The sequence below is a fragment of the Hyaena hyaena genome, unplaced genomic scaffold (genome assembly GCF_003009895.1).
Source record: "Hyaena hyaena isolate Hyena2069 unplaced genomic scaffold, ASM300989v1 scaffold_222, whole genome shotgun sequence".
Classification (NCBI taxonomy): domain Eukaryota; kingdom Metazoa; phylum Chordata; class Mammalia; order Carnivora; family Hyaenidae; genus Hyaena; species Hyaena hyaena.
Genome location: NW_024080855.1, coordinates 1568734 through 1709216, shown reverse-complemented (window position 1 = coordinate 1709216; position 140483 = coordinate 1568734). Strand labels below are relative to the sequence as shown.

Genomic DNA, 140483 nt, shown 5'->3' with positions numbered 1-140483 from the left:
CTCCCCCCCCCCCCCCCCCCCCCCCGGTTCCAAATGTAAGTAATTGCATCTAAAGTACACAGACTGTGAGCATTGAGTGATGTATAGAATTGTCAAATCTCTACGTTGTGCACCTGAAACTCATATAACATTGTATGTCAACTATACTTTAATAATAAAAATAAATAATAAAGTGCACAAACAGACTTCTTAAAGTGTCAGCAAGCAAAGGAGCAGAAGAAATGAGTTAACATACAGACTTGCTTCGCTTACCTAGGTTGTGATTATTTAGGAAAGCTCAAGGAGCAAATCGCATCTTAAAGTTGGGCAGGATGGTCTTCAAACAGGCCTTTATTTATTATTATTATTTTATTACTCCAACCCAGTTCATATTTCCCTTCCTGAACAGCATTCCTATTTTAGCATCTCATTTACCTTCCAACTTGGCCATTTATCAGTTTTCCAAGCACAAGACTTCTATCCTCAGCAGGACTGGGAGTTCTGGGCAGAGCAAAATCTTACCACTCTCCCACATGCTTTGCATACAGTAACTGTTCAATAAATATTTGTTGTGTGAACCCATGAATAAATACATGTAGATGAGCTGGCAGTCAAACCACCTTCACCAACTAAAACAGCTCCAGAGGGGAAGGGATGTAGACTAGAGAAAGCACTGGATTTAGAGCTGCCAGTCTCTGCTTCCTCAGTCTGTAACCTATGAACCAGTGGGCTCCAAAAGAAATATAGTGCAAGCTGCTAACACAGGCTACCTATGTAGTTTTATTATTTTTTTTAACTAGTCCTATTTTTAAAAAGTAAAAATAAAAAAGAAGTTAATATTGCAATGTGTGTTAACTAGCTGCAATTTAAAAAAAAAAATTGGGGATAACCTGGTAGCTCAGTTGGTTGGGCGTCTGACTTCAGCTAAGGTCATGATCTCACGGTTCATGAGTTCGAGCCCTGTGTCAGGCTCTGTGCTGAAAGCTCAGAGCCTGGAGCTTGCTTTGAATTCTGTGTCCCCCTCTCTCTGCCCCTCCCCTGCTCATGTTCTCTCTCTCTCTTACTCCTTCTATCTGTCTCTCTCAAAAATGAATAAACATTTAAAAATAAATAAATAAAAAATTGGAGGAAAAAAGTAAAAACAAGCAGGTGAAGCTAATTTTAATAACATAGTTTATTTAACCTAATATGTCTAACATATTGTTTCACCAGGATGCCTAGATGGCTCATTTGGTGGAGCATGTGACTCTTGATCTTGGGGTTGTGAGTTTGAGCCCCATGTCGGGTACAGAGATTGCTTGAAAATGAAAAAAAATCTTAAAAATAAATAAATAAATCATAAAATACTATTTCATCATGTACTCAATATAAACTACTAATGCAATATTTTCCATTCTTCCTTTCATACCACTTTTGAATCTGGTATGTGTTTTAGCACATCTTAGTTTGGACCAGCCACATTTCAAGTACTCAGAAGCCATGTGTGGCTGGTGGCTGTCACAGTGGAGAACACAGGTCCAGAGGTGTGTTAGCTATGAGTAAGTCTCATTTTCCTTATCTGGGAAATTGGAACAGCACCTCCCTCATAGGGCTTCAGTGAAGACTCACTAAACCAATGGACTGGGACGGTGTGTGACAGCTTAGAACACAAAGGCTCATTTCTTGCTTATGCTACACATCTACTGAGCAGAGTAGGGACTCTTAGAGTGTCCATTATATCCATCTACATTTTGGGAGGGCAAAGTAAGTCATATGGCCCCACTTACACTTCAGTGGGAGGGAAGAAGTGCAATCCTACCATGTATCTGACAGGTAGAAAGCAAGAACTATTTGAGGTCTAAATCAGAGAGTATTTCAGAACAGTCATTCCAACAATCAGTTTTACTAACTTCCCGAAGAACTCGTTTCTGTAGTGCAAACCACCACCAGAGACCACATTTTAACCACGGGATTTTCTCCCAGCACAGGTTTGTGTTTGGGGCTAAGGATGAGGGAACCACATCCGACATCTTAAAAGCAGCAAACTCCAAAGCTCTTCATCCTGGTGTGCCTTTGCAAATGCTGATCCTGCCTAGAGCAGTCTTCACTGGTCAAGAGTCAAGTCAGATACCACTCGTTTTGCTCAGTTTTTTGTCAGATCTCTTCCACATGTTGGGCACTGTTTTAGGAGCTGGGGAAACCACAATGAACAAACAGATCAAGTCCCTATTTTTACATTTATTTATTTATTTTTGAGAGATTGATTGAGAGAAAGAGAGAGAGAGAGCGTGCACATGGGAGCCAGGGAGGGCCAAAGAGAGAGGGAAAGAGAGAATCCCAAACAAGCTCCATGCTGTCAGCACCCAGTCGGACATGGGGCTTGATCTCACAAACCATGAGATCATGACTTGAGCTGAAGTCAGGAGTGGATGCTCAACCAGCTGAGCCACCCAGGTGCCTCTCAAGCCTCTACCTTTAAAGGAGAGTTACTTTCTGATTTCCTCTACAGAAGGAGGTCTTTCCCTCCCAGGTGGCCCACTTCCATTACAACCTATGACAGGAGAGCCACATGTTGAGATGTCTTTCTCTCTTACCTCTGGGGAGAAGATTCAATCTTATTCATGTTTAGCACCAGCCTCCATAGCATCGAGTTTGAAGACAAGGCTATTAAAAGGTCAGCCTCCCGGGGCACCTGGTTGGCTTAGTGGGTTAAGCATCTGACTCTTGATTCTGGCTCAAGTCATGATCTTGCGGTTCTGGGATTTAAGCCCTGCTTAAATCCTGCTTTGTGTTCTGTGCTGACAGTGCTGAGCCTGCTTGGGATTCCCTTTTTGCCCCTCCACTACCCCCCCCACCATAAATAAATACACATTTAAAAACTAAGGGTGCCTGGGTGGTTCAGTTGGTTAAGCATCTGACTGTAGCTCCAGGCTCTGTGCTGACAGCTCAGGGCCTGGAGTCTGCTTCAGATTCTGTGCTCCCTCTCTCTCTGCCTCTCCCCGGCTCAGGCTCTGTCTCTCTCTCTCTAAAATAAACATTAACATTTAAAAATAAATACAAACAAAAAATAAAAGGTCAGCCTCTGAAACAAAAATTCAAAAGTCAGCCGATAAGTCTGATGCAAAAGCAACTCACCTGGCAGAGGGATACAGATGAGTGTCCTCTGAATCTATAGACATGTGGCGATTAAACTTGCCTATGAGGCTTTCCTGTCACTGCCTGACCCTCGTTCTGCACACAGTGAAGACTCACTGCCTCACAAACACCCCAGACGGCATGGAACTCCTGAATCACTGCATCTTCTGTGGTGGGGGTGTGCAGGCTGGGCTCAGGGCCACCATGAAGCGGCAGGTGCTGTGTGTGCGGCATACAAGGTGATTCCCACCCACGCTATGGGTCCTTAGCCGGGGCCTGTGTTGGACACCAGACGTTTATCGTGAAATTCACCTTTTAGGACACCTCCTTATTACATCTGGAGGTCCCCAAATGATTAACATAAAATTACTTATTCTAATTATATAACCTGCTCCATGAAGGAGCCGTGGGCATTTTGGGAAGAAGACACAGGCGTGTAGGCTTCTCTGAGGTCAAGTTCACAAAGGCTGTCAGGTTTAAGGATTCATGCGTGTTAGAGACATACTCCTTAAAGTGAGTGTAGACTTCTGATCCTTCTTTTACCAATGAGGAAATGTGGCCCAGAGATCAGAAGGGCCCTGTTCAAGTTCACAAGAGTTTACTTAAACTAAGTCTGTTTGCTTGCAGACTATCACGGAAGCAGTAACTTTCCTCTGCCCAGTATTCCTGCGAACGTTCGAAGGAATCCTCTCTTTTCACTTTTCACTCGGTGTGATCATTCTAGGGGGCATTCAGTCCCCACACCCAGCTGCTGACCAGGCAACCCCAGGAGTGGGGAGGTGCTCCAGTCAGGGTATCCCACCCATAAAGGGGGGCCATGAGGCTGGATCTGCTGATTCTTTGAGATTGTATCATGTCACTAAAGTGACGTGAGGAAGGGTGTGATGAAACTTTCTATGTCTTGGTGGTGGTGGTAGTTACCAGCGAATTTGTTTGTCAAAACTCTCAGAACTAAATACTAGAAATGGTGAATTTTACTATCTGTAAATTATACCTTGACAGGAATCAGAATATGCTACCCCAAAATATGTCACTTTGGCCTAAGGATTATTTTTAGCTAAAGGCAGCTGAGAATCAACAGCTGCAGGAAGGGTTCTTAGCTCCCTTTATCTGCCTGAAAGCAGGGCATACATTTCCCATTGTGAAGGTGTCTCCCGTCCCTTTCACCCGACAGTCACTCTTATCACTGTAGATGAGGGGCTGGTCCTGAGATGAGTTTGCATAAACACACCTTACTAAAAATAATCTGTATCTTCCATTATTTGTCCCATATATTTGCCAGCCACTTACCTGATTTATCATACCTTGAAGCCTAAAACCTCTTTCCTTCCTAAAAAAGAAATATAAATCCTGAGTCTAACCACTTCGTGGAGTTTCACTGCTTTTCTGTGAACTCCCATGCATGTGAATATTAATTAAAATGTATGCCTTTTCCCTGTTCACCTGCCCTTCTTTGGTTTAATTCACAGGCCTCTAGTATCTGAACCAAAGAGGCTAGAGGAAAACCTTTCCCTTCTTGACAAGCTTAGTTAAACAACAACAAAAAAGAATTAAAAAGAAATCCCTTCCTGAGAAATGTTTATGTAATATTAATAATTGTGGGTAAAGGAAAAAAGATCACAAAACAGAATGCTCAGTTTGATCCTGTGGATCCAATGGACATCTGTGTTTTGAATTTGCCCCAACACCCCCTCCCCCTTTCCTTCTGGGAGTCTGCTCCTCCCTGATTCTGGATGGTATGGATATAATGGTCAAATATAATGCCAGGCTCTATCCCTCTCTGTCTGGTCAAAGGAGCAGGTAAAGGGGTGTGTGGGTGGCTCAGTCAGTTAAGTGTTTTACTCCTGATTTTGACCCAGGTCATGATCTCACAATTCATGAGATTGAGCCCTGCATTGGGCTCTGTGCTGACAGTGCAGAGCCTGCTTGGGATTCCTTCTCTCCCTCTCTCTCTGCCCTCCTCTGCACATGCACGCGTGTGTGCTCTCTCTCAAAATAAATGAATAAACATTAAACAACAACAACAAAGAAGCAGGTACATGACTCTGACTGAGCTGATAGTAGTAGGGGTTCCTGGGTGGCTCAGTCGGTTAAGCATCCGACTTCAGCTCGGGTCATGATCTCACGGTTCGTGGGTTTGAGCCCCGCATTGGGCTCTGTGCTGAGAGCTGGCTCAGAGCCTGGAGTCTGTTTCAGATTCTGTGTCTCCTTCTCTCTCTGACCCTCCCCTGCTTATGCTGTCTCTCTCTCTCTGGAAAAAAAATAAAAAAACGTTAAAAAAATGAAAAAGAGCTGATAATAGTAACCCCATGTTCCAGGGACGTCTCAAGCAAGGCCAAGCAGGGTTCACCTCTACGTTTATAGACAATGGGTCTCTTTACTATTCTTGGTACTATTTCCTACATTTGATTTTAAAATGGAAGCACAAAACCTCAGTTTCTGCCACCATTCGTGTCACTCTGCTGGGGGAAGCCAGCCTGAGCCAAGTTAAGAATCACTGTGCCTGGGGCGCCTGGGTGGCTCAATTGGATAAGCGTCTGATTTTGGCTCAGGTCATGATCTCACAGTTTGTGAGTTTGAGCCCAACATTAGACTTTGTGCTGACAGCTCAGAGCCTGGAGCCTGCTTCCGATTCTGTGTCTCCCCCCCTCTCTCTGCCCCTCTCCTGCTCATATTCTGTCTCTCTCAAAAACAAACAAACATTAAAAAAAAAAAAAAAGAATCACTGCGCCTGTCATAGGTGATGCCCATCCTCACCCCGGCCCCTACTACCAAACTCTGGTCATAACAAAGCTGGACCCCCATCAAGAGTGGATGAGAGTTCTAGTGTCTCCACGCTCTCACCAACACTTGGTGTTGTCAGAACCAAAATGTTTGCTAATTCATGAGCATAAACTAGGATCTTGTGGGTTTTTAAAAAAATGTTTTTAATGTTTATTTTTGAGAGAGAGAGAGACAAGAGTGCTAGTGAGGGGAGTGGATTAGAGAGAGAGAGACACAGAATCTGAAGCAGGCTCCAGGGTCCACGTTGTCAGCACAGAGCCCGATGCGGGGCTGGAACTAATGAACTGTGAGATCATGACCTGAGCTGAAGTTAGAGGTTTAACCACCTGAGCCACCCAGATGCATCAGGATCTTGTGTTTTAAATTTGCATTTCTCTTATTATCATGAGGGTATCTTTTCATTTTTATCAGTCATGTGGGTTTCCTCATCTGTGAATTCTTTTGTTTGTTTAAGTTAATAGTCCTTTTGTGGGGGGGGGACTAGAATTTACAATTTGGAATGGATGTAAATTTTAATTTCTTAAACAGCACAGCTGATGGTTGTGCTGACATCCACAGCCCCCAGCCTTCTCTGCTGGCTCCCAGTCACGGTTCAGAAGGTTTTGAAAACAGAGTCAGGGCGCCTGGGTGGGTCGGTCTGTTAAGCATCTGACTTTGCCTCAAGTCATGATCTCACAGTTCCTGGTGAGTTCACACCCCGCACTGAGTTAGGTCTGAGTTAGGTCGAGCCCCACTTTGAATGAACTCATGCCCCGTGTGGGATTCTCTCTGCCCTCGCTCACTTGAGTCCTCTCTCTCTCTCAGGAAAAAAAAGGATTAAAAAAATAAAAACAGAGTCAGAAGATGCTCCATTGGTAAAGGTTTCTTTTTAAAACTTTCTGTGACCAGTGACAGCCTGACACCCATTTCACTCTAGTACAATGCAGACAATGCTAAACCCAACACATGCAGCATGCCACCAGGGTGTGTCACTGTCACCATGAGTCCGGGCACACAGAAGTGCCAGAGAACCCTCCTGCTAGTGGGGCTATGTCTACACAGTTTATCCTGCACCCATTTTTCTGCACAACATCTGAGGTAAACCATTTATAAATAAGTTTGGTTTTTTTTTTTTTTTTTTTTTTGCAGTAACCAGCTATGACAATTTATAATTTTTTTTTAATGTTTACTTATTTTGAGAGAGAAAACAGAGGAGGAGCAGAGAGAGAGGGTGAGAGAGAATCCCAAGCAGGCTCCACATTGCCAGCACAGAACCCGACACAGGATTCGAACCCACGAACCATGAGACCCTAAACTGAGCCAACACCAGGAGTCAGATGCTTAATTTATAGTAACAAATTGAACTAGATGCCATTTAAATAGGACTTGAATTTGTTTTTTCAATTTTTGACACAAATGCCTGACTGAGCTCAATTGTCAAGCTGCATGCATGAAAAACTGGGCAGCCTGAACAGTGTGCTAACCCTTGGCAAATGGAACTGCAAGGGGTCCACTAAGTGCTTCCTTATCATTAAGGTAGTACAAGCGTTTAAGCTGTAAAACTGCTGTGTAGCTCAATCTCTAGGGAGCAGAATACCAGCCAATACATGCAGGTTCTGTGTGTGGTACAGAAGGTACTTTTGACATTCCGTTTGGTATATAGAAATAGAATGAGTAAATAATTTTTTTTCAAGATGTAAGTAAAAGATTCTATTTGATTTTTCTAGAGAGGGAGAAGAATGGCAAGTAGGGGGTGCCTCGCTGGCACAGTTGGTAAAGCATGTGACTCTCAATCTCAGGGTTGTAAGGTTGAGCCCCAGGCTGGGTGTAGAGAATACTTAAAAATAAGAACTTTTAAAAAAAGTTGAAAGTAGTCTTGGGTCTGCGGTCATCTTCTGTATGAATTCTTCATAGTTGGCTTGTCCATCTCCATCTGATGTGCCTCTTGATCATGTCATCTACTTCTTCATCTGTTTTTCTCTCCACTATGTTATAACATAGTGTAGTTCTGCACGCTGAGGTAACCAGTGCCATCCCTGTCAGAATTGGAAGGGCTCACGCTTCTTTCTTTATTGTCTGTGTCATTCATTTTTCTAGCCACCGCAGTCAAAAATTCTGGGAAGTCAATGGTGCCGTTATTGTCAACATCCGCCTTGTTGATCGCATCCTGAAATTCAGCTTCTCTTGGCTTCTGACTCAGCGACCTCTTGACAGTTCCAAGTTCCAAGTTCCTTTGTTGCAATGGTGACACGATCATCTTTGTCATATAGGGAGAAGACTTCTTGATGTCAGTAATCTTTTCTTCAGTTAGCTCATCAGCCACTGCATTGGGGCAGCTGCGTCCCCAGCTGGCCACCGTCCATTCCCATCTGCAAATTCTTCATTCATGGCTGTTGTTGATTTTTCTGTTGCATTCTTTCCTTTTCTTGTTAATTTCTGAGATTTGTTTCTCAATGTATTCTGTGTACCGATTCTTTGTAAGCTAAATATATTGAACTGATTCTTTTTTTTTTTTTTAATTTTTAATGTTTTATTTATTTCAGAGAGACAGAAACAGCATGAGCAGGGGAGGGTCAGAGAGACAGGGAGACACAGAATCCGAAACAGGCTCCAGGCTCTGAGCTAGCTGTCAGCACAAAGCCCAACACGGGGCTCAAACTCACAAACCATGAGATCATGACCTGAGCTGAAGTCAGATGCCCAACAAACTGAGCCACCCAGGTCCCCCTATATTGAACTGATCTTATCTCATGTGTGACTCATTTTATTTTTTTACTTTTAAGATATTTCTTTTTAGGAGCGCCTGGGTGGCTCAGTTGGTTAAGTGTCTGATTCTTGATTTTGGCTCAGATCATGATCTCACAGTTTGGGGATTCAAGCCCTGAGTCCAGCTCCAGGCTGACAATGCAGAGCCTGCTTAGGATTCTCTATCTCCATCTCTCTCTCTCACTCCCTCTCTCTCTCAAAATAAATAAACCTTAAAAATTTTTTTTTAAAAACAAGGAGCATTCACTTTCAAATGTCTCCTCTCTGTAAATACTCTAATAAACTTTTGCTTGCTGCTCAAAAAAATTAAAAATTAAGAGCGCCTGGGTGGCTCACTCTGTTAAGCATCCAACTTCAGCTCACTCCCCCACATACGCAGTTGCGCTCTCTCTTGCTCTCTCTCTCTTAAAAATAAATATTACAAATTTTTAAAAAATTATATATATTTTTTGTTGAACAGAATTAAAAAAAATTTTTTTTATAATTTTTTTTATATTTTTATTTATTTCTAGGAGAGAGAGAGAGAGAGACAGCGTGAGCAGGGGAGGGTCAGAGAGAGAGGGAGACACAGACTCTGAAACAGGCTCCAGACTCTGAGCTGGCAGTCAGCACAGAGCCCGACGCGGGGCTCGAACCCACGAACCACGAGATCATGACCTAAGCGAAAGTCGGACGCTTAACCAACTAAGCCACCCAGGAGCCCCGAGAATTAAAAAATTTTAATGTAATTAAATGTATCATTCTTTTCTTAGGGTTTATGATTTTTTTATATCTTAAGTAAGAAATTCTTCTCTATTTTGTTCAAAAATTTAGAAGTTTTTCTTTTGGGGGTGCCTAGCTGGCTCAGTGGTAGAGCATGTGCCTCTTGATCTTGATGTTGTGAGTTCCAGTCCCACACTGGCTGTAGAGATCACTTAGAAATAAAATCTTAAAAATAAATAAATAAATGTTTTTCCTTTTACATTTAGGTTTTTAGTTCACCTGAAATTTACTTTTTCTATCTGCTTATGAAGCAAGGACTGCTTTATTTTGGTTTTTAAAATTTCCACGTGGCTAATCAATTGTCTTAGCAAGATTTATTAGAAATATTATTTATTAGGGGCGCTTGGGTGGCTCAGTTGGTTAAGTGTCCAACTTCAGCTCAGGGCATGAACTCGGAGTTCATGAGTTCGAGCCCCGTGTCAGGCTCTGTGCTGACAGCTCAGAGCCTGGAGCCTGTTTCAGATTCTGTGTCTTCCTGTCTCTCTGACCCTCCCCCACTCATGCTCTGTCTCTCTGTCTCTAAAAAAATAAACATTAAAAAAAAATTTTTTAAAGAATAAAAAAAAAAGAAATCAATAGCTTCCCATTCCCCTTCCCCGGGAAAGACAAACATAAACTGGGTAAATGGGCAAATTTCTGAAATATTATGAACTATTTAAATATTCAGACTATTAAAATCATTATAAGAGTTTGTACAGTTGCTCTCATGACTCAGCACATAGGGATTTCTCATGCATTAGGTGCAGCTCAGTCACTGCATTAGACAGACAATATCATAATGTAGCAGAAATAATTGTCTTATGTGTCATAGTCAATGAATCATTCACTTAAGTAAATGATTACATGACCAATCCCAGTAGGAGTCACTGCCATTCACTGCAAAATCATGTAACATTGACTTAGAAGAAAATTAAGATCATAAAATAAGATTATTCATTTGGACTACAAATTATTTTTTTTTAAGTTTTTTAATGTTTAGTAAGTTTTGAGGGGCGCCTGGGTGGCTCAGTCAGTTAAGCGTTTGACTTCAGCTCAGGTCATGATCTCAGAGTCCATGAGTTCCAGCCCCAGGTCAGGCTCTGCGCTGACAGCTCAGAGCCAGGAGCTGCTTCCGATTCTGTGTCTCCCTCTCTCCGCCCCTCCCCTACCCATACTCTGTCTCTCTCCACCTCTCAAAAACGAATGAACATTTAAAAAACATTTTTTTAACATTAAAAAGATATTTTAAAAAATGTTTATTCATTTTGGAGACAGAAAGTGGGGAGGGCAGAAAGAGGGAGATAGAGGATCCAAAGCAGGCTGTTTGCTGACAGCACAGAGCTCAATGTGGGACTTGAGCTCCAAATCGTGAGATCATGGCCTGTGCCAAAGTTGGACACTTAACCAGCTGAGCCACTCAGGTGCCTCAGAATACAAATCATTTTTTAAACGTGTCCTCTGAATCTCATAACTTTGAATAATCTATTTTAAACCTGTGAGCAAGTATTTTCTCAAAGTTACACAGACGACTTTAAAGACAGGATATGGCTGTTTTAAAAGATAAATTGAAGCATTAAAAATTTTTTAAGTTTATTTGAGCAAAAACCAATTTGAATCAGGTAGTGACAAACTAGAAGTGTTTAGGAGTTTTCCACCCACAGGACCTGGGACAAGACTTTTATAAAGACAGAAGCAAAGTAAGGAAATGATTTGATTGGCTACAGCTTAAAGCCTAGTTGGTTCTTTGTGATTGGTTGTCTTTAAGTTTTTGATTTCTTAACCGTAGGCATTTGATTTCTTTTTTTTTTTTTTTTTTAATTTTTTTAATCCTTTATTTCTAGGAGAGAGAGAGAGAGAGAGAGAGAGAGAGAGAGAGACAGCGTGAGCAGGGGAGGGTCAGAGAGAGAGGGAGTCACAGACTGAAACAGGCTCCAGGCTCTGAGCTGGCAGTCAGCACAGAGCCCGACGCGGGGCTCGAACCCACAAACCGCAAGATCATGACCTAAGCGAAAGTCGAAGCTCAACCGACTAAGCCACCCAGGCGCCCCGGCATTTGATTTCTTAACCTTGGTTTTGTTTGCTTAAGTAGGCTACTAAGGTAATAAAGCCTCCTCAATCTAATGACCTCCTTGTTTAATTAATTTAACATGGCTGACACTAATCTTTTTTAAAACCAATTGTCAGAGATTATTTCCATAATTAGTAACTACAATGTAATTGATATCTGGTGGAGAAAGTAGATCATGGGCTAAATCATCACAGTTCTCCAACCTATCCAGAACTACTTCTTTTTTTTTGCATACGAATGCTGTATATTAAAATACAGCAATCCAAAACCTGTTCCCACTGAAAGAGATGAATTCTTGGTTGATTTCAGGTTTGGAGTAGGAAAAGCAAATGGTGGGCCTGCATCATTGGCATCTTACTCTTCCAGCAACTAAGAAAGTGTTTTTTAAACACGAAAGTGGATGGAGGATTGCCGGGTGCCTCAGTCAGAAAAGTGACCAAGTCTTGATTTTGGCCCAGGTCACCATCTCCCAGTTAGTGGGAACAAGCCCCACTTCTGGCTGTGGGCTCTGAGCTGACAGTGCAGAGCCTGCTTGGGATTCTCCTTCCCCTCACCTCCCCTCTCTGTTCCTCCCCTGCTTGTGCTCACATGCTCTCTCTCAAAGAAATAAACTTAAAAAACAAAGAAATGAAAGTGCATGGGAACAAGTAAATAAAACACAGAGGTCCACTAAAAGAGGCTGAGCACACAACACTTCAGCTGAAGTGATTAATCAGAATTTAATTCTGATACAATCTTTCTCCCTCTCGCTTTCTGCTCCTCCCCCACTTGTGTGTATACCGTGCACGTGCTCTCTCTCTCAAAATAAACTTAATAAAAAAGGAAGAAAAAGGCAGTACAGTGAGATTAGGGAATCAAAAGCTACATGACAATTAAATGCAGTACATGATGTTAGATTGGGTCATGGATTAAAAAGAGGGAAAAAAATCTATAAAGAGTGTTATTGGAACACTTGGAGAAATAGAACTTTTGGCTGTGACTCTCTCACCCCAAAATACGTCTCTGTTGGCACATGGATTATTTTAGGTAATGGCAGATGCCAGAAAACTCAAAAAATGAGGCGCAAGTTTTCCTTTTACAAAAGAAACGGAAATTTCCGTTTGTAAAGATATCTCTCACTTCCCATAGCAGGAAGAGGAAGGCTCTTCCAATTCTTATCCAAGGAGAAAGTACTGACCTGAATCTGCATCACAAACCTTACTAAACAACTCTAGTTTACCATAGTTTAAGGTAACCTTCTCATAACTTGCCTTCCCTGCCCAAAAGCCAAAGCTACTTTTCCTTTGTTTAGCCTAAAATGGTACACGAGCCTGAGTTATAATCACCCTCTGGATGCCTGAGTTATAATCACCCTCTGGATTATTCATGGTATGTGATCCCATGCAGACAAGAGCAGCATAGATGTTAATAAACTTGTTAATAACATACATGTTAATAAATCCTGTTGATCTGTCTTCGGCTGGTCTGATTTACAGAGCCCCCCCTGGAGAACCTAAAATGGGTAGAGGAAGATATTTTCTCCTTTCCTATAGCTGTTATTTTTAATATTTTAATAGTAAATGAGTATTAGATAATATTATACCAATGTTAAACTTCTTGTATATGATCATGGTATATGTAGGAATAGGTCCTTTTTCTCAGGAGTTAGGAATTAAGTGGTTAGAAACATAGTGCAGTGATGTCTGCAAGTTACCTTCAAATGATTCAGAGAAATGATCCAGAAAGACAGGCAGAGAACAAGAAAAAGAGAGGAAGTAAAAATGGCCAAATATTAGGCGTTTGTGAATCAAGGCAATGGAATGGGTACCAGGGAGATCTCTGCGCTCTTACTGCAGGTTTTCGAGGGGCGCCTGGCTGGCTCAGGCGGCAGACCATGCGATTCTTGAACTTGACTGAGGTTCTGAAGTCTAAACCCCATACTAGGTGTAGAAATCACTTAAACACAGACACACAAAGAAATATTCTTCTAACTTTTCTGTAAGTTTAAAAGTATTCCAAATAGGGGCACCTGGGTGGCTCAGTCGGTTAAGTGTCTGACCTCAGCTCAGGTCATGATCTCACAGTTCGTGGGTTCGAGCCCCGCTTCGGGCTCTGTGCTGACAGCTAGCTCAGAGCCTGGAGCCTGTTTCAGATTCTGTATCTTCCTCTCTCTCTGCCCCTCCCCTGCTCACACACTCTCTCTCTCTCAGAAATAAATAAAACATTAAAAAAAAAATTTTTTTTAAGTATTCCAAATAAAAAGTTTTGGGAAATTTAACTAAAATTGGGTCCTTACCACATGTTTCATTCATTTGTGTTTTTGCTTAAACTGTCTTTGTTATTACCTAGTCTTGTAAAAGTCTATATTCAGACTCATAACTTATTTTCCGGTACTTGAAACTCTAGCTAATTTTGACCACATGAAATAGAAAAGTAATACCATTATATTTTCTGACTGACAATTATTGTTTTGGTAAGAATACATTGGAAAAGGAATCATTACAAGCTCTGTGTTTTAGATTTCCTAAGGAAACTGTTTTAAAGTGCAAACATTTGATCCAGGTTACCATTTTCTATGGCTGGATGGTCAATGGGAAGACCATAACTGGGCTTATGGAATTTTAAGGTCAGAGGGATCGTCAGGATTATGAATACATCATGATTTTTGCTCTTAAGTGCTGCAGTATCTGTGGCCACCAGCGAGTTGCTGCCTGGCCATTGGGATACCTGTGCAAGCTGGAAGTACAGAGGGGTAGCAGACCGCGGAACAACCTTTGATGTTGGGGTGCGGAGCTCCTTGATGAGTCTTCTCTTCTATCCTTCCAGTGAATAATTCAGAGGTGAATTACATATGGCTTCTCAAAGACTTTCCAGCAAATTTAAACTCAAATTTCCCAGAGCAGTGAACAGCTGAAAATGCAACTGTCACCCTATTTCACTCTTTTCAGGACCTCCCGCCACTGGGATCACTTCCCAAAATAAAAGGTGTACATTTCCCAGCTCTGCTTCAGATACCCATATTCTATAGGACCATATCTGATGCCTATGAGTCCGATCCTCTATAGTTTCTATAGAGAGAATCCTTTTACTTCTCCTTGACATCCTGCTGTGCCAAAAACTGGGCGCAGACCCAGCTTCTTTGCTAAGGTAGTGGAAACTCCTTTATAAGCCTCCCCCATTGTGAACATTCCTGGATATCTGTTGTCTGGCTCCCATCCTATACCTTTAGTCCTTGCTGGTTACAATCTTTTCCTTCCTGTATTGTGATTTTAGTTGGGCAACACTGAAATATACAAAAACCAAATGAAAAAAAAACCACAGATGGGCTCAAAAGCAGGATGGAGATGACTTGCAGACTCAGTAAACTTAAAGATAGAACAAAAGAAATTACTCAACTGGGGGCACCTGGGTGGCTCAGTTGGTTAAATGGCTGACTTTGGCTCAGATCATGATCTCGTGGTTCACAAGTTCGAGCCCTGCATCCGCAGCCTGTGCAGCCTGATTTGGATCCTCTGTCCCCCTCTGTCTCTGCCCTGCCCTCGGTTGTGCACGCTTTCTCTCTCTCAAAAATAAATAAACATCTAAAAAAAAAAAGAAATTACCCAACTGAACACCAGAGAGAAAATAGACTAAAAACAAACAAAAAACAGAGCTTCAGGTGTCAGCGGGATTGTAATAACAAGGTCAAACATGTGCCCTTTTTTTTTTTTGCATCTTTCGAAATGTTCATACAGTACTTTTCCTCTTTGCATTGTCGTTGACACAGTGAGTTACACTGATTCATTTTCTGACTGCTAGGCCACTCTTGCATATCTTTGTGGTGACATATTATGCTTTTCTTAATCGTTGAATTCTCTTTGCAAATGTTTTATGAAGATTTTTGTACCCGTATTCATGGAGCTATTGAAGGGAAAGAAACATGATATAAGAATATTTAAGTAACAATCATCTGGATTATTAGAATAGTAAAGGTAAGGGAACTCATCATTTAAGAAATGCAAAAAATGTACATATTTTACCTTGAATGGAGTTGGAGAGTTAAGGACGGCTCCATTTCTCTTTGGCTTTGTCATGTAGAGAAATGCAGATTTAGTTGAATAGCCTGAATATAATCAGAAACATCACCATATCAGTTATTAACAATGAATATAAATAGGTTAAACTTCCTATGAAAAGACAAAGGTTCTCAGACTGAATCAGAAGACAGCATCCATCTCCAACTCTGTGGGATTTCTAGGGACACCCTGAAAAATAAGTCACAGAAAAGAGTAAAGGTAAAGTGATTAAGACAGTGTCTTTCTTTTCTTAGTTTTCTGAATTGTATTGAATGCCTTCTAGCATATACTGCTTTTAAAAAGACTTATTGGGGGCGCCTGGGTGGCTTAGTCGGTTAAGCGTCCGACTTTCGCTTGGGTCATGATCTCGCGGTTCGTGGGTTCGAGCCCCGCGTCAGGCTCTGTGCTGACTGCCAGCTCAGAGCCTGGAGCCTGTTTCAGAGTCTGTGTCTCCCTCTCTCTCTGACCCTCCCCTGCTCACGCTGTCTCTCTCTCTCTCCTAGAAATAAATAAAAAACATTTAAGGAAAAAAAATAAAAAAATAAAAAATAAAAAGATTTATTGGTGGGGTGCCTTGCTGGCTTAGTGGATACAGCATGCAAATCTTGACCTCAAGGTTGTGAGTTCAAGTCCCACATTGGGTGTGAAGTCAGCTTGAAAAAAAAATCACGGTTCTTTTGGAACTATAGGGGTGCTTCTTTAAAAAATAAAAAAGAGGGGCTCCTGGGTGGCTTAGTCAGTTAAGCATTCAACTTGGGCTCAAGTCATGATGTCACAATTTGTGGGTTCAACACTGCATCTAGCTCTTTGCTGTCCGTGCTGAGCCCGTTGGAGATCTTCTGTCTCCTTCTCTCTTTGCCCCTCCCTGGCTCACTCTCTCTCTCTCAGAAATATAAACATTAGGGGCACCTGGGTGGCTCAGCCCATTGAGCGTCTGACTTCGGCTCAGGTTATGATCTCGCAGTTTTTGGGTTCAAGCCCTAAGTGGGGCTCTGTGCTGACAGCTCAGAGCCTGGAGCCTGCTTCAGATTCTGGGTCTCCCTCTCTCTGACCCCTCCCCCACTGACGCTCTGTCACTCTCTCAAAATAAATATATATTTTTAATTTTAATAAATAGAACTAAAATAAATAAATTAATACATTAATTAATAAATAAGAGACTTATTAATATTGTTAAAAGATAAACTGAGGTCTATAAAAAAATTTAAGAGTTCATTTGAGCAAAAAATCAATTCAAATCTGTCAGTGCCAAACAAGAAGTATTTAAGAAAACTCCATTGGGAAGCTCAGGGAAAGACTTAGACAGAGAGTGCAGAGACAAAGAAAGGAAATCATTGGTTGGTTATAGCAGAAAGCCCACTTGGCTGTTTGTGATTAGCTGTCCTTAGTTTCAGTTTTGTAACCTTGAGGTATTTCCAGGCTTAGGTTTTCGTTTGCCAACGGAGGCCACCGGGGCTCGAGATCCACTTCATCCAATGACCTCCTTGTTTAATTTGACAATATAACGTTATAGTAACACATTTTATTTCCTTTTTTTTTTTAAATTAAAAAAAAATTTTTTAATGTTTTATTTACTTCTGAGAGAGAGACAGCGTGAGCAAGGGAGGGTCAGAGAGAGAGGGAGACACAGAATCTCAAACAGGCTCCAGGCTCTAAGCTGACAGCACAGAGCCCGCCGCGGGGCTTGGGGGGCTCGAACCCACAAACCATGAGATCATGACCTGAGCTGAAGTCGGACACTTAACCGACTGAGCCACCCAGGCGCCCCCCAAAATTTGTTTTTAATATTCTATTTATTTTTGAGAGAGAGAATATGAGCGAGGGAGGAACAGAAAGACAGGGAGACAGAAGATCCTAAGCAGCTATGCGCTGAGAGCAGCAAGCCTGATGTGGGGCTCGAATTCACCAACTGGGGAATCATGACCTGAGCCAACATCAGACACTCAGCGGACCGAGCCACCCAGGTGGCCCTATATTAACAAATTTTGTAATATTGGATGATCCTATAGTGTCTGATAGAAACTAAAAGATGGCCAAATATTTACCAGGCAATCCTATACAAAGAATAAATACATAAAGCAAGAAAAATCAGACCAATATCATACAGTTTAGTGGTAAAGGCATAAAGCATTGAGATACAAATGATTGTCTTATTTTACTTTATTTTATATTTTGCTTGTTTATCTTTGAAAAATAGAAACAACATGGACAGGGTTGGGAAGCAGAGATAATACAGAACATTACAAAGTTAAAAGTTTAATTTTGCATTTGTTCTGGCCATGAATCCAGTTCTACTCCTGAAAGAAATCCACTCTCAGATATGTTAATAAAGGTTATACTTCATATTCCCTTAAACTGAATAAGAGTGCATCAAAATATGTAATAACCAAAACAGAAATTAATAGATATTATATTGATATATAGGATATTTTAAAATACTTTTATAAATATTTCATAAATCACAAAGGCAACAAACAAGGTCGATTATGGAGGCTAGGATAATAAAATGAACAAAGTACCTTAACAGTTACATTGAAGAAAAAAAATTTTTTAATGTTTATTTATTTTTGAGAGAGAGAGAGAACGACAGCACAGCGGGGAGGGGCAGAGAGAGAGGGAGACATAGAATCTGATCTGTCAGCACAGAGCCTGACGCGGGGCTAAAACCCACAAACCATGAGATCATGACCCAAACTGAAGTTGGATGCTTAACAGACTGAGCCACCCGGACACTCCATTAGCTGCATATTGAATGTTATACCTTTCACATGGATACTTTTCCAGTGTCAATGGAATTTATTATCAGGCAACAAAGAAACGACTGATAAAATTTAAGAGTGGAAATTATATAGAGCACATTCTCAGAGCGCAATACTCTTAACATAATTACTAGTGAAATTTTAAATAATTTTTTTAGATTTTATTTTTAAGTAATCTTTATACCCAACGTGAGCCTTGAACTCACAACCCTAAGATCAAGAGTTGCATGCTCTATCGACCGAACCAGGCAGGTGCCCCAAAATTTTAAATTCTAAATAACCAAAATACTTGAAATTTTAACCAGAAGTGTATTAAACATGAAGATTCATAATATTTAGGAAAGGCTATCCAGATTTTTCTTTTTTTTTTTTTTAATTTTTTTAATGTTTTATTTATTTCTAGGAGAGAGAGAGAGAGACAGCATGAGCAGGGGAGGGCCAGAGAGAGGGAGTCACAGACTGAAACAGGCTCCAGGCTCTGAGCTGGCAGTCAGCACAGAGCCCGACACGGGGCTCGAACCCACCAACCGCGAGATCGTGACCTAAGCGAAAGTCAGACGCTTAACCGACTAAGCCACCCAGGCGCCCCAAGGCTATCCAGATTTTTCAATTTTCCTTAAGTGCTTTTTTTCTCTCATAGGCCTATATACATAATCAGAAGATTATGAATGAACCTTATTTTTAATCATATAAGGAAAACATTGATTTTTATCATTGTAAAATCATTGATATTATGAAAAGTTAAATGAGCATACTGCTCATGGGAGAAAGTAGAATTTTCCTAGAATGGACTCTTTTTCTGGTTGATCTTTACCACTGTGACCACTGAAATTAACAAAAGAAAACCAAAAGAAAGGCACTTTGCTTATGCCCATATGCCAGATAATTTATCTCCTATAGAGAAATGAAAGTGATGTTCAGGAAAACCTGCCAAGATGCGGCTGAATTAAATCATATTTTCCCAAACTAAGAATACTAATATGACATCATATTCCAGAATAAAGAAGTAGCACAGTTTTTTGTTTGATTTTGAGTAGACACCTCTTGTCTACTGCTGATCACATCAGTTGTGGCTTCATCGACCATTTCAAATGGTGCCTGGGAGTCTGGTTGATGGACAGCCAATCAGATGAGGATTTGATCTTTCTCCATGACAAAACCTGTTGCTGGAAGTCAGTTTTACTTAGTTTTCTAATTCTTGTGTGTCTCTTAATCTTAATCACTATCGCAGAGGCATCCTGTCTTGAGGACTTCATTACTAACATGACTGTTGTTTTAGTCTCCACTCATTTCTCAGAATGTTCATCTATAAGTTAATTCCAGAGTCTCCTGGACTGTAACTTTCACAAATGAAACACCTGAAGAAATGGAGTTCTTACCATGAGTCACAGACTAGTCTGGATTTTCCTCCTTCCTTGTTTTCTGTGTATTTATGTTTTCTCCAATTTTTCCCATGATGGCCTAGCTAGCATTTACTTCATTTAATAGGGAAGGTTTTGTTTAGTTCTTGTGTTCCAAGAACTGGTTAGAGTTATGTAACAAGTTTTCTAGTTCATTTGCTTTGTTGCTATTCTTTCTTTAGAATATTGTTGTCATTCTTTAAATAACATTTTTAGTTGTTTACTTATTGAAAAATGCTTCATTTTCCTTGATAAGGAATGAAGGCATTGGAGATCATGGAGTTTGCTCTTGGTATATAACCTTAACTTTGCCTCATGTGTTTTGACCTGTATTATTGCTATTTGTGTTATTATTATTATTACTATTTTATTTTTTACTGATCATAAAATTTCCAATCTGTTGAGATTTGCTTTGCCCACTTTTATTGTTAATTTTTTTATTACATTTTTTATTATATTGCTGTCAGAAGAAAAAAGCAGGCCATACTCTCTTGGAGGATATTTTTGAGGTGTTCTTTTTGGTGCAATATTTACAGTAAACCAGAGTAATCATTTCTTAATGTTTGCAAAGAAAATGTGCTTTTGGTTTACATTTAAAAATGCACCCAGGTTTATAAATTGTTGTAAATTTTCTCTATTTGATGTTTTTCACATTTCAAAAATAATGTATAAATGTTTGCTGTATGAAGTATGACAATGTACTAAAGATGTATAAATGCAAAGTTAATCATCTCCTTGCTCCTCTCCCTAAACTCTTGTTAAGAGCTAGAAAAGTTCTATTTTTTCGTAATTTTAAAAAAATGTTTATTTATTTATTTTGAGAGAGAGCGTGTGTATGTACATGAGTGGGGGAGGGATGGAAAGAGAGGGAGAGAGAGAATCCCAAATAGGCCCCACACTGTCTGTGCACAGCCTGACACGGGGCTCTTGATCCCACAAACCATGAGACCATGACCTGAGCTGAAACCAACAGTTGGATGCTTAACCAACTGAGCCACAGTGCACCCCTCGTAATCTTTGACACATACCTATTTAACCTTTTAGTCATTATTTTATCTTCTTTTATTTTAGTTTTTCTTGATACTACCTGAGAAAAGCATGTTAATTTTTCAGCTTTTATATTTTTGTTGCTTCTTATTCTACCCCTTAAAGTTTGTGCTTCATATATTTTGATGCTCTATTTGTTGTACAAAGTTCCATGATGTTTACTTATTAATTGTACATAAATATCTTTAATTATTACTAAGTGAACTTCTTTGTCTTATGTACTTCTTTTTGCCTTAATTTAAACATCTTGCCATTACTTTCTTTTTCTTGAATTCACTGGTTACACTATTGTTCCTTCTTTCAATTTTAGTCTTTCTGACATCTTTTATTTTCAGTGTACAGGTGGTTGGGTTTTGTATTTTCACCTAGTCAGTCTTTATATACATAAATTGCTTTAAAATATTTTATATTATCTTTTTATAGATATTATGTATAATATATAAATTGACAAAATTGTAAAAATGAAGAAAAAAGGAAGACACTCTACACTTAGAGGGAAGTAATAATATTTTGTTCTATTTCTTTCCTTTATTTTTATGCATTAAATATAACCTTCTAACTAGGTTTCTTCAAAATAATAAGGAAGTAAGTGTGCTGGGTGGCTCAGTCAGTTAAGCATTCGACTTCAGCTCAGGTCATGATCTCACAGTCTGTGAGTTCAAGCCTTGCGTCGGGCTCTGTGCTGACAGCTCAGGTCCCAGAGCCTGTTTCAGATTCTGTGTCTCCCTCTCTCTCTGCCCCTCACCCACTTGCACTCTCTCTCTCTATGACCTGTCAGTACAGAACCCAACACAGGTTCTGAACCCACATACCATGAGATCACGACTTGAGTCAAAGTCTGACACTCATCCTAAAAATCCAGGTGTCCCTTTAATTTTTTTTAATGTTTATTTATTTTGGGGAGAGGGAGAGAACAGGGTTGGGGCAGAGAGAGAGGGAGACAAAGGATCTGAAGCAGGCTCCAGGCTCTGCACTGTCAGCGCAGTGCCCAGTGCAGGGCTCAAACTCATGAACCACAAGATCATGACTTGAACTGAAGGCGGTTGCTTAACTGACTGGGCCACCCAGGTGCCCCCAATGTGCTAGATTTCCTGACTCTGAGCTTAGAGCCTCTCCAGATGCTTCCCTAGGAAAAATCTCTCTTACTTCTGGTATTTGGGGTTGTGGTATTACTTTTTTGTTGTTGTTGTTCCTGCAAACTCTTCTGTCTTCCATGAATATTCCAACTTTGTGGTCTGCACTCTTTTTCCACTTTCCAGCACTCTTGTCATTGGATTGTCTTTCAGCTTCTTTTCCACCTTCTCAGGGGAACCTGGGGAGGAAGGGGAACATGTCTGTTTAGTCTATCACCATGAACCAGCTACACATGTTTTGCTTTTTGTTGGCATATTCTGGGATTCTTCTTTTTTTAAATCTCTGTCAATTATTGCCAAAGTATTCTTATATTTTCATTGTGTAAAATAATAAAAACAGGGGCACCTGACTGGCTCAGTTGGAAAAGTGTGAGACTCTTGATCTGGAGGTCATGAATTTTAGCCCCGCATTGGTGTAGAGATTACTTAAATAAATACATACATGCATACATATATTTTTTTAATGTTTTATTTACCTGAGAGAGAGAGAGAAAGCAGGAGCAGGGGAGGGTCAGAGAGAGAGAGGGAGACACAGAATCCGAAACAGGCTCCAGGCTCTGAGCTGTCAGCACAGAGCCCGATGCAGGGCTCGAACTCACGAACCGTGAGATCATGACCTGAGCTGAAGTCGGACGCTCAACCGACTGAGCCACCCAGGCGCCCCGAATATTTTTAAAAATAATAAATAATAAAAACATATTTCTTTCAAAGCCATAATCACAATATTCAGAAGCAATGGGTACCACAGTTATAAGTGATTTAATTCTGTTTAACGGACCATAGTATTTATTGCTAATCTATCTCCATCACAGCTTCTTAACTTATATACTCTAAATTTGATTATTCTTTCAGCAGGGTCATTTTTAAGTAGATTCTTCAGAAACGTTTTAGAGGCGCCTGGGTGGCTCAGTCGGTTAAGTGTCTGACTTTGGCTCAGGTCATGATCTCTCGAGGTTTGTGGGTTCAAGCCCTGCATCGGGCTGCTGCATCTCACTGCTGTCAGCACAGAACCTGCTTTGCATCTTCTGTCTTCCTCTCTCTACCCCTCTCCTGCTTGCCCACGCTTGCACACGTGTGCACGCCTTCTCTCAAAAATAAATAAGCATTAAAAAAGAATACATCAAGGGGCGCCTGGGTGGCTTAGTCGGTTGGGCGTCCGACTTTCGCTTAGGTCATGATCTCGCAGTTCGTGGGTTCGAGCCCCGCGTCGGGCTCTGTGCTGACTGCCAGCTCAGAGCCTGGAGCCTGTTTCAGATTCTGTGTCTCCCTCTCTCTCTGACCCTCCCCTGCTCATGCTGTCTCTCTCTTTCTATCTCTCTCTCTCAGAAATAAATTTTTTAAAAAATTAAAAAACACTTTATTAATACTAAACTTAAAAAGCGCTTACATATTTAAGATTGTGTTTCTCAAGCCTTTACTTTTGGAAGATATCCTGGTTAGGCTCAGAATTCTATATCATATTTTTTTCTTTGCAACATTGCTCTATTACCTTGTTTCTAGTGTCCCTGTGGATAGACATCTAAGGCCTGCCTGATACATATTATTTTTCTTTAAAGGTGACAAGCCTTTCCTGGATGCTTATAACACTTTTTTCATACTTGAAACTCATCAAGTTATGTCTTGATCTTGATCGCTTTTCGATCTTGTCTTGATCTTATCACTGTTTTCTTGATGTATTCTTTTTTTTTTTTAAATATATTTTTATTTATTTCTAGGAGAGAGAGAGAGACAGTGTGAGCAGGGGAGGGTCTGCTCCAACTCATGGACCCTGAGATCACGACTTGAGCCGAAGTCCAACACTCAGCTGCCTAAGCCACTCAGCCTCTCCTTGATGTGTTGTTTTAACCTGAAGATTTAGATTTCTTCTTTCAGGAGAATCTCCTTTTATCAACTGTGAGTATATATATATATATATATATATATATATATATATATATATATTTTGGTTCTCTTCCCTATAAACGCATATTATGTGTGTCTTGAATCTTCCTGTTTCTTTTCACATCTATAACTCAGCTGTTAGCTAAGACCTCTTGGCCCTTTGAAGATCTAAATAACTGGTTTAGTCCCCAGTCAACTTCAGGACCTATAAAAGCCCAGAGACTTCCCAATATCAACGAAATCCTGTGTCTCTTTCTCCATATGCCATAGATACAAAACTGTGAACATATAAAACCACATACCTTTAAAAAATACACACACACAATTTCCCCCCTGGAAATGGACTAACGTCGCTATTTAGCAACCTTTAGTTGAATTTGGTTAAAATTTAAAAAGCTGTGAGGAGGGGTTCCCATCACAGGACTGGATCATCTCCTCTCTCTTCTTCCTCCCCTTCTGCTCCTCATTCCTTCCTCCTGGATGACTGTTCAGTTTCAAATTCTTCCCTGTATTTGTGCACAGTACTTCCTTCTTTCTTTCATAAAACATTTTTACCAACTTACCAAGCCAGAAGTGGGTGGGGGTGGGGACATTAGCAGTCATTTTCTACTCTTAGGATCTGCTCTCCCAAACAAAGGCTTTAGTCACTGCTGCATTCAGGTGTTTAAATGATGTCATCAAGATTATATTTCCCGCTCTTCCTCTCAGGTTATGTTTGTCTCTGCTGCTTTTTGTTTGTTTGTTTGTTTTGTTCCTCTATGTGGCCTAATTCTCTTCTGATACAAATAAATTCATTCTGTGTGGTAGAAAACAGGACTACTGGTAGTGCCAATCATATGTATAACCATATAATCATGGTATAAATATAAGAGAGTCCCTCTCTTTCCCAATATTTCATGTATCAAATCCTTTGGAATAAGGAAGATTGGATTTGCTTGGGTCAGCACCCAATGGCATCGTGTGAACATGGCGGGGAGTCATGACTGGATGGAGGGCCTACGCGCATCATCATTCCCATGGGAATCCTATGGGCTCTGGGAAGACCAGATCACTGGAGTAGAGAGTCTTGTTGCCCTGAGAACACAAAAACAACAGGTGTTTACCATATCTCACACTCTTTGGTATGGAAAAGCTCTCTCTCCCGCCCTGGCTCATCCTTCCTTGAGTGAAGGGTTACTTCCAGGACCTTGTGGAAACTTTTCATTTAATGTCAATATTGGTATCCTATTAAAGATTTGGGGAACTAGCTTGGCTTGTGTTTTCATCTCTTTTGTGATTGTTTTTTTGTCTTCTCAGCAGATTTCAGGGAGAAGTTACAGCAGGAAGTTACTTTTATGAAAGGTCTTTTGTTTGTAGCTTGTGAAATATGGTAGCAGCTATGCAGCAAATGAGAATGAAGAAGAATAGGGAATAGACTGAAGGAAAAATGGCCTGATAAACCCCAGCCTCTCAAAGTGAAACTAATTGTTGCAGTGATTCCTCAAGCAAGGGGCTCCGTGAGTTACACTGAGGCAAGTCATGACAGGGTGATTAAATCAGTACAAATGCTCAATCAGCTGGGTATCTGAGTGGTCCTAGAGTCAGAGAAAAATCTTGCTTTGAAGCTATTTACTAAAAGCAATACTCATTCACTGAACACTTCGTCAGGCACTGTGCTAAGTACCGACTATAAACATGTCATTAAAACAGACTACGTTTTAGGAACTTAAAATCTAGCTATTGTGTTATATACATCCTTTACTTCCTCCATATAGTTTATTCTTTATTATAAGTGATGATTTTAGAAGATTCTACTGTATTTATTTCCTTTCTAAAAGATACTTTTATGCTTAATTACAGCTACCATTTGGTGAGGTCCTATTCTGTTATATACCCGTTATACACACGATCTCTAATCCTCCCCCAAAGCCTATGAGATACGTGTGATTATCTCCACTTTACAGATGAGAACAGTGAGGTTTGAAGGAGTTAAGTAAATTCCTCAAGGTCAAGTGGCTGAGCCAGGTTTGGAACTCAAATCTCCAGGCTCTCTGTCTCCCACTGTGTTTTCTCCCTCATTTCTCTCCCTGCATCTTCTCACCTTTTCATCCCTCAGGCTTCTCAGTTTGACCCAGCTGTCCCCTCCCGCTGGCCCATGCCATTGCCTCTGGCAGTGGGTTGATGTCCACCTGGTTCCTCAGTTGTGGCTGGTACAGGCGGGCTCATGGGTTCTGATGAGGACCCTTAAGTTTGGCCATCAGAGGCAAAAGACTCCTTAGAAGAGGATTCTAGCATTAGAAGATGACTGGCATTAAGCACGGTAAAATGTAGTAGGACATACCCTAAAATGTGCCGCTTGGGCATAGGATTATTTTGAGCTGAACACAACTGAGAAAAAAGAGATATAAGAAAAGCTCTCTGCTTTCCCCATTTGCCAAAAAGCACGACAGAACTTTGTAAAGGTGCTCCCCTCCTCCCCTTCTCTACCAGAGAGGACAGAAATCAACCCCCAGAAACAACTCTAGACCCTTATCAGCCTGGAGATGACACCAAAGGAATCTACATAACAAACTTTATTAACCAGACTTTATCTTCCTTAGTTTCCCCATTTATTTGCTTTCTCACAATTTGTTACCACTAGGAGCTGAGTCATTTTCTTTTGTCTTGTCACATTTCCACAAAATTATTTTACAAAATTACTATTAAGATGATATAAAGGGGTGCCTGTGTGGTTCAGTTGATTAAGCGTCCAACTCTTGATTTCAGCTCAGGTCATGATCTCATGGTTTATAGGTTTGAGCCCCATGTCTGGCTCCTTGCTGAAAGCACAAAGCTTGCCTGGGATTCTCTTTCTCTCCTTCTCCCTATGCCTCTCTCTCTCTCTCTCTCTCTGTCTCTCTCTCTCAAAAATAAATATTTTTAAAATTACTAAATAGGGGTGCCTGGTTGGCTCAGTTGGTTAAACTTCTGACTTCGGCTCAGATCATGGTCTTACAGTTTGTGGGTTCGAGCCCCACGTCGGACTCTGTACTGACAGCTCAGAGCCTGGAGCTGCTTCCAATTCTGTGTCTCCCTATCTCTCTCTGCCTCTCCTCTGCTTGCACTCTGTCTCTCTCTCTTTCAAAAATAAATAAACATTAAAAAATTTTTAATGCTAAATAAACCCTCTTTGAGTTACGCATCACAGAGTACTCGCACTTGTGTACAATGCACACATTAGGAAACATCCATTTTTCTCTTGTTAATCAATTTGTCAGTCTGATTTGCATGGCCCAGCCACTAAAGCTAAGCTGGATAGGGGGAAAATATTTTTCTTCCCTACATTAGGCATACCTGAATGGCACACTTTTATTAATCTATCATTTAATATGATTTTATTAAATCTTGTGTCATAGTTAGCAGGGGACTTGTCCAGAGTCACCTGTACAGATGAAAGGGCTAGCCAACATCTGAATTAAATGCAATATTGAAAGGTGACAATCCAAATGTCAAAAAAAATAAAGAATGGTTAAGCAATCATAGAACATAAGTTCTCATATAATCATCAAGAGTTATGTTTCCAAAAAAAATTTAATTTCATGGGGGAAATGCTCAAAATACACTAAGTTTAAAGAAGAGCAACTTAAAATTTCTAAATACACCACACAGTGTATGAACATAATGTACATTTTAAACTGGGAATTCTGAAGTTAAAACTAAAGAAGAAAAGAAAGAAGGGGAGTGTACTCCTGGAAAATGCCAATCAAAGGAGTTCTAGGGGCGCCTGGGTGGCTCAGTCGGTTAAGCACCCTACTTCAGCTCAGGTCATGATCTCACGGTTCGTGGGTTCGAGCCCCGCGACGGGCTCTGTGCTGACATCTAGCTCAGAGCCTGGAGCCTGTTTCAGATTCTGTGTCTCCCTCTCTNACGGGCTCTGTGCTGACATCTAGCTCAGAGCCTGGAGCCTGTTTCAGATTCTGTGTCTCCCTCTCTCTCTGAACCCCCCCCCCCGCCCCCGCTCATGTTGTCTCTACCTCTCAAAAATAAATTAAAAAAAAAGAAAAAGGAGTTCCAGAAACAAGAAAGGAAGGCAAGAAAGCATATGCTTTTCAGCATCAGTGTTGTGAAAGAGGGGTCCAGAGGACCCCAGAGCAGACAAATGCATCACAGCCTCTCGCATTCTGTTCAAAATACTGAGTCACAGGTTAGTTCCCTTTGTGGGCACTGCACATGGCTGATTTATGATTCTGCAGCTCACCAGGTACTGGGACACAGGAAAGGCAATGCTCTCGCGAGTGCATCTGTCTCTGAGAACATGCCCCTGGCTCACGTGAGTACTAGGCTCGCTGTCTGGGTTACAAAGCAGCCCCTGTTTGGATAAAGTGAGACAGTTACCTCATTCACCTCCAAGTTCACCAGGGAAGCTCTGAAATTCCAGAGCAGGGAAAGCAAAACCCTAAACCGTGGTCACCTTGCGGCAACAAAAAGAAACCAAACAGGTTCAACCTGAAACTGCCTACCAACCTTGCCCATTTCCTTACCCCAGAGAGTTTTGAGATCATTCAACTAAGGGGACCAGCTTTTTGTATTTGCGAATGACATTTGGCCCAAAGTAAATGCTCTTGTCCCGAGATCTTATACAGAGTATAGGTTGGCTGCAAGACACAACGCCTCTACTGTTTGTCCCTGACAGGCACACCCACATACGTTTTGAGGTTACGGAGGTAGATTTTTGTGGATAAGAAACGAATAAATTCCATAAACACACAAACCGGGAAAGCAGTGGTCAGGTGGAGCCAAGGAGGAAAGTCTAGGAAGAAAAGCAGACCACCAGCTGGATATGAGTCAACGAAACAACAGAGAACACACATATGCACATGCATGTACATATACAGCCTTCGAGAATGTTCAATGAAAGCTTTGTTTCTAAGACAGTTCTACTTCTTTCTCTGCCTCTCTGAAGACACAAGCAGAATAGTGTTACAAAAAGAGCCACAGGGATAGCATGATATCTGGTACACAAATGCGGAGATAATAAACACTGAGATGTTTTATAGCAGTACACTCATCATCAATAGATGTACAAAGGGAAGGGGCGCCTGGGTGGCTTAGTCGGTTAAGCGTCCGACTTTCGCTTAGGTCATGATCTCGCGGTTCGTGGGTTCGAGCCCCGCGTCGGGCTCTGTGCTGACTGCCGGCTCAGAGCCTGGAGCCTGTTTCAGTCTGTGACTCCCTCTCTCTCTGACCCTCCCCTGCTCACGCTGTCTCTCTCTCTCTCTCTCTCCTAGAAATAAATAAAAACATTTAAAAAAAAATGTACAAAGGACTTACACTGAAGGATCTTGCAAGGTAGCATGAGAAGGGAAGGATTATTGGGATTAGTTCATGTCATTCACTAGCTGACACATAAAGTACAATCATAAGGGTACCTGGATGGCTCAGTCAGTAGAGCATGGGACTCTTGATCTTGGGGTTGTGAGTTCAAGTCCCACACTGGGTATTGAGCTTACTTAAAAAAATAATAATAAATAACTAAAATACAATCATCACACTCAAAGGTTTCAGTTAAGCATTCTGAACTTAAGTAGAAAAGCCTCCTCAGGGGTGCCTGGGTGGCTTAATCAAGTGTCTGACTTCGGCTCAGGTTTTGATCTCATGGTTCATGGGTAAAAGACCCACATCGGGCTTTGTGCTGACAGCTCAGAGCCTGAAGCCTGCTTCGGATTCTGTATTTCCTTTTCTCACTCTCTGACCCTCCCCTGCTTGCTCTCTCTCTCTCTCTCTCAGAAATAAATAAATATTAAAAAAAAATTTTTTTTAAAGTGTTCTCAAATCTGGGGCACACCATCATTAGGCTATCCAGACACAACAGTGGTTAATATTGTTGTGTTATGCCATTTCTCATGCCAACGTCTACAAGCCTTACATGTATTAGCTTATTTAATTCTCACAGAAACACTATGAAATGGGAGCTGTAATGGCACCTTTTTTTTTTTTTTTTTTAACAAATGAAATGGAGACAATGAAAATTTCAGTATCTCCATCGAGGTCTTGCTGCTAGTGGGAGGTTTTGCACCCAGGAAACCAGACCTGGAGCTCCAATTTTCATGCTCAGTGCTCATCGATAGAGCTCACTCCTTGGCCTTCCTTTTGGAGTTTAATTCTTTTTGTATTTTATTTAAAGAATTGTTTAATTGTTATCTTATTTTAATACCTCCATTGACTGGGAGCTGGCATAATAACTTTGGATATTATACATGACAGTATTCACTGTTGTCTCTTTATTCCTTCTAGCTTCCAACCAGCTTCCGGAAACATCCCAGAATCCACAAAAGCTACTTCCCATAGGACAATGCTCATCATAAGAATCTCTTAGGATAAATTGAGATTTAGTAATTATAACAGTGTGCATTTGCATATAATTTCTTAAGTGCTTACTTTCTTATATTCTCACTTCCTGCAAAACCCTGACAGCATATTGAGGCTAGTATTTTCCTCCCTGATGTAAAGGTGAGATTACAAAAGTTCTGAGAGTTTAGGTGACTTATCCAAGGACACACAGCTAACACACAACTGGACCAAGACTGGAATCCATTTTCAGTGAGTGGTCCCCATGTGATGGAAGCTTCAGAGGCCAGGGAAAGTCCTTATTCTTTGGGACTTCTCACGTCACTAACAGGGTGATACCTAACCCATAACAGATCTTCAGCAGGTAGTGTTGACACATATGGGTAGCACGAAGAATTTTAAAGGGCTGATGTAAAACTGGAGCAGTGTCTGCATTCTGCACAAAAGCTTGAAAGAGACCTTTATTTTGTTCCAGGAGGGACCCTTCCTTAGTCATTTCTCTCCATGGTTCTTAAGGAGGGCTGGCAGCTGAGTAATCCTGCCTGTGGTTCAGTCTGGGATGGGATGGTCGATGCTGTTTGAGAATGTCATGCTGTTATTAGCGTGCCTTTCAAGAATGGAATAGAAGGAGGGTCTTCATTTGGAGAATAGCTCTTTTTTTTTTTTTTTTAATTATTAGATTTGTTTCCTTTACCTGAAGGTGGTGCAGGTGAGGCAGTTGAAAAGGAGGAAGTGGGCTCAGATGACACGGAGGTGGACTGAGTGGGGGTGTTTAGAGAACAGATGGCCTAAGGAAACCCCAAGTGAAGGGTGTGGCCCATGGATGCTGCTGACAGTAATAGGTAATCCAGGCTTCAGTTTCCCTTTTCTGCAAAATAGTTCTGTTGTGTTAGTTTCAAACCTTGATAAGGTCTATTTAAAATGGCCGCCTTTCTCCACATCTTTTGGGAAATAGGAGAAAGGGCTCTGCACGTGGTGTGAGAGGGGAAGAGATTAGAGGAGCGGGTCATGGAGAAATGTTTGTGAAATGGCAGAGATGAATGACAAAGAAGCCCAGAAGGCGGTGGGAGAGAGGTGAGAAGTGATGACCAGAGTGGAATGTGGAAAGCTTAAGCAACCCTCACTCACCCCAAGGAGACTCGGAAATAGTTGGGGAGGAAATCGGACTCGCATACAAGCAGGGTATTAGCTACAGGCTGAGTGTGTAGGTTTTAAATAGAAATGTTCACACTCCTCAGTTGAAAAGCTGGAGGCCTAGGGAGGGTTACTTTTGTTAAACGGCTGAACTTCCGTATGTCTGGAATCTTAGAAGAACAACCTGGATAACCAGAAAATGACATTGCCTCACACTAAAACTGTCACTCTAGAAGAAGGGGGTCGGTGATTGATTGTAAGAAGGGAAATGAAACCACAGAAGTAACAGAACTGCAGCCTGAGCAAAATGATTTATGCAAGCCACATGTAAATGTGTGCCCTTTTGCAACTATGACTTTGTCCCTCTTGATAATTTTAGACACCTGAAAGGGGCCCTGTGCTATAGTCTAAAGAGATCACTGTTCCAGCCAGGGGAATTCAAATTCTGTAGACCCTCCCTTTTATAAAGAATACAGTAGGTATCTTAATCATCAAAATCATCCTTTATTTATTTGCATTTGTGAAATACTCCTGCTTTATTCTTTGTTATAATCTACTGTCTGCGCAGGGGCACCGGGTGGCTCAATCAGTTGAGCATCTGACTTGGGCTCAGACCCTGGGCCCAGGTCCTGATCTTGTGGTTTGTGAGTTCGAATTCCACATCAGGTTCGCTGCTGTCAGCACAAAGCCCACACAAAGCCTGCGTTGGAATCCTCTGTCCCCCTCTCTCTGCCCTTCCCCTGCTTGTGCTCTCTCTCTTTCAAAAAAGTAAAAATCTACTGTTTATTCAAAGAAATAAATTGGTACAAAAACATTAGTACACAGCAGGTACATCTAGTCTCAGTGAGCAGCTAGATGTTTCCGGAAGAACCATCAGCAATGAAACAATAACTCTTTAAATATTTAAATGATAATAGACTTGGCATTGAGATGAGCTCCATGCTTATTTTAGTCATGCTTCAGAGCCTACAAAAAGGGCAGCACACTGAAGGTAATCTTTACATTCTAAAAGGCCTACTTGTCATCACAATGCATTGTTTAAATACCCTGAAATCACTTTTGGTGAGACTCTTTTTGAGGAATTAATGTAGTTCAATTACTTCTAATGTGATAACAATAACTCCTGGGTATATTTCCATGTGTGAAAAATTTAACACAAATAAAAATTATCCATTGAAATGAAATATTTCAATACGATTCTAATACAGATTTTAGATTTACAAGCCACGTTTCCTTCAATAATAATTTTACCATATTTTTAGAATTTTGTGGAAGCTAATTTTATGTTAGAATTTCTAGCTAATGTCGGGGAGCAAAATTGCCACCCCAAAATGTGTCTCTTTGGCAGATGGATTATTTGACGCTGATATTTAAAAAACAAAACAATAAAAGCATAAGGCTCCATAAGAACCCTTGATCTGCCTGAAAGAATTTGGTTAGAGGATCTGCTCTGGAAAGGAGCTATCGCAATGGATAACTACAGTGTAATATAAACGAGGTATGGTAGACAGGGAGAAGCTTAGAAAGTCTGTTCAAATTCCTTTCTATGTCCAGCTATTCCTATGTGACCCAGCCAACATTTGTTTATCGAATATTTACTCTTTTATATCTTCCTGTGAATTGTCTTTCTTCCCTTTGAGGTCCACACCCCTACCTTTTTGTCCTTAGCTCTGGAAGGCATACAAGCCTCCATTGTCTAACTGCTCGTGGGCCTTATATTCTTGTAGAGCCTCAGTACATAAGTAATTAAATTTGATTTGCTCCTGTTAATCTGCTTCATGTCAATTTAAATTTTAGACCAGCCAAAAGAACCTTGAAGGGTAGTGTAAAACTTTTCCTCCTCAACACAAATACTACCTTTATTCATCAGCAAATGGTTGAAACAGAGCCCTTATAGAAAAGGAAACCCAAATTAGAGTGTTATGGGTTGAATTGTGCCACCCCAAAAAGATATGTTGAAATCTTAACTCCCTGGATCTCAGAATGTGACCTTTGGAAATAGGGTCATTAAAAATATAATTAGCTGGAATATTACTTGGCAATCAATAAGAATGAAATCTTGCCATCTGTAACAACATGGATGGAAGCAGAGTATATCATGCTAAGTGAAATAAGTCAGAGAAAGATAGATATCATACGATTTCACTCATATATGGAATTTAAGAAACACAACAGATGAACATAGAGGAAAGGAAGGAAAAATAAGATAAAAATTGAGAGGGAGGCAAATCATAAAAGACTCTCAAATACAGAGAACACACTGAGGGTTGCTGGTGGGGTGTTGGGTGAGGGGATGGACTAAATGGGTGAGGGGAATTAAGGAGGGCACTTGTTGAGATGAGCACTGGGTGTATGTGTAAGTGATGAATCACTAAATTCTACTCCTGAAACCATTATTTTTTAAAATGCTTCATTTATTTCTGAGAGAGACACGCAGCGTGAGGAGGGGAGGGTCAGAGAGAGGGAGGTAAAGAATCCAAAGCAGGCTCCAGGCTCTGAGCTAGCTGTCAGCACAGAGCCCAACGCGGGGCTCGAACTCACGAACCATGGGATCATGACCTGAGCCGAAGTCGGACGCTCAACCGACTGAACCACCCAGGTGCCCCTCCTGAAACCATTATTACACTATATGCTAACTAACTTGGATTAAAATAAAATAAAATAGTAAATAAACAAATAATATAAAATAGTAAATAAATAAATAGCTAAGATGAGGTCATATTTGAGCTGGGGATGGGGGTGGTGGTGCTGATCAATTCTGACTGATATCCTTTTTATTTTTTAAAATGTTTTTATTTAGTTTTGAGAGCGAGAGAATATCTGAAGCAGGCTTCAGGCTCTGAGCTGTCAGCACAGAGTCTGACGCGGGGCTTGAAATCATGAACCATGTGATCGGATCATAACCGACTGAGTCACCCAGGCACCCCACTAACTGATATCCTTATAAGAAGATGACCATCTTAAGACAAACAAACACAGGGAGAATGCCATATGACCACAGAAGGAAAAAAACAGAGTAATGCAGCTGTAGCCAAGGAACACCGTGAATTGCCCTGGACCCCAAAAGCTAAGAGAAAAGCATGGAACAAATTTTTCCCAAGAGCCTTTGAGAGAGCACAGCCCTGCCAATACCTTGTATTTCTGACCTCTAGCCTCCAAAACTGTGAGAGAATGAATTTCTGTTGTTTTAAGACACCCAACTATGGCACTGGGTTACAGAGCGCTTAGGAAATGAGCACAGGTTGGAATGGATGCACTCACCTATCTTAGAGACTGATGAAGTGCAAAGGGCACAGACTTTGGGGTTCAGCAAAAGTGGAATAAAGCCTGACCCAGCCAATGCCTTCCTGCGTGACTTTATGTAAGGTGATTACTTTAGACTGTTTCTTTAGCAATATAATAGAAATAAGATCCTCACAAGACTGAGAGCAATTATTATTAAATATATGAAAGTTACAAAGCACATAGTAGGCTCTCATGAAAGGCTAATATGCATCCTTTACATATGAGCACATTTAAGTGGTCCATTAATATTCATCATTTTGATGTCATTGTTTACAAGCTCTTTCCATTATACCTGTTGACATGGGGTTTTGCTTATGTTTATTTCATGTGTTTATAAAAATTAAGAGCTTTTTTCTTTCTTTTCAGTGTAATTATTGAAAAACATGATTGAATTCCAATTGAATTAGTGAAAAATTATTTTTAAAAAACACACTCATTTTAGAACTGTAAATTTCTAGTTACCTGGATGTTCAGTTAGACTTTTGGCAAGTAATGATTTAAAAAAAAAGAATTTTGGGGGTGCCTGGGTGGCTCAGTCAATTGAGCATCTGACTTTGGCTCAGGTCATGATCTCACAGCTTGTGGGTTTGAGCCCCGTGTTGGGCTCTGTGCTGACTGCTCAGAGACTGAAGCTGCTTCAGATTCTGTGTCTCCTTCTCTCTGTTCATCCCTTGCTCATGCTCTGTCTCTCTCTCTCTCTCAAAAATAAATAAACGTGTCAAATAATTTTAAAACAACAAGTTTTTATAATCAATGGAAAATAGACACTACAAACTTCAGTTCCCTGATTGTAATTTAAAGCACATACAGGAAAGTGAGTGGGTGAAAATTCCCAGGCAAATATAGTTTGTTCATTTAATTTTACCTTGACCGTGCTAAAAAAATTGTTTTTTTTTTTTTTTTTTTTTTTGAGAAATAGTAAGATGATGTTCTTTCACAGAGTACTGAACTGTGAATTATCCAATCTAATGACTTGGTTTCAAAGTCTGAGTTATTTACTAGTCTTATTAAAAGGGGATAAAACTTCTGGTTCAAGATGGAGGAATGACATATTTATGTGATCTTCTTCCTAAGACCTCATTAAAATGGCAATAAAGAAATAAAGAGGTATAATTGAGGAGCAATCAAGAGATGAAGAAAGGGCCATCAGTGATCTAAATCTTTCAATAAGAAAAGACAAAGAAGAAAGTGGTAACCAGAGAAATACAGTGAAGGGAATTCCAGCCTAAAGGATGCATGGTGAGGCCACACCTTAGAAGTAAGCCAACCTGCCTAAGGATCCTAACATGCAAGGACTCAGAAAATTCACTTCCCACATATCTTTTCTTAGGAAGTTACTTGGCAATGTGCCTATGCAAGACAAAGGAATAAGCCCAGGAAAAGCACTGGCATGCAGGAAATGGTGTTTTCCAATGAGGAATGTAATTAAGGGAAGTCTCAGGGTGACAGCTGGGTAGCAGACCTGGCAAGTAAGCAAGAGGCTAGGAGGAAATTAATCTGGGGGGAAACGGGAAGGGGCTGAGTATCTCCTACTAACTTTCTGATTATAGGCTAATATAATGATGCCAACAATGCAAAGGTAAAAAGAAAGAAAAACAATTAGAAAGCCACTTTATTCATTTGGACGATGTGGCTGCAAACTCTAGGAAAATCAGTGTGGTTTAAAGAAGGGATTTATTATCTAACATAACAGGGGCACTATAGGCAGGGAAGTTTCAGGGTTGATGGGTTAACTCAGTGGTTCTGGGTCTTCATCAAGCATGTACGTTCTATCTTTCCCTCTGGCAGCTTTACTTTGTAACCATTGTTCAAAAGCTGGCTCTTCTCTCAGTCGGAAGATGCCCACTGCTCTTTTTTCAGGTTCACATCCAACATGATAGGACCCCAAAGAACATACCATGTCTCTCCTGGAAAGAGGAAAACTTTCCCAGAAACCCTCAGCAGACAACCTTACTTGTCTCATTGGCCAAGTGTATCATGTATACCTTGAAACAATTGCTGGAAAGGAGAATGGAACCACTGCTGGAGAGATTCCCTGTTACTTGATATTCATTCTCCTCTTCCTCGCTTTCTATAATAGAACTCCCTTGAGTTTTATCTGGATACATAATCACGAGGAGCCACCTTTCCCGGCCTCCTTTGTTCCTAGGTGTAGCCATGTGACTAAATTCTGGCCAATAGTATCTGATTGGAAATGTGTGGGTAATTTTTAGATTATTCCTTTAAAAAGAGTTGTAATTGGGGATGGCTGGGGCACGACTGGCTAGTTCAGTCAGTAGAGGATGTGACTCTTGATCTCAGGATCATGAGTTCAAACCCCATGTTGGGCTTGGAGCCTACTTAAAAGGAAAAAAGAAAGAAAGAAAACAAGTTGTATGGGGGTGACTAGCTGGCTCAGTCGGTAGATCATGCAACTCTTGATCTCAGGCTTGTGAGTTCAAACCCCACATTGAGGGGCGCCTGTGTAGCTCAGTCGGTTAAGCATCTGACTTCAGCTCAGGTCACGATCTCGCGGTCCATGAGTTCGAGTCCCACATCGGGCTCTGTGCTGACAGCTCAGAGCCTGGCGCCTGCTTTGGATTCTGCGTCTCCCTCTCTCTCTGCCCCTTCCCTGCTTATGCTCTGTCTCTCATAAATAAATAAATATTAAAAAAATTAAAAACAAACACCCCACATTTGGCATGGAGATCACTTAAAAATAAAATCTTAAAAAAAAAAAAAAAGTTGTATGCTCTCCACTGTCTCATGCTTTCCCTTTTGATAGCTCAAAAGTTTGGTGGTAGCAAGTCAACTTCAAACATGAAGGTGAAGGCAATTACTAAGGAGATGACAGCAACAGATAGAAGGAACCTGAGACCCAAGGCATTCTCATGAAGCTAACCTTCTTACACTCCTACTAGTTTAGAATTTTATGAGATAAAGAAATAAACTTATGTCCATTTATTCTAATCACTATTAAACAGCCAGAGCAATATCCTAATTAATGCAATGGTCATGCTTCTCAAAGTATGGTCCCCATACCAGCAGAATTAGCATCGCCTAGAACCTTGCTGGAAAGGCAAATTCCTGGGCCACACCCCAGACCTAGTGAGTCAGAATACCTGTGAATGCAGCTCTGCAGGCTGTGCTTAAACAAGCCTTCCAGGTCATTCTGATGCAAACTCAAGTTTGAGAAACACTGGATAGCCCAGGTGGGATCCTTTGTCTGGATGAAACTAGAGTTGACCTCTCCTGGAAATTCTGGCTAAGAGGGCAGACACTTGAAAAAATCAGGGCTCTGTTGGGTTCTATTAAGTGAAGACGGGATGGATGCTAAGTTGGCAACCAATAGCATCTGCCCTTGTTATAATATAGTTAACCGATTTTCAACTCTTAGAATTAATCTGAAGACTTGCTTCTATAGTTTACTCTCAAACAATGTGGCAGTTAGGGGTGCCAACCCCCCTGCAGTCAAAATTCCCTGCAAAGCTTTTGACTCCCCCAGAGCTTAACTACTAATAGCCTACTGTTAACTGAAAGCTTTACCAATAACATAAACAGTGGATTAATAATATTTTGTATGTTATGTGTATTATATACTGTATTCTTACAATAAGAGAAAAGAAAATGTAGTTAATACAAAAAAATACATTTATAATACTGTACTGTATTTATCAAAAAATCTGCAAATGAATGGACCCACATAGTTCAAACCCATATTGTTCAAGGATCAACTTTAGTTTCAGAGAAGAATGTAAAGGTCACGGTCATTGATAATATAAAAGTATATATGATAGACTTGAGTAATGGAAATCAAGAGAAGAAAATGGAGAGAAAAGAGATAATGTCAATAGCTGATGTAACAAGAAATGAAGGTGCTCATTTAAATGATAAAAAAATTAAAATAAATAAATAATAGATAAAATTATAAATGTAACCAAGAGAGGAACTCAAAATAAGAATACAAATTGGAAGCTGCACGAGTGTCCACCGACTGATGAATGGATAATGATGTGGTATAGGGGAACTGGGTGGCTCAATCGGTTAAGCGTATGACTTTGGCTGCGATCATGATCTCATGGTTCATGGGTTCAACTCTGCATCGAGCTCTGAGCTGACAGCTTGGATCCTGAAGTCTGCTTCAGATTCTGTGTCTCCCTCTTATTCTCTGTCCCTCCCCTGCTTGTTCTCTCTCTCTCTCTCAAAAATAAATAAGAATTTTAAAAAATTTTTAAAAAGATGTGGTATAGACGTACAATGGAATATGATTCAACCATTAAAAACAATGAAATCTTGCCATTTGTAACAACCTTCATGGAGCTAGAAAGCATTATACTAAATGAAATAAGTCAATCAGAGAGAGATAAATGCCATACGATTTCACGCCTATGTGGAATTTAAGAAACAAGACCAACAAAGAAAAAGAGAGAGACAAACCCAGAAACAGACTTTTTTTTTTAATGTTTTCTTATTTTTGAGATAGAGACAGCATGAGCAGGGGAGGGTCAGAGAGGGAGACACAGCCTCCTATGCAGGCTCCAGGCCCTGAGCTGTCAGCACAGAGCCTGACGCAGGGTTTGAACCTACAAACCGTGAAATCATGACCTGAGCCGAAGTTGGACACTCAACCGACTGAGCTACCTAGGCGCCCCAGGAACAGACTCTTAAGTATAGAGAACAAACTGATGGTTATCAGAGTAGAGGGGGATGGGAGGAGCGTGAAACAGGTAATGGGAAATAAGGAGTGCACTTGTGATGAGCACCACGTGATGTATGGAATTGTTGAATCACTATATTGCACACCTGAGACTAATATTATACTGTATATTAACTAACTGGGATTAAAATAAAAACTTAAGGAAAAAAAAGAAACACAAATCTATTGGGAAAGAGACTGGGGAAGAGGTAGAGCCAAGCTAAATCTTCATCTTTCATGATAGGAAGTCAACAAATAATTTCAGAAAATATTACATCAAGAAATAGCAATGTTAATATAGTATTTAAAGAAATGAAGCAACCACCAGAAGAATACAAACAGAAGTGACTAGAATCGTTAAAAATAGTTTTCCCTCTTGGAGTGGGGACTGCTGTTCATTATCAACCCTTTTCTACAATTCGACTTTTATTTTTAAGTTAAAGGATGTATTTTAATGATGGCACATTTTAAAATTTATGTTTTCATAGGTGGTATACACAGGTTGGGACAGAGTCTTCCTACAGAGAGGACTGTAGGAGTTTTGTGAGTTTGTGAAACTCTGCAGAAGCGGGGTCACCAAGAATGTGTGCAGAGCCCCAAGTCTCTTCCTTCTTGTGAGGCAGCTTTAGAAATGGTTGGATGCGGACAGAGTTTCTCACAAAAGGCCCTCTCCTCAGGGGCATACTCCTTCGGACTGCTCTACGGAGTTCACATGTGGCCAGACTGAACGGGAATTTCCTCTCTTGACCACCTATCCCCCCGCCCCCCCACCCCCCGCTTTCTCATTCAGATGTGGGGCACACAGTCTTAATGGGCAACGGATGTTTGCACCAGACTTGTCCTCATTAGTCTCAGTTCTGCCTGGGCAGCTGAACGCTTGCATCACAGAAAGTCACAATATTTCAACAATCAATTGCCCCAAGACACTTGAGCTGACAGCAATGGTGGTGTACTGTACGAGGAGAAATTTATCCATGTCTATGTCTTTAAATTCAGCTGGCGTATTTCTTCTCACCATGCTGTTATTTTTGTGATTTACTTTGTGCCCCAAATTACTTGTCTCACAAGTTGATGTCGGGCTCTGTGTTCTCAACACCACGTAATTATAGTTGGAAATGGGGGAGGTTGAAGTGGTTTGAGAGAGGCATGGTGCAGGGCAGTGGTTTTCAGACTGCTTTCAATGGAGTCCTAGGGCGTTGCAGAGACACCTCCACGGAGACACCCTAGAGAGTGGGAGGGAGTAGCCAGGGACCCTGAGTCCACCTCATTCTCACTTGAATCAGAGTAGCTGATCCAATGCTGTCTTACATTTTGGGAGAAAGAAGTTTCCAGAAATAACTCCCTTGAAGTCACTGGTGCTGAACACTGACTTAGCACTCAGGAGGTCTGGGTTTGCACATTATTTTTCTCATCTACGTGAAGGTTCCTACAACCCTGAGCAATGCTATGACTTCTCTGATCGTTTCCTGACTTGTAAAATGGAGATATCGGTACCTTTCTCCCTATGTCACATTAACTCTTTGCATCAAGATAGAATAGGTAAATTCTAAACTATTATAAAAACACAGAGGTTTATTACCTAGAAGATACATAGTCTCATAAGAGTTCATTTAATTTGGTTAACTATTGATGGAAGATTACACAGACGTAATTTTTATACATTGTCCAGGAACGCTATGGTCAATTATCATGAGGCAGTAGCTTTATTTTTTTCCTTTTGAACATTTTCCACCCCACCCCCTATTTGTAATAAATTGCACACACAGAAGAAACTTCTAAGTAACCAATATGGTAGCTGTTATTTTGTGGTAATTAATTTCTCTAGAGATAGTGATAATCATCCTGAAATCCACAAACTGTGTGTATGCTCCCAGCTCCCAAAGGCCCAATGTATTTTAAATTCAGCCTTTCAGTTCCTACAACATGGAGGAAACAGAATGCAGCAAGATTGTAAAATTATACAACTCGGATGTGCAAAAACAATTTCAAGTTTGTTTTCCCTTTGATTGCTCACTGGCGAGCTGACTTCCCTCTCCCACTCTGCCCTCTCCACTTCTCAGGTATCAAGAGGAAAGCTTCATTTTATTTCTTTACAATATTTCTATTTCTTCCCAATTATGCAGGTTTGTTTCAGCGTAAACACTTGGTCCATTCAAAGTTCAGCTTCCCATTAGGGCTGATAAAAAATCTTTGTCTGGTTGAGTAAATGTCTTTAGATAAAATTCTCCCTCTCTCTCTCTCTTTTTCTTTTTTTTTTCAACTGTATGTATTTATTTAGAGAGGGGAGAGGGGCAGAGAGAAAGGAAGAGAGAACCTGAAGCAGGCTCCAGGCTGATGAACAATGTTAAGACCATGACCTGAGCGGAAATCAGGAGTCCCAGGCCTAACTGACCGAGCCACCCAGGCGCCCCTAAAATATTCTTATCTCTGAAACGTAGTCTCATCCACCTTTTCTTCTTCTGGGGAAACCGGCAGGACTTACATATTTTCTTGATGACTTCCAGATAAAAGGTGTATAGATGTTACAGTGTCCAGCCAGGCCTCCTCTGGCCTCAGAGACAATGTTCCAGGCGAGCTTGGTAAAGTCGGCTGATAGGTGCCCAGGGGCTCTCTCCTACAGTCACATCCTCGGCGCCAATTCATAAGCCCCTGCCCAGTGGGCCCTCCCAAGCTTGCCCCGTTGGGACCCGCCTACAGAAGGGTCTGGCCCTGGTGACACTTCTTGAGAACCAACAGCAGCCTGGGAACCTTTCTCCCTTCTCCTCTGTCCCAAACACAGCGTGTGACCTCAGCTTAGCCCAGAAAGAGAAAATCCGAACACGCCTAACCACGCACGTGATACATCCCGCTCCTCTCTGCAACGACCCTAGTTAGAAGGGCGGGTTTTGCCCCTCCTCTTCCGGTCTGACAGAACATTCCCCTTCATCGTATCCTTTCTTCCAGAGATGACTCTCGCCCTTGCCCCAGGGTCGAAAGGATTCAGGAAACAGAAACCAGCTTATCGTAAGGAAACAGGCCAGGAATGGTTCAAAAACATTTTATCTGTTACAAGGAGGAAAGAAGTCTCTAGCACCGCAAGGATTTGCCTCAGCAGGGAAAGGCCAGAAAATGGCGGAAGAGACCGCCCTTCGCCGAGGGAGCTAGGCGCTCAGATCGCTGCCCCGGGGTGGGGCTCACCCTGCCTTTGTCCGCAGAGGTAGGAGGAGCCTAGGTCAGGAAGGACCCAGGTGCGTGAGGTAGGCCTCCGCAGTACCCGGCTGGGGGTCTGGCTCATTAGATTTCCAGAGAATGCTATAGTCCGTGGAGTGGATGACGAATTCTGGCCTTTGCCACTGACTCACTCTTTGGCATTGCCAAGCTTTATTGGGTATCTGTTTTTCCATCTATAAAGTAGAACTGATAATAAATAAGACCTACCTCAAGGGTTTTTCCGGTGTGAAAGAGAGATGGCATTGAATGTCACTTGGTGAACTCAGAAATGTAGGGATAAAAGATTCTGAATTCTTCAATACCCCCAGATAGCGAGAAGGTAGTGACTAAAAAGAAATGTTTATTTTCTCATTGGCATTTTTTAATAGAGTAGAAAGAAGAAGATTTTTTTCATTGAATCAGTAGAACTTAAATATAACTATTTTCTTTTTACAAAAAATGTTTTTGGCGTTTATTTATTATGGAAAGACAGAGAGAGACACAGCGTGAGCAGGGAAGAGGCAGAGAGAGGGAGAGACACAAAATCTGAAGCAGGCTCCAGGCTCTGAACTGTCAGCATAGAGCCTGATGCCGGGCTCGAACTCACGAAGTGCGAGATCGTGACCTGAGCTGAAGTCAGAAGCTTAACCGATTGAGCCACCCAGGTGCCCCTCAACATAACTATTTTCATGTTGGTAGAGAAAAATGTGGACCTGCCTGGTTAGCTTAGTTAATTTCTAGCGCTCAGGACCCTTGGTATAGGGCTTGTAAATTCAAGCCCCAAGTTGGGTGTAGAGATTCCTTAAAAATAAAAATCTTAAAAAGAGAGAGAGAAAGAAAGAGTATAATGTAGCAAGTGAACATTTTTATTCTTTGCAACCTGGGTCTTAGTGCAATCAAGTTTGCTAATTACTGCCCCAAACTCATCTTGCTTGCCACTCATTCTAGCCAAGAGATTAGTTTAGAATCATTAGGGTAAAATTCTGCCCCCAGATTTGAATTGAAAATTTTTAAGTAAGCTTCCTGCCCAGCAAGGAGACAAACATGGGGCTTGGACTCACAACCCTGACATCAAGACCTGAGCTGAGATTGACAGTCAGATGCTGTCACCCAGGCTCCCCGTTTGAATTGAGATTTGATTGGAATTTTGTTAAATCTGACATTTTATAATAATGAGCCTTCTCATTCAGGAAGTTGGTAGTTTCACTCAATCAGGTTATTATTTTTCTCTGAGCACATTTTGGAGTTTTCTTCATAGAGTCTAGTATGTATGTTTTATGTAAAGAATTTTATAAGGGTTTTTTTCATACTATAAAAAAAGACCTTTGTCTCCATCATATATATATTTTTTAATTTATTATTTTTATTTATTTCTAGGAGAGAGAGAGAGAGACAGCGTGAGCAGGGGAGGGTCAGAGAGAGAGGGAGTCACAGACTGAAACAGGCTCCAGGNGCTGATTCATTTTGACCAAGCCATAAGCTACGTGCTGATATCTCTTTGTGGCTTCGCTTCACATTTCTCTGATAACTAATGACATTGGACATAATATTTTTATTTTTTTTATTTTTATTTTTATTTTATTTCTAGGAGGGAGGGAGGGGGAGAGAGAGAGAGAGAGAGAGAGAGAGAGAGAGACAGCGTGAGCAGGGGAGGATCAGAGAGAGAGGGAGTCACAGACTGAAACAGGCTCCAGGCTCTGAGCTGGCAGTCAGCACAGAGCCCGATGCGGGGCTCGAACCCACGAACCGCGAGATCATGACCTAAGCGAAAGTCGGACGCTTAACCGACTAAGCCACCCAGGCGCACCATATTTTAGCTGTTTATAGATGATACACAAGAACGTTACTATTCTGCTAAAAATTTGTCCTTTTTAGTAGCCATAATAAAAGTAACAATAATAAGTGATAAAATTATAGTAGTATTGAATAGCTGCCAAATGACAGGCACTATACTGTATGTTTACATGTATTTTCCTGTTGAATCTTCACAGTAACCATATAGTTATTTATCATTGTTGTCCTAGTTTGCAAATGAAAAAATTGAAGCTCAGTGAGATGAAGTAACATGCCCAAGGGCACACAGTTCGTTACTGAGCACTTATTAATTCCCTTAGGTTTTCTAGATACACAATCATATCGTTTGTACAAAATGAGAATTTATCTACTCCTTTCTGAGGGTTATGTCTCCTATTTTTGTTTCATGCTGCACTGAATTGGTCATAATTATATAGCAAAATGTTAAATAGTTATCGTCTCTTAAATGTTCCTGAACCCTCATGACTTCGGTGGACATGAGCATATGATGCTTAGTCAGCTGCGGTAACGATAACGATAATGCCTAACACTTATTGTGCAGCTAGACAGTCTGAGTCTAGAATTGATGCTCTCAACCACACTACTAATTCAGGAACTACTCTCGCCGGTTCTAGCATGTTCCATGCCACTCCAGCATGATCCTCATGCTTCAAACCTTCTCCTCTACCACCTCCCCTAAGTTTCCTGGCTTTGTAGCTAAAGCTTCCTCTCCAAGTGTAGCCCCAGTTGGGGTGATCCTGTTTACCGTGGATCTTATTTGGTTCTTCCTTCTGACACTGCTTGTGATAGTGTCTTGGCTCTCCCAATGAAATTAAATAAAGAGGTGGCCCATCTCTGTGTCTTCTTTAGGCCTCAAGACCCATCCTATCTAAGCCCACAATTTCCTTTTACCAACATACACCGTTGAAGTCTCTTCTAACTTCCCTTTAAAATATCTTTGAAAACAATAACAAAAAAAGAGGAATTGTTCATTAAAACTCACTATACCTAATGTCAGAAAGGCCAAAGAGAAGTGATACTCTTCTAACTACACCTCTATATTCGTTCTATAAATTTTTTTAACGTTTTATTTATTTCTGAGAGAGAGAGAGAGAGAGAGACAGTGTGAGCAGGGGAGGGTCAGAGAGAGAGAGAGAGACAGAATCTGAAACAAGGTCCAGGCTCTGAGCTGTCAGCACAGAGCCCTACACAGGGATTGAAAACCTGATCCGTGAGATCATGACCTGAGCTGAAGTCGGACGCTCAACAGACTGAACCACCCAGGTGCCCCTCCATATTCTTTCTAAAGGTCAATTTGACAGTTCATGTAAAAAAAAAAAAATCATAGAATTTTGCATATTCCTTGACCAAGAAATCTCACTTGTTGGCATTTACCTCAAGTCATCATGGATGAACTCAACTATATTTCTTTTTTTTTTTTTTTTTTTTTTTTTTAAATGTTTTATTTATTTCTGAGAGAGAGAGAGAGAGAGAGACAGTGTGAGCAGGGGAGGGTCAGAGAGAGAGAGGGAGTCACAGACTGAAACAGGCTCCAGGCTCTGAGCTGGCAGTCAGCACAGAGCCCGACGCGGGGCTCGAACCCACGAACCGCGAGATCATGACCCAAGCGAAAGTCGGACGCTTAACCGACTAAGCCACCCAGGCGCCCCTCAACTATATTTCTACAAAAGTCTTTATTTCAGTATTATGTATGATGGCTAAAAATTTGTAGAATCTATATGTCCAATAATGAGTGGTTTGTTAAAGAAGTTATACTACATCCAGAGGAATATTTCATAACATGGAGAAGTTCATGATATACCTTGTAAGGTGCAAAAAGTATATCACAATTCAACATATGGAGTAAAATCCCATTTTTGTTGTCTATAGATATATTCATTTCTCTATAACTATGTGACTATAAATATCTGTTGTCTATGTATTTATATATAACTTTAGAGATCACCAAAGGAAATAGAAATATATACCCCCAAATACTCAATTTTGTAATAATTGTGTCTGTAATTATGAAGAAGTAGCAATGTGTATTTCTTATTTTTGCTCACTGGTTTCTTTCTTTTTTTTTTTACATTTTAATTTTCAGTATTTCTTTTTTACTGGTTTCTGAATTTTCTAAAATTGATATATATTACATTTGGAATAGGAAAAAAGTTATATTTAAAAGCCATTTATTAATTAGGTTATAAGCAAAGAGACACAAACTGTAGGGCTCAAATAAGATAGAGGGGTTTTTAAATCTCCCCAAACTGTCTCAAGGTGAATGGTCCAAAGTTATGATGAAGCTGTATTCCACAGTTACTCAGGGAGACAGATTTCTTTCACTTCATGCTGTTAGTATCTGGGTTTATATCCTTTCTATTTGTAGAAGCTGGCTAACCTCCATATCCCTGTTCTAGCCCACAGGAGAGTCCTGGACAAGTAGATTTGTCTTTAAGGAGATGACCTGGAAGTTTCACACTTCATTTCCATTCACCATTGGCTTCATCCTGGTCACAGGCCACACCAGTCTGCAAGGCACTGTGTGATCTCTATCTCCCAGGCATAGACATGTGTTTAGCTAAAACTGAGGGCGAAGGAATTATTACTAAAACTTAGAAGGAATGAATAGTGGGAATCAATTAATAGGCGCTTCCCCCAGATATTATAAAGCTACAATAGTTGGAATACTGTAATATTGTGGTACAGAATAAATAAAATAATGGAGTAGACCAGGTAAACCAGAAACAGGCTCAAATTCATATATGACTTAAGCATATTAAAAAAAGGTAGCTTTTCAAGTTAGGATGGTTGACAGAATGGATTATTCAATCAGTGATGTTGAGAACTGGATAACCATTTAGAAAACAACAAAATTAGATTAAATAACAAAATGTATTCCAGATGTCTTAAATACTTAAAGTGCTATAGGGAAATATTGATGAAAATGGTGACCAGATTGTAACTTCTGCTTTAGTTGGTTCCCCATTCCACAGATCTCTGGGCCTTATTGAGCTTAATTATCTCTTCACTGACCTTTGGCAACCAGAACTGCCATATACCAGATGTAGAGGGCCATGGTTGTGTTAGATCAGAAGAGTGTTTTCTGTTTTGTTTTTTTTGTTCATTTGTTTATATCCTTTTTATGATCCTTTTTTCTTTAAGTCGATCTTATGTGTTGCTAAATGCAGTGCATAAAACTAGTAATCCACATAATGACTTCCAATTTCCACCTGAGACTAAACATGCATCTGATTGTATGTGCTGCATATAAAAAGTAGTCTCCAGGGGCCCCTGGGTGGCTCAGTCAGTTGAACATCTGACTTCGGGTCAGGTCATAATCTCCCAGTTTGTGGGTTCGAGCCCCACACTGGGCTCTGTGCTGACAGCTAGCTCAGAGCCTGGAGCCTGCTTCAGATTCTGTATCTCTCTCTCTCTGACCCTCCCCTACTCATGCTGTGTGTGTGTGTCTCTCTCAGAAATAAATAAAAACATTAAAAAAAAAAAGTAGTCTCCAACTCAACAACAACAAACCCGATTAAAAAATGAGTGAATGAGGGGCGCCTGGGTGGCTTAGTCAGTTAAGCGTCCGACTTTCGCTTAGGTCATGATCTCGCGGTTTGCGGGTTCCAGCCCCGCGTTGGGCTCTGTGCTGACTGCCGGCTCAGAGCCTGGAGCCTACTTCAGAGTCTGTATCTCCCTCTCTCTCTGACCCTCCCCTGCTCACGCTGTCTCTCTCTCTCTCCTAGAAATAAATAAAAATATTTAAAAAAAAATGAGTGAATGAGCTGAATAGACATTTCTCTGAAGATGATATGCCAATGGCCAACAAGCATATGAAAAGATGCTTAATATCACTAATCATTAGAGAATGCAGAGGCACCTGGCTGGCTCATTTAATCTCAGGGACCTGAATTCAAGCCCTGCATTGGGTATAAAGCCTACCTAAAAAAAAGAAAAAGAAAAAAAAAAGAGAGAGAGAGAATGGAAATCAAAAAAAGAGAATGGAAATCAAAATCTCAGTGAAATACCACATCATATCATGTTCTACCCACTGATAGTAGGATAGCTACTATTAAATATTAAAAAAAAGAGAAAATTAAAGTATTGGTAAGGATATGGAGAAATTGGAACCTTTGTGCACTGTTAGTGGGAATGCAGCTGCTATGGGAAATAGTATGGCTGTTCCTCAAAACATAAATAAAAATAGAACTACCATATGATCGAGCAGTCCCAGCTCTGACACACATGTTTTGACTCCATTTATATGAGGTATCTAAAGTAGACAAATTCTAGCAACAGGAAGCAGAACGGTGGTTACCAGGGGTTGGGAGAAGAGGGAAATGGAGAGTTGTTTAGTGGGTATAAAGTTTCAGTTTTGCAACACAAAAAGAGGTCTGGAGATTGGTTACCCAACAATGTTAGTATACATAACACCACTGAAGTGTGTGCTTGAAATGGTTAGGACAGTAAATTGGTTAAGACAGTAAATTTTTGTTTTTGTTTTGTTTTGAATTTTTTTTATTTTAGCGTTTTATTTATTTCTGAGAGAGAGAGAGAGGCAGCGTGAGCAGGGGAGGGTCAGAGAGAGAGGGAGACACAGAATCTGAAACAGGCTCCAAGCTCTGAGCTGGCTGTCAGCACAGAGCCCGACGTGGGGCTCGAACCCACAAACCGTGAGATCATGACCTGAGAGGAAGTCGGCCGCTTAACCGACTGAGCCACCCAGGTGCCCCAAGACAGTAAATTTTTGTATTATATGTTTTTACCATGATTAAAAAAAATTAATCTTGGGGTGAGTGCCTGGGTGGCTTAGTTAGTTGAGTGTCCAACTTTGGCTCAGGTCATGATCTCATGGTTCATGAATTGGAGCCCCACATCAGGCTCTCTGCTGTCAGCGTGGAGCCCACTTCAGATCCTCTGTCTCTCTCTCTTTCTGCCCCCGCTCCCTCATATTCTGTCTCTGTCTCTCAAAAATAAATAAACATTAAAAAATTTTTAATAAAAAATTAATCTTGGGGTGCCTGGGTGGCTCAGTCAGTTAAGCATCGACTCTTAATTCCGGCTCAGGTCATAATCTCAGGATTCGGTAGATCTGAGGCCTGAGTTGGGCTCCACCCTGACAGTGCTCTGTACTGCTTGGGATTTTCTTAGGAGTCGCTTGGGATTCTCTCTCTCCCTCTCTCTCTGCCCCTCCCTCACTCATGCGTGCATGCACGAGCGCCCTCTCTCTCAAAATAAGTAAATAAACTTTAAAAAATAAATATAAATTAATCTCATCAGAATTCGTGGTCAGATTGCAAGAATCAGATATAGAGATTTCTGGGGCAGCTGGGTGGCTCAGTTGGTTAAGCGTCTGACTTCGGCTCAGGTCATGATCTTACGGCTCACAAGTTCAAGCCTTGTGTCAGAATCTGTGCTGACAGCTCAGAGCCTGGAACCTGCTTCAGATTCTGTGTCTCATTCTCTTTCTGTACCCCTCCCCCACTCATGCTCTCTCTTTCTCTCTCTCTCTCTCTCAAAAATAAATTTAAAAAACATTAAAAAAATAAAGTAATAGAGATGTCTTATAACTGAGCTGTTCAATATGGTAGCCTCCAGCCACATGTAGTTATGGAGCACTTAAAATGACATTCCTAATTGAGATGTCCTATAAGTTAATAATACACACCGGGAGAGTGCCAGGCTGGCTTAGTCGGTGGAATATATGACTCTTGATCTCGGGGTAGTGAGTTTAAGCCCCATGTTGGATGTAGAGATTGCTCAAAAATGAAATTTTAAAATCGCTTTAAAAAAGCACCTTATCTATGAAGGGACAATAAGAATTACATTGGCCTTTTCTTCAGAAACCATGCAAGCAAGAAGAGAGTCGAGTAAAAGGATTGAAAGAAAAAGCCAGCAACCCACAATTCTGCATCCAACAAAATTATGTTTCAAAACTGAAGGAGAAATAAAGACTATCTCAGACATGCGAAAATTGAGGAAATTTTTCTCTAATAGACCTGCCTTGTAAGTTATGTGAAAAGACTTCTTTAGATAGAGGGAAAATGATAAAATGATAAAGGTCAGAAAATCTGATCTATATAAAGAAAGAGAGTTTGAGAAGTGAAGCATTGAGAAGTGAAGGTAAAATAAAATATTTTATTTTTTTTAGTTTGAGATAAATAACTGTTAACAGATAACAGTTCAAAATAATAATAGCAATGATATATAGTATAATTCTAGCTTATGGATAAGTAAAGTATATGACAACAATATTATAAGGAATGGGAGGGAAGAATTAGAGATATCCTATTATATGATACCTGCACTACCCACGAAGTTATCATGTTATTCAAAAGCAGATGTAGATTAATTGTAAATGTATGTTGCAAGCTCTAGAACAATAACTAAAAAAACTTTAAAGTTGGGGCGCCTGGGTGGCTTGGTTGGTTAAGCGTCCGACTTCCGCTTGGGTCATGATCTCGCGGTTCGTGGGTTCGAGCCCTGCATCAGGCTCTGTGCTAACTGCCAGCTCAGAACCTGTAGCCTGTTTCAGTCTGTGACTCCCTCTCTCTCTGACCCTCCCCTGCTCACGCTGTCTCTCTCTCTCTCCTAGAAATAAATTAAAAAAAAAAAAAAAACTTTAAAGTTATTTTAAGTTTTATTTTAAGATTTTATTTTTGAGTAATCTCTATGTAGACCCAACATGGGACTTGAACTAACAACTCCAAGATCAAGAGTTGCATGCTCCAATGACTGAGCCAGCCAAGCACCGCCAAAAAAACTTTAAAAAAATGTTTTTTAAGTTATAATTATTTATTTTGAGAGAGAGAGAGAGAGCAAAGGAGGGGCAGAGAGAGAGAGAATCCCAAGCAAGCTCTGCACTATCAGCACAGAGCCTGACACAGGGCTAGAACTCATGAATTATGAGATCATGACCTGGGAGAGTGAGATGCTTAACTGACTGAGCCACCCAGGTGACCCTAAAAAAACTTTTAAGGAAGTATAATTGATACACTATCAGAGGAGAGAAAAATTGAATCATAAAAAATGCTCAATTAAAATCAGAGAAGGCTGTGATACCTGGCTGGCTCAGTCAGTGGAGCATTGGACTCTTGATCTCAGGGTCATGAGTTGGAGCCTCATGTTGGATGTAGAGATTACTTAAAAATAAATAAACTTAAAAAAATATCACTCCTCCCTTAAAAACAAAAACAAAAAATTCCAGAGGCCAATAAACCAAACCAAACCACCAAATCCCACCCCCCCACACACACAAAAAAACAAAGAACAAGAGAACAATGAATGAAAAACAGTTACAAATATGGCATATATTAATCCAATTATATCAATCATCACTTTAGGGGCTCCTGGGTGGCTCAGTGGGTTAAGTGTCTGACTTCAGCTCAAGTCATGCATCATCTCATGGCTCGTGAGTTCTAGCCCCACATCAGGCTCTGCACTGGCAGCTCAGAGGCTGGAGTCTGCTTTGGATTCTGTGTCTCCCTCTCTCTCTGCTCCTCCCTGCTCACACTCTGTCTCTCTCTCTCAAAAATAAGTAAAACATTATTTTAAAAAATAATAATCTTTTTAAAAGTGAATGATCTAAAAATACCAATTAAAAGACAGAGACTATCAGAGGGAATAAAATAACAAGACCTAGGAATATGTTGTCTACAAGATTAAATATAAAGACAGATTAAAAGTATGGGGCGCCTGGGTGACTTAGTCGGTTAAGCATCCGACTTTCGCTTAGGTCATGATCTCGCGGTTCGTGGGTTCGAGCCCCGCGTCGGGCTCTGTGCTGACTGCCAGCTCAGAGCCTGGAGCCTGTTTCAGTCTGTGACTCCCTCTCTCTCTGACCCTCACCTGCTCATGCTGTCTCTCTCTCTCTCTCCTAGAAATAAATAAAAAAACATTAAAAAAAAAAAAAAGTAAAGAGATGGACAAAGATATACCATGTTAACACCGACCAAAGGAAAGCAGCAGTAGCTATATTAATTTCAGACAAATTATGGCCTGCAATATCTTGGAAGGCAATGCTCATGCCAGTCAGTCTCATGGCTCTAGGAGAAGTGTTTGAGGAAGGTAGGAATGTTTATGTACGTTGACTGCTTTTTCTGTCTTTAGCTAAGTCCTATGAGAGGGATGAGTCCAGGCAAGAGTTAGGTTTGAAAGCAGAGTGAAATGAAATACATTTCCACTAAGGACATTTGGTAAAGCCTTTCTCATGTGCTTTTTACTGGTCAACAGGAGCCAGCCAGATTAATAAAATTTGGTTGCTTCCCAGCCTAAGCCAGCTGCTTCACATGGCATCAGGTTATCCATCATAATATTTTGAGTGCGGGTGTGAGCTGTGTGAGTAAAACAGGAGACTCTTTAGGCTTTCCAGATGGGATGTGTGGTTGTGGTTACTTGACCAAGGAGTAGAATGCAAGAAAATATACCAGAAATGTAGTAAGACTCCACAAGACTAGCCCCCAAGAACTTGTAATTCTTTAACCCCTAAAGCAATCCCCAGGACCCCCACAACTGAACCTACATGAGAACCTACCCTTCAATACCACTTCAGATGTGGCTATGAAGCAAAATTGATGAAAGAACCTTTCAGAGGCAGAGTGGAAGGCCACAGTGGGCAATAAAGAAGGAGGTTGTCTGGCAGAGCCCAAGTGTCATGGAGAAATGTACTTAATTGCCAGTGCAGTGAGCCTTTTGCCTTAGCGAGCATTACATCATTGCTGGTCAATGATTGCTGTTTCCCTCTTTTTCTTTGTTTTTCTGAAAAAAGATTCTTATGATCCCATTCCTAATTCATCACTCTTTTTGGTGAGTGGAAGTGGGGAGGACAGATAATTTGTTTTTCAGAAGATGCTCACATGAAAGAGCCCAAGGGAGTCCTGATGGGGGAATGCATGTCACAGAGATCCTAGATTTTGAACTGAATGCAGTGGTCAGATGAAAATTTGTGTTGTTTTCACTAGAACAGCTGACACGTATGTTTTATATGTAGGAAGAAGGCTGAGCATGTGTAACTGGGTGACCGTGGGTGGGTTGTGGCTGAGACTGTATGCATTCTCCCCTCTTCCTCTAGCAATAGAATTATCAAATTTTAGATTAGCACATGGTCATTCCGTCAAAGGCTGTATTTCTCAACCTCCTTAGCAGCTGGGTTTGAACATGTGACTTGGTTCTCCTTAATGGAATGTGAGAAGAATTCATATATACCATATATTTTTAAGCTATTAAAAGAAATAGGCATGGCTCCCTTGTTCCTTTCTCTCTCATCAGTGGCTGAAAGTAGCAGGAGCTAAAGTAGGCATTGTAGATTACAAGAGGGCAGCCAAGATGGAATAACAAAGTAGAAGGGGCGTGACCCTTAGCACCTCAGAGCTGCCATATTGGCCCTGGAGTGCTTATGTTCAAACTGATATAGAGGGAAATGCAGTTCTTTCATGTTTATTTGGGTCTTTGTTAGAGCAAATAAAGCTTATAACCTAATTAATGCAAGCTAATGACCAAGTATCATATCTCATTGCATTGTAACTCTTTTCCTTAATTGTGATTCTTTTTATTATAAGTAGCCAATCAGTAATAATAATATCAGGGAATAATTATATATAACAAGTCTTTACTATAATCCAGTCTCAACTATAATCTACTTGATTCAACCAGACCTTGTGAGATCTAAAACGGGAATTAGAGAAGATATCATCAGGAAATGATGTTATTCTCATGTATCTTCTACAGACCAGTTTTCTCTGCTTTGGTTGGTATACGACCCAATATGATTGAACCGGCCCCAACTTTTACATCATTTCCTAACACAGACAGAATGGGACCTCATTCTAATTCCAGAGTTGCCAGGATAGGAAATCAGGCCCAGCTTTGGGTAGGGCCTACTGAATCCAATCATCCCATTGGCTGGTATTAGAGAGGAAATTTCTCAGAAAAGGTTGGTATTGGCTTCATAGATAACCTATGGGTCTAATATATGATTAATTTATCTGTGTCTGTCTTTTGAATTATACTTTGTTGTGAGGCTGTGAAGAAAGAGGAACTCTTATTCATTGCTGGTAGAAATGCAAAGTAAAATTTGCATTGTGAACTCGAATTTGGCAACATCCAACAAATCACACATGTATTTATTTTTGACATAGCAATTGTACATCTAGGAAGTTGTCTTCAGGATATGAAAACATATAGACATGAGATTGTTCACTGCAAAATTATTTGTAATTACGGCCTAAATGTCCAAACATAAAGTACTTGAAGAATGGTACACCTATACAATGGAATTGTTAAAAAAAATTAGTAAGGTTGATAGCTATAAACTGATAGAATATATTCTTTCTTTTTTTTTTTTGATGTTTATTTATTTATTTTGAGAGAGAGCTTGTGTGAGCAGGGTAGGGGCAGAAAGAGAGAGAGGGAGAGAAGGACTCCCAAGCAGGCTCCATGCTGTCAGCACAGAGCCCAGTGTGGAACTTGATCCCATGAACTGTGAGATCATGATCTGAGTGAGTCAGACACCTAACTGACTAGGCCACCCAGGTGCCCCCAGAATATATTCTTAAGTGAATAAAGGAAAGTACAAAAAAGTGTCTATGGCATTTCTCATAGATACATGAAAGTCCCTGGGACCCTTCCATGAAATGAAATCAAAACTATTCTCCTAATACTACTAAATCATCATTTGCTTTTTTCCCATCTCACTGATGGTGCAGAGACAGTGGGGGTAAAACTGCTGGAACCTCCACAAATCAAGCTTGTGACAAGTACACACTCTTGGGGGGGAAAAAGACAATTTCACTTACGAATGTCCTTTATGACTGGGGCGCCTGGGTGGCTCAGTCAGTTAAGCGTCTGACTCTGGTTCAGGTCATGATCTCATGGTCCGTGATTTCGAGCCCTGCATTGGGCTCTGTGCTGACTGCTTAAAGCCTGGAGCCTGCTTTGGATTCTGGGTCTCCCTCTCTTTGCCTTTACCCAGCTTGCACTCTGTCTCTCTCTCTCAAAAATAAATAAACATTAAAAAAATGTCCTTGATGAAGTGGTAAAAATTGGTAATTTTACTGCAACTTGATCCTAAATACATGTCTTTTCAATATTCTGTGTGACTAAAGGGGAAGTACTCATGAAACGCCTCTGATGCACACAGGGTATGGTGGTTATCTCAAGGAAAAGTATTTCTGCTGTTGCTTGTGCTGCAAACTGGGCTAGCTACTATTTGATGGAACACCATTTCTGCTTGAAAGAACAAATGATGGACAAATTATTGTTAGACACGGGTGTTTGACAGGTTGGGCTTCTTGGTTTCCTCTCAAATATGAGTGAAATGAGCCTGTTGCTTCAAGCAAAACAACTGTCAGTATACGTTGCTAATGGTAAAATTCAAAATTTCAAGTCAAAATTAGAATTTTGGAAAAGCCCCATCCACTACCATGGGGTTTTCAGCTTCCTGATTCACTTTAAAGTCTTTTCTGTTGGGGTCAGAGATAATACTAAATCAAGTAATTTGTGATACTGTACAATAAAATGTGTTAACTTTTGGGAGACTTATATACTTCATTGAACCATTATTTTCCAAATGACCAAAGCAAGATGATACAAAATCATGCATGGTTAAAAAATGCTATCAAAGCATAAGGTAGATCAATAGATTTTAATGTAATAGAATTTTAAAAGTTCATTGAGGGGCACCTGGGTGGCTCGGCCAGTTAAGTGTCTGACTTCAACTCAGGTCATAATCTCACAGCTTGTGAGTTTGAGCCCCACGCCGGGCTCAGTGCTGACAGCTAAGAGCCTGGAGCCTATCAGATTCTGTGTCTCCCTTTCTCCTTCTCTCTCTGCCCCCTCCTCCACTCACACTCTGTTTCTCTGTCTCTCTCTCGCTCAAAGATAAATAAACATTTAAAAAAAAAATAAATAAACAAAAAGTTCATTGATACAGCTTCAGATTCCACATTGCAACTACCTTGTAAGAAATTATCAATATTGGGGTGTTGGGTGGCTCAGTTGGTTGACTGACTTTGGCTCAGGTCCTGATCTCATGATCTCATGATTTGTGGGTTTGAGCCCCATGTTGGGCTCTGTGCTGACAGCTCAGAGCCTGGAATCTGCTTCAGATTCTGTGTCTCCCTTTCTGCCCCTCCCCTACTCACACGCTGTCTCACTCTCTCAAAAATAAATGAAACACTGGGAATTTCACAGGCAGGTTAAACAAGTGTGGACTGATCTGCCCCAGGTTTGATGTACAACTCAAAGATCTAGAAAAATGGCGGAATAATCTGCTCCTGTCCTGCCAGTTTGGTTTCATTGTGCTGACAACCTTAGCTGGCATCATGGACCATGAAGAAGCAAGATGAAAACACACAGGAGGGAAAATCCTGGGATTCTTTTTCTAGGGATGTAATACGTTCATACAAATAAAATCCCTCATTGGACTCTAAAAATAAATAAGAAAGAAAGGAAGAAAGGAAGAAAGGAAGAAAGGAAGAAAGGAAGAAAGGAAGAAAGGAAGAAAGGAAGAAAGGAAGAAAGGAAGAAAGGAAGAAAGGAAGAAAGAAAGAAAGAAAGAAAGAAAGAAAGAAAGAAAGAAACATTAAAAACATTAAAAAAAGAAATTATCATTATTGTGGCACCTTGGTGGCTTAGTCAATTGAGCATTTGACTTCAGCTTAGGTCATGATCTTGCAGTTTGTGAGTTCAAGCCCCGTATTGGGCTTGCTGCTGTCAGTGCTCTATCCCCCTCTCTCTCTGGCCATCTCCCACTTATGCTCTCTCTCTCTCTCTCTCAAATATAAATAGCAGCAAAATATAAAATAAAAACTGAAAGAAATTATCACTATTTTGTTTTAGAGTAATGTCAAAGGACATGCACAATATCTGAAAACACTGTTAAAAACACACTTCCCTTTTCCAACAACCCATCTGTTTGAGGCTAGGTTTTCTTTATATGCTTCTACCTAAACAATGTACTGCAAGAGATCACTTGAAGCTGAGAATCCAGCTGTCTTCTACTAAGCCAGACATGAAAAAAGACATATGCAAAACTATAAAACAATGCCATCGTTATTAAAAAAAATTTTTTTAATGTTTATTTTTGAGAGACAGAGACAGTGAGTGGGGGAGGGGCAGAAAGAGAGGGAGACACAGAATCTGAAGCAGGCTCCAGGCTCTGAGCTGTTAGCAGAGTCTGATGCGGGGCTTGAACTTAGGAACTGCAAAATCATGACCTGAGCAGAAGTCAACCAACTGAGCTACTCAGGTGCCCCAATCATCTATTTTTTTTTTATTTGAAAAAAATGGAGTCATTTTTCATAAAAATGTGATATATTTACATTTTAGGAGCTCATTATTGTTAATTTTAGTTGAACTAGTAAATGTTTTTACAGTTTCTCAGCTTTAATTCTAATCCAATAAATATAATGGATATCACCCACATAAACAACAGTTCTTTGTTTCTTCAATAATTTTTAATAGTGTGAAGAGACCTGAGACTAAAATGTTTGAAAATTGCTGATCTATAGTGTACTATCTATTGTATAATAAAGATATATACAAATATCTAATTATCTTTTTAAACATTTATTTTAAATGTTTTATTTATTTCTGGGAGAGAGAGAGAGAGAGAGATAGCATAAGCAGGGGAGGTTCAAAGAGAGAAGGAGATAAAGAATCTGAAACAGGCTCCAGGCTCTGAGCTAGCTGTCAGAGCCCGACTGAGGGCTTGAACCCACGAACCGTGAGATCATGACCTGAGCTGAAGTCGGACGCTTAACCGACTGAGCCACCCAGGTGCCACTCTTACTATCTTTTTGTAAAAAGAAACCCAGAAAGGACTAGAAACCAATCATCTTGGTTACCTAGAGGGGTTACCTACATGGTAGGAGGAGCCTGCAGGATTGACCCTTCTCTAGGTAAACTTTTCACTTAGTATTGATTTTGGAACTATGTTAATGTTTCATATACAAAACATAATGATAAAATCAGAAGACTGTGAGGCCACCATAAAATAAAATATGAGTTTCAAACATAAACCTAAATGTGTTTCAAAAGAATAACAGTCATGTTAAAAATGGTTGAATAGAGAACTAACTCAGGTAAACTTTTGAATAGTAGTATTGTGACTTTATGTCCTCAGACAAAATAAAAAAATATATTGAATTACAATATTAAGTTTGAAGGTATCTGGATGGCTCAGTTGGTTGGGCACTGATTGGACTCTTGATTTCAGCTCAGATCATGATCTCACAGTTTGTGAGATCAAGCCCTGTATTGGACTCTGTGCTGAGAGCACAGAGCCTGCTTGGGATTTCTCTTTTCCTCTCTCTCCGTACCCCTGCCCTGCTTGCATGCTCTCTCTCTCTCCCAAAATGGATGAATGAACTTAAAAAGATAATAATAGTAGGTTTGTTCTTCACAGGGGTGTGGCTGCTATATTCCAGAATTGAGCATGTGCTAATTGTCCTGAGAGCAAGGGGACACGGGTTTCTCCCTGTCAGAGAAGAGCATTACAACTGTGAATACCAGGAAGACTGAAATGAATCCTGTGGTGTTGGACTGAAACTGGGCATATCAGTAGGAATTCATGGTTTTCTGCATATGGATATAGATGTGTATGTATATGGGTGTGTATGGGTGTGTGTGCATGTGGATGTGTACATGCAGGTCCGTGTGTATTCTATCTCTGCCTCCTCTGATAGGTCTTAAAAGTAATGACACTCCAGCAGTTCTAAGCACACTTAGAGCCCGGGTCTTGGTTTCTAAATACCTTCTCTACTGAAAATAACTAGCATTTCTTAGAGAAACGATTGATTCCAGGGCCAGGTCACTGAAAATCAATATGGGTCTGGAACATTTTCCCATACCAGAAAATAAGAAAATCCTAAAAAAAAAAAAAAAAAATGACAGAGTCAAGTCAAAAGGATAAGGGAGTCAGTTTGAGGAGCTCCCACTGGACAAATATGAGACAATCTGAGGATCAAAATAAATAATAGCGATTGGTTATAAATACTGAATAGAAGGATTCTACGAATCTATATTGATATAAATAAACAAGCAAGCAAACAAATGGGGAAGGAAAAGCTCTTAGTAGAATGCCAACAATAGTAGAATGCCAACAATAACTGTAAAAGAAATTATGGTGTGAAAAATTGATAAATATGATAGTAATATTTGATTTAAGCTAGAATCATAGTGGATTAGACACCACCTTAACCAAATAATTAAAGCTAACATTACAAGTCAATATTTAAATCAAGTGCCACCTAATATGATATACTGAGAAGGGCATTATGCAATTTTTGTGACGTACCTGTCAAAAATGCCCAAGCTCAACTATCAACAATAGCCAAAGTAGGGAAAGGGTCTGTCTATTGACTGACGAATGGATAAAGAAGATGTGGTATATATATATGCAATGGAATATTACTCTGCAGTCAAAAAGAATGAAATCTTGCCATTTGCAACAACATGCAACAACTAGAGTGTATTAGGCTAAGTGAAATAAGTCAGTCAGAGAAAGACAAATGTATGATTTCACTCATATGTGGCATTTAAGAAACACAACAGAGAAACACAGGGGAAGAGAAGGAAAAACAAGATTAAAAGGAGAGTGGGAGACAAACCGTAAGAGACTTAAATACAGAGAACAAACTGAGGGTTGCTGGAGGGGTTTTGGGTAGGGGAATGGGCTAAATGGGTGAGAGGCATTAAGGAGGGCACTTGTTGGGATGAGTATTGGGTGTTATATGTAAGTGATGAGTCTCTAGATTCTATTCCTGAAATCATTATGACACTATATGTTAACTAACCTGGACTGAAATAAATTTTTAAAAATGCTCAGCCTCAATCTAATTATGAGGAAACATGAGACAATGCCAAAGTGAGTGTGCTGCTGGAAATAACAGGCTTTTACTCTTCAAAAATGCCAAGGTCATGATTGACAAAGACAGTCTGTTCCAGATGCAAGAAGGCTGAAGAGATATACTGACTAAATACAATGTGTGATTCTAGATTGGGTCTTATGTCTAGAAATTTTTGCTTTCTTATGCAAAACATTATTTGACAACTAGCAAAATAGGAATCTGGTCCATATTTTGGGTAATAGCATTATATCAATGTTAGTTTCCTAATGTTGATAACTGTATTATGTAAGAGGAAGTCCTTGTTCTTAGGAAATACACACTGAAGTATTTTGGGCTCAAGGGGTAACATATCTGCAACTTATTTTCAACTCATTCAAAGAAAAAGGGACATCTATGTGGGAAATGATTGTGTGTGTGTGTGTGTGTGTGTGTGTGTGTGTGTGTGTTAAACAATGAACCAAATCTGAAGAATCTGGGTGGTAAAGAGTATGTGAGAGTGCTTTGTACTATTCTTACCACTTTTTTTTTTGAAAAGGCTGAAAGTATATTAAGATAAAATATCACCAAACAAAAGTAAATGAGAAAGTAATGAAATTCAGTCATATGTTCTAACATGGGTGGACCTTAAAGATATTATACTAAGTAGAATAAGCCAAACTCAAAAGCACAAATACTGTATGATTTGACTTATATGAGGGACCTTGAGTAGTAAAGTCATAGAGATAGAAAGTAGAATTAAGAGGTTGCTAGGGACTGGAGAGGGGGAAATGGGGGGGGTTTAGCATTCAGTGGGTACAAACTTTCAGTTTAGGATCAAGAAAAATGTTCTGGTGCTGGTGCTGCCTGCACAACACTGTGAATATACTTAATGCCACTGAATTGTACACTTACAAATACTTAAAGTGGCCTTTTTTACATTATGTGCATTTTACCACATACAAAAAAGGGAATGGGGGTTGATAGCCCCAAGTTTATATTTTAACCCCACACCATCAGCACTCCTTCCCCAGAGCTGATTACAACCTGCAGGTTCATTCAACAAAACATTTAAGGAACAGCCTCCTTCCGGACCAGAGATCTTGTAACATCTTGCCAATCACAGTAAGAAACAGCCTATTTAAATAACAGTTATGAGCTGGCTCAGGAAGTAATCTCAATCACTACAGTAATGAGCCAACAGCCTGTTTGCAGGCATCCCAAGGATGGTGACATAGAAATAAAGCATTGTGGAAGCCCTTCCCTGTTGCACCCTTTGACCTCTGCAGTGTGAACAGGAAAATTAAAGCAAAGTAAAATAGCCGACTTATGCAGTCTGAATTCTGGCACCAGCCTGGCCTGAAGTAGGCTTACGTTGTCATCTAGGTTATTCATTTTTTTATAGTATAAACAACGGTAAAGTGTCTTCTATGCTTTAAGTGTTTATAGTGATTGCCTGTATAGCATCAAATATCAAGACACAGTAAATCTTGTTTTATTTTTTAGAAACTTCAAGTGCCAAGTGAAAAAATCATATCCCTTTTCACAGCTACAATGAAATTTCAGGCCTTCAGTTTTTTAAAACCCTATAATACCCAGACTCTTTGCCTCTGATTCATTCTGGAAAAACCTGTGAATTTTGTCTTCCAAAAGTGTTGCCAAATAGTCTTCATTTCCCATAGAATAAGGCCCCACACCCCCACCTCAGTCTAGCAATTTGACCTCAATATACCTTTCAAAGTTTACCTTCCATGAACCTGCTTTCTCTCTCTGCCAAATTAGACCACCGAACCTTAGAATAAATCCCCCAAAGAGTGCACCCATTTTCAAGGCTTCAGACAGACATTGGTGAGCTGTTCTCCTCTCACGAGCTTTGAGCAAAAGGCCTACTATTCCTCAAATCCTTGCCAATCCTACTTTCTTCAGCTTTTGAAATTCACTGCACTACTCCTTTTTTCTCCTCCTTTGAATTCCCAAGCACATTACCTATTGTTCATCACTCAGTTGTCATATCAACCAGCTTAACACTTTACACATAGTGAACACTCAAGAATAGATACTATTTTTTGCCTATATTTGCTAAGTGACGAATGCCACTATTTCAGTTCCATGCAGAACTTCTCGTTGTGTCTAGAACCTGATGCCAAGGTCTTTGACTTAAAAAATAACACCTACTGGGTTTTATGATGATTAAAGTAAGTCCAAGCTCACTGCAGTAAACTGAAAGGGGGGAGCATAATCTCACAGCGTGGACATAGGCTTTACATTTAGGGTGACACACAGACTTGGTAGAACATATGAAGCTGAATCCTAAAAGTACAGTTTTCTTTTTGTTTTGTTTCTATGGCCATTGAGATAATATCTGGAGTGGATGGTTAGAGTGTAGATCTAGAGGCCCACAGGTAAAAGAAAATATATCTTCAATTTTATTAACATGGAACAAACAGTGCAAATTCCTGAATGTCCCACAGACCTTCTAGGCTTCATGTCTCAAGAGCAATCTTAGATGGGACGACAGCTCTGTGTGACTGGAGGTAGGGTCGGGGCTGGGGGGGAGGAGGCTTCTATCCTACAACTCTTCAGCGAATGGCTAATTGATGAGGAATGGATGTCAACTCCCCCTGCCAGCATTGTTAAGTTTTTTTTTTCCTAGCTTAGACTACCTATTACCAGATAAGGATTCCTTAACAATAACTTTGTGAAATCTTTACACAACTTGAAGTCTACAAAATAAGAAATGTATTTTGGGAGGTGCATGAGGGAGAAATGGGAAAAATAAGTGTACGATTAAGTTCTGTCAGAGAGGAAACTTTTCCTAAACACTATCATTAGTATGAAAAAATGGGGGCTTTATTTTGTGAATTGGATTTCCAAAGCTACACAGAAGGGCTTGTATCTCAGACTGGGAGCGTGGGGGGCTGTCTCAAGAATTCTTGGAGGTTCCGCAAAATGTCAACAGAAGGCAAAGCACTCTGGTTATGGAATCATTAATCCATTTGGAAAATGCACTTTGCAATCAGACAAATAGGAAGTGACAAGTGACTGATGAAGTAGAAGTTTGTGTAGGATTTTTCTATACTCTTCCCCATAAAGAAGCTGCTAGATGAACATATGACTTTACTAGATGAAAATACAGTGAACCTAACTCAAGAAATCCGGACCCTTTTTTTGAAATGGATGCTTTGTTTAGTTTTTAAAACTAAATGGGATTCTTGTGAAGTACAAAACATTTAGAACAAATCACAGATTTCTGGTCTCCAATGAGGGATAATGTGTCCAAGAGTTAGCAGGAGAGCATGAGAGTGAGAGAGAAAGAGAAGGAAGGGAGGAAGAAAGTAAAAACAGCTCAGCTATCTGAAATACTGCTGTTTTCAAATCTAATGGTCAGAATGTTCTGTTTCTACACTGTGGAATAAGGCCTGTGTGTGTTTTCATGTTACTACCTGGCTGTCCTGGCTGAAAATACCTCCACGCTACATGTATCAGAGCTTTCTAGACTTTACTCCTCCACCTCCCTATTCTTGTCTTACACACACACACACACACACACACACACACAGTACCCAAGGAGGAAATAATTGGCCCTAAAATCACTTGTAGATATTAATTTTTAAAAGTAATTTATTTCTTTAGGGTCAGTAGAGTAAAACAGTATTTCTGGAGATCCCAATTTGAGATACTGATTGGGTGAACATGTTGCCTGAACCAAAAAAGTCAGGACACACAGTTCTGACTGTTCAAATAGGAGAAGTGGAAATAAATATTTGAGGGTAGGACTGTCCAAAAAAGAAAATTCACCTCAGTTATTGGTCTGAAAGAGGCTAGCAGAACTAAAAGCCCTAAACTACTATCTACAGATAAAATGTAATTGTTTTCCCCGGCAAGAAGAGAATGTTTTTTTTTTTTTATTTATTTCTAGGAGAGAGAGAGAGAGACAGCGTGAGCAGGGGAGGGTCAGAGAGAGAGGGAGATACAGACTCTGAAATAGGCTCCAGGCTCTGAGCTGGCAGTCAGCACAGAGCCCGACGCGGGGCTCGAACCCACGAACCGCGAGATCATGACCTAAGCGAAAGTCGGACGCTCAACCGACTAAGCCACCCGGGCGCCCCAAGAAGAGAATGTTTAAGCATAGGAACGGAAATAGCTAGAAAGGAAAATATAATAGGGCATAATTCTGGGACTTATTAGTCCTATTAGTAAACAAACCATTTAGACTAGGGAATAAGGAGCTGCCAGCCTGGAACATTACCTGTAAGAGCTTATCCAGAATGGATATGATGTCTGGTATTTGCTTTAAAATAATACAAGGAAGAGAGTATGTGAGGGTCCAGATGAAGCCAGAGTGTGGCCTTGGGTTGATAACTGTAGCATTTTCGTGATGGGTATGTGGGGATTCTTTACACTAGGATCTCCATAGGAGGCATATTTCAATTTTTCCATAAGTAAATAAAGCAAAACAAAGAAAGACATTCTAGGCATGACAAAGTCTTTGTTTCTGAGGTCACCTGGCTATTTTTAAGGTCTTTTAAACATTTTTTATTCAGGACTAGTAGACACATGTGTGGATTGTTGCCAAGCACAAGCAGAAGGGGAGAGAAAAATAGGGATTGATTTTTTAAAATGTTTATTTTTGAGACAGAGAGAGCAGGAGACATAGAATCTGAAACAGGCTCCAGTCTCTGAGCTGTCACCACAGAGCCTGATGCAGGGCTCGAACTCTGACCCGCAAGATCATGACCTGAGCCGAAGTCAGAGGCTCAAACGACTGAGCTACCCAGGCATCCCACAACAGGGACTGATGTATACATTTCTTTCACCCCAGAAGAGGAGCCCTGCTAATCTACTCGGTAAATGTGTTGCTGAGCTTCCAAAACGGGCTGGAAAGATAAAATAAAATATATCTAAGTTTAAAAAAATAAAGTATATCTAGGTAGCTTGGACATGAATATGTTTGGTTTAAAGAATAAAGTATATCTAGGTAGCTTGGATATGAATATGTTTTCCTGCCTTTTAAGGTAATATGGAAGAATTGTTTTGGCTTTTTCATGACATCCTGCGGAGGCCTGCTGAAACATTTCAGGAGATAACAGATTGCTCCCTTTTACAACCATGCCAGTAGAAGAGAGAGCCTTTACTTAAACGTTCCATGCCTTTCGGGGGATATGCTGACTTCATCCATACACTGATAGCGTATATTAATTTGTTTTGTGGAAAAGCATCTTGCCCTACTTTTACATGCTGTAATTCTTGGCCAAATTTTCTGTAAAAATTACCTGCATCAGGATTAACCTTTCTAATTTTGCAGATTTGGTCCTCCAGTTCAACAATGTAAATGGTTTGACAGCCTTTGTTATTATGTTCTGTAAAAGGCAATGAATAATGAGCTCCCAGGGTGTCACTGGGGGTTATTCACACTTGCTAATGATTAACCACCCATGGCTCCTGGACCAAAGAGCAGGCTTAAAGGCCCCAAATACAACTTCAGATTCTTATTTTAGATCCCTTCTTATTTTTATATAAGATCTTCAAAAATCCCCTCTAACTCAAACCAGAACAAAACCTAAATGTCCAGGGGCACCTGGGTGGCTCAGTCCATCAAGCGACTGACTTTGGCTCAGGTCATGATCTCATAGTCTGTGAGTTCGAGCTGCGTGTCAGGCTCTGTGCTGATGGCTCAGTACCCGGAGCCTGCTTTGGACTCTGTGTCTCCTTCTCTCTCTGCCCCTTTCCTGCTCATACTCTGTCTCTGTCTCTCTCTCAAAAATTAAATAAACGTTTAAAAAAAACCCTAAATGTCCAATAAATGCGGACTGGTACATAAATGATATCCACAGCTGCAATGGACTATTATTTAGTCATTAAAAATGAGAACGGTAGACCCGCCTTGCAAGAAATGTTAAAATAAGTTCCTAAGAGAAAAGGAAAATACAGGTCAGAAACTCAGACATACACAAAGAAAGGAAGAGCGCTGAAGGAGTAAGGGAAGGTAAAATAAAATGATGTTGGCCTTCTGCACCAGTCAATGATGGGATGCTTGCCTCTTTAACTCCAGCTTATCTCTCTCTCTCTTCTCGGGCTTGTACAAAAAAAAACACAAGATGAAAAAACAGACCCCTTATGATGCATAATATTGCCTTCCCTTTCTTCCTCCAAAAGTAGCCGTTGTAAATACTTTCTTAATGTTTGAGTTTCATTCCAAAAAATATAGGCATGAAATATTTTATACAAAAGGGATAATTGTTTTGTATCTTGCTTTAAAAACAACCTTATCAGGGGCATCTGAGTGGCTCAGTCAGTTAAGCATCCGACCTCCGCTCAGGTCATAATCTCACGGCTCATGGGTTTGAGCCCCGCATCGGGCTCCGTGCTCACAGCTAGCTCAGAGCCTGCTTCAGATTTTGTATCTCCCTCTCTCTCTGACCCTCCCCTGCTCACACTGTCTCTCTCTCTCTCTCTCTCAGAAATAAATAAAAACATTAAAAAAAAACCCTTATCAATATATATTATTAATCTTTCCATGTCAGCTCAATCTAATTTACTTTACTGTTGTAATGACTTCCACATAAAATTTTCTTCTTTTTTTTTGAGGGCGGATACCTTTTTCTGGTGAATTGCCTATCTATAGACACTGCTCAGCTTTTTAAAAACAGGGTTCTTTCTTCTTTCCTATAGTTTGTATGAGTTCTTCATAAATTAGGTAAATTGGTCTTACACCTGACATGAGCTGCAAGCATTGTCTCCCATTTTCTTAGCTTTTGGAAAATGTATGGAATTTTTCCTGAAACTTAAGTTTATTTATGTTTATAAATGTTTATAGCTTTTATTGTTTCTTGATTTTATCACCGTTTGTGAGTTCGAGCCCCATGTCGGACTCTGCACGGACCCTACCCACCTCATCCTGTCTCTGTTTCTCTCAGAATAAATAAATAAACTTTAAAAATAAATAAGCATATAGATACATTTGGAGGGGTTTCCATCTCCACTCTTTCCATCTCTTTTATCTCCACTCTTCCCTTTCAGAATTTCCCTGGCTGTTGTGAGCCATTTAATTTTGATGAACTGTGGCAATTTTTAAAAATCCTGTTGGTATTTTAATGGAGATTGCTTTAAATTTAAAGATTGATTTGGGGAAAATAAACATCTTTATGCCTTCATTATTGAATCTTGCTAGAAAGAATAAATTATATCTTTTATTTTACTTAAGGCTTCCTTTATGTCCCTCAGTAGGGTTTTAAAGTTTCCTTCATAAAACTTGCACATATTTCTTGTTAAATTTATTCCTAGATATTTCATCATTTTATTGCTATTATAAATGGGTCCTCCACAGTGTTGGGAAGAGGTAATGGTGATAAATGGAAACACGTGAATGGATTAACCCTTTGACGGAAAGGGGAGAAAGGGAGTAAGTTAAAGACAGATACGATATTCTGAAAGTCTTATTCTTACTGCGCAAATATGGTACTTATTCCAAACAACATATATTTAAAAAACAGACATGTTGCCTCCCTTCATTATTGTTTCACCTAACCTTGTTCTCTCAATATTTACTCACTCTTTTTGTTAGATGAGCTTTAAAGCTAACCCCAAAACAGACTGTTTCTCACTTACTCTTCTAAAAAAGAACATAAAAACAACCAATATAAAACAGTATTTGACACAAGTCATAAATATGGAAAAAGAAGACATAAAAATGGCCAATAAATACACAAAAATGTGCTTTTTCAGGCAGAGAAATGTAAACCTTATAAAAATTAGGTGCCATTTATGTGCCTAGGCGACTGACAAATATAAAATTGATTGATAATATGCAGTGTTAGTGAGGGCATAGAGAAAGGTTTTCTCACATACCTTTGGTGGGATTTTAAATAGGTAAGATGATTTGGAGGGCTTTTTGGCAATATCTATGAATATTTTGAATGCACATACCTTTGACCCAGCCATTCCACCTTCTAGGGACTCCTACGAAGGTACTCAAGCCCCAAAAGATCCGTACACAAGCTGACATGCTGTTGAGATACATGAGTTTACCATCAGGAGGAGCTCCTTCGAATTGGATGGTACACGTGTTCTCTCAATTGTTAAATATTTCAAATATAATTGGATTATCTTTTTGTGCTTAGGTACAAATAAATTGTTTCAACACTCATCACTAAACAAATTGTTACTTAAATGAAAAAAGCATTGCAGAATATCATTCTTGTTTGGATCATTGACCAGGGGTCAGAATGACAGGACAAATTATGTCATTTCCCCAGACTCCAACAACTTCCTCTGTCAGATGGGGTAATAACAAGGAGTCTTAAGGTTGTTTTCAGGAATAAGTAAGACTAAATAGGTGAAGTGTGTACATACTCCCTGGCATGTTATATACAATAAATGATTGTATTATTTTTATTAATGATTCTTAACAGTCTCAATTTCATTTTTCTTTCTTCCTTCTTTCCTCTCTTTCTTTCTTTTTCTCAAAGTAAGCTCTCTACTCAATGTGGGGCTCGAATTCACGACCCTGAGATCAGGAGTCACATGCTCTACTGACTGAGCCAGTCAGGTGCACCCCTTTTCAGCCTCATTTTCATGCATTATTTTGTTTAATAAATATTTATTGGGTACCTATGATGTGTGAGGCATTGTGCTCAGTGCATTAAGGTTTAACAATGAGCATATAGTTTAGTAAGGGAATCAGAGGAAAATAAACAAGTTAACAGTCAAATAAACAAAATAATTAAAAACTATGGCTATGGGAGAAGTAAAGAAATGGCTGAGCTTAGATCTGTGGTTCTCAAACAGAGGTAATCCCTGCCTCCTCCCTTCTTCCACACCATTTCCATCCCCTCTGGAGGACATCTGGCAATGTCTAGAGATGTTTTTATTTGTCACAATTTGGTGGGGAGGGTATTACAAGCAAGTGTTGGTTAGTGGCCAGGGATGCTGCTTAACAATGCACAGGTCAGCCGCCACAACAAAGAATTATCCAACCCTAAATATTAACAGGGCTGTGGTTGAGAAACCCTGAACTAGATGGGGAGGGCAAGCAGTCACAGAAGACTTCTCTGACGTGACATTTAGGCCCAATTTTTACTGGTGCAAAACAGCCAGACTTGCAGCAGAGTGCTGCAGGCCCAGCCCAAGCAGAGGGGACTTGAAAACAACAGGTACAACAGTGTACGTATTATACATGTGTGTCTGTGGGGAGTGAAGGGGACAATTAAGAGATCTCTTATGTTTCACTCTGTATGGCTTTCTTATTGAGAATACTTTGTTTTTAATTTAAAAATGGGGAAAAGGGGAGAAAAGTACAGAAAGCAGGCAGGTTGGAAGACTGCCTCTTGTAAAACTATAGATAGATTTAAAAGAAGGGGGAGATTTTAGAGCAACCCCAGTCCCGGTCAGGAGGCCCCGGTGTGTAATCTGTGGTTAGTCTCTGCTTTTCACCCCTCCAATGAATGACAGAGATCACCTGATTTAAAGCCAAATAATCTATGTCCAACACTTGCTTTTATACCTTTTAGTTCTGTTACATTTGCTGTTACTTAACTTGACTATAAAGGGGTAAAAAAAATAACCCACTTACAGTTTGTGTATTAAGCAAGATAATTTAAATAAGTGTTCTGGGGTGCCTGGGTGGCTCAGCCGGGTGAGTGTCCCATTCTTCGTTTCAGTTCAGGTCATAGATCTCGTGGTTCATGAGTTCGAGCCCCACTTTGGGTTCTGCGCTGACAGTGCTGAGACTGCTTGAGATTCTCTCTCTGTCCCTCCCCTGTTCACTCTCTCTCTCTCAAAAAAATAAACTTAAAAAAAAAAAAGTATTTCATAAACTGGAAAACACAATACAGATCCATGCTGTTGAGAATAAGGGGGGAAATTTGTGCTCCACAAATAATCTTTTTGTTTGCTCTGTCCCCTTGATTCCAAACCCTCTGTAAGTAGTGAGCAATATGGACTAGACTAGAGAGGGGAAAAGACTGAGAAAGGAAGTGCAAGCCAGGAGAAAAGTGATTACAAACCAACGTAGTAGCACCAGTTTTACATTATTCATGTAACCTAGGCGAAGAGAGTAATCCTGACGGATAAAATCACAAGATAGTTGTAACCCAGGCCCTTGAAAAGACAATGGCCAGCTTCTCCTTAAGCAGCCCAAGACCCTCTGACCTGAGATGTGAAACGATGATTATAGAATGCTCATGCCCCGTCTGGAGCCCTGTAGTCGCATACTTTATAAAAGTATCTGTTCCCCAGAGACTAGAAGCAAATGTGAGTCACCATTCTTGCTGGAGGGAAACTTGCTCCATCAATGGTTGTCCAGTAGATGAATGAAGTAAATACATTCTCTGATCACTCGACAGACCTGGTATGGACATAAAAAATAACTGCACATATTGACACACTTTCCTGGTTTCTAAGTTTCTTTCTCAGTTTTTGTCTTTGAAGGTCTGCAGGCTGTGAAAAGTAACTTACACAACTCGGTGTGTTTTCTTGGCCTTGAGGCAGTTTCAAAGGATAGGATGACACCAAATGGAACTATGTGTGCCTGGAGGGAAAACATAAATAATGGTGAAAAATGTGTATCTGCAGCCTTCTCCAGCATGAGGCACTTTCTCACTTTTACTCACATAATTTTCCAATTTAACATGCATATGAATTCAGCCAACAATAGGCAGCAAAAGCGAATCCATATCATTTCCTTTAGCACTGAAAAGAAACTCAAAAGTCCCTGGAACGGTTTTATAGAGAGGCCTTGCCTAGGACATTAAAGGACTGACAGAGCCAGAATGGAAACTTGTTTTTCCACCTTGAGAAAAGCAAATAAACAAAAAATACCGTAAGCAATTGCTGGTTTTTCCGAGCCCACTCTTTTGGGCTGTTTTTCTTCCCTGTGTTATGCAGACTCCGGGCACTTTCTTCCCAGAATGCAACAATCCAAAGCTCCAAACAAGTTTGGGACCGGCCTTGTGGTGGGGGTGGGGGTGGGGGTGGGGGTGGGGGTGGGGGTGGTCGTGGGGGGTAAGGGTCGGAGGATCCACTGGAGAGCCACCACCCGGAATGGTGCCGGTGTTCCTCTTGGGAGCTTTTCTCCGTATTTAATAACAGCTTTGATAGGATTTGCTCGAGCATTGGCCGGATCAAGCTGGACCTCCAGCAAGAAAGTTTAAAGTTCGACTCTTTTTCTTCGCATTTGAAAGAGGCTTTTAATGCTCCCCGCCCCTCCCCCTTCCCCTGTAAAGTTTGCTTTCTACCTATAAAGTCGCTTCATCTCTCGGTTTCCATCCCGGTTGCCTGAGAATCGCAGTAATTAGCCAAGTTCACTTCGACGAGGAAAAAGATACCTTTGTGTACCTAATGAGAGCCACCGCGTGGCCAACGATCACCACGCAGACGGAAACATTTTTGTCCCGGGCTTCTGTAAGCGGGGAGGGGGAGGGCTAAGCCGACCCGAAGGCGTGTTTTGCTGAGTGGCTTCGAAAGCGGCCGAGGCAGCCGAAGCAGCTTTCGAAGTTAGCAAACAAAGCGTCTCCCCAGTAACCGCCCGGTTGCAGACGAGGCTCCTGCCACTCAGACCGCGGAGCCGCAGCGTCGGCCGGCCCCCGGCTCCTCCTCCCTGCGTCTCTCCTCCCTCCTCTCCAGTTCCCCAACGGATACCGGCCACCAATCCCAGCCACAAACAACCCTTCAAATGCTGGGACGCGGCGGCCCTCTAACGGGCGGCCTCCGGCTCGCTCCCCGCCCCACATCTGTCCCGCACTCGGGCGCAGCAGCTGATTCATCTCCAGCCAGGCCCGGGGAAGGAACTGCGCTCCAGCAAGTTGCAGAGTAGCTTCCAGGCTGGTGGTTTCCCCCAGGACCATGCTTCCCCCACTCTGCCGTTTTAGATGTGTGTTCTCATAGGTGCCGAGCAGTCGGCAAACCACAGAAGAAGAGAAAAAAAAAAAAATCAGAAGGTTACTGCCTTCTTAGAATGACGCTTCTTTCCTTGTTTATTCATTTTAAGTCCTGTAATTGGTAAAACCACCCAAGTTTTGTAAACTCTGGCCTTAATTCACTCTCGAGGCGGGGGTGTCTTTTTTTGGGAAGGCGAGTGGGTGGGAGGCTGGCTTTAATTTTCAGTGTGATGCTAAAACAGAGGCTCCAAAGTCTAGTTAGTCATCGTTTGGCTGCCTCAGTCCTCCTCGGGTTTAACCTTATTTCCACGGAGCTTTTCCTGCCGGCTTCTCCATCGAGGTTGCAAAACAAAAACAGCACAGAGCCGAAACTGGAGGCTGACTCCGGCGCTGACGTCTCTGCTAGGTTTATTCACGGTTGTGTGTGTGTGTGTGCTTTTTTTTTTTTTAACTGATGGGGAAAGTCAGGCATGCGACCGTTCGTTTACTTCAAAACAACGGGACACACACGCGAAAACTAGACCCAGCGGAGAGGGCGGGGAGGGGGCAGGCGTTTGAGATCAGCCAAACAGCATCTGGTCTTTTAAAAGGGTAATCTCATCAAGGAACTCCTGTTGGAGTCCCAACTCTCAACCAAAATAAACTAACAGGAACATGTGTTTGCTCAATGGCTAGTTTCTGTTTGAAATACCCGAGGGGAGAAATGGTCCCCTAACAGGGTTGAAGTCCTAAAAGTAGACTGTTTAACGGAAACAGATGAGCAGCCCCAGCGTGGTCGCCCCCTTTCCTTAAAGGCGGCAGCTGCTGGGGTCCGAGGATAGGCGTTTCAGGCCGAGTCGCGGGCGGGCGGGCGGGCGCCCGGGCAGTCCCCAGGCTGAGACTTTTAAAGAGCATGTGAGCATGACAAGTGTCTGTCCGCAACGTGTTAGGTTTTGAAACTGCCTAGCAATCCATTCCGGAACTCGCAGCTTTAGCCCCGGGTAACAGACATTCGCCTGGGGTGTCTGTGTCTCACTCTCCTCCCCTAATTGCCCCCCACCCCCACCCCACCCCGCCGTCTCTGTGGGAGGAAGAGCCCCAGGAGGAGCAGGGTGCGCCGCGCCGCGCCCGCGTGTCAATGGCAGCCGCGCATTCTGGAAGAAGTTGGTTCTTGTCCTGAATACTTTTCCTACGGTGCCCCGCCCCTTGAATCAGAAGCAGCTGTCTTCTCCTCGCGGCTAGAGAGGGGACGGTGGAGTTTGGGGCAGCTGTCAAAAACGAGAGGGAAGCCTTTTCTTCCCTGAGGTGGAGGAGGGGGGCAGCCTTTTTCCATCTGTTGCAATTTCCTAACCAAACGCACCCTCGCCTGCCCAAGGAAGAAAGGCCCAAAGGAGAAACCCGGGCGCTCGGCTGGTGCCGCCGCCGCCGAGCGAGGGATGCGGGCGGCGAGCGCGCAGCAGGGAGGAAGGCTCGGGTTTCTGGGCTCAGCCGCCCCCACGAGGGACGGGTGACAGCGGCCGGCCAGGCGCGGCGTGGGGCGGCGCGGCCCGGGCGCTCGGTGCCGGCCTCCCTGCCTGGAAGGTGCGGGGGAGGGGCGGAGGAGCGGCTGGGCGGGCGGGGGACGGGGCGGGCGGCTGGGGGCGGAGGCAGGACCTCCTGTACCTTCCCTCTTCGCCTCTCTCACTCTGACAGCGCCGAGGTACGCCGAGCAGGAGCGGGGAACAAAGGAGAGGAGTGGGGAGGGGAGCGAGTGGGGCGAAGGAGAGCCCCCCCGGACGACTGCCTGAAGATCCCGGCAGGAGGAAGCCCAAGTGTCACTTGAATTCCACCCTAGGAGCGAGCGCCCGAGATCCGAGCGCCTTGATCAGCAATAACGGCTGAGCGCGTCCTGTAAGTTACGGGAGAGTCGGCCGGGAAGGAGGACAATCGCTTGCCCCCTCCGTCCCCGCTCCTGGCCCCTCGAGACCCCAGCATCGCCTAGCGCTGGAAGGGGAGCTCCAGAATGAAAAGCAAGAAAGGTAAGACTCCACGGGCTGTGCGCGCCGCGGGCGCGGGTCCGAGGAAACGTGCTCGCGGGGCCCCGCCAGGCTGGGGGCGAGAGTGACTTGGTGGACTTTTCAGCCCGGGGCTCACAGGCAGGAACCGCGGCCGTTCTCTTTGTTGAGACTGCGTCCGACATGGCAGTTGCTGTTTTCCTTCTAGACACAACACGAGGGGCTGTTGTGGGGAGACGGGCCTCTCCACGCTGCTGGCACGTTGTCAAGAAACACGCTCAGCGCCTTGTTTGTGCGCCTCCAAGTTTCATTGTCTCAGCCGCCACCCCACGCTCCGCGGAGCCGCCGCGTGGCTTCTCGCTTGCTCTAGTGCGCGGGGGTGTGGGCCCGGGTCGGGGGGACCCCCGCCCCGATTCTCCCGAGCTGGGCCCGGGGCGGTCGCGACCACCGAGCGGCGGCGCCTTTGTCTGAAAGTTGGACTCTGGGGCCCCCACTCCCTCCCAGCCGGGCCCCGGGCACCCTTTTCGCTGGGGATGGGGTGTTTTCACAATCGCAGAATGCGACTCTGGCCCCCAAACCGCTCTCGGGCGTCCATAGCTTTGGGAAGTTCGACTTTTAAAAACTCCCAGCCTCTCAAAGTTTTCCCACGATGAATTTGGGGCAAGATGAAGAGTTAGGACTGAGGGCAAGCAGCTTAAAGCGGCGTGTGGTCAGAACGAGTCCAAGTGTGACAAGCAGGCTTGGTTGTAAGTGCACAGAGTGAGTCTGTCATTGTTTCCACGAAGCGTCCTGGAAGCGTTACAACTAAAACTTGCCGTCAATCTGGTTTAAAAACAAAATACACAGAAAGAAAGAAAGAGAAAAAAAAAAAAACCCACCGGCCCGAAAGGTCAAAGAATGTTAACTCCCTTTTGAAGTTAACTTTTGAGTTCCTGGCTGGGAGGTACCCCGAACGTTCCGTGGTGAGCCAGAGTTGGCTTTTCTGTTGTGATTTATGTGGAGTGGTTCAAAACAGAAGTTAATCGCTCAGGGAAGCCAGCGCAGGGGCGGGTTGGGGGGGGGGGCGCTGCTGCGCATGCCCAGGAACGTCCCCGAGTTTTTGTAACTCACATTCTTTCAGACTAGTGCAGCGGATACAGTGAAAACCCAATATCGTTGGGGGCCAGGCTCCAACCCGAGGGTGCCCTCGGCCACGTTTTCATCTTGGTGTTCTGTGACTCTGCATGCCGGGCTGGTGGCTTCCAAACACGCGGAGCTTCCCAACCCGTGCGTTCCCAGCTAGAGTAAAATTGAACGTCAGAACCCGGGGCATGTAGAGTGGTTGGTGGTAGGACTCCCAGCGTCCGCTCTGCGGGAGACCGTGAGAACGTGGGTGCTTACAGGTTCAGATGTTTAACGCGACTCGGTGAGAAACGCGCGCGGGGAGCGTCCAAGGTGGTGTCTGGAAGGCTGTGTCACCTCGCCAAGGACTGCTGGGTCTAGATCCCTAACTGGGAGGCGTTCTCCCTCTCCCGGTGGAACTGACGGGAGTCACTGGGGGGTTTTGTTTTGGAAAAGTGATTCTTGTGAGCCGAAAGCAAAGATGGGCGTCCGCCGGGGGCGGGCTTCCCCCCCCCCCTTTGTTCGGGCCCCGGCGGCGAAGGTGTTGAGCAGCCTGGCGGGGTACCCTCCCGCGGCTCTCCTCGTCCCCCCATCCCCGGAGCCCCCCCTCGGATGCCTCCCGCCCCCCCCCCCCTTGCGCCCCCAGCAGAGAAACGAGGCTGGGAATGTTAGGGGTCAGCGGCCCCGGGCGCGCGAGGTCCTGCTACTGAGCACCGGCTCACGGAAACAATGCAAGGTGACGTGTTGGAGGGGAAACTTTGCGACTGGTTCCGAGCTCGTGCGGGGGAGCCGGGACTGCTGAGATTGCCCGGTTTCTTTCCCTTTTTAGGTTTTCCCGGCAAACCCTAGGAGGGTGGGCAGACCCCTCAGAATGTTGAGCTTCACCGCCGCGTTTCTTAGTTTCTTCTTGTAATCTGAAACTCCTGAAGCACGCCGGTTGTGCAGTTGCAGGGGCCGATTTCGGTTGGGGTGAGGAACTCGCAAGAACAAAAGCTCCCTGGCCGTCCTCCCTCCCCGGCTCCTCCCTCTCCTCTGGTCCTCCTCCGTGCTGCCTCCCCGCCCCCTTCCTAAAACGACCTCGGAGGGGGCCCGCGTTCCGGGGGTGCTCCGCCCGGACCCGGGAAGAAATCGGTGCCGCCTGGCTCGTGGAGTTGGACTATTGTCTGTTTTAGAAAAGTCTATGAAAGTCTGTTCAAGTTTTCTTGAGAACAAAAGCACCTTAAACTCCATCTCAGAGCCGGGGATTTGGTCCTGGTTGGTGATAATAGTATCTCGTCTTTAGAAAGCTGAGGATGCCAAAAAGGTCTCCTCACCCAGCAAATAGCTTCAAAATAAGCAAAGACGATTCAGCGAGGAAAGTCCCCGACGTCTTTTTGCGCCTAGTTTCTGACAATTTGGAATTCCTGCTTTAGACCTGCTCAGGGCTGGCTGGGTCCAACCCGGCGCACCTTGGAGCCTGTGCCTCGGGTTGTTGGAACTAGGCTTCCTGCGGCATCTCCTGTGAGATATTCTAATCAGGAGACTTGTTAGGTTACGTTTCCTGTTTCCTAGTTGTACGCTTGAACTTTTCCTTCGATTATTCCTATTTCTAGATCCTTCTCTAGCCTCTTCTAGATATTTTTAAAAGTCCAAACTTCACAATCACTGTCTCTGGCCTTCTCTCGCCCACCCCCCCACTCCCAGTTCCTAATAAGAAAAGATTGATTTTTCAGAGCTGTGGGATCCATAGGCCATCTTGTGGCTTTCAAAACATTTCCTTGTATGTGGATGGAGTAAGAGGCCTGTGATCCCCCTCCCCCACCACCACATTTTTTAAAGTGTAAGCAGAGCAGGACCTTTGGAAACAGGCGGTAACCGGGAAACTTTTCAAAAGCTCTGTTACAATAGGAAATGAGTAACGTGGAAAAGTCTTTTTGTTTTTCCAAGCGGAGCCACAATCCGGAGGGAGAGTTTTAATGAAAACAGTCCTGACAGCAGCAAGCGTGGTTTGCTGCCCTGAAATATCAGCTGGTGTGGCCAAGGAGCTCAAGTCTTAACTTCCTGTTACTTCAGCTTTTGTGCACATATTGGAAATATTTGTTAAGAGGGCCAGAGGCCTGGCATTCATTTATTTAAATGAACTGAGAACAGAGTAAAGTCGCACTGTAGTTTAGCGTTGCTTAACTGAAACCTGCTTTTGTGTGTCACTAACCCATTCTGAAGGATCAGGCTTCTTGTCAAACTAAACAAGCAGATCAAAGGGCAGGCTTCAGGGTTTTTTTGTTTGTTTGTCTCAGACTCTTTGTTATTATCAACTTACAGTTGGGAATTCACTGTTCAATGAGCAAATTTTCACACCTTTTCTGGTTTAAAAGCGGGGGAGGCGGATTATAGCCTCCAAGAGAGTGTCTGGCTTTTCAGACGTTGAAGAGTTTAAACAAATTGCGTTATTTAAATTTGCCTCAGTCATTCAATTACTTGACACATGTTTAAAAAGTTAGATTGCTTTATTCATCAAAGTAAATGTAAAACAGGAACTCATTTATAATTTAATTTTTTTTATTAATAGCTCTTTACCCAAATTTCAATAAAGGTTTTAAAAGTCGCTCATCTCCTCCACAGTGAAAGCAGTTTCAGTTTTAAATGTGCCTCTTTTTTTTTTTTTTTAAGCAGTTTAATCTTCTGGGAAGGGGAACATCAAATACACTGCGGTTAAAATTTAGGATTCTTGTGTGGTTTATTGATAGCCGGATGTTAAGCCTTGAGCTAAAGTGAATTTGCAAGATCATCCTACTCTTTTGTTACAACTTGCTTTACTTTGTCTTTGGAAGGTTCCTGCCTTTTCTGTGGACACTCCCTCCAGCACCTTCTGCCCCCTGCAGTCCAAAACTAAAAACATGTCACCAAGTAAAGTCAGACTCGATTAACTGTGTGCTAGCTCATAAACAAATCTTTGAATGAGTAGCTTTTGAGTGTTAAAATACTTCAAAAGAATGGGTTAAAAAATTTTTTTAATGCGTCAAATGGTTTATCACTATGTGGAACATTCTGTCTTTATTTTTTATCAAGGCAAACCAGTCTGAATTGCATCTACAAAATCCAGAATGCGTACCTTTACATTTCATGTTATTTTAATTTCCTTTATATAGAAATACTGGTATTTTCAAGCATGGCATGCTTTTCCATTTTAAAAATTCTAGATTGTTTTCAAAACAGAATTCTCAGCCATTCAGAGTTGCCAGTTGTGGTTTTGAAAGGGGTTTGTGGAATTTGTAATTTAAGTTTTTTGAAGTTTCAAAATTATGTTGAAATGTTAAGGGCCAGATGTGAATTTTAGTTGACCCCAGTCTATCATATGTGATGCAAATATTCTCTATGGCTTGTAATTCTTAAAATTTCTGGTAGGATTAAAGTACTTACAACGGAGAGTGTCCTCTGGGGGTTACTATTCCATTTTCTTTGTCATGTAATCATTTAAGACTGAACTCTACTTATTGGTATGTAGTAATCTAGATTCCGATTAAACTGACCATTGAAATTTATAGGAATTTAAAAATGTAATCTGTCTTAAGCATCTTTTGACCTCTTACTCAAGTACTAATCGTAGAAAAATATTTTTGTGTAATGAAACTGAAAGCTTCCATGGTTGGTTGTATTTAGTAAAAGGTTGGCCAATACTGTCCATTAAAAGTAGGCCCCTAAGTTTTGAAGAAATGTAGGTAGCAATGAAAAAGACATGACTGGAGTTGGCAGAAAATGTTGACGTATATTTTGCCTTTAGAATACCAACTGGGTTGTGTGTGATATTTTTTCTCCCCTCCTTATATCCATGGAAAAAATGCATCACTCTGCCCTTTTATGTCAACGCTTCAATGGAAGAAGGAGTAAGAATAGCATTTAAAATGTTCATTAGGACACTTGGATTATCTTTCCTAAGTCAGCAATGACCTCAGAGAAAGTGGCTAGACACATTCCATCTGCTCTAACACCTTTCCTGTTTCTCGTGTGACAAACCATTGAGCGTAGCTCTGTCTCTGCTTTCACCAGACTTTTCTGCGCATCATTCGAAAGGAATGTGAGAAGTTAAATTCTACAGGAAACTGGGTATAAAAGGGCATCTGACAATTGGTGGAGAATCTATACTGTGCCACTAGTCAAGTCACTCTTGAGGCTTTGACATGTGCTCAGATATTTCGAGACGGAAGACACTGGTCCTTTGCTTGTCTCTTGGCAGTTGAGAAAACGTGGTTACACACTCAGTGGCCAAGAGATAAGCTTTTACTGTAGGTGCTACTCCTAGAAAAGCGGTTGATGGTTGGCCTTTGTCCTTTACCAGGTGTTGTGGTAGCTTCGGGCAGTGAGACGGAGGATGATGACAACATGGACATCCCCCTGGACCTTTCTTCCTCTGCTGGTGCGGGCAAGAGAAGGCGCAGGGGCAACCTGCCCAAAGAGTCTGTTCAGATTCTCCGCGACTGGCTGTATGAGCACCGATACAACGCCTATCCCTCCGAGCAAGAAAAAGCATTACTGTCCCAACAAACACACCTGTCTACACTACAGGTAAGGTAAAAAAGAACAGGAGGTGTATGCACATGGGTTGTCTCTTCTCCTTTCCAAAGTCCTTTTACAGCATTCCTGCATATCAGATCACGAAATGCCTCTCCACCCAAAACGAAAAAAAAGAAGGAATATGTTTTTGGTGCTGAAAGCTAATAACTGGCTATTTAGAGAAACAGAAACCACTTGACAGTCATCTGTCAAATAACGTTTCCTTTAATGCCTAAAAGAGCCTTCTTTTATGCAGCAAACATAAAGAAGAGGTTAAATCTGCCTCTATTGCCCAGGAAACTGGTTTGATATTTAAACAAGGACAGACTTCAGTGAGGTAATTCATGTTATGTCTGTTGACACAGTCATTTGAACTGGGAAAAATCAGTAACTGGGAGGAGTGGCCTTTTTCATACAGGAAAAGTTTTCCTGTAGTTGATTAACTTAAATGCTGGGGCAGTATGTAATAGGTTAGTTCTGGGGGATCGTTAAAGGGTAAACTTCCCTCCCTGAAATCATTTTTAGACATTTGAGAATTTTTATCCTTTTCTTCCTCCTGAAAAGGCTTAAGGATGATGGGATGAAAAAGGGAATTTGTATTCGAAAAGGAAGAGGTTTATGGCAGGAAGCAGCTCTCTTTCTTGGTTGCGCTCAAATACCTAGTAACTTTGGAAGTTCCGATTTAAGCCTTTTCATGCCTTCTTTAATGCAAAGAGAGAGAGATCAATTAGGCTTCCCGCAGAAGGTTCTCAGAACGTGTTTGCTGAGTGTTAAAGCACACCCGTATGATTTCAGGTCTGTAACTGGTTCATCAACGCCCGCCGCAGGCTCCTCCCAGACATGCTGAGGAAAGATGGCAAAGATCCAAATCAGTTCACAATTTCCCGCCGTGGGGCCAAGATTTCTGAAGCGAGCTCTGTGGAGTCAGCAATGGGCATCAAAAACTTCATACCAGCTCTAGACGAGAGCCCATTTCATTCCTGTTCAGCTGGACCAAACCCAGCCCTGGGGAGGCCACTGTCCCCCAAGCCGTCTTCCCCAGGATCAATATTGGCTCGCCCATCAGTGATTTGTCATACCACTGTGACTGCATTGAAAGACGTGCCTTTCTCTCTCTGCCAGCCAGTTGGTGTGGGACAAAACACAGATATACAGCAGATAGCAGCCAGCAGCTTTACAGACACCTCCCTCATGTACCCAGAGGACACATGTAAATCCGGACCAAGTACAAATACACAGAGTGGTCTTTTCAACACTCCTCCCCCTACCCCACCGGACCTCAACCAGGATTTTAGTGGATTTCAGCTTCTAGTGGATGTTGCACTCAAACGGGCGGCAGAGATGGAGCTTCAGGCTAAACTTACAGCTTAACCCTTTTTCAAGCAAAACAGTTTTCACAAATGTTGTTATCATTGCCGGGGTGATGGCAAGAGACAAACTGCATTATTTTATATATTTTTTTATTAATATTTGCACATGGGATTGCTAAAGTGAAGCTTCCTGTTACTGAGATGTCTTCAATGGAATACAGTCATTCCAAGAACTATAAACTTCAAAAGCTACTGTAGAAACAAAGGGTTTTCTTTTTTAAATGTTTCTTGGTAGATTATTCATAATGTGAGATGGTTCCCAAGATCATGTGATTTTTCCCCCCTCTCTCTCTCTGTCTCTCTCCTTCCCTTTTTTTTTTTTTTGTTGTTGTTTTTTCCCCCCAGACTGTGCAATACTTAGAGAACCTATAGCATCTTCTCATTCCCATGTGGAACAAGATGCCCACATACTGTCTAATTAATAAATTTTCAATTTTTTTCAAACAAGTATGAATCTAGTTGATTGATGCCTTTTTTCATGACGTAATAAAATATTTTCTTTAAAATTTACTGTCATGCAGAGTATTTTATTGAGGAGGCACTTAAAAAAGGAGTAGGAATATAGCACCCCATGAGCAGGAAGTTGGGGGTAGGGTGGAGTGTGACTTAGGGGGTGTCACCAGCTCTTTGAAGAACCGTGGACAACAAGCCCCGTCTGTATAAACAGGATGTGTGATATTTACTCTTGATAGGAGGTATAAGCAGGCCCTTAAATCTTTACTTAAAAGTGCATGACAAATTGAAATGAATCATTCCATCAGTGCTTAGCTAACCACGAAATCCCTTGGTGATCTGTCCTGCATATTTGAAGACATGGCCAGTGTTAAAACAAGGCCTCGAAGTACCTGATTATGGCTTAAGTCTTCAGAAGCAAACAACCACCCAAGCAGTCCCTCAGTATTTCCCCTTTCACGTTACCCTTTAAATTAACCTTTATCAAGTGGTATGGTTATGTTAGCCTTTACATTCAGATATAGCCCTAATCTGTACTGAAATCACCTTTGAAAACCTCTTAAAGCATTTTCTAAAGTGATTAAAACAGTGGAGTTCTGTCTTCCATGGGATTGTTAGTGTATGAGGTTGGTTTTGTAAGGTCACAGTTGGTGAAAACTGGTGCCGTACACAAGTGGGGTTTGTTGGGTTAGACAATCACATATGAGGCCAGGATAGCCAGAAGGGAATTGGTGGTGTTCCATTCACTTACATGGTTGACCAGAGTTGTCACATGCCACAAAACCATTCTTTGGAGTCATGCTTAGTATGAGGTTTCTTTGTTATTACAGTCATGTTCTTTCCAGCCCTGCTCCAGCTCTGAACTGTCTAAATTTGAGGGCACATCAGAGCTTCTGTACTGTTGAAAGAATATAGAAAACCTTCCAAATTTAAGTTTGTCTAATTTTGTCAACCTATTAAGGAAATCCCTACTGTAGAAAGAGCTAAACTCAGAGGCATGTAAGTAGAAAGGAAACCTGAATCAGGAAAACTAAGAGGTGTAAAAAAAATAAGTGAGGTGAAGGTGTGGTGCTTGAACCCTCTGATAAACCATGAATGGGCTGGTGCCAGGCACCTCCAGGTCACAGGAATAGATCTAAACCAAAAAAAAAAAAAAAAAAAAAAAAAAGAAAAGAAAGAATAAAAAGTGAATAAAAGGAACGTATAAAATAAAAATGGAATGAACAAAGATGACTAAGACTCATTACCTGCTCTAACAGCTAGATCAAAGGCTGAAATTCTTTGAGTACAGATAAGAGAGACCAGCAAATCCTGAAAGACTTCCCTGGTTAAGATGTTTCATTAATCATGCTAGCTGGGGGAGACAAGGAACCATGTGAGTGATTTAAAAGAAAAAATGTCAAGGGTCAGATGAAGCCCAAAGGTTTACAAAAAAAAAAAAGACATCCTCCAAAATTGCTTTATTTGACTTTTTTCCCCCCTCTTGAGGTTGATATATATCCTGGTTGATAATAACTGGTGTGTAATCAATAAATGATTAACAAAACCAAAACAAGTAAATGTAACTGGAATGCCAAATGTAAAAGACCATATAACTTCATGTTGAAGCCAAATAGAAAGGAATTTTGTGCTTAGTGTTTACATGATCTTTTTTCATTTACTTAACTTTTTAAGCTAGTTGTGTTTTTGTGTTTAAAGTTCGTCCCTTTTAGATAGGATACTGTTGGGTTTTGCTTTTTTTAAATGTAGCTAACAATCTCTGCCTTTCACTTGGTGTGTATACTTGATTTATATTTCATTTTTTGTTTCCTTTTTAAGTTTTCATTTTAATTCCAGTTAGGTAACATACAGTGTTACATATATTTCATATAATTTTTAATATGTTTGGATTCAGTTTACCGTTTGAGTTTTTTCTCCCTGTTTCTCTTTTCCTGCCTTTCAGGTTAATTGAATATTTCTAGTGTTTCTTTTTAATTTTTCTATTGGCTTATAAGCCATACTCTTTTTTTTTTTAACGGTTGTTCTGGTGATTACAATATACATCTTTAACTTATCACAATCTATTTAGGGTTTATATTATATAACCTCGTATACAATATAGGCACTTGCAACAGTATAGTGCATTCAGTCCTTTTGTTTTATATATATATATTATAGCTAGATACATAATCTAACAGTATAATGGTCTGATTTTTGTTTTAAATAAGCCCATGTTCTTTGAAAATTAAGGGAAAAGAGAATGTATGTAGTCTTTTATATTTGTTAAATACTTATCATTTCTGGTGCTCTTCATTCCTTCCTGTGAATCCAAATGACATTATCATTTCTCTTCAGCTTAAAGAATTTCCTTGAGAACTGCTCAGGCCCACTGGTGACAAATCATCTGTTTTTGTTCATTGAAAATGACTTTTATTTTACTTTCATCGTTGAAGGACAGTTGATTTAAAGATAGAATTCTGGGTTGATGTTTTTTTCTTTTTCTTTTTCTTTTTCCATCACTTGAAAGGCATTTGTTTTCTGGCTTCCATTGTTTGGGATGATATATCAGTTGTCACTTGTGTCATTATTCTCTTGTATGTAATGTCTTTCTCTGGCTCTTTTATCTTTGTATTTCAGCACTTTGATTATGATGTGCTTAGGTATAGTTTTCTTTGTATTTGTGCTACTTGGGGTTTGTTGAACTTACTGAATCTGTAAGTTGATGTTTTGTTTTGTTTTTTACCAAATTTGAGAAATGTTGGCTATTATTTAAATTTTGTTTTCTGCTTTCTTCTCTCCGGAACATCAGTAGATTTATATTAGATCACCTAACATTGTCCTACATATCTCCAGACTCTGTTTTTCTTCGTTCTTTTATCTCTTTATTTTTCAAATTGAATAGTTTATATAAAGGTTTTTTAAAATGTTTATTTATTTGGAGAGAGAGAAAGAGGGAGAGAGGGAGTGTAAGTGAGGGAGAGGCAGAGAGAGGGAGGGGCAGAAAAAGGGAGAGAGAGAAAATCCCAAGCAAGCTCTACCCTGTAAGCACAGAGCCTGATGCAGGGGCTCTATCTCAGGAACCATGAGGTCATGACCTGAGTTGAAATCAAGAGTGGGGCACTTAACTGCCTTTTTTGTCACAAGCACCCCATGTATTAAGTTATTTTTAATTCACTAATTCCTCTTCTGTCTCCAATGAATTTGCATTTAGTTATTATATTCTTGCATATATAATTTTCATTTGCTATCTTTTTATTTTATTTGTTGAGATTTTCCCATCAGTTTATTAATTACAAGTATATTTTTTTATGAGCCATTTATAATAGGTACTTTAAGTATTTGTTAATTAATATGTCACAATCAGAGTCAGTTTGACTGCTCTTTGCTTCAGGAAGGATCACATTATTTTTTTGCCAGTCTGGTGGTTTTTTAACTGTATGTTGGACATTGTAGATGATACAGTAATGAGGATTCTGGATTCTGCTACATTCCTCTGAAGAGTGTTATTTTTGTTCTGGTAGCCAGTTCATTTGGCTGGACTGAAACTTCAAAATCTGCCTTCCCTGTAGTAAATAGTTGCTCAAATGTTGGATCAGTTCTTCCAGCTCCCAGCTGGTGCCTTTCAGAGAGTGTACTGGGATCTCCCTGCACAAGCTGACCAAGGATTTGGACAGAGTTCAGATTCAGACTTTGAGGTTTGTTCCTTCTCCCTCTTTTCCAGGATTCCTCTCCTAACTTTCTATCTGCTCTGCCAACTCCAACTCTGTCCTTAGTATCTCAGGCCACTGAGGCTGCAGCTTTCTGCCACCTTCTAGCCTTTCAAGGAGGAGGAGAGCCCTGAGGCAGCAAGCCACAACTTGCACATCTTATCCCTTAAAGTTCCCTTCTTGTAAGGGCAAACAACCCTCCAGTTGCTACCTGCTTTTGGTCACTCTCCTGGCCTCCCATTAGCTTTCTGTTTAATTTTTCGTTTACATTTTGTTATATCCTTACCTGCTGGGAAGTTAGTCTCAAAAGAAAAGAAATGACTCTACCATTACTAGAAACTAGAATTTTACTATAGTTACTTTTAAGAGTTCTCAAATTTATCTGCACATTGGAATCACCTAGAAAACTTAAAAAGCAAGCAAACAAACAAAACTCTGTGGCTTGGTTTATTAGCCATTGTTTATTTACATAAGTAGAACACTAGGAGTTGATCATTTATTCTCTCTCCATACCTTAAAATTATTTTTTTCTTTTTTCTCGAAATATTAGATGATTTTTGTTAAAAAATGTAATTTAATGAAGAATTATCGTCTAGGTCAACTTGACCAATTCGAATTCATTTTTGTGAGACAGTGAGTGAGCAGGGGAGGGGCAGAGAGGGAGACCCAGAATCTGAAGCAAGCTCCAGGCTTTGAGCTGCCAACACAGAGCCCGACGCGGTGCTCAAACTCACGAACCGCGAGATCATGACCTGAGCCGAAGTCAGACATTTAACTGGCTGAGTCACCTAAAAGCACCCTGAGCACTGGGAACATATTTATAAATAGACATTTAACTAATAGCGTGCAGGTGAGGGAAATGAAATCATAGAGGGGTTTCAGGAGAAAACTGTTACCTTAGGAAGTTTTGCCAGCTTGGGTTTGGCGTTTTTTAGTATCTCAAAATATTGTCTTTATAAATAAATTCACTGCAACTTGAATTTATTCACATTTGATTGGATCACTCAATTTTATGATCTAAGGACAAATTCAGCTCTTCTATCTTATTTCAAGTTATTGCATACATTTTTAATATAGCTTTATAAATTTATAAAGTTTGTAATTTTAATGTGAGGCTAGGGCTTACACAGACCATAAATAGATAAGCAGAAGATAGTCATTTAACTTGTCATATATGCTCTAAAAAAAAAAAAAAACTGTCTTGCTACCTTTTGATGTGTTACTCTATCTGATCATTAATGTTTCATTGCTTTAAAGTTCTTGCCAATGATTTTTGTTTTGAAATTTGATTTACTCAAATGAGTTCTGTGTAAAGCCAACGTGTATTACATTAGTTAATGTTTTCCCTCCAGCTTATGCGTACAGTCTAGAACATTACTTACTTTAAAATTTCTAATCAACAGACCTTCCAGTTGTAATGTTTTCTATAAATGTATCATCTGTAAACTCAATATTGCAGTGAAACATGTGAGATTAAGAAAGGAAAAGAAACCGTATTTCATGACCACTTTATATTATTTATTTTATTAGTATTGTAACACTTATTGGACAGTTTATATGCGTATCTCATTTAGTCCTTACAACCCTGATGGGAGATGTTATTCTCATGATGCAGCTAAGGAAACTGGGACTTCTCCAAATTCAACTTGTCTGTGGTTACCGGCTAGTAGAGCTCGCATTCACTAGGTGATTCTGCAAAGTTCTCCCTCTTTCCACACACTATGCCTAAAATGAAAGAACTTGGAACTGTCCCATTTTCATCATACTATTGTCTGATAAAGATCTGATGGTTGCTTTGGCTGATGATCACATGCAGGTTTTATTTTCTAAAGTACCTCAATTTATTTTTCTGCTGTCTATCAAACTCCCTGCCGTCCCAGATTGCTTTACCCTTTGGCATTCTCTGTTTCTCAGTGAGACTTGCAGGATCTGACACATCCTCTTGATTTCCTAAATCCTATGACTAGCCAGAGCCTGAAATAATGAACTCTCCAATGCCAAGAAATCTGTTTTGTAGCTTCTCTGTGTAAGTCTTAACACCTAATCTCTGATTCAGTGCATTTCATTTCCCTTTCTAAGTATCAGCTTTCTGAGCCTGCAACCTTGGGGCTACTACGTTTTTTTTCAGTACATGCCTGTTTGGGTTTTGTTGTTGTTGTTGTTGTTGTTGTTTTTTAACTCAGAGAAACTTTAAATTTATCCTAGTGTCTATAGTTACTCTGGGCCGCTTCTTTCAATTTCCTCTGTACAAAAATTAAGTCTTTTAAGCTGTATTTCCCCAAATAGAGATGAGGGCTTCTCTGGGATGAAGGCATAGCTTCAAGAAATAACAAACACTCCTTTTAAAAGGAAAGCGAAGATTTATGACATGCCTTTCCACCCTTCTCTCCTCCAACCCAAAAACATCACCTTTCTTGAAACCAGGCCATGTAAGCTGATTAGAGCCAGAGGTCTTAAATGGTACACACCAGGGGGCAAAGATCAGCTTTAAAATAAATACCTCCAGGCAAAGAAAACAAAGCAGAACATTATTTCCCTTTCAGAGAACCTAAGATACAGCAGGAAAAAACTTAGTCTGTGCAGGTTTTCTAATGGACTGCCACCTCCAAGCTCGACTCAAAGGTTGACTTTATTTGGTGAAACGTGTTGCTATTCGCAGGCAGGTGCTGCCCTGATTCACCAACTCCATGTTAACTTGAACATGCAGAGGTACCTTTGATCAGTTCCCGGAGAGCGTCTCGGGCTTGCCGGCTTGGCTCCGGAAGCTTCAAAAGAACTGTAAAGCAGACTCTAATCTCAGCCTTCCTGTTTCTATGTCTGCCTACTGGGTTCACATAACAGCATGTTTTCCTTGAAGGGTGTTTTCTACTATTATACTGACTGTCATACTGTTAAACCCGCATCCAGATACAGGGGTTCCTCCTTTTTGTAACTCAATTTCTGCAAATGGGCTCTGGGGCTCATTTGCAATGACATTTATGTGATTATGTAAATCAATGCCTGCTGGCCTGGGGCTGGCAGTAACAGTTCAGTTTAGGGGAACTCCGTTATCAGTAATGCAGCTAGTAAGTGCAACAGATTCTATCCATGAAGATGACCCGCAGACAAAAGGTCTGGATATTAATTGGGACTGTGACAGTGGATTGGGAATTTTGAGTTACAAATACAGCGATGTCTCTTACCAAGGGATCCCAAGGCATATTTAGATGTCAAGAGCATCTCACCACCTCAAGAGTGAATGGTCCAATAACATCCAGTCTTCTTTTTCAATTTTTATTTATGTATTATCATTTTTTAGGTTTTTATTTAATTATTTTGAGAGAGACAGAGACAGTGCGAGTAGAGAAGAGCAGAGGGAGGGAGAGAGAATCCCAAGGAGACTCCGTACAGCCAGCACAGAGCCCGACACGGGGCTCAAATCCATGGACCTGCAAGGTCATGACTTGAGCCGATATCAAAAGTCAGATGATTGACTGAACCACCCAGGCACTCCTGTTCTTTTTTTTTAAACTGGTGTCTCAGCCTTTTGACACTCAACTACAAGCAAGACAAGACTTACCCTTGGGCTTCATTTCCCTTTCAAAGCCCATACAGTTTTGGCCTCCCAGATTTTGTGCCCTTGCATTTGGATTTGTTTTAAATCCTCTAGTTTTGACATTGCATTGGGAGGTATTTTAGAACAGTGGGGGTGTAGGTGAAAGAGAAATCGAACTTGTGAAGTCTCAAGCAAGTTACTTGGCATCACGTAAAGCCTGGGTTTCACCTCTTCATCTGGTCAAAGTAAAAATACTTAAAGTGGAAGCCCCTTAAAAGTTTTAGAGCAAAGCAGATTGACCTACAAATACATGTTGTCAGTGCACCTTAGCTAGAAGGAGCCTGCCTCTCCACATCCACGATTACCTGGACCGGTTCCGAGTCCGAGTCCAGGCTTCCTCGTTGCCTACTGGCAGGTGAACTCCGATTCCAGCGGCAGCTTTTGATCTGGTCCGGCCAGCTCCACCCTTCCTGTTCTTCCCACCTCCTGGCTGCTTTCTTACAATAGCCGCCGCTGTTCAATTTCCTTCCCCCACTCCTAGTGCCGTCTTCCTTCCTTCTCTCTTGTTATACAGGAAAGTGGTGTGAAAGCTTCGCTTTGTAGGCTGAAGAGAGTGGTGACCCTGCTGAAGAAAGTATTCATCCTCTCTTTCAGACAAAGCGGTTTGGATGTCTACTCCAGGTATCATTTCTGCAAAGTTCCAAATAACACCAGTTCTTCCTTACTAAGGGGTTGACCATCCAGAGAGGTTTTCTTTCTTTCTCCCCCATGTGGGTTCACTTAAGAGAAATACTTTGAAGAGATCTCATTTTGCCTTTTGTGATTTTTGTTGTTGTTCTGGTGAACGATGCTAAAGTTATGACGACTGTGGGACAGAAACAGAGGCATACTTTTTCATTGTTTTTTCTCGGAGGTAGAAGGGCTTTTTGGGATCATTGAGATGAGATGAGATGAGAAAACTGAGGTGGTCTGTTAACCTTTTCAAATTACGTGACTTCTCCTAAACTGAGTCCCCTCATCTTCTTGTTTATCCTCCAGAGAATTTTTTTTTTACAAATAGTTTATTGTCAAGTTGGTTTCCATATAATACCCAGTGCTCATCCCCACAAGTGCCCTCCTCCATGCCCATCTCCCCCCACCCCCCAAGAATATTTCTAATATACCACAGTTGGTCTTTTACTAGAAACAATAATGGGTCAAATAGAACCTCATTTGTCTATTCTTGGATGTCTTGCTTTTGCATCATTCCCCAGTTACTCGAGGACAATGTCTCTCCTTCAACTCTTCTTTCTTTACTTCGTGTTCAGGACTCTGTGAGGCAAAGGTGGAGGGGTGGGGGCTTGGGGGAGGCAGTGGGGTGGGCTGGCCGGAATAGAGCCCTGGCAAGCCAGGGAGAGGGACCCCAGGTTCTGTATTCTAGCTGTGCACTGGAATCTCCTGGTGGGAGGCTCTCAAATACAGCTCTCTGGGCTCCAGCCAGGACCGGCTCCGTAACTCACAGTGCCGAGTGCAAAACACACGTGTGGGGCCCCTTCAAAGAAGAAGAAAAAACTACCATTAAAGCTACTGAAATCGAACGCTTTTTCCTTTTTCTTTTTTTAATATTTTTATTTACTTCTAGGAGAGAGAGAGAGCGCGTGTGAGCAGGGGAGGGTCAGAGAGAGAGGGAGACACAGACTCTGAAATAGTCTCCAGGCTCTGAGCTCGCAGTCAGCACAGAGCCCGACGCGGGGCTCGAACCCACGAACCGCGAGATCATGACCTAAGCGAAAGTCGGACGCTTAACCGACTAAGCCACCCAGGCGCCCCTCGAACGCTTTTTCCTTTCCGTTGTCTTGTCATGGTGTTTTCCATTTGCCATTTAACATTGTTTTAAGCAAAGAAAAACTACAATTTTAAAGTATAAGCATGAATTTTTACTGTTCATCTTTATATGGTGTAGTGCCAGCTTTAAATGGAAACAGAAGAGCAGACAACCTGTACGGGATCACCCAAATGACTCCGTTTCTGTTTCATAGCTTGTACATGCACATTCGTTCTGCTGTAACTGGGAGAGTGGAAACGCTGTGTAAAAGTAGCTAATCTGTTGTTTATCTGTTTCTTTCTTTTTTTCTTTTTCACTTCATAATATGCCCACATCCTACCAACATTCTTTACCTTTGGCTTACTGAACAAGGAAGCCTGAAAGAGAAGAAACTATGGGCCATCCGTCCTTTCCCTTTTATGTCACTTTTATGTCACTATCTTCAAAGTAAGTGGTTGGCTAATACAGGGAAGTGGCAAGAGCAGGAAAGAACCTGAGAACATTCCTTATTCATTCATGACTCATCAAATGCCATTGCTTTCTTCCTGGCTGGAATGGAAAGCATTGCTTCTTGGGGCTGCGAGCCCCTCCAACTACTCGGTTATGAACCTAGCACCTTGACCGGCACCCACTTTGGGTCTCACTGATCTCCTGCTATCTCCAGTGAGTCACTGGAATCCCGTGCTCTCGGGCCATAGGGATTGCCGGCTACATGAAAATGGGCTGGCAAGGACACTTACGACCCCTAAGTCCTCTGCTCACGAACATCCGCTGCTGTCCCATTGGACTAAAAAATTCAAAGATACACAATTATTAAGAATTTTAAGATGGTTAAGGTGTTTTTTAAGTTCATTTATTTATTTAGAGAGAGAGTGAGCATCCGAGTAGAGGAGGGGCAGAGAGAGAGGGAGAGAGAAAGAATCCCAAGCAGGCTCCACGCTTTGAGTGAGGAGCCTCCCGCAGGGCTTGAATCCACGAACCATGAGATCAAGACCGGAGCTGAAATCAAAAGCTGGACACTTAACCGACTGAGCCACCCAGGTGCCCCTAATTTCAAGATGGTTATAAAGAACATTAAACCAAGCACAGGACCTTCCTGAGCATGGGGCCCCGTGTAACAGCACATGGCATGCCATGAATAGCCCTGGCTCGACTTCCATATTTCCCACCCTGGACTTTATTTCTAACTGGCAAGTTACCTGAATTCTATGGCCAGGGCTTCTGAAATGAAGGCAAGGTGAGGGAAGTGAGGAAGAGCCAGGCTTCATCAACGCTGCTAAAGAGGCAGAAGGAAAGGGAATTCTGGGTTGCCCTTTCTTTCCCCTTCCTCCTTTGTCTGACTGTCAGTGTATGCTGAAGGGTTCACCACTGGGAAACTCCAAATGCTTGCTGGAGATGCATTAGTGTCAGAGGTGCAAGAGAATCTGAGCCTGGGACAATGCAGCCAGTTACAATTAAGAGGCAAGGTTTAGTTTCCCAACTAAGCCACAGGCCAGCACTGGAGAAACTCCAAATGGGTGCCAACATTTTGTAGTGCTAAGAATTGGAGAGAGGGATGGGATTATGTGTGCCTGTGGTGAGGGATATATCCTTCCTCCCAGCCTGCATTTTGCCTTCAGCACTTGGAAGTCAAGGGAGCATGACAGAAGCCAGGCTAAGGTCAGGAGCTTACCTATTAGACCCCAAAGTAGGAAATCCTGGTTTAGGTCCACTACCATTTATGATCAAATCTAGCTGGATCATTCCTAAACTCCACATATGGGGGGTGTTGGTGAAGAACACTCTGTTCTTGCTATCAGAGCCAATGTGTATTTTACCTTATGTTCATACTTCTTTTTAATGTTTATTTATTTTTTGAGAAAGAAAGAGAGAGAATGAATGAGTGGGGGAAGGATAGAGAGAGAGAGAGAGAGAGAGAGACTGAAGATCCAAAGCAAATTCTGTGTTGACAGCTGAGAGCCCGATGTGGGGCTCAAACTCCTGAACCTCAAGATCATGACCTGAGCTGAAGTTGGACACTCAACTGACTGAGCCACCCAGAGGAGCCCCTACTTTACCCTGTATTCAGACCCAAATCTAGATTAGGTGGTATCCAAACTAGTTTTTGCACAATCTTTTCTGGAAATGGAAATGGACGATAGGAGGATTGTGGTTCATAAAAATCGTATGAGAAGGGGCGCCTGGGTGGCTCAGTCGGTTAAGCGTCCGACTTCGGCTCAGGTCATGATCTCAAAGTTTGTGGGTTCGAGCCCCATGTCAGGCTCTGTGCTGGCGGCCAGCTCAGAGCCTGGAACCTGTTTCGGATTCTGTGTGTCTCCCTCTCTCTCTGACCCTCCTCTGCTCATGCTGTCTCTCTCTCTCTCTCAGAAATAAATAAAACATTAAAAAAAAATAGTATGAGAAGCTTGCTTAAATCTATTAACATGGATGATAAATTGCTTTCATGGAATGAGAGCCATCAAAATGTATTGGTAGTACAGTATTTCTTAACATTTCTTTTGTTTATTTATTTCTGAGAGAGAGAGAGAGGCAGGGAGGGGCAGAGAGAGAGGGAGACACAGAATCCAAAGCAAGCTCCAGGCTTTGAGCTGTCAGTACAGAACCTGACGTGGGGCTTGAACTAAGGAACTGTGACATCCTGACCTGAGCCAAAGTTGGGTGCTCAACCCACTGAGCCACCCAGGTGCCCCACAGTATTTCTCAATCCTTTGTTATCATGGCAGACATAGAAAGCAGTCACACTGTATAGCACATACAGCTATGCTCAGCTCAGGGCTGGAGAGCCTAGCTGGGAACCCCAGCTGCCCCCAGCCTTGCCGGGGGCTCTGAGCCCTGCTGAGCACCCAGGGTACCTTACTTGGTCACTCTCCGAGCCAAAGCACGCTGCCTGGGAAGCTCTGCTGTGGGAGATACTGGTTGGTTCCTCTCTGAGAGCCATTTCCCCTTTCTCCTTTCTAAAGGTATAAATTTTTCATTTCCATCTGACTAATGGAAAAGTGACTCTCCCCGGCCTGTAGAGGCAAGCACAGGACTTGAACTAAGTCTCTAGGTGAACTTGTTGTCCTGACCTCAATGACTGGTTGTGGCATGGCACTTTACCTGTCTGATCAGAATGACGGTCATGCGAGGCATGCTGGGACAAAGCCGTTTTCTTCTCTCGGACACCGTGTGTATGTGGAGGTGAGACCATGGCTGTGTCCACTGAGCCATCCTGACAGGCAGGGGAGACCAATGCTTGAAAGAGGGCCCAGCAAGTGAATGGAGGCCAGGATCCCTGATTTTACCAGAAACCTCTAAAGAATTCCAACCCTGGAATGGTTTTTAAACTTGGCACTTATGGGAGCCTATGAAATTATTTTATTGTTTAAACCAGGTCTAGTTACCTTGCCTCTTGATTGTAACTGGCTGCATTGTCCCAGGCTCAGATTCTCTCGCACCTCTGACCCTAATGCATCTCCAGCAAACACTTGTAGTTTCCCAGTAATAGCAAGGGAATGTCTACCCAAAATTTTCACCCCTATAGAATTGTTGCTAAAAGTATCCACTTGAGGGGCTCCTGGGTGGCTCAGTCCACTAAGCATTTGACTTCAGGTCAGGTCATGATCTCACGGTTCGTGAGTTCGAACTCTGCATCAGATGAGCTCCCCTGCATCAGGTGAGCTCAAGCCCTGCTTTGGGCTCTGTGCTGACAGTGTGGAGCCTGTGTAGGATTCTCTCTCTCTGCCTCTCGTTCACTTGCACTCTCTCTCTCTCTCTGAAAACTAAATACATTTTTTAAAAAAAGAGTCCATTTCTTGGGGGAAAAAACCAGAGTATTCTGTTGGCCAGAGTTAGACCCACTGTCCCTGACCATGAAGTTCAGTAAAGTGAACTGAGCCATACAGAAAAAGAAACCTGACACTGGCCAGTTGGCGAGGCTTATGAACCAACTGAGTTAAAATCACCTGTACTGTGACACACCACAGGCCCCAGTGGGGTGGCTTACCACTAGGATTCTAGAAGTGGCCACGTGTTTCTGAGAGTGGATTGGCTCCTGTTTTAGAGACAGAAGACTTATTGCTGACTCTGCACTTTCCTAGCTCCATGACCTTATCTGAGCATCAATTTCTTCTAAGATGAGAATAACATATAGCTTCTCTGCCTCACAGAGATTTTGTAAGGATAAATGAAGTAGTAGATGCTGATGTGCTTCCTAAACCATAAACATTGTACAAACACAGTAGATTATGGGTAGAGCATTTTTACAAATATTTTATTGTCAAGTTGGTTTCCATATAACACCCAGTGCTCATCCCCACAAGTGCCCCCCTCTGTGCCCATCTCCCCCACCTCCCCCATATCCATCAGTCCTCAGTTTTTTCTCAGCATTCAAGAGTCTCTCATGGTTTGCCTCTCTCCCTTTCCCCCACTATTTCCCCCCTTCTTCTCCCCCGTGGTCCTCCGTTAAGTTCCTCCTAATACACCTATATGTGCAAACATATGGTATCTGTCCTTCTCTGCCTGACTTATTTCGCTCAGCATAACAATGTCAAGGTCCATCCATGTTGCTACACATGGCCAGATTTCATTCTTTCTCATTGCCATGTAGTATTCCATTGTATAGATAAACCACATCTTCTTGATCCATTCGTCCGTTGATGGGCACTTAGGCTCTTTCCATGTTTTGGCTATTGTTGAGAGTGCTTCCATGAACATTGGGGTACAGGTGCCCCTATGCATCAGCACTCCTATATCCCTTGGGTAAATTCCTAGCAGTGCTATTTCTGGGTCATAGGGGAGGGTAGAGCATTTTTTAAAGACCTGTAGACATTTACCAAAGAGTAATTCTATCTTAGAGTACTGAGCTATTATGTGATAGTATTTTATTCTTTTGGGAATTGTGGTAAGATACATATAGCATAAAATTTACCATCTTAACCATTTTTACGTGTAGAATTCTGTGGCAATAAGCACTTTCATGTTGTTGCTTAACCATCACCATCATCCATCTCCAGAACTTATCTTGCAAAACTGACACTCTGTACCTATTGAGCAATAACTTCCCACTCCCCCTGCCTCCAGCCCTTGTTAACCAGCATTTCTACTTTCTGTCTCCATGAATCTGACTACTCTAAGTCTCTCATTTAAGTGGGATCATGCAGTATTTGACCCTATTGTGGCTGGTCTATTTCACTTAGTATAATGTTTTCAAGGTTCTTCCATATTGTAGCCTATGTCAGAATTTCCTTCTTTTTTTTTTTTTAAAGGTTGAATGATATTCCATTGTATGTATCTACCACATTTTGTTTATTCATCTGTGTGTCGATGGATATGGGGTTGCTTCTACCTGTTCATTATTTTGAATAATGTTTCTTTGAACATGGGTGTACAAGTATCTTCTTGAGACCCTGTTTTCCATTCTTTGGGTATACACCCAGAAGAGAAATTGTTGTATCATATGGTAATTCGATTTTTAACTTTTTTGAAGCTCTATCACACTGGTTTCCATAGTGGCTACAGCAATCTACTTTCCCATCTGCAATGCACAACAGTTCCAGTATTTTCCCCTCCTTATCAACATTTGTTAGTTTCTGTTTTCTGATAGTAGGATTCCTCATGGGCACAAGCGGTGTCTCTTTGTGGTTTTGACTTGCATTTTCTAACGATTAGTGATGATGAGCACCTTTTTGTGTGCTTATTGGCCATTTGCATATCTTGGGAGAAATGTCTACTCAAGGCCTTTGCTCATTTTTAAATTAGGTTATTCATTTTTTGGTTGTGGTTCAGTTGTAGGAGTTATTTATGTATATACTGGATATTAACCTCTTATTAGATACATGATTTGAAATACATGGCATTTTTCATTTATAACTTTTTCAAATTTATCGTTTTTGTCTAATGTATTTTCAACCAGCTGAGGTTGCATTAGTTTTTTCTGCAAGGCGCTAATTTACAACCAATCGTTTCAATATATTTACAATACATCGGTCTTAGCTCAAGCTGCTATAACAAGATAGCATAGATAGTGTCTTAAATAGAAAAAATTTATTTCTTACAGTACTGGAGGCTAAGAAGTCCAAATTCAGGAGGCCAGCGTAGTCAGGTTCTGGTGAGACCTCTCTTCCCAGCTTGCCGATGGCCACCTCTCACATGGCAGAGAGAACAAACATGGTGTCTGGTGTCTCTTCTTATAAGGGCACTGATCTGGTCATCAGGGCTCCACTCTCATGACCTCTTCTAATGCCAATTACCTGCCAAAGGTCCCATGTTCAAATACCATCACACTGGAGGTCAGGAGTTCAACATATACGTTTTTGGGGAGACACAATTCAGTCCATGACACCACTGAGAAGGATCCAAGATGGACTTCAAAAAATCAAATGATGCAAGTTAAAACAAATATGAAATCTCACTACACACCTATTAGAATGGCAAAAATCTGGAGCAGTGATATCACTGAGTGCTGACAAGGATGTGGAACAACAGAACTCTTATTCATTGTGGGTGGAAATGCAAGATGGTACAGCCATTTTGGAGGACAGTTTGGCAGTTCCTTACAAAGTTAAACATACTCTTACCATATGATCTGGTGATTGTGCTCCTTGGTATTGACCTAAGAGTTGAAAATTTATGTCTACACAAACATCTGCACATGGATTTTCTAGCAGCTTTATTCATAGTTGCCCAAATTGGGAAGCAACAGAGATGCCCTTCAGTAGACGAATGGGAAAATAAACTGTGGCACATCCATACAATGGAATATTATTAAGTGCTAAAAAAAAAAAAAAAAAAAAAGAGCTGTCAAGCCATAGAAAGACATGGAAGAAACTTAAATGCATATTACTAGGGGAAAGAAGCCAATATGAAAAGTCTACACACTGTGATTCCAACCATATGACATTCTGAAAAGACAAAACTATGGAGACAGTACAAAAGATCAGTGGTTTCCAGGGTCAGGGTTAGTAGGAGAGATGAACAGGCAGAGCATAGAGGATTTTTAGGCCAGTGAGAATACTCTGTATGATATTATAGTAATGGATATATGTCATTATACATTTTCCCAAACCCATAGAATATACAACACCAAGAGTGAACCCACCCTAAGGTACACTATGGACTTTGGGTGATTATGATTTGTCAATGTAGGTTCATCCTTGGTAAAAAAAAAAAAAAAGTATCAGTCTGGTGACTGATGTTGATAATAGAGAAGGCTATGCATGTATGGGGGCTAGGGGTATAAGGGAAATCTCTGTAGTTTCCTTGCAGTTTTGTTGTAAACTTAAAACTATCTAAAAAAATAAAGTATAAAAAAAGAAAAGAAACCAAGGCTATTTTTGTTTGTTTGTTTGTTTGTTTCTGAGAGAGTAAGAGATAGAGCAGGAGCAAGGGAGGGGCAGAGAGAGAGAGGGAAACACAGAATCTGAAGCAGACCCCAGGCTCCGAGCTGTCAGCAAAGAGCCTGTTGTGGGGCTCAAATCCACGAACTGTGAGCTCACGACCTGACTCAAAGTCTGGCGTTTAACTGACTGAGCCACCCAGGTGTTCCAGAAACAAAGACTATTTTTAAAATATGACATGGGGAAAATCTTAAAACATGGCTATATGTGTCGCTTGGAAGTCACCACTCTCAAAGCTGATGCCTTTTCCAGAGGAGCATGTGTTGGCTCAACTTCCACATCTGTAGAGAAGAGGGAGTAGGATGAACTGATCTCCAATGCACAACTTGGCTTGCTTCCATAATTTAGCTACTGCAAATAATGCTGCTATAAACATAGGGGTGCTTATATCCCTTCAAATTAGTGTTTTTGTATTCTTTGGGTACATACCCAGTAGTGCGATTAATGGATTGTGGAATAACTCTATTTTTAACTTTTGAGGAACCTCTACACTGTTTCCCACAGTGGCTGTACCAGTTTGCATTTCCACCAACAGTGCATAAGGGTTCTTTTTTCTCCACATCCTCACCAACACTTGTTTCTTGTTCTGTTAAAAGTCTTTTATGGGGCTCCTGGGTGGCTCAGTTGGTTGAGCGTCCGACTTTGGCTCAGTTCATGATCTCACAGTTCATGGGTTTGAGCCCCGCGTCGGGCTCTGAGCTGACTGCCAGCTCAGAGTCTGGAGCCTGTTTCAGATTCTGTGTCTCCCTCTCTCTCTGACCCTCCCCTGCTCATGCTGTCTCTCTCAGAAATAAATAAAAAACATTAAAAAAAGTTTTTTATGAAACATGTCATCTAGTTGAATCCTCACAACAATCTTTGAAATAATTAAAATAGGTATTAGTTGGGGCCCTGGGTGGTTCAATCAGTTAAGTGGCCGACTCTTGATTTTGGCTCAAGTCATGATCCTGGAGTAGTAGGATTGAGCTCTACATTGGGCTCTGTGCTGAGCGAGGAACCTGCTTAAGATTCTTTCTCTCCCCTTCAGTGCCCCACCCCCACTCACATGTGCTCTCTTTCTTTCCAAAACAAACAAACAAACAAACAAACAAACAAACAGGATTATTATCTGGTTTTGACAGAAAGGAAACTGAGGCTTAGCAAGGTAAGATTGAGCTACGCGACATCATGGAGTTGGTACCTGACTGAGCTGGGATTTGAATTCTGGGCTAAATGGCTAAATGGTCTCCCGGGCTACTCACGACCGGTATTTTGTCCTGCTTCATCTACTGCTTCAATCTTATTGACATTTTGCCGTAAAGTAGATAGGGATATTAAGGTTATACACATGGAATATATTAGCTAAACTCAGCATGCTTCTGAGCAGACATCTGCAGGACTAACTCACTGCCCATCTGCGTGAGGGTCGGAACCCTGTTCCCAATTCAGCTGCGCAGAATGGTTTGGCTGTGATCCTGCATGAGTCACAATTCTGCACATCAGTGCCTTCATATGTAAATGGAAGCAACAAAACTCACCTGTGTAAAAAAAAAAAGAATAAGACTTTTTGTGTTTTTTTTTCCCCCTTCACGTTATTTTTTGTGTGGCTTCTTCTGCATCTAGCCTGAAGCATACACAGGCCTTGAGGATCATTAGGTTTGTGATGGATGAAGTGCAAAGAAAAAACACATGCATTTTGCTCATTGGTTTCACTCTCAAGGTACACTTTTGAAAATCAAAAGAGAGAACAGGGAGGCATAGGGTTTATGCCCTAACAATAGTTGAAGAGCAGCAAGAGCTTGGTGGGTGGGATAAGATGAAGCAGTAAGGTGAGATGCCATCATGGCTGCCATGGGGAGGGGAAGGGAGATGGGCATGGTGGCCTTGGAGATGGTGGGTGCTGGTGATGAGAGGTGCTGATAAGGAGGGAGAAAAGAAAGGGTCATCCACTTGGAAATCTCCAAGCCAGGCCATGCAAATTTCCATTCACACCTGATCTTGGGCTCTATTGTGGAGAAAATCACCCTCCTGTGCTGTTAGGGTGGGACTGTTTGATGGTAAAGCCAATGCTTGTGATAAATGCCTGGCTCACTCTGATCTCAGGGTTGTGAGTTTGGGCTTCACGTTATGTAAAAAATGAAATCTTAAAAAAGTAAGATCAACGTGTGGGGAAACGCTCTATAATTTTTAAAGTGTTGGCAAATATAACTTAATATATAGGCTTTTCCTGGATTATAAAACTTTTACACAAATTCAATTTTATGCAAATTTCTCCTTGTAGCACATAGTAACATTTCTGATACCTGGGAAAGTTTGCTTTCAGGCTTGTGATACTTCTGTTACCTTGTGAATTCTCAGTACTCTGGGTTATTGGAGTGTGTCCTCCTTTTCGCCCAACCTCAAGCTGCAAGTCCTCCGGCCTCCTGTGTTTAGTCACCCTTTTTAAAAAAAACAAAACAAAAAAAACCAATGGGGCACCTGGGTGGCTCAGTCAGTTGAGCGTCCGACTTTGGCTCAGGTCACGATCTCAAGGTTCGTGGGTTCAAGCCCCGCATCGGGCTCGGTACTGACAGCTCAGAGCCTGGAGCCTGTTTCAGATTCTGTGTCTCCCTCTCTCTCTGACCCTCCCCTGTTCACGCTGTCTCTCTCTCTCTTAGAAATAAAACATTTTTAAAAATTAAAAAAAAAAAAAAGCTTTTTAAACGTACTGCAGCAGGGTGTCTGGGTGGCTCAGTCGGTTGAGCGTCTGACTTTGGCTCAGGTCATGATCTCACGGTTCATGGGTTCGAGGCCCATGTTGGGCTCTGTACTGACAGCTAGCTCAGATCCTGCAGCCTCTTTCAGAGTCTGTGTCTCCCTCTCTCTCTGACCTTCCCCTGTTCATGCTGTCTCTCTCTCTCTCTCTCTTTCAGAAATAAATAAAACAAAAAAAAAAAATTAAAAAAAAAAGTACTGTAGCCCCTGCCTGGCTGGCTCAGTCAGTAAAGTATGTGACTCTTGATCTCAGGGTCATGAGTTCAAGCCCCACATTGAGTGTGGAGCCTACTTAAAATAAAAATAAAAATAAACAAATAAAAAAGCACTATAGCCCCGTCTCATCTGATGGGGGTATTTGTACTTGCTCTAGCTGATATTTGTCAGAATTTCAGGAAAGAGGAGCCAGGGTTTTACATACTCATTGTCATCTTTTCTCTGAGTTACTGATTTTACTGAAATGCCACCTGCCTCTTATAGTAAGCCCTCTCCCCATCCCATGTCGTCTCATGCCCTTGGGATTTCATTCCTCTTTATCTAAAACACAGGAAAACACAATGCAATAGCAACTGACAGCAGCAACTTTTTACAGAAAAGATGAAGATACTTTATAATAAATATTACAGAGTAATGTATTATGGATTATTACAGAATAGGCAAGAAATAACTTCAAATGCTACCCATTCAACTAATATTTACTGAGTGCCTTCTATTAGACTCCTTGGAAATATTAGAAAGGAATAAAACAGACAAAATGTCCCTATTGTCCTTGGGTTGACATTCTAGGTGGGACAAAGAAAGCAGATGTATTTTATTTATGCATCTTGTTGATTGTCTATTGTAGGATAGATAGTGAGAAGGGGTATGGAGGGTTCCGGGAAGTTGGTCCACAGTCTTCCGGGGAGGTAAGATGGCTGAAGGATAAGTAAAACAGACCTCAGAGAGCTCCTTCACACCTTCTGCCCTGTAAGGAAACATTGGACTTTCACCAGATGCTGAACCTACTGGTGGTGCCTTGATCTTGACCTCCTCAGCCTCCAGAACTGTGAGAAATGTTTGTTGTTTGACCCAAACTGTAAAATGGATACTCTATGGTATTTTGTTCTCGAAGCCCAGATAGGCTAAGACAATGGTAAATGAGAAAACTATCCTTTCAGGCAATTCTAGTTGGTTTTTTTTTAGATTAAAAACATTTTTAAAAATAATCTCTACACCCAACATGGAGCTCAAATTTACAACCCCGAGATGGAGAATCACATGCTCTAGGGACTAAGCCCCTAGGTAATTCTTTCTAAGACTGATTCTGCTACATGACTACGCAGAAAAGTCTCAGGTGTGTAGTAATTGCTTCACACTTTATTGCAAAGTATGTTTTCGAAGATAAATTGATACTAGCAAGTCAATTCATGGGAGTATGCTATATGATGTTGAACTTCCTGCCTTCTGCGTTCTAATTCTCAGAATGAGTGCTGAAAAGCCAGACTGGCAAAGATATTTAACCTCAGTGGAAAGCCTCTCACTTGACTGATATCCTTATGCTCCAGACAAACTCCCCATAGATACAAATGGAGACATTGTGTTCCACTAGTAAGCGGGTCATAAAATTCCTAGTAATGCTTCCGGTAAGGATAGCTTTTTTCCCCCTTGAGCAAAGTATGCTTGTTCTTGTTTGTCCTTGCCCTGGCATATGAGTTAAAAGGCAACCCCCGCTATGCACCTGTCATTCTAGCCATACTTAATTACCTGTGATTGATTCCTTAGACATTCACTGCTCTGACCCTCCTCCATGCCTTTGCTCAACCGTTCTTTTTGCTTCAAATGCCTCTGCAGTAGGGGTTCTCAACCTTGGCTTCACCCAAATATGGATGCTTTGGTCGTTCCTTGGCCCCTGCCCCATTCTGATGTAATTGATCTCCCGTGAAGATTTCTTAAAGCTTCTCAGGTTGAAGACCACAGTTGGACAACAGTTTCTCCAAGGGGGGCCGTGAACTTTGGCATTAGACTTACAGAGTGAATTTGTTAGAAATGCAGAATTGGCCCTCAAAGCAGACCTGCAGGGTTAGGATCTGCTTTGAGGGCTGGGGTAGCTAAGTGATCCCTTAGTGATTCTTAGGCACATTGAAGTTTGAGAACCATTGTTCTGGGGGCTGTTAAAAGCCTGCAAGTCAAACCCCACCCTCCATAAATCTTTGCTCCTTCCTGCAGTTAATCATTTGTATTTTGCAAAAGGCAAAGGCTTTGGTCTAGCCTCAGGTTATAGTTAAGTGTTCTTCTTCTGCATCTGCAATTTGTGTCTTTTTCTCTTCCCTTCTCCCCTCACCCCCAAATGATAGAATGCGGCTACGAGAGGGGAGGGACAGCTCAGCCCAGTGTTTTACATTTAATAAAGAAATGGTGGTTAAATGGTGACAAAGCATAGTCTTCCCAGGACTGGGACTGAAATATTAACCAGACCTTAGAACCCTAGGGGCTGTATGAAGTCCTCTGTGGCTTTCCCACATTGGTGAAGAGTCCTCGGTTCTAATGTGTGTTAAAAGGCACAGGGCTGTTTGCTTAAATGCAGCTGAAACTGCCCCCGGGTCACAGTATGAACACCGGTGTTAAGTGGTGACAGCCCCGAGGGACAGCAGCGACTTCCGCCCAGCCAGAGCGGCCAAGCCTACTGGGAAGAAAGGGTTGCAACCTTTAGCGAGACAAAGGGATGCTTTTGGGAAATGAAGAGTTCCTGCTCACAGACAAATAGGTCTTGAAAGTCACACGCTCTGATATGGGCCCGTCTGAACAGGAAAAAGAGGACTTCTTATTTGTCAGGAGGTCTGCTTGGAAAGAAAAGAAAGGGAAAAAAAAAAAGTACCCACTGAAATATTGCTTACTTCCTAGAGGGAAGGACATATTCTTGGATTGAACTCCAAAGGATGTTGGTCTCATCAAGGATGTCAGAACTGACTCTGTCTTATTATGGGACTATTTGTTTGCCAAGAACCAAAAGTCACTCAAACCAGTTAAGCAACAGAGGGCTGATTTTAAAGACACAGTAGTTGTACTTTCTTCTATGGGGCTATTGTCCGTGCTGTGAGTGATTAGCAAGACAATTGTATTCACACACTACGCAACACATGCAAAATCATTGTGGTCGCTCTTTGAAGATAGAAGGAACTTTTAAAGTTTTGGAGTCTCTAGAGGGTATGAAGAGAAACTTTAAAATGTTGACCACTTTGCTGGGTCTATCAGGAAGCCCCAAAGGAAATTTAGTATTTGTTTGAGGTCACTCAGGACCCTGGGGGCCTGAAAGCTTGATGAAGTCATACACCAATTTTTCCTTTCTTTCTTTCATTGTTTGGAGTTTTAGGTTTTGTTTCTGTAAATCCTCTTAAAGCCTTTTTAGAGAAGAGGAGTTTCACTTTTAAAAAAACTAAGGAGGAAAAACTTCATGAGTAGTAGTTGATATCCTGTGGTATAAGCCTACTTAATCATCCAAGTTCTCTGCCCTAAAGTAGACATAGACCCATAGTGAGATTAGACCCTGCTGCCAGAGGCTGTTGGGTTCTTAGGCCATTGTCTAAGATGTATGCAAATAGACCCAGTGCCCCAATGAGTTCACACCCCAGGGCTGATGCCATGCTTATGTTTTCCCTCAGTTCTGGCACGTTTGTTCTTCAAGTTACCTAAAAGGTAGCATTGGAACCATCTCCACATTTCCAGAGACTTTTTCTCCTTCCTTGTGGAAAGCCCGTTGGAAATTCCTGGGTTTGTTGTTGTTTTAAGCATTCCTCTGAATTTACTTTTTGAATGATTTGTTTCCCTGTTTGCAAAGGTAGGTGTTAAATCTCACACATGCTTGGTGACCTGAATATCAAGGCAGCCTTTTTGGAAAGTCAACTAGCAATATTTAAGAACAAAACATGTGTCCAGTTTTCTAGGAATATGACCTGTAGATACACATCCACATGTACGAAAGATGCATTGTGAAACGATTTTCACTGCAGATTTTGTTTGTCATAGTGAGCTGTGGAAATGGCCTAAATGGCCATCAGCTGGGGGACTGGATCATGGTTCACCCATTAAATAGAATGCTACAGAGCCATTAAAGGGAATAGTTGGGTCATAGTGTGCTGAAATGAACCCACACATCACTAAACGAGAAAAAGTGAACAATAAAATAATGTGTATAGTAAGGTTCGTGCTTGTGGGAAAACAGAAAATATATGTGCTTGAGTATGCATAGATAGATTTCAAAAGGATACTCAGAAAAATGGCTCAAAGATGTTGAATGTTGCAGGAAAGAACTGGAGCAAAAAGTAGGCTTATTTTCGATGTATACCCTTTTGCTCTTTGTTGAAATTGTTGTATGTGTACCTTTTTCACCAGTGAAAGAGAAATGCTTTTGCTTGCACAAAGAATCTAGACTTAGATTGGATTGAGACATGAAGTCTGTTATCACCAGGGACCTTGGGATGCTCCCTAATCTCTCTAACTTACTTGTAGCGACTATCTTATAAGGTTACTATGAAGATTAAGTTACGAATTGCATATAAAATAGTACAGCCAGGACACAAGTCACTTACCCAGTAAATGTAAATTATCATAATAATGGTGATTATGAGTTGCCTGAGTGGCTCATTTGGTTAAGTGTCTGACTTTGGCTCAGGTCATGATCTCACAGTTTGAGTTTGAGCCCTGCATCAGGCTCTCTGCTCTCAGTGCAGAGCTTTCTTGGGATTCTCTGTCTCCCCCTCCCCTGCTTGCTTACTCTCTCAAAAATAAATAAGCATTAAAAAAGATAATGGTGATGATGGTGATAATGAGAGTGAATATTTACTGAGTGCTTACCATTTTCGAGGCACTGTATTAAGAGCTTTCCATGTATTGATTCATTTAATCTTTAGAACAACCTTATGAGGTAGCTACTAGTTTCGTCCTAATTGTACAGATGGGAAAACTGAGGTACAGAGAGGTTATGTAACTTGCCCCAAAAGACATAGCTAGTAAAGAACAGAGCTAGGGATTCAAACATAGGTGATCTGGCCATAACCTGAGCTCTTTCCCAATTGCAGAATGGCCCTATGTCTGCTGGACAGACTGGCCACTCTTGGCACCATTTTGAAGTGAATGAGAGAGTCAGTCCAGTTTCTAAAAGAAGCGCTGGAAATATTTGTAAGCATATGACAGTGCTTTCTTACCCAACCCCAAGTCAGAATATTACAATCAAAATGTCACATGGGTCTTTCCCCTGGAGTGTGTGGGGACCTCAGGTGGAACCTCTCTGCTTATGAATCTGGAGTCACTGTCAGAAACCCTGCTCAGAAATTATTACTTTGGGCTGAAGTCAATGGGGATTATGGGGAGTGGAAGGGGTGAGAGACCTCTCTTCTCTGCATTTATTATCTAATAAATCTAAATACTAAGAGCCATGGGGGCACTTGTCTTGTTTGATGGGGATCACTCAGGTAACGTCATTGGCAGAATGACCTTTCTCAGGAAGATACCTCACGTTTCTCAGGGTAGTCAAGATCTCGTACTTCTTCAGGTAAGCATTTCCTTAATACTTAACCCAAGTTCTCTCAGTTGAATATTTAATCCAACTCTAATGTGTTGCCTTTGCTGAAAGATGGCCAGTCCTTGCCTTTTCTTACCCATCTTAAAATGAAGTGCCCTTCAGAATAATTACATGATGAATTCAGCCACTGACAGATCCTGAATATTCTAACATGAAACATCTTAGGCTCACATTCGTTTTCTTTGTCTCTGGATTTACTCACAATTATCTGAGGAACTATTCCTCACTTCACCTCTATTTGCAAAGCCCTTTAACACTCACTCACTCTCTGTTGAAAACTCTCATTTTCCTGTGCCAGCATCTCTCCACTGTTCTTATTTTCCAAACTATTGATCAGTTTTTTTCCATTCTCTGTAAGATTTCATTTTGAACAGTCTGCTAGCCAAGGGATCCTTGGTGTAGCAACTCAAAACTAGACACAAAGACACCAGCTCTTTTGAAAGGTCATCCTTTAATCATTCCACACTCATTGCCTTTCATGACTAATGTAAAAAACAATTCAGGAGCCTTTGAGTTGCTGTTTCATGCTTGGCAAGGTCAACATTGGAAGTGCCAGGCTCACTAAGACCTCCCAGGTACTGCTCTGGCCAGGGGCCATGCTCTAGAGGAGAGAAAATCCCTTCATTGAGCATCATGGGGAGAAGGGGGGGCTCTTGATCAATGTGTTAAATTAATTCAAGCTGGAAAGGAATCTAAGAGTAAACTATTTAACCTCTCTTCTGCTTATCTTTGTTTATGTTCTGACTTTAAGATCTGCTTCTTCTCACACTTGGGAATTACAGACATTGTACTGGCCAAGGTTGCAAAGTACATTAGGACTTATTCTAGAAAGGAAACAATGGGATAAAGCTGGTATTTTTAAAAATGTAATTCACAGGGCACCTGGCTGGCTCAGATGGAGGGAGATGAGACTCTTGATCTTGGGGTCGTGAGTTTGAGTTTCGTATTGGGTGTAGGGATTACTTAAACAATTTTTTTTTTAATTTACAGGAGTAAACATTTTTGATAGCAAGAGGTTATTCCCTCGGACCCAAAATCTTTTCAAATGGAGCCTCTTTTAAAGTTAATAAAATGTTTCTGTCTTAATCTGGAGAGATGTTTCTTCCAATATACTTTATGGGGCCATCCATATAGTATTATCTAACTTCCTAGAGGTTCCTCCTCATTTTTCATAAAAGAAATTGCTTGCAGGCATTGGACTTGAAAGCCCTAAGAAAAAGGAAGGATTCATCAAATGATGATTATGTGGGCAAATCCCAGAAGGCTAACTATGCCGGAGCATTGACCTTCAGAAGCACTGAATGCAGCACCAGGATTTAAGACTACAAAACCTGTAATTGTTGTCTACCACCTTCTTTAGTGTCAATAGGGAGAATGCATCTTCCCCTTTGTAACAGAAGAGAAAACTAAGACTGTTTGCTTCCCTTTCCTTCTTTCCAGAGTGAAAAGGTGAATTTTTCTGTGGAAAAATCTTGTTGCGATCTCTATGGAAACTCTCCATGACAATGATTTACTTATCAAGTAATCTTCCTCTTCCCAGAAGGAAGACTAGAAGTGTAAAGAGAAAGGAACAGCAATCTTCAAAAGTACTAGTGAAAACATTTGGTGCAAGGAAGAGCAACAGTTCCATCAGCCACATGGCAGAGCTTGACTTTTGGTGTTTATCAGAACACGTTCCTGATTTCAGTCATTTTCTATAAATTTAGGCTCGTGCTCATTTACATAGAAATATATTGAAATAAACCATTGGCAGCCTACATGGAGACTCAGGAATCAGGAATCACTGGTACTGGGGTTTCAAACATTCCTGTGTTTGTCTGATGATGCCTCCCTAGGCCTGCAGTAAGCCCGCAGAGAAGCATATAGATCAGGATGCAGCACACTATTTCCTCTCCCTGCCTTAGGGGAGATAATGAGCGACTTACAAAGGGATTTAAGACCTAGTCTGGAAACTTAACAGTAAATGAGTTAGGACCCAGAGACGGTTTTCAGCCAGGGTCACCAGTTTCCTGTTCGCAAAAGGAGTTGATCTGAACTTAGTTTAGTGCTTAAATGTCAAATAGCCTATTGAGCAAACTTGAGGTAAAATTCAGATGCTTTAGTATCACTGGCGTTTGAGAATGAACACATTCAGACACTATGATTTTTAAATGCCATTTATTTAACCCAAATTCGATTTGTATTTTCAAGGATGCTTTTCAAAGATATAAAAAAAAAAATTCGTGTTCAGAGCAAACAATTTTGTTCAATTTCTATAAAAAACAAAATTGCTTTTTTGGGGGGAATGGACCCTGTAACATGGGAAATTGAAATTTGCTTCGCTGAAATTCAAATTTATACATGCAACAACAAACATGCTTTGTTTTGGGATGGGCCGAATGTTTAAGAAGCTCCAATGAAATATAAGAATTAATTTGGTAAAAGGCAAGAAGTATAACTGTGGTTCATGGGGCGCCTGGGTGGCTTAGTCGGTTAAGTGTCCGACTTTCGCTTAGGTCATGATCTCGCGGATCGTGGGTTCGAGCCCCGCATCGGGCTCTGTGCTGACTGCCAGCTCAGAGCCTGGAGCCTGTTTCAGATTCTGTGTCTCCCTCTCTCTCTGACCCTCCCCTGCGCATGCTGTCTTTCTCTCAGAAATAAGTAAAAGAATTAACAAAATTGAAAAAAAGATAAACAGCTCTGACCAGAAGCTTTCATATGTGTGTGATCATCATGGTAAAAGGCCTTTTGGTTTTCAGTATTTTGATCCTTTCCATAGGACACAGAGTCTACCCATCTGCTCACCAATGGCTAGCCTAAATGTGTATTTTATTGTATTCTAACAATAAAAGTTAGAATGATATACTTCTTCATTGCTTAATTATTCCCTCCAAAGACAACTACTTGTACTGTGGAAGGAGCAGGGCTTTGCAGTGAAAACGCACAGACCTGAAAGCAGTGCATTAATTATTTTATTAATTTCTTCTTTTTACATTATGGGAAACATTCATCTATTTACAATTTTTTTTTGTCCACACACAATCTAGGTAAATAAGCCTATGAAATTCCACTTCATAAAGCCATAAAAATGTTCCCCACCCCTCCATCTGAAGGCTTTCAAGTGAATCTTTTTTTTCCAAACCAAAATAATTTTTAAAAATTACACTGGGAATTCAGATATGCTAGTGATTTACATTCCAGTTATTTAAAATATGCATCTAGACATGTTTTAAAAAAGAAATGGTAAATTCACAAGGATAAGGCTTAAATTAAAGTGGTAATACACAGTAAAACATTAAGGAAACATCTATAAATAACAGAAATATATTACAAATAAATTAGTTCTATTTACCATTTCAAATATTAAAAATCTTTAATCCATTTCTTCATCTCTCTTTACAAAAAGGTTATGTGAATTGTATGGAAACATCTGCAAAAAATATAATAAATACTTAATTTCTTTGAACGTTTTTTGATGTGGGAGACAAACTTCTTTTGTAGTTCCCCCCCCTCCCCAAGAAAATGCCCAAACAGCTTTATACCAAAGTTAAACAAAATAAGTAATTTTTCAGGGTACACACATTTTCCATTATGAACTAAAAAACGTTTCTACAAATTACATCAAAAAGAACAATGTAACAAAGGTTATGCTCATGGATGTCAGCTTAAGGGGCAAGTGGTTAACAAGCAGCTTTATGTGGGGTCATGTTTGAAGATCAATAATTAGCTTTTTATAAAGTGTTTGTACAATTTGTGTTTTAAGGAAGGCAAAGGTCATGATGCCTGCAGGCATTCGGCTAAAAGATTTAAAATTCTTACCAAAAATAGCTTATGAATATACAAATACCATTCACATAGACAAGATAAATAGGCCTTCTCTTGTCTCTCTTTAAAATATCCTGGGCTAAACCAGTTTCCAAAGAAAATAGGATGATCTTGAATTGTATTAGAAATCGATTTCTTAATCCCAATGTCTCTACCTCAGGGCATGGAGCTGTAGTTGGGAACATGGGTGTTACAATGGATACCGCTTCCTTCCCTTCCCGTCAATCTATGAGTTCCAAGTCATTTTCAGGATTGAATGGGACTATAGGCTACCCAAGGTGGCAGTTGGCCTTACTGGTTGCAAACTTTGTGTGACCTTCCGTTGCTGCTACAGACTAAAGAAAAGGCGTATTCTTTTTAACACAAGTGAACACTTGAAGTTCGAAATCTCTGTAAGCTCCAATTTTGCAAAGCACTCAAGGTGCTTTGTCCACCCTAGTTAAAAGTTGGTTGGTTGGTTTTTAAATAGGTTAGTAGCCCTTTTCTTGTAAACCACAGCAGTAAACATTTGTGCCCTGTTTATAAAGATAGCTCAAAGCATCAATGGCTCTGAGAGGTAGCGAATTCCCTAGTGGTTTTAGAATATGACCATGAAAATAGTTGTTGCCAGAACCCATCACTTCTCTTAATTTCGTAAATAGATTAGCACCTGGCTACAAGAGTATATAATTTTTTAAAAAACCCTCTGGTGCACGCTTATTTGATGTGTGTTTTTAGTCTGTCATTTTTCAGTGGTAATTTCTAATGCTTTAGGGGGAGAGCTGGACATAAAATGCCAGTGATACTTTAAGATCATCACATCCTAAATGTTTAAACTGCTACGAGTAAGGGCATTTAAAGATAGCTTCGGCTAGATGCTTAGTGCACACTGACCATTCGTCAGGACTAAAAACGTAAATCCACATTCTCTGCCAAAAGCCTGGGTTTCTTTCAGTGCTTATGAATCACTACTTTTCCCCCTTCTTCGTACTGCTGAACTTTTCAGGTCAAATTTCTTCTCTCACAACCTGGGACTTCAAGATGAAGGGCAAGCTCTTTGGAATGAGGCCGCATGTCTACTTGGGTAGGAAATTTACTGTAATTGGTTTGACACAGGACGAAAGCCTTATGCTGGGGTATGATAGGATTCTGGGTAGCAGTTTGAGAAGACCAAAGGTGAAAATATGTCTGCATTACAAACTACTGGGTTACAGCAGATGGATGTGTAGCATTCAAAGGGATGACAGGAAAATCCAAACTTCTCTCTGAAACACCCTCCCTGCCATTTACAGCACTTCTTAAGCAGGTGTGTACTTATATGCGTAATTAGATAGACACCCCCCCCCCCAGGACGGACACTAACAAATTAAGAGGACCAACACTTTCCCCTTTAAAGACCCCCCACCACAACAACAATATAATACACATAGTACAGTAAGAGTTGATAAAACGTTTCAGCTCTAAATTGTCTTAATTTAGGACAAAAAAAAAATCCCTTATGTAGTATATCTTAAACTATCAGTGCTTCCTTGCCTTGCCTTTCTTCATTTTATTGCCTTTCAGAATAGATTAATTTCCCTGAAAGATCGAATTTACAATCTTCTGCTGATTGAAACATTTGAAGCAGTGATGGAGTAACAGAGAGGCAGTTGGTGCAGCTGTGAGTGAAGCAGGCAATCCCCAGCACCTGCAGAGTTTGCTTCTCCCTTCCCCACTACGTATCCAGCCCCACTTCGTCCCCTCTAGGATTGTCACTCATCGATTCCGGTGAGATGGCGTGATTTCTGAGGTTGGAAATAAAGTGCTCCATCTGCTTTACAAAATAATAACCGTTTGGGGGAAATAAAGGGAATCGGAGCCCTAGTTTCTTTCACGTGGAAGACGGTTAAGTCCCAAAGGATCACCCTGTGCTACTGGATTTCTGAAATACCCTATGGTTTTATATTGCTGAGCTCTAGGGACAGACTAGCTTGGGAGAACTGAGGATGGTGGGCGACCTAAACGGGCCATTTCTACACAGGTGGGTTTGGCTCTGCCGAGAAAAGAAAGGGCCGGCTGTGCGGATGAGGCAGGTGGGTGACGCGTCAGTACGGGTGGCGAAGCTCGGTGGAGAACGTGGGCAAACCGGTCCGGGCGGCTGGGGCTACTGGGGGCGGGGGAGGGGGTGGGGGACGGCTCCTGCAAGACCGACAACTACACCGCGACAGTGGAAGTCACTGAGCTCCGGGACCGACGGGCTCGGAGGGCGGGGAGGGGCGGAGGGAGGACGGCGCGCGCGGGCGGCGCGGCGGGGCGCGCGGGCGGCTCAGAGCCGGGTCTGCGCCTCGGGGATGTAGATCTCGATGCTCTCGGCGCTCTCGGTGGCCGAGTTCTGGCGGACGGACGCGGCGCGCTTGGCGGCCATCAGGCGCTTGCGGGCCTCCTGGCGCTGCGAGCTCTCCAGCGAGCGCTCCCGGATCAGCGGCGCGGGGCCCTTCGCCGGCTTCTTTGGCACTGGAGGAGGGGCCCTTCTCTCCTGATCAAAGCAGAAGGTTCAGGACATTACACAGCTTCTCAGGACAAGCTTGGGAAAAACTGGGATAGGTCAGTAGTTAGAACCCGCACAATCTTTTGGTTTTGGTTTTCTTTCTTTTTCTTTTTTTTTTTTAAACCTAAGGGTGGTTAGTTCTGATCTGCACGCTGTAAATGTTATATATATATATATATTTTTTTTTTCCTTTTTTCTTTATTATTCTGGCTTGGGTATTCAAAAGATGCGGGGTGGGGGGCGGGATACCGGTAAGCCTAAGGCCAAGGGCAAGGCTGAATTGCGGAACTAGTCTCTCCAAGGGAAGGATGTGGGTATTTAAAATGCCCCCTGCTGAAAGGCTGCGGCTCCCGGCACATTTAGTGTGGTTCTCTCTGGAGGCTCCAGACTCTTCCGGGTGCCAGGGATGGGTTAGGGTGGCCGCGGCAGCAGCAGCCTCTGGGAACTCTGCCTCCCCTCCAAGGAGGCGAGGCAGCGGCTGCGAGCTCGGCTCAGAGTTTAAAAACATCCCCGCCCTGTCCCCGAGCCCACCCACCCAAAGCTAAAAGGCCAAATGAGGAAGAGGAGATGTTAAGACTGTGTTCTTTAGCTTTGTCGATGCCACTGTGAGTTATACCCGTTTGGACATCACATACAAACACACAGCTATATACTTCCTGGGGTCACCCTGGAGGGAGGACACTGGTGGTTCCTCCGCTCGGGGGGGTGGAATCCGTTTCCAGACAGCCTCCTAAAACAGCCCCCTGGGACGTCACTCCTTAGGGGCCTCAGGACGGCTGTGGTGGCCCAGAAGGCAATTCCTTCCAATCACCAGGACAGACACTGTGCCTTGAAAATTTAACCCAGGGTTGAAAGAGGTCTTCCCCCTCTCAGCATCAGCAAACTCTGAAATGGTTGGATACTTTAAACTGCCACTGCAAAAATAACGGCCCTTCAACACTTGGGTCACAGAAAAACAAATGCAGCAGGAAGGCTGCGAATCTAAACCACTGAAGGAATTTTAGGAAAAGGATAGTGAGTTTTTAGGCTCTCGGTAAGGTCCATGTGAATCTGCTGTTTTCATTTTTAGAGAGATACCTTCAATTCTCATGACTCAGATGTGACAGTTATCTTAAAATAGGGATTTTATGATTCTCCAAAGGGCACTCCTGTGTCTTAGCACTTACACTCGTTGTGGCAAATCCTCCTGGCTTGCCTGGGTGAAGTGCCTAGGTAAATTTATTACATTGGAATTGCCCTCAGGCTGTTTAAGATGGAGTCTGTGTGGACCAAAATGGGAAGTTCAGAGTGCAAACAGCATTTGGCCAACTCTGATTGTGCTCATTCCTGTCAAGTTCGGGGGGTGCTGAAAAGCTCTGGTTATAGACAAAGTGTATAAAAATTTAGAAATCAAGTTCACTAATGACTTACTGTGTCCATGTCAACAGGTTACATATGTCAATTCTTACCATCACAAATTTTGGGCATTTTAAATCTTCACTGTGGGGTAACTTGGTGATATTTGAAAAAGTGTGAATGCTGGAAACTTTTTAACCATATCTTCCTTTCCTTGTACTTTAAAAAAAATAATACTTGAAAAAAAAAAAAAAACAAACCCCAGTGAGTGAGAAAGTAGATGGATCAGCTCTAGAAACTAAATTACCAGTATGTATGTACATCTGTCCTGTTTTCTTAACAATTTAAAAGCTTATTTAGTACATAGTTTTAAACACAGATTAAAGAAAACTAGATTGAGTGCAAACGTTTGGCTTCCCAGGTAAGAGGCCAGACATACATCAATGATACTTTCAAGCTTAACACTAAAGCCCCCAGGTCAATGGTGATAGAACTGGAGATGAGGGACAATGACAATGACCATCTTGTTGATTATGAATCGGCCCTTGGGATTGGCTTTTTCCTGGGAGTCCACTGACTATGAACCCGTATACCATGATGGAAAGCAGCAGAATGGACTGGATTATTGTGAGCTCTCTGACCGGCAAGGAGATCTGAAAAGGACAGGCTACCAGAGCCTCTTGGGAACAACCAAGCCTAGTTTTTAGAAGCTGAATCTCTTGGAACTATTTGACCTTCGGCCATTGGAAAGCAAAGGGTTAAAAAAGTCATTGATGACTGGATATTGGATACCTGTGTGAGTCTGGTGGAACCACGTAAGCAAATGTGAAAATTACAGTTCATTAATTAAAGTAAAATAATTTGAATCTTTATTTCTAAACTGTTGATTGAGAAACCCAGTGAGCAATATTCCCCACGGCAAGTCAACCAAAAGTAAAACTCTTAAAAAAAAAAAATCCCAACATTTATGATTACCATGAACCTTTATGGTGTATATTTTTAACCTTGAACAACAGTGGTTTCTTTATTACTATATTTATGAAATGATTATCAAAGTCGGTTAGGGCTTCCTATGTTTCTCAGAAACACATCCTAGGGTGTAAGGAAGTTGAACTCTTGCTCTATATAATCATGCACTGAAGATGTCATTTATTTTAGTTTAAAAAGCAAAATGGAGGCAGTTCCTTCCAGTGACTAAAATGGTTTAACTTAAAGTTTAATTAACAAAAAAGCCACATTCCCATTTTCCAATTCACAAAGACAGGTTTTTCTTAAAAATATGCCTGAAACATATTACAGATAATATCCCAAATGATTACTATGTAAACATTGTCATTACAATGAGATTAATATGATATCAGCTCCATTTCACATTGTAAACAGCAAGACTGAATGCAGAAGCCTATTTAGACTGTCCAGTGTTTGTGCAGGTTTTTAAATGAACCATACAAAATCTACATTGTTCTACCTTCTTGTCAAGAGGATCCATCTGTTTCCAATTATTGGCCTTTAACTGATGAAGTTCATCAAATTTCATACTAATATTTTCTATGGACAACTGCAGCATGTCCCAGAACCCTGCCAGATCCTGGGAAGTGGGCCTCGGATGAGCATTGGGATTCTGTGCAAGAGAGAGAAAAACATTCATGCTTTAGAGGCAATCAGTGACAAGCACAGCACCAAAGGGGCATTTTCAAATATTTCAAATAACATCAGGGGGATGAATTTCTTCTGGCTTTCAAATAGGAGATAAGAGTGAGGCTACAAGTGATAACTCACTACCCTTCCTTCCTATCTATATCTATCATCTATTATCTACCATATCTATCTCTCTCTATCATCTATTATCTTTCTGTCATTTCTATCTATCATCTATCTATAAGATTTATTAAAGAATAATTGAAACACACAATTGTAAGATATTTAAAGTGTACAATGTGAGGATATGATATATGTACACATTGTATACGGCCTCCTCCCTTAGAATTAATAAACACATCCATCACATCACATACTTATCTTTGTGTGTGTGTGTGTGTGTGTGTATGTGTATGTGTGTGTGTGTGAGAACATTTAAGTTTACTCTTAGCAAATTTCAGTTATACAGTACAGTGTTATCAGCCATAGTCACCATGTTGTACATGAAATCTTCAGACCGTACTCATCTTATAACGGCAAGTTGGTACCCTTTCAACCAATGTCTTCCCTCTCCTCCACCCCAAAACCCCTGGAAACCATGGATTTGACTCTTTTTAAAAGATTCCATTTCAGCAGTACCTGGGTGACTCAGTTGGTTAAGTGTCTGACTTGATTTTGGCTCAGGTCATGATCTCACGGTTCGCGAGTTCAAGCTGTCAGTGTAGAGTCTGCTTGGGATTCTCTCTCTCCCTCTTTCTCTGTCCCTCTCCTGATTGTTCTCTCTCTCTCTCTCTCTCTCTCTCAAAATAAATAAACATTTTTTAAAAAAGATTCCATTTCAAATGATAATTTTATATGCTCATCCGTCTAAGTCGGTGATTCACAAATGTCAAGGTTGTAAAACTCTTCTTTTGTATTACAACATCTGTCAATGTGGTATGGGGAGAGAATCCAAACTTTAAAAAAAAACTATGACAAAAATGCATTAAAACATATTTAAATGAAGACACCGTCTTTGAGGGGGGGAAATGCAGTATATTATTAGTGGACTTGGAATCTGACTTCATGCCATCCAACTTATTCAGAGAACAGATAAGAAATCTAAAATAAGATTTGTTTTAACAGTTGTGTTCAGTGAAACAACAGGGTAAACAAATGATGAGTAAGAAAATAATTACATTTTTAATATTTCTTAATTTTGTTTTATTTTTGAGAAAGAGTGCAAGTGGGGGAGGGGCAGAGAGAGAGGAGGACAGAGGATCTGAAGCAGCTCTGTGCTGAGAGCAAAGAGCCTGATGCAGGGCTCAAACTCATTAACCTCGAGATCTTGACCTGAGCTGAAGTTGGATGCTTAACCGACTGAGCCACCCAGGCACCCCCAAAATAAATGTATTTTTAATGTACTGTGAACAATTAAGATGTTACTAATATAGGAAGTCATTTTATCATACAAGTACTTTGACAAAATCTTTTGGAAATTAATTCATTTTAAATCAACCCTAACATAAAATAGCAAATGTGAGAACACATATCTATACATTACACATAGATGTCTGTAATGACCCACTTTCTAGATAATATTAAACAGTCTTTGGTGTTTAAGGATTGACTCCCCCCCCCTCCATCCCTATATCCCTGACAGGTACTAGAAAGTATGAACCATGAATTTATATGATGTAAAACAGAAAAAATGTAACTAAGAGACTGAAGGTGTTATGCTCAGTATTAATCACTACCATCAGTGGTAGCTAAGGGCATTCATGGTTCTGTGGGTGGGAGCTTCCAGGGATCAGAGGCTTACATCTGGGTCAGTTTGGGTTACCTGTGGGTATTCAAGCCAATTGGATATACTGTGAAATCTTATGCCATATAGTAACTTGAGGCCATTTTGTACTTTTTAAAAAAATGTTTTATTTATTTTTTGAGAGAGAGTGCAAGGGGGTGGGGGCAGAGACAGGGGGGCAAGGGATCCAAAGTGGGCTCTGTGCTGACAGCAGCGAGCTAGATGTGGGGCTCAACTTCACAAGCTGTGAGATCATGACCTGCCCCCATTTTGTACTTTCAGACCAACTTTCAGGGGTACCTGGGTGGCTCAGTCTGTTGAGCGTCCAACTTCAGCTCAGGTCATGATCTCACAGTCCATGAGCTCAAGCCCCACGTCAGGCTCTATGCTGACAGCTCAGAGCCTGGAGCCTGCTTTGGATTCTGTGCCTCCCTCTCTCTCTGCACCTCCCCTGCTTGCGCTCTGTCTCTCTCAAAAATAAACTTAAACAAAACAACCAACTTTCAGAAAGTGCAAGGTCAGTGCTCATCAAAGTTAATAGGCTGGAAATGTTTTAGCTCTCTGATGGACTAGCATTATTGGTCTGTCTTCAAAATAAATACACGTCAAAATGTATTTATTAACTTATACTTCTTAAATGGCCCAGAGTTCTGGAATTCATTGAAGACGTAAATTCTAAAGTTTGTAACTATTTGATTCAGTATTAAACCCTAGCTAGTGACACCCAAATTAAAGAGTTTCTCTGCATCATTTTCATTTCGTAAGTTAAAAAAATGTTCTCAACATCTAGGAATAGACAGATAACAGCTTTAACAAAGTACATTGTGAATGGAGTTTTATGGCCTTCCTCATCTCACTGGTAACTCAGAACCCAATTGCTCATACTTTGGAATTGACTATATTCTCTTCAGTCACAAGACTATTGGCTAAATGGTTTCAGTGCAGCAGTGATGAAATGATAGCTTGGTAGGCCCAAAGAGTTTAATTCTGTATGACGGGCGATTTGGTCCCTCCTCACTAAGAATCTCTTTGCCCCTGTGTCATCAAGGGGACAGATGGGGAAGCAGAGAGAAAGAGAAACTGTGGGTCATGTGACATCCCATGCACAGAGAGTTGCAGCCCTGGCCTTAGTCTGAACCAGGCCACTTGGAGGTCGGAGGTGGTGGAGGGTGTGGAAGGATGAGGGGGGCTGGGTTCCTTAACTTAGTTTTGTTTGAAAAAGTAAAGCTCATCCATTTACTGAGCCTGAAAGTCAAGTCTGGGATAATACTCAGGTGTTGTCAAGTGTTCTCCTCCTCAGAGTAAGAACTCCAGCAAGGACGGCTGGGTCTGGTTGCAGGCAATCTTAGGGCCACTTTGGTGCAGATTTATAGACCTAAGCAATGCCACCCCCAGGCCACCATGCTTCCTGCTGCAGAGAGGGTGGAGCTGACTGATCAGCCCATGACCCTCTAGGAGGGTGTGGACTAGAACTCAAATCTCGGGGGCTGTGTGCGGCGAGGGTGGGGGATGTCAAACAGGCACGGAGGTCAGACAGACTGGGATTTGAATCTTGGGCTCTGCCTCTTACCAGGTGACCCTGGCCAAGTGATTGATTGATTGATCAATTGATTGATTTTTAGTTTTTGTTTTTTATTCCTGACCAAGTGATTTAGCTTTTCTGTGCCCATTTCCCTCAATTGTAAAGCTGTCATAAAAATAACATCACTATCTGCTCCATAGGGTCGCTTTGAGGATTTAACCAGAGCATATATCCGAAAGCTCTCAGCATGGCTTCTGGCACATCCTGGGCTCTGAACCTTCCCTTCTGCGACACGATTCAACCAGCCATCCATGGCCCTCCACCCAAAGTGCAGCCCCACTTCCTGCCTCTAACATGCTGCCCACACTTCCAATAAGTTCCTCTCTTGGCTCAGGCATGTGAGCCTATCAAGAACCAGGAAGTGTCAAAAGCTGGCTTTAACAAACCTTTCCTAGAAGTCTGCAAATGTTTCAAAACATTTTCTCTGCAATTTTGTCTTCAAAACTCTGCACAGTGTTCATGTTTTGTTTCACAACATACCTGCTTATTGTATAATTCTGTGAAAAAGTGTGCTGTTTGCCCTATAGTGCTTACATCTTGGCTTCCACATATCTTTTAGGCAGTTTGAGAAGCTTTCTATGAACTTTTGCATAGTAAAAGAGCACAGAGTCATGTTAATTAAGATCTGTGACACATTAGCAGGTTTACAAATTAGTAGGAATTCTGTTCGTGGCACTGAGTGAAGCTCAATAAAATATTTGTTGAATTCACTTATCTATACCTTTACTACCCTATGTTATCCCATAATCCAGAAGAGAATTTCTGAGAAGGTGGAAGGATTTTTGCTGAGGGAGAGGAAAACAAACTACAGATGTGGGGGGTGGGTGTGAGGAGGAGGGGAAGGACAGCCCCAAAGGGAGATTTCAGAAAGAAAAGTCTGGTGAAGAGGGACAGAGAATATCAACTTCTGCATGCTTTCAATTTTCAACCCTGTCTTGATAAATTCCCTTCAGTCTATATAACAAGGTGTGGTTAAAACTCTAAAATCATTGTCCATGAGATTGCAAGTAATCATGTTTTTACTTTCCACAGGATCAACAAGTTGCTTTTCATTTTATTTTAGAGCAAGCGTGACCAACAACTGATCAATAAAAGCTCTTCTTGCGGAATGACACTTGCAGAGAATAGTAGCAGTTTCTTAAAAAAGGCCATGTAAGGAAGCCCTTGCCCTTGCCTTTTGCAGGCTGTTTAAAAAATATTGTTGGTGCTAGTGTGTTTCTGTCTTTTTGTTTTGCTTTATTTAGTTTTTGTATGTCCAAGAAGGATGAATTATTCATTTGTCTCAAGGAGATCAAATCTACACTTTGGGATGCTGTCCACCTCTGGCCTTAAGTTAAAATCGAGAACCCTGATGATGAGATAGGCACTGATGGCTATTTCAGAAGGAACATCATTATCCAAATGGTTTTCTGTAATACCATTTTTGAAATATCAGGCTGCTCTGTACTTTGGTAAAAATACTGAAATCAGGGCTTCCATGGGGAAGCCAGGAAAATGGAAAAATTTCAGTTACAAAGAAAAAAGGCAGGAAATGGAGGTTCAACTTGATTGGATTTTTTCTTCTAAGATTATTTAAGTATAAAATAAATATTTTTAATTTTTAAGAAATTAAAATTTTTTCTTAACATTTATTTATCGTTGAGAGGCAGAGACAGAGTGAGACAGAGTGTGAACAGGGGAGGAGCAGAGAGAGAAGGAGACACAGAATCCCAAGCAGGCTCGAGGCTCCCAGCTGTCAGCACAGAGCCCAATGCAGGGCTTGAACCCGCAAACCATGAGATCATAACCTGACCTGAAGTCAGATGCTCAACCAACTGAGCCACTCAGGCACCCCTAAATATTTCTAATTTTAAGAAAAACAGGCAATACAACTCATCAGAAAACTCTCTATTTCAGGTGAGAGAGTCCAATGGGCCTTAATTTGGTTCAAAATTAGTTGTGCCAGGCTTGACAACACGATCCTCTCCTGACTAGCTGGGAAGTGGTAGTGACAGGGAATGTTACCTACCAGGTTTTCTTCACACAGTTCTCTGAATTGGTAGAATTTCTGGGCCATGAGAAGTTGGGCACTGCCCACTGCGGTTCGGATTTTCCCTAGAACTGAAAAAAGCAAACATACAAGAAGTTTACACATTATGTCTCACTGTGGAGATTTAGTCTGGTGAAGCAAAGAGGAAGTTATGCTGCAATAATTAGGAAAAACAGCACACACACTGCACGTGAACACACACACACACTCAGCCCAGCTGCCGTTGTTACTCTGCTAGACTACGGAACAGAGGCTAGGTGAAAGTATAAAATCGACTTGGACAAAAACACAGGCTGGTCACACATTTTAGGAATGACGGAGTTTTCCATCACAGCGCTGCAGCTTACCAAGAGAAGAGGTCAACAGGTTTTTCTTCCCCCCTTTTACTGCAAGGATAAGTTTCAAGTGTTTATCAGCATAGTTATGGATTTATTTGTGTCAGCAATCACGGTCTGCGAGCTCATTTTTCTAATCCAAATTCAAACACAAGAAAAGCAATCCTAACTTGCAGGGGGGATCTCTTGGCACTCACCATCTCCTATCCATAGCCTTCATTATTTTTCCGGAGCTCAGCCACGGGGACTGTCAGGAGAGCGCCATGGCCAGCTGAAAGATTTTCTAAGGAATGAACATTTTCCGCCTGTTGCCTAGGGAACGCCAGCACCGTCCCAGCTTTTCCACTCCACAGACCAATTTTATTGTTAATATAGGTTTAATTCCCTATGCGCTGCGCTGAAAATCTCCTTTGCAAGCTACTTCTTGTCTTCCGTGCAGACTAAGGCGAGGACCTTTCAACTGAGGGCGTGCTGAGACGGGCGGTTCCGCTCCGCACAGAGCTGTCCTGAGGTCCGCATTGTCCCAAGGCCCTCCCTCCACCCGGCGGGGACCGGGGCACAGCTGCGCTGCTGGAGCTCTGCCACCAGGCAGTTCTCAACATGCCCTCCCTGTCGGGAAGGAAGGGGAGAAGGCGCCCTGCTTGCCCCTTCTTGGCCCCGCAAAGACAGGGAGACTCTCAGAAGGGCACTTGCCCTGGGGTGAAATCTGCATCTGCAAGGGGAGGTGGAGTAAAGGATCCAGTGTGTGTGCCGTGCAGTTGTGTTGCGGATTTACAAAGCCCAAGACCCAGAGTGGAATGAGGTCTCTCTTGCTCGACCTCAGTCCCCACCAAGTCTGAGAAGAAAACAAAAGAAAAAAAAAAAACTTTATTGTGACACAGGGTTTTCTAGTAGTTTTCTTCTCTGTTTAAAACTGACAGGGCAGGGGGCACCTGGGTGGCTCAGTCAGTTGAGCTTCCAACCTCAGCTCAGGTCATGATCTCAAGAGTTGTGAGTTCAAGCCCCTCATCCGGCTCTGTGTTGATGGTGCAGAGCCTGCTTAGAATTCTGTCTCCTCTCTCTGCCCTGTTCACACTCTCTCTCAGAACATTAAGACAAAACAAAACGAAAACCTGCCAGGCTAGACCATGGCTTATGATGCACACTATACTTAGGTATTACTCAAATAGTTCGGCATCCCCACGCATGGAACTTAGGGCGTTTATGAACTGTCTGTCACCAGTCACGCCAAACAGCCCAAATGCAGAAATTGCCTCCTCAGTGACAGCCGGGGTCTTCCCTTGATGGCTCTAAGGCAGCAATTCCTCAGGCCTAAGTGTTTACTTTTTTCCAGTCTTGCTTTTAACACCTTTTGCTATGTGAGGCCCTTCTCCCTTTTTCCACACCCCTGAAGCAGAAAGGAAAAAGTGTGTGGAGACACAGAGCATCCTAGTAACTAAAGATCCAGGCCCTGAGCTGGCTGAGAGTTTTGGCTCCAACACTTACCAGCCCCTGCCATGGACAGGTCACTTAATCTCTGTTCTCTCCTATGTAAAGTAGGGTTAATGGTACCGATTTGTAGGGTTGTTGTGAAGGTTAAAAGCAGTAATACATGGGAAATGCGTGGGACAGTGTCTGATATATAACAAACAACCTATAAATGTTTGTCATCACCTAGGGCCACGACACTACCCTTCCTCTCTGGGTGTGTCACCTGAGGGCCCCACACTTGCTCTGCCCGGAAGAGAAGAGAAAAACAACAACAACAAAGTCTGGATTATTCAAAGGTAATCAAACATCCTTGGTTGCCTGGGACAGGTATGTGCTTTGGATGACCTGTCCCAGATCTGAGACAGCTCTGAGGAGGCATTTCCCATGTGAACATGTGGCTTAGGTAAACTCTAAGGTCCCTGGAAACATCTCTGAATTATGTTTCTGATGGGTACGATTGTGACACCAGCAAATCCTCAGAATGAATCCTGGAAGCTTAGAACTTGAACTGAGGGGTCTCTAATTTGCTGGCTGGGATGGCGGGGACCCTTGGAACTGTCAAAGCAACTCAAGCTCTTCTAATAGTCCTCAAAACTTTGAGCTGATGGTTCTCCGTTACACCTGAAAACCTGAGCTGTGAGACTAGATTACTATAGTGACAGCAGCTGAGTAAGGCAGTGATTCTCAAAGGAGAAGAAAGCCCTGCTCCAAATAATCTATCAGGCAACACCCAACCGTGTAGAGGTCAACCCAGATGATGTCTCCTTGGAAGTGAAACAAGGGACATCTTTATTCAGCATGGTCTGGCGAGAGCCCAAGATTTGGAGCAAAGGTAACTGGGGTGAAGTTGTGGCCCTTCTGTTTTCCAGGTTTTTTCCACCATGTTCCTTGAGTAGAAATTCCTTCCTGGCTCTGGGATTGTTTGCATCTCCAATGTCTGAGTGATAATCTTTCCCGGGCCCAGAAAAGGGAGGTGCTGATGTGGGCTTTCAGAGAAGCCATGCAACAGGTCAAGCAGATTAAATTCCTACTTCCTTGCCCTCTATGCTTTTGTTTCTAGAGAACTAAAAACTCACTTTAATTTCTTTTAAGTTCATTTACTTCGAGAGAAGTAATAAAAGAAGTGCCACTATTTTTAGGTAGGTAAGTCTGGTCTCCCTAGGTGTCTTATAAAACCTCTGGTAGTTAATTTTTAAGATTCCTTTGTCCCTTTCTTTCCTCCCCAGCTGTTAGTCTGTTCCTCAGTGGAAGTATAAAATAACAACCCAGAACACTGGTGAACTAAATTCCTTCCATTTCAGAGATAGGCACCTCCATACTAACTCCGCCACTCATAATTCTAGAAACTTCTCGTCCTGCAGTAGACGGTTATGGGGAATCGTAACAGAGAGCACAGGCCTGGGTTAGTTCACCATATAAAGCCAGGAAGATCTTTTGGAAGGTTATCACTGTTTGGTTTTTGCACAGATCTGCTTATTTATATTATTATCTTGTATTTCTCTCTTTTTTAAAGTTTATTTATTTTGAGAAAGAGAGAAAGCACTAGTGGAGAAGGGGCAGACAGAGAGGGGGAGAGAGAAAATCCCAAGCAGCCTCCATGCTCTGTGCGGAGCCCTATGTGGGGCTCGAACTCATGACAGCAAGATCACAACCTCAGCCACTGTCAAGAGTCAGAAGCTTAACCAACTGAGCCAACCAGGAGTCCCTATTACCTTGTATTTCAAAGCACTTTTCACACATGCATCAAACTGGATCCTCTCAGGACCCTGTGAGATAGGGAAGATACTATCATTTAAGAAAATCTGGGCTTGAATAATGCACTGCCTTCCCTGGTGGACCTATTGTGCCTGGGGCTCAGTCTTCTCCCTCCCCGTCTGCTTGTGCTGGGTTGAAAACTGGGTCCGAATCTACTGGAGAGGGTGATTTCTTTCTTTTATCTATACTTTCTAGCTGGGATCACTGGACAGAAGCGGGGTGGCTGTAGCTAGCTGATGGAAGAATGTGAGGCCATTCAGCAAACTCGATCTCTGCCCACACCGAGATGGGAGAGCAAAGCACATGTTCACAAACTGTTGCACAAAGAGATTTCAGCTGTGAAAAGAATGGAAGAACTGGGGATCACTTGAAAGGGATGCTAGTGGGTGTAAGTAAGGTTTAAGTTTGGGTTTTCCTTTTATTTTTTATTTTTTAAATGTTTTAATTATTTCTGAGAGAGAGAAAGAGAGACAGCGTGAGCAGGGGAGGGTCAGAGAGAGAGGGAGATACAGAATCGGAAACAAGGTCCAGGCTCTGAGCCAGCTGTCAGCACAGAGCCCGATGCGGGGCTTGAACCCATGAACTGCGAGATCACGACCTGAGCTGAAGTCAGATGCTTAACCGACTAAGCCACCCAGGCGCCCCTGGGTTTTCCTTTTAAAGATTCTTTATACATCAGAATAAGAAGCAGAGAAAGACTATTTTGGCTATGAGATGGCTCTCTTGTGAAAAGTCTCATTTTAAGTCTAGCTATAGGTAAAACAACCCCCAGACATTAGGGAAGAGCATACCTCCTCCCTCCCACTGACCCGTGGGGGATGATTCTTATTTGGGAACAGGGAGGTGGTATACAAGGTACAGGGCTGAAGAGGATGACTATTTTTTTTTTTAATTTAATTTAATTTTTAAAGTAATCTCTACACCCAATGCGGGGCTCGAACTCACAACCCTGAGATCCAGAGTCGCATGCTCTGCCGACTGAGCCAGCCAGGTGGCCCAAGAATGATAATTTTGTTTAAACCTGCAAGTGGATCCATGGTAAAGGTGCAAACGTGCTGACCACACAGAGTAAAACAAAGACTGTTTCCCTTGGGGCTATGCTGGACATTCCGCCCCCCCCCCCCCCCCCCCCGCTCCCCCCCAGTCAGAGTCAGTATCCCTAAGCATAGCTCTCTCTCCCTTTCTCTGCCATTGTGGGGTGTGTGGCTGACTGCTCCTCACCATGTCTTCTCACAAGACTTTCAGGGTCAAGCAATTCCCGGTCAAGAAAGAAAAGTGGTACCATCCCATTCCCTCAGTAGATTCAGATGAAAACTGGTAATAAAGTGAGGTACAACTGCAATGAGAGACATTGGAGAAGGATGAAGCTGGGTCTATCAGGATTCGCACATGACACATGTATTTAAGCTGCATCAAGGTCACCAGCATCACCACGATCTGGGCAGTTGGACATGCGTTTAGGGGGAGATGATTTTCTATGTTTCTACACTAGTAGGCTGCCTCAGTAATATGAGAGCTTCCATTTGAAAAAAAGAAGTCCTTAAGCATAATTAACACATATCTCCTTTAATATTCCAAGAAGAACTAAGTCTCTAGAACGGAATAGGCAGAAGCAGTGGTTTTCCTGACTGCTTCTGGTTCTTACCTACTACGCCTAACTCCACAATTGTCAGGTCCCCACATTAGGCATCAGAAACAGAGGAATAGACATATTTCTATACCCTCAATGGATGGTGAAGCTTGCCCCTTCCTGTCCAGCGGATATGCTGAGTTGAATGCTCCCCCAGCTCTGCTACCCACATTGCAAATCACCTCGGGTACTCCTTTTCCAGTCTAACTTTTCTTTCTGCTTAAGATACTGGAAAGAGAGTAGGTGTGGAAGTCAGGAATGCCACGTACTGGTGGCTGGCCTTGGGAGACTTTACTGTACTCTCAGACTCTGTTTTCTTTACCTGTCAAATAATCATAATACTATCTTCATGGGATTGCTGATTATTTAATGAAATAACATATAAAAACTGTTAGAATGTGAAGTAGAAATTATAACTCCTATTGACATTCTTTACTTCTTGGGCATTTACCTGGGAAACTAAAAGGTGGCATGAGGCAAAACAGGGAATTATTTCTCCTGCTAATCTTCATATGCCAACCTTTCTTGAATGTCTATCCTATTTGTTTGTTTGTTTGTTTGTTTGTTTATCTTGGTGGGTTTCATTCAGGCAGATTTAGGCAAGCGTCTATAAGTTCTTTGGTCTCTGTGTATAAGGAATTCATAACAATCATTCAGGGACCCAGAATTTCTGGCATAGTCTGGTGTAGTTCCCCCACCTAGAAGAGCTAGAATAGTGGCCAACTGGCTGCTGGGAGATAGAGATACAGAGAGGAGACAGAACCCTAACCGGTGCGGGACACCTCCACCACCCAGCCGGAGCCTTGTGCAGGAAGCAAGCTCACTGCAAAACGAAGGGTCAGAGCCCTCTGCGTGAGAAGCAGCTCCTATTACAAAACCAGGTCCATCTTCAGGTGCAGAGCAGGCCAGGTAAGTCCTGCTATCCAGAGAGCTACATTCCCATCTTGCGGCCCAGTGTTTAGTCCTGTGGCTCAGGGCCACTATGAACCCATAATTTTCAAACTCAGTTGGTTGTTCATTGCTGTTCATTAGTCCTTTGAGATGATCTTCATTTCCTCCCTCTCTGACTCTCCCTTTCTGACTCCTGCTCACTTGCAACTCAGCCCTGCCTCCTCATCTTCAGCAATAACCCTTCCTCCTATGAGAAGAAGACAGCAGAATCAGGCAGGAATAGTCTCCATGTTCTGCCTCTCCTAATACTGGTCTAGTCCCCTGAACCTGTAAAGAGTGTGAGGGTCCTACACAATGGGTGAGCAGCAGACCCTTCTGGTTACTTGGATAACAGCAGACATGCCAGGTGCCAGGAGAGAACTACTTACACTCATTCCTAATGTCCCTTCTCCATGACTGTTAGCTGCCCCCACTGTAAAGACTTGTCTACATTCACTCCTCCCATCTGGTTTGCCTGATTCCCTTCTGGCTGCTCTGAGAACGTGCTCCATAAGTCTGTCCCCATCTCTGCGACCCCTGCCTCTCTGTGCTATAGCACTACCGGGGATATCTGGGAGCATCCTCCAGTCTCTCCCACCCTAAGGGGGGAAACGCCTCCCCAATCTCCCCATCTCCTCTAGCTAATATAAAATTCCTCTCCTTCCTTGTCCTGGACTGCATGTCTTCTCCCAATATTCAAATGTTGAAGTCCTAACCCCCAATACCTTAGACTATAACTGTTTTTGGAGACAGGGCCTTTAAATGGGTAGTTAAGTTCAAAAGGGGTCATGCGGGCAGGTCCTAATGCAATGTCACTAGTATCCTTATAAGAAGAGATCAGAGCATGGACACACAGAGAGAAGACCAGCTACAAGCCAAGGGGAGAGGCCTCAGAAGAAAGCAGCACCTTGATCTCAGACTTCCAGCTTCCAAAACTAAAAAATCTGTGTTGTTCAGGTCAGCGGTCTCCAGTACTTTGTTACGGCAGCCCTAGTGGGCTCATACCTTCCCGTGAATGCTCTTGAAAGGACAGTGCGCCTCTGCTCCTCTACTTCCTCAGCCACCATTTGTCTCCCAGTTCTCCGCCGTATGGCCTCTCTTCCCCCTCCTTACTCTTCTGGATATCTCTCCGTTTGGCCCAAAGGCTCCTGCAGACAGTCTCTGGCTCTGATGCTGCATTCCTTGTTCCTGAGGCCTCTCCCTTTTTACCTTGTAAATGCTGACCACAAAATTCAGTCCAGAGCCCATGTCCCTGATTCCCCTTGAACGAATTCATCATTCTCCTGGTTTCAGCTATTTTGGAGACTTGTTTATGTGTCCTGAATTCATCACTCCCATGTGTATCAACCCCCCCAGACTTCAGTGTTGCATATCTAAGTATGCACTCGGTGTCTCTTGTCTCCCTAGAGCCACGTTTCACTCAGGATTCCCTAGTTGATTACTATTAGGGCTACAAGGCTTCATCACCCTTCATCCACAGTGTGGATGCCAATCTTGGAGGTCTGGTTTTATTAGGGGAACTAGAGGGACTTTTCCATGGGTCCCTATCATCCATGGGGTAAGCGGGTTATTTTCTTCAATGGCTTGCAGGCATGGCCCACCTGTTCAGCCTCACCTCTGCCCACTCCCTCAGTGCTCTGAGTCCTCAGAGCTGTCTCTCTTCTCGAAGCCTTTGCTCAAACTAAACACCAAGCTGGGGAGGCCTCCTGCCTTGGTTCCTATACTAGCCCCTCCCCTCCCCCCTCCCCCCTCAGGTGTACCTCTTCCAAAAGGCCCTATCTCCTTTCCCCTCTCCCTCCCCATTGCTCCTCAAATTCCCATACAGAGAGTTGTCTCTGCCCTTCCCACATTCTTTCCAGCATGATCTATTTATATGTCTGACTTTCTAACCAGACCTCAAGACTTTCTTTTTTTCCTTAAATGTTTTATTTATTTTTGAGAGAGAGCAAGTGGGGGAGGGCCAGAGAGAGATGGGGACAGAGGACCTGACAGCAGCACATTCAACTGACTGAGCCCCCCAGGCGCCCCCAGACCTCAAGCCCTTCGAATGCGACAGACTGTGCCCATGTAATTCTTGGTGTCCTGTTCAAGGAGTAAGTTTTGAAATTAACAGACTCCTCTACAAAGTCTTTGTTAATGAGAAAAACAAATTAGCTGCAACATTCTAGACTTTACGTATTCTGATTCTTTAAGGATTTTACCATGTCTAGCATCACTTTTTAAGTTACAGTCCTGATTAATTAATTAGCTGATATAGTCTTAGCTGTGCTATTGTTCCTTTTGGGTGTCTGTTTACACTATTTGGGCTGATTTAGGCTGGAAGAACCAAGCCATCTGGAGTCAGATGAATGTGTCTGTGGATGAATTAAACCTCCTTATCGTCAACTTTTGACTTTTTTTTACTCACCTGGCTTCTCCCGCACCCCCAACGTTGTCGACTTTAGGGATGAAGAGGGAAAAGGAAGTTTTAAAAAGTGGATCCACCCAGTTACTTTAAATTCATGTGGATTTGTCACACCAAATCCGTGTGATTTCAAGTTGGGATTATTCATGTGGAGACATTCTTATTTACAAATGCGTCCTCCCTGAAAAGAATTTCTCCAACCAATTGCCCAGCTGCTTCTCAAACACATTTGTGATCCAGACCTGCTGTCAACAAAAGGTCTCCATAGAAAACATAGATCTGTTTCATTCCTGGCTGACAGGGCTTGCTCCGCATTTTACAAGATTTTTTTTTTAAAGGAGCCAAAACTCAGTGGTTAATGAATAGAGAATAGAATTCTCAAGTAGAAATTGTCTCATGAGCTAAAAGCTTCCAAAGGGTTAAAACATGGAGGAAAATATTGCTTTGTTTGTAAAGAGCAAGTTTTTGAAAGCTCAGCTAATTTTATTTTTTCTCCCAGTTCGTAATCCAAGAGTCTTACTCGTAAAAGACGGTTATGCTTCAACCCATATCTCAATTTACATCAGCCATGAAATAATAGCAGTATATACATCACATAGAAAAATAGAGTTCTTGAGCCTTTGAAAGCAGAACAAAATGAAATTACAAAACATTTCTCTTGGTAATACAGAAGAGAACTGAATGCTGTGTTTGAAGTCCATTGCAATTATATCCCACATGAATAGTTGTTGTTAGAGAAAACCATCAGCGATCTTGCCCCAGTCCCTCTCTGTAATCCCTGGCTCTCCACAGCGCAGAGGCAGTCTGGAATGATGGAATCCCACTGGCCTAGAGAACAGAAGACCATTGCAGGCCACACACTCCACCTCTCTGTGCCTCAACACCCTCTTCAGCCTCAAGACCACTCCAAGTGCAACACACCCACAAAAGGATGCTCTGTTATGTCCTTCTGGCACCCAAACCCTCTTCTTCGTGCCCAGCACTGTGCAGAGCAAAATGAACTGAGCATTCCAGAAGGTTAAACATAAGGCACATTATACATGATTTCCTTTTCATTACTGCCGCTTCCTCTGCGGTCACTAATTTCAGGGTGGCCAGACCTTAAAAAAGAGGCTATGCAGTGTGTGTGTGCATGTGCATGCGTGCATGCACACGTGTGCTCACACATGCATAAGGGTATGGGTGTGTGTGTGGGGGGGGTACTGGGGAAGGGAGGGACTTTTTGAAGGTCACTTCAAAGGTAAGATGGGAATAAAACAGAAAGGAGCTAGGATACACTCACTTCGTCCTGCTTAGAAATACATAAGGCTCGAGGCAGATGAGTTGTAGAAATCAGAGAGAGGGCTCCTCTGCTTGCTACCCCCAGGCTGCCGGGATACACTGCAGGCACCTGGGCAGAGCAGCCCTGGTGATCACACCGATAGACGGTCACAACAATGAGTGCGCACAGCTTCCGTAACTCAACCTGAAACCAGGCAAACCCCTTTTCAGGTTTCATTTCCAGGCCCACATTTGCTGCCAAGGCTCACAAGCCTTCTGGGAGACCCAAGGCCAAGTTTCACTAACTTGGATGTTATTACCAGGCAAAATTAAAGTGGAATTAATCTGCCTCCTGCACACGCTCTAGGTTTATCAGTTCATTTCAGATACAGCCTGAAAATTCCGCATATAAGTTGTCCACAATTCAGGAGGCAAAGATAGATTTCCAAGTACAATCAACCAGTATTTCATCGTAGGGCCGCTGAAACCTGAGCCTCTGTTTTTAACCCACATTGCTAGACTGCATTCCTAGTTAGGAGTGTTTGGTTCCATCTGGCCATTTCATTCCCCGGCAGATAATACCAGACGTATCTATGTAACATACAAGCCACTGTCAAATAGCAGTGAGCCATCTCCCCGAGACAGCTGTTCCACACAAGGGCTTCATTGTCTGAGAAAAGCTTGTATCATTTTACTTCAAGAGCTTGGGGGACAAGCATTCTGTCAGCTGCCAGGGCTTGGAGGAAACCTCACTCACTGCAGATTTCCATTATTTTGTTACCAAGCCCAAGCCCTACTATCGGCTGTTAGGGATGAACATTTGAAACAGAAACGAAAGTCCCCACTCTGCTTTTATTTTATCATGGAACATAATAGCTCCACACACCCAGGGAATTTATAGTTGCGCTTTTTGAAGATAACACGACACTACCAGGCAACCACAAATGCCTGTTCTCAAGCTGCCCTTGGTCGCACGCGTTTAACCGCTTCAGGTAAACCAGGAAAGTGTTTTCCAGTCCTGGGATGACAAAAACAACGGCCCTGGGAAGCAGCTGTCGGACTCAGGATAATGGCATCATAAAATAATTGAGAACTGAAAAAATATTTAAAATCGGATGGCTCCTTTCTTTTTTAACTCTCTAACCAAGAAACATTACTGCAACTATTGAGTGACATCTATACCTCATGCTTCCATTGAGTGACAAGATTCTGTTCCTAACTTCTCTTTTCTACCCCAGGAACGCAGTGTATTTAACAAAATACCTTACATTCTTATGAGTATGATGACCATGAATGTGCTGATAGGCAGCCCGTTCCAGTACCTTCAGCTGCTTCTGGAGAGGAGGGTGGGATTTTTTGTGTGTGGTAAAATATACATCAGATCTACCATTTCAACCATTCTCTCCCTCCCACTTTCTCTTTTCGTTCATTCCCTCCTTTCTTCCTTCTTTTCTTTCACGCACAAGGAAGTGAGGGGCAGAGAGAGAGGGAGAAAGAGAATCCTAAGCAGGCTCCAGGTCCAGCATGAAGCCCAATGCAGGGCCTGAACCCATAACCAAGAGATCATGACTAAATCAAGAGTCAGATGCTTAACTGACTAAGCCACCCAGGTGCCCCTGACCCACTTTGGAGTGTACACTTCAGAGGCATTAAGTGCATTCACCAATCATCTTTGAATATTTAAGAATGGGGATCATTCTGGTGCCCCACAAAATAAATTAAGCAAGTATGGTCCGAGTCTTCCTTTTACTCACTCTATTCTACTTATACCTCCATGATGATTTTGAAGACTACATCTCCTGGAAGGGATTTGTCAAGGAGCCACCTTCATCACATACCCTGAATATACTGCCTTACATGGGACCCAAAGAACACACAGGGTGTCTTGGCCAAGAGATAGATGGATCTGGGCTTGACTCATTTGCCAAAACTATTTTTCTGGGTGTATACAGATTTTTGTTTTTAAGCTGGTTACTCAGAAATTGGCTGTGCCTACCAGACAGGCTTGGCCTCTCTTCCTCACCAACCCTCTTATAAAAAAGGAAAAGGTTAAATTAGAGGATGAGTAAAACAAAGGCTCTCTGCAGCTCCAGGCTCAGTTATCAGAACAGAATTGTGGTTGCCAAGGAGCCTGGGACAGATATGTATGGAGAGCTTTAGAGGACAGCACCAAGTGACACACAGAGTATCATTATCTTGCCAAATGTTATTCATGTTGTATCTGTTCCATCAGACACTTCTGTGTTCTGTGACCTTGGACAAGATACTGCCAGCGAGCTGTTTTGAGGGCAAATAAAACACCTGTCAAAGTCTCCAGCCCATCACGCGGGGTATTGTAAGGACAAGATGAATATTCTTTCATGTGCTTCTGTTCTCCCTTCTTCCCATGGAGGGTGGCTGTGGCTCTCTGGCCAGGCCCTCACTCATTTGGATTTGCCTCATTTGGAATTGGTGACTCTTTGACTTGGGCATGTGGAGTTTCCTCTGCACTATTTTAAATTCTGGAATGCTGGGGGATTGAAGCTCGTGGGCCTGAAAGATAAAGCTTGCAAGCGCTTGTTGAATGGAGTCACCTCCCCAGAGCTGGACAGGACATACAGGGTTCATCTAGATCATCCTGCTGACCAACACAGAAGTGTTCTACCATTTCTAGGGCAGGTTGTCCTCTCCCTCTGCCGAACCCTTGTTCTGATCAGAAGAGCTCATTACCTAACCGAGGATTCCCCCCTCCCCTTCCAACTTTGGCAACAAAAACTTCTAGTTACTCATTGAGTATTCGGTAGCTACTGAGGAAGAAACATTTTGCAAGGCAAAATACTTTTGTAACACAGGATTTCCAAAATATTCCTGGGACTCAAATACATATTCATTGATCCCCTACTGTGTCCCAGGAACCATCAGAAGGGCAGTGGATATAAAGATGAATGAGATAAGAGTAATTTCTGTTCTCAGAGAGCTCCTTTTTCAGTAGAGGAGAGAGACACATAGATTGCTATAAAATAATGCTAGAAATAGCTGATAGACAGATATACAGGCTATTATGGAATCACCAGGGAGACACACCTAACTCAGCCTGAAGGGAGGCATTCCGCAGAGACTTCCGGAAGGTGAGGCTCAAGCTGAGACTTGAAGGGAGAGCCATATTTTGTAGGCTAGATGGGCTTATATCAATAGACGTTATGAATTTGAATCAGTTGTGTGCATTTACAAAAGCATGCATAAAGGGCATTTACATCTAAACTTTGTGTTAGCTGTTTTGATCTAAAGTTATAAAATTATATTTAAAAAAAACTAATAGTTTGGACTTTTCACTATAGACCACTGGCTTTCAAACTATATTCTAGAAATCCTAGGATTTTTTTTGAGGTCGGGGGTTATTACGGACCTTGGTAATAACCAAGGGGCAATAGAGGCTGAGCACTCAGAACTCAGACCATCACCAAGACAGCTTTGCTGTTCTTTCTGTTATATTTATTGCTGTTGCATGTAACTATGTTTCATTAGAGATGGGGGTTCTGATATTAACTTATGTTTCAAACTACAAAGGAAAACCAACTCCCCAGTGAAGCAGGTTTCACCGAGTACTTGCCATCTAAGACTAATTTATCCAGCTGGGTACTTTTAAAGCAAAGTACCATAGGGGCGCCTGTGTGGCTCAGTTGGTTAAGTGTCCTACTTAAGCTCAGATCATGATCTTGTGGTTTGTGAGTTTGAGTCCCATGTCAGGCTCTGTGCTGACAGCCTGGAGCCTGCTTTGGATTCTGTGTCTCCCTGTCTCTCTGCCCCTCCCCCGCTCACACTCTGTCTCTGTCTCTTTCAAAAATAAATAAAATGTTAAAATAAAATAAAAAAAATAAAGCAAAGTACCAAAAAATACTCCCATCCCTAGTTATCTTTGTTCTGCAACCATGACCCTTACACTTCCCCCCAGGCAGCAACCTTGCAAAACAAAGTGGAGATTTGAAAAAATGTATCTCTACCCTGAAGAAAATGTCCTTAAGGAACATAGCTTATTAATGGTGGGATCTTCAGGGACAAAGACAACAGCTATTATTCTTTAGAAGAAATTTCATTATAGCAAAATACCTTCCTATGGAATGGATTTGCTAAGTTCTATTTATAAATCAATACTTTAAGTAACATGTGAAGTAAAAATCTGTAACAGTGAATAAAATGGGTTGCTCCTTCACGTTCATTACTTTGGGACTTTTCCAGGAGCGCACATTTCAAAATACAAAAATGCTTCTCTTTGATTCCGAACCCATGATGAGAGCCTGGTTTTCTGACAAGATTGTCACCTTTCAAATGCATGTGTCGCTATCAAAAACATGGTAACTTGTCACAGCTCCTTTAGCTTCACCGAAGATTTTCCTAAATCATTACACCATGACTGCCCTTGCACATCACTATAAAGCTGGGTTGAGAGAAGCAGATCCAGTCTTAGATGAGAAGAAAATAGGAGCGGCTGTTCCGGTTCTATCGGAAGTCAACCAGAAAGCTAGAATGAGTCCTGCACTAATGAGGTGAATGCACTGAAATCTGAAAATTAGCTGGTTCTGTTGAGCAATTCACCAGAGGCTGTTGCTGCTTAGACACCAGCATTTTTCCTAGGAAAATCTAACAAACTTCGGGTATGGCCACCAGGGGAAAGGAAGGGTGGAAGATGTTACTGCTAAGACTTCCTTACTGAAAAACACCCCTTCCATTGCTGTGGGCTGGTGCCTCCTTCTGTCCCCAAGGCAAAAGGCTAATTCTGCTTGTGGGTCAACATTCAGCTGAGTCCGGAGTGGCATCACCTGTTAGAAGCAAGTGTCAAGGAGATTACTTTCCCACTGCTAAGTTGTTTGGACTTATAACATGAGGACTGTTTCAAAAACCTACTTATGGGGTTTCTAACCTGCTCATCAGGGCAACAAATAAGCTAGTCAGCCAGTTGATAGGATTCGGGCAGGAGGAATGAGTGCAGAGAAGAGCTGAGAGCAAGACACAGTGAGGAAATCCCACAGCCTGCTAATTCTTCTTTTCCAGACTCAGTTTTCATAAAAGGTACTTCCTTGATGGAAAACTCACTGCCTCGTGACACAAGTTTGGTTCACTTAGTAAGTCTATTTACCATGATTAAATGTAGGCTCAAGGTTTAATTATAAAGAAGTTATTGATAGTTTTATTAGTGGTGAGAATGTATGATGATTATGTAAAAAAAACAAAAAACCCTTATCAGTGGATACGTAGTAATGTGCCACGAGGCTTTGGACTTTCTTTAATGTTTATTTATTTTTGAGAGAGAGAGAGACAGAGCGTGAGCAGGTGAGGGGCAGAGAGAGAGGGAGACACAGGATCTAAAGCAGGTTCAGGCTTTGAGCTGTCAGCACAGAGCCTGACACGGAGCTCGAACTCACAAAGTATGAGATCATGACCTGGGCGAAGGCAGGCGCTTAACCCACTGAGCCACCCAGGCTGCCCCTGGACTTTAAGATAATCCAGCAAAAATGACCAATGGGAGAAGATAAGAAAATGACACTGGCAGTTGCAATGGGTGATGGGTACATTGTATTAAACTCTCTACTTTTGTGCATGTTTTATATTTTTTATGAGAAAAAGTTACATGATTTAAAAAATAGGTCTAAAAAGCCACATCATGACAATACTCTTCTAGGAGCTTCCCATGCAAAAATGGAGATAGGCTTAAATGCCTACCACTAAATGTCTACATTTTGATTCAAAAATATCATCCGTTGGAGGATCCACCATTCATTTGATAATTGTTTTTTTTCCAGAGGAAAAGAAACACACAACATTGAAATACACACTGATTATAAACTATATCCCAATTTCAGAATTGTTAAAAAGGTGGAAAACATGCCTTAGAATTGAGGTCACCTGGTCAATTCGTTGTCAATTGTTTCCTTCTTTTTTTTTTTTTGAAGTAAGTTCTATGCCCAACGAGGGGCTTGAACTCAAGACCCTGAGATCAAGAGTCCCATGCTCTAGGGACTGAGCCACTCAGGCGCCCCTTGTTGTCATTTTTTAATAGGAATTACTGTTGTGTTAAAAGGCCAAGTTTGAAAATAACGGTGTGAACGGCATCCGTTATTTATTTTATATATTCATAAATTATTTTAACCCGTTAAGTTGAAATTTGTGTTAACTAACTTGGTGGCTGAGGGTATGCCTCCCTAAAACCTAGGAGAGAAAGGCATGCTAAATAGGCTTATGAATGTTAATAAGCATGGTCCCTACAGGCCTATGCGTTATTGACCTTGTTTTCCTATCATACGTTAAGGAAAGTAGTAACACTGTACGATTATAAATGCCCAGTGCACCTGCACCGGTGGCCCTGGACACTCGTCAGAATTACTGCTAATTCCCTGAGCATCGGCACCCATTTCAGCATCCCCTTGGGAAAGAGGAACAGTTGTAGGAACTTGAGCCCCCCTCACGCCCCCGCCCACCCGGACCCCGACGCTGGCTGAGCTTGGTACTTTTCAGAGAACAATCTAGAGCTAGAGGGCGCGGGGCTAGAGCCGGCGAAGGTGTTACGTCCGCCCAGCGATTTGCCTCTTCTGGTGCAGCGCGGGGGCGTCTGACGCTCAGCTGGACTTGTCCAGTGTCCCACACGGTGCCGTGGGGGTGGGGGTGGGGGTGGGGGTGGGGGTGGGACTGCAGGGCTGGACGCGCGAACCCGGCCCGGAAGGGACCGCCGGGGGTAAAGACGCCGCGTACGCCCGGCCCGAGCGAGCGCCGGAAGCGCGAGTGCGCGGCGCGCGTTTACTTACTGTCTTCCGGCAGGTTGTTTTCCCGCTCTTCTCGCTCCATCTGCTGGCACCACCCTTCCATGCGGTCCCGCTCGGCCTGGAGAAGCTTCAGAAACCAGTGGCCGTCCCGGTGGCACACTGACCTCTGGACGGCCTCCAGGGGGTCTTCGGTGATCGAGTCAATCCAGGGATCCGGGGGAGGCAGAATCGAAGGGTCAAAATCCGCATCAAAGTCATCGTCGGCCGCACAGGCGTGGTAGTGGTTTCCTGAGCCCTGGATGCTGACGGTGGAGGTGCTGGCGTCCCGGGAGAACTGTCTGGCCATTGGGCCGGGGCACGAATTGTCCTCTATAGACTCCAGAGAGTTTTCCAGATTATCGTGGAAGTCCAGGTCGGCCTGTACGGCTGTCGTCACGCTGTTGGATCGAGTGAACCTGCGGAAGCTTGGAGGAATGGAGAACGAGATTGAGTTCAAGGCTATTTCTCGAAGCAAAAGCATTTCTACTTTTCTTTGTAGGTGTGACGAGAGGGGGTCCCACCCTCTCAGTCTGGGAGGTAGGTCTTTGACGCAAGCACATCGGTTGCCATAGCACATATATACGTATCAGAAGTCTCTCATTTTTGTTCAGTACAGTAGTAAAGCATCTCTAGAAAAATGTTGGAAGCAACGTGTGTAGCTATCAAAGCCAGTTAAATGTCCACCGACCGACTTCCTCCACAGATCTGAGGTGGCTTGAATTCTGATATTCAGGTTGTTGAAGAGCAAGGAAACAATTCAATTATATCTGAGTCTGCATAATTTGCTTAGAAATTGGGGAAACAAAAGGAGCCAACCTGGTGCAAGCCTATTGTGAATCCCGCATAACCACATGTTTTTCTAGGGACAGCGCTCCCAAAGTTAGACTTCCTGAAAGCAAACTAAAATGTCATTAGGTTCTTCTTAAAATTACAGCTCCTTTTCCTGGTAAGGATTCATTCGCCTGTCTCTTGATCGAAAATGTCATTGTTATCATTTGGCACAAAGCCTTTGGAGCAAAATTAGCTCACAGTTCTAGAGTTCTCTGGTACCATTTTCTTGTGCACCTCTAATTTCCCTTCCCACAGTCCTTGTACCAAGACGATAAAAGACAACTTGTTCACAGACTCAGTCTGAGCATTTTATAAGGATATTCATGTCATCGGTGTTTCTCAACCAGATAGCTCTCTGTACATTAACCATTGACTGGGTCAATGAAGGTGAGGGCATATGGAAGGTGGGAGGGGTGGAGAAGAACAGAGGAGCAGCGAATTCTTTCTCAGACAAGGGGTAAGGGGAGGTGTGGGCCTGAAGTAATTTAAAACACATACAAAAACCTTCATTGGCTCCTATAGCAGGCAGGCAACGATGACAGAGAATGTAAGTCTACTGAAGGCAGCGTCATGTGCCTATTACCTACGCTGGACTTAAAAAAAAAAAAAAGTTTATTTATTCATTAGAGAGAGAGCAGGGAGAGGCTTCATGCCAGTGGCACAGAGCCCAATGTGGGGCTCGAACTCACAAACTGTGAGATCACGACCTGAGCCAAAGTCAGATGCTTAACCAATTGAGCCACTCAGGTGCCTCAGTACTCTTTTATTAAGGTGACTTGATCTAGTATTTTTATTTCTTATTGTGAAAAAATATACATAACATTTACTACTTTAACCATTTTTAAGTGTATGGTTCAGTGGCATTTAGTACATTCACATTGTTATACAGCTGTTACCATCATCTGTCTCCAGAATGTTTTCATTTTTCTCAGTTGAACTCTGTACCTATTAAATAGCTCCCCATTGTCCCCTTCCTCCTAGCCTATGTCAACCATTCTCTGTCTCTATGGAATTTGACTTCTCTGGGTCTCTCCTGTAAGTGGAATCATAGTGTATTTGTCCCTTATGACTGGCTTATTTCACCTAGCATGGATGTCTTTTTTTTTTTTTTAAGTTTATTTTTGAGAGAGAGAGTGGGGGGGGGGGAGGGGCAGAGAGAGGGTTAGAGAGAGAATTCCAAGCAGCTGTCAGCACAGAGCCTGAGATGGGGCTTGAAATCAGGAACCATGAGATCATGACCTGAGCCTAAACCAACAGTTGGACGCCAAACTGACTGAGCCCCAGGTGCCCCGCACCTAGCAAAATGTCTTTAAGCTTCTTTTAGGCTGTAGCATATGCCAGAATTTCCTTCCTTTTTAAGGCTGAATGATACTCCGTTTTCTGTATATACCACTGTTTGTTTATCCATTCATTTGTAGATGGATGCTTGGGTTGCTTCCACCTTTTATCTATTCTGAAGAATACTTCTTTGGACATAAGTGTACAAATATCTCTTTGGGACTGCGTTTTCCATTCTTTTGGGTATAAACCCAGAAGAGAAATTACTGTATCATGGAGTAATTCTATTTTTAATCTTTTGAGGATCTACCATACTGTTTTTCATCACAGCAAATCCAGTTTTTCCCCTAGAAGATAAAGCTTAAGAACAAAAGGTGGCTGCACTATCGATCTGTGTTAGTTGTCAGGATGATCAACATAAATCAAATATAGTGTGATTCTGGCCACTCGTCTTAGGAAGATAGACTAGTCAAAAAAAAAAAAAAAAAAAAAAAAGCTGGCCTATCTCATCGTTTGCTGTTTTCAAGAAATTACTTCTGTTGAAGGTATTTTACCTGGTCATTTTGTAAGTTCTTTAACTCTCGAGTGAGCCATTAAACAAAACAAAGAATCACATAGTGTGAAAGTCTGAAAGCCACGCTACAGATGTGTTGTGTTGGAGCACAAGAACCATTTTGCTAACGTGATTCTTACAAAAGCCACTTATGTCTGGGCTGCATTAGGCCTTTTCTGCATTCTTCTTGTCATCCTCCCCCCCCGCCCCCCCCCATGTTAAATGTCATCTCCTGAAGCTCAGCTTTCTTTGCAGACGCAGATGTGTGAATTGGATGCCTCTCCTTGCAACAGATGACATTCTGGCTGTTCTACTAACACCAAATCTCAACTATGAAAACACTGGGCTTTGCTCTCCAAGATCACGTATTGCCAGAGGCATTACATTTTCCAGACTTAAAGAAGTGCCTTATTATTTTTTTTTTTTTTCATTCACAGCAAACTTGCCAGAGACAGTCTGTTCCACACACAAAACACAGTGACCTCTCTGGTGCCTCTGTTTTTACCTACACAAAGCCGTACCACCAGCATTCTTGACAGAGGGCTCCTGGCTCTGAATCCTGTAAAGTATCCACCTTCTTAAGAAAAATGACTTGGCAGCAGATGAGTAGAAGTTTGCAGTTTAGTCACCCAGAAAGAAATAAAAGTTAAGGAAAATTAAAAAGGTTTGGGATTAAAAGCGGTGCCTTTGAACTCAGGCAG

General features: G+C 41.9%; 3 protein-coding genes across 6 annotated transcripts in view; 1 reads left to right on the top strand and 2 right to left on the bottom strand.

Moving 5' to 3' along the window:
* Positions 1–21677: 21677 nt before the first annotated feature.
* Positions 21678–71004, bottom strand: LOC120239078 (leiomodin-2-like). The gene is made up of 3 exons (XM_039243188.1): positions 70711–71004; positions 70348–70420; positions 21678–21983 (listed from the first exon to the last, which is right to left on the bottom strand). The coding sequence occupies exons 1-3, from the start codon at positions 71002–71004 to the stop codon at positions 21841–21843; spliced, it is 510 nt and encodes a 169-aa protein (XP_039099119.1). The 3' UTR covers positions 21678–21840.
* Positions 71005–72587: 1583 nt separating this feature from the next.
* Positions 72588–81192, top strand: TGIF1 (TGFB induced factor homeobox 1). The gene is made up of 4 exons (XM_039243199.1): positions 72588–73328; positions 73440–73765; positions 79158–79384; positions 80168–81192. The coding sequence occupies exons 2-4, from the start codon at positions 73750–73752 to the stop codon at positions 80741–80743; spliced, it is 819 nt and encodes a 272-aa protein (XP_039099130.1). The 5' UTR covers positions 72588–73328; positions 73440–73749; the 3' UTR covers positions 80744–81192.
* Positions 81193–110420: 29228 nt separating this feature from the next.
* The window catches only part of DLGAP1 (DLG associated protein 1), a 331657-nt gene continuing 301594 nt past the window's right edge, over positions 110421–140483 (bottom strand). For all 4 annotated transcript variants that reach the window (XM_039243192.1, XM_039243193.1, XM_039243194.1 and 1 more), the window contains 4 exons: positions 137124–137545; positions 120543–120634; positions 115000–115152; positions 110421–112184 (listed from right to left, as the gene is read on the bottom strand). In XM_039243192.1, coding sequence (XP_039099123.1) covers positions 111975–112184; positions 115000–115152; positions 120543–120634; positions 137124–137545 — 877 coding nt within the window. In that variant the 3' untranslated portion in view covers positions 110421–111974. The remainder of the gene's footprint in view (positions 112185–114999; positions 115153–120542; positions 120635–137123; positions 137546–140483) is intronic.

Coding starts and splice junctions, on each gene's coding strand:
- TGIF1 (XM_039243199.1), top strand. Junction 79,385..80,167: donor CACACCTGTCTACACTACAG/GTAAGGTAAAAA, acceptor GTATGATTTCAG/GTCTGTAACTGGTTCATCAA.
- LOC120239078 (XM_039243188.1), bottom strand. CDS start 71,004: ATGCTCGAGCAAATCCTATCAAAGCTGTTATTAAATACGGAGAAAAGC. Junction 70,421..70,710: donor AAAACCAGCAATTGCTTACG/GTATTTTTTGTT, acceptor TTTTCCCTCCAG/GCACACATAGTTCCATTTGG. Junction 21,984..70,347: donor AAGAAAACACACCGAGTTGT/GTAAGTTACTTT, acceptor CTTCCTCCCCAG/GTTCCCCTGAGAAGGTGGAA.